Here is a 141491-nt window from a genome sequence, read left to right on the forward strand (position 1 = left end):
CCTGCAAGTGCAGGGGATATGGGTTCGAGCCCTCGTCCGGGAAGATCCCACATGCCGCAGAGCAGCTAAACCCCTGCACCACAACTACTGAGCCCACGTGCCACAACTACTGAGCCTGCACATCTAGAGCCCGTGCTCTGCAACAAGAGAAGGCACCGCAATGAGAAGCCCGTGCACCACAACGAAGAGTAGCCCCCGCTCGCCGCAACTAGAGAAAGCCTGCACAGAGAAATGAAGACCCAACACAGCCCAAAATAAATATATAAATAAATAAAATAAACCAGGTGTCAAGTGTCTCCTCCTTTGTGGTGACCTGCATACCGTGTCCACCATCAGGCCTGAGGAGACAAGCTCATGTGGAGTGTTAACTGTGGGGCCGGGTCTTGCCTGTGTCACTTCAATCTGCTCAGCCTCCCTGTGGACAGACAGATGGCCCCAGGTTTACAAGCAGAAAACAAACACTGAGGCTCCAAGAGGGATCACACTCCTCAAAGGCCTTGGAATTAGTTCTTAAAGTGTTGTTCAGAGTCCAGGACCAGAACAAAGGGAGGAGGACTGATCCATGGCTGACCCGAGGCACATATGAGTGAGGGTTCTTTTGGTTACAAGGACACAGGCCTGCTGTAATGGGTTAAATGGTAGCATGCCCAAAAGATAGGTCCCTGTCTGAATCCCCAGAACCTGTGAATGTGCCATCATTTGGAAAAAGGGTCATTGCAGATGTAATAAATTTAAGACTTTGAGATAAGATCATTCTGGAGTACCTGGAAGAGCCCTAAATCCAATGACAAGTGTCCCTATGAGAGACAGAAGGGAAAGAAGGTCATGTGAAGACAAAGGCAAAGATTGGACATCTGTAGCCACAAGACAAGGGATGCCTGGAGCCATTGGAAGGTGGAAGAGGCCAGGAAGAATTCTTCCCTAGAACCTGAGGAGGGAGTGTGGCCCTGCCCACATCTTGATTTGAGACTTCTGGCCTCCAGAACAGTGAGAGGATAAATTCCTGTTTAAGCCACCAAGTTTGCGATCTTTTTTTTTTTTTTTTTTTTTTTTTTGCTGTACGGGGCCTCTCACTGTTGTGGCCTCTCCCGTTGCGGAGCACAGGCTCCGGATGTGCAGGCCCAGCAGCCATGGCTCATGGGCCCAGCTGCTCTGTGGCATGTGGGATCTTCCCAGACCGGGATACAAACCCGTGTCCCCTGCATCAGCAGGCGGACTCTCAACCACTGTGCCACCAGGGAAGCCCCTGTGATCATTTTTTACACAGCTCTACAAAACGAATACACGTGCCCAAGGGGAACTTGATTCCCTGCAGCCAAACCAAGGGAGGGGCTTGCAGTTAGGCCAAACTTTGGGATGGTTTGGTGGAGGCATGAGGGTGCTGCCAGCACCTTCTTCTCTGCACTCTGCCCCTCTCAGCATGGGATTTCTATTCCCTCAGATGCCTTCTTCTGGGGCCATGTCTTTAGGTGCCCAAGGATAGCCCAGGAGAAGGCTTCTGATTGGCCTGGTTTGGGTTATGTGACCCTCCAGTCCCCACTGGAACCACCTGGTTGGAATAAGAGACACAGCAATTCCCCCAAAGAAGGAAGCTGTTGCCGCTTGTGGAAGGTAAAGGCCTAGCAGGAATCATGAATTGATGTCCATGCACAGGTATTTCATCCAGGCCATTGAGAAGCCTGGAAGCTGCTTCTCCCCAGGTGGGTGAAGTGTCCGGATAGGACTGGGTACCCAGCTCAGCGGGCTGGGGTCTGAAGTCAAGCCTGTAAAGTCTCCCCACCCCCTCCCGCCTCTAGTATTTCTGCATTCCTGGGGATTTATCCCACTGCTTTGGTTTAATGACATTCCTCCCCTTTCACTCTTCTACAGGCCATGTGCAGGGATTTTTGTTTTTAGTGAATGACCATGATTTTGCCTGCCTAGTGTCCCCTACTTCTCCCCGGGGCAACTTGCCCCTTCTCTTACTGGCTCTCTAATGCTCCCCTGGGATGCTATAGATGCCTCCTTACTGGCTGCAGTTGATTGGTCCAAAGGTGGCCACCTGACTCAAGCAGGGCCAATGACAGCCGACTCCCTTAGGAGGATGAAGCTCTGATCTGCAGGTTGGGGTAGCTGCTGGTGCCCTTGCACTCTGGAGAAAGATTAACGCTTATGTGAGGGAAGCAGAAAGGAGGGAGGCCTGAGGTATTCTAGCCCCTGGTTTGATTGCTCCTGAGACCTCTGCTTCTTGAACAGCTTGGCTGTTCAAACTTGTCTTGGATTCTGTGAGCCAGTAACCCCCTTTTCCTGCTTATTTGCTAGCCTGAGGTGGAGTTCTCTTTCTTGCTCGCCGAAGTGTGCAAAAATAAGTGCTCAATATTATATATGAACAGAATAAAGCCTAGAACAATAGACTCACGTCAGGTCACGTGTTGACTCTGTCTCATTTTACCTATGGGACAACTGAAGCCCAGAGAGGGAAGTTAGCTACCCACAGCAACAAAGCATGTGAGCAGTGGAGCCAGGACCTCAAACACAAGCCCCCGGTGGTCTGCCACTCTGAGTCACTTCTTTAAGGATTTTTCCATGACTCTGGCACCCTGATTTGTGAGTGGCTTAGAGTGGCTGGCCTTATTCCTTTCTTTGTCTCAATTTCCCCATCCCATCCCTGTGGGCACACAATTCCTGGCAGAAGAGAAAGGAATCAGATGTTATCCATGTGGACTGCTTTGTGTTCTCAGGGCCTGCAAAAGACTATTATTATTTAATTTACTGCAAATGGTAATTATAAGGGAAGGTAATTGTCTGCCCTTTCATTATGGCACATCTGCCCTTTCCCCCTGGCAGCCCCTGGGTCAGTCATAAAAAAAGAGCTGTGTCCAGATCTGCTGTGACAGCCCATCTCTGGAGGTTTGTGGAGACCAGCTAGGAGGAAGGGCTGAAAATAGTAACTGCCATCACTTTCTGAAGGTGATTTGTGAATGATAAGGCCCTTCCATATCCATGAACTCCTTAGATCCTGTAGGGATGGGGGAATTAACACTCCCTGAGCCCCTGCCAGGTCCTGGCCACTGTGCTGCATGCCCTACCTTCTTCATGTGAGATCATGCCTATAAAAAAAACCCAGCAAGATGCCTCACTTATAGTAATGCTCAGTAAATGGTGGCGTATACAATTTCTAATCCTGACACACTGCCCTGTGAAATAAGGATTATTATCCTCCTTTGATAAAGCAGCAGGCTGAGATGCCCTCAGGTCCTAAAGCTCCTGGGAGCCAGTATTTGAACCTTGTGTGTCTGATCTCAAAGCACTCATGCTTTTCACTTACAACTTGCCCCAGGCACTGTTGACCCATTTCACAGTTGAAGAAATTGAGGCCCAGAGCTGCCATGTGGCTTACCCAAGCTCACTGAGGTTAGTAACAGAGTCAGGACGAGGATCCACATGTCCTGCCCTGCCTGGTTGGGGCTCTGACTTGCTTCTGGCTCTGCTCTCCCCACCCCCCCACCCCTACTTTTCCTTCTGCCACCTCCCTCTATCCCACAACCCCCAGCTCACTACTGATTGTAGAGACACATAGACGACTAAGTCACAGTCTTGACCTCTGGCTAAGCAAGCACTAGACTCAATTGCGGACCTGGAAACTCCTGAATAAGGCTGGCCCTGCCCATGACAGTCGTTACTAATGAGTCACATTCTTCCTGTTTAGAGGCCAGATTCCTGATCCTTTGAGATTTAAATAAAAAACGACTGGAATTTCCTACCTCACATTTGGTGGAAATCCAATGATGTCCCCAAGGTTTCTTTACATTCCAGTGACTTACAGAGTCCTGGTCATTTCCAGCTCCGACTTTCTCCTCCCAGTGCACCTTCAAGCTCTCTCCTCTGCCTGCCTTTCCTCTCTGCTCTGTGCCAATCCAGGTAACCCAGAGCCAACCTACCATTCAGTATGCATCTCATCTTACTAAAGGCTTAAGGAAACAGAATGGAGGTTGTATCATAGAGATGCAAAGAGCAGAAAGTTGAATAATAGCTATCACTGCTTTTACAAGTCCTGCAGCCCCCCGTTCACTGGTCACCTCTCTCCTCAAGCTCTTGCATTTTTCTGATCATCCTCACATTTCAAGACAATGCTCATATATTTCATTTTCTGAACCCCCTCACCTTCAAAAATTCAACCCCCATCCTTTTTTTTAAAATATGATTTTTAAAATAAATTTATTTATTTATTTTTGGCTGCGTTGGGTCTTCGTTGCTGCGCCTAGGCTTTCTCTAGTTGCGGCGAGCAGGGGCTACTCTTCATGGTGGTGCGTGGGCTTCTCATGGTGGTGGCTTCTCTCGTTGCGGAGCATGGGCTGTAGAGCGCGCGGACTTCAGTAGTCGTGGCTCGCGGGCTCTAGGGTGCAGGCTCAGTAGCTGTGGCGCACGGGCTTAATTGCTCTGCAGCATGTGGGATCTTCCCAGGCTAGGGCTCGAACCCGCATCCCCTGAATTGGCAGGTGGATTTTAACCACTGAGCCACCAGGGAAGCCCTCAACTCCCATCATTTTTAATTGAATGAATGAATGAAAAAATATGTATTGAGTATCCAATTTACCATCTGATGTCCACTGAAAGGATTAGCAATCCGAATGCAGAATTACAGCTGGGATAAGTGTGCAAAAAAGAAGAGGTCCATGGAGTTATGTGATCATCCTGAAGATAACAGAAGTTCCTAGTAGGGGTGGGTGTTCTCAGGGAAGATTTTTCCAGAGGAGATAAGGTGAGAGTGGGTCCCCGAAGTACAGGCAAGCCAACATTGCAATGGCCTAACCCACACATGATCTCATTTTGTACTTCCCCTGTGAAGTAGGTATTACCATGCTCTATTTGCTGATGAGAAAACTGAGGCCCAGAGAGAGAACAAAAAACCCCAAAACTTGCCTAGGGCTTCCCTGGTGGTGCAGTGGTTAAGAATCCGCCTCCCAATGCAGGGGACACGGGTTCAAGCCCTAGTCCAGGAAGATCCCACATGCCGCGGAGCAACTAAGCCCGTGTGCCACAACTACTGAGCCCGCACACCTAGAGCCCGTGCTCCACAACGAGAGAAGCCACCGCAATGAGGAGCCCACTCACTGCAACGAAGAGTAGTCTCTGCTCACCGCAACTAGAGAAAGCCCGTGTGCAGCAACGAAGACCCAACGTGTGGCCAAAAATAAATAAATTAAATAAAAAACAAACAAACAAACAAAAAAAACTTGCCTAAAACCACCAGCCTATAAGATACAAAGTTGAGGTTCAAACCTAGCTCTGTTGAACTCTTAAACCTAATCTGTTAACTCTAAGCTCTACAGCCATCTTGAGAGAAATAAAATAGGCAAAGGTAAAGAGAGTGAATGGGCAGAGAATTCACATGCTCATTCATTCATTCATTCACTCAGCTAACACCACATAGCACCCACCAGGCCCTGCAGCAAACAGAGCTCTGGACCAGGAGTTGGAGGACCTCAGCTGAAAACCTGGCTCCAAACTTAGCCAACCATTTTCCTTCTTTGGGCTTCAGTTTTCCCACCTGTGAAGTGGGGTATAACATCCCTGCCATCCGTCCTCCCAGGAATCCTGTCAGGGTGCAATTAGAAAGTACATGTGTTGATGCTCGAGGTTGTTTTTAGTTCTGATGGGAGGTACACCCCAATCTGTGGGATGAAGAGGCAGCTAGCTTCAGCTGAGGGTAAGGAGAGGAAGATGGAAATCTCTTGGCATCAAAATCCCACTGTGAACAGGCTGGGGATGCAAGGCTATGAAGCCAGCCTTGTGCTTGCCATGATGGGGCTGCGGCACCTGGGAATCACCTGGACACCTCTTGTTTCTTCACTCCCCACATCTATTTGTCACCAAGTCTGGTGACACGGAGTCCTTAATATGTCACACATTTGTCCAGTTCTTTCCACTTCTGCTAGTGCCACCCTGGTCCAATCCATCACCATTGTTCACCTGGCAGACTTTGAAAATCTCCCTCCTGTCCTCCCTGCTTTCCTGCTTTGCCCCATTCCAGTCCATTCTTTCCCCAGCAGTCACAGGGACCTTTTGAAAAGGAATCTGACCACTTCTCTGCTTAATGCCTGCCTCTCCATGACTTCCTATTGCTCTTAAGCTAAAATGCTAAATCCTTGCCAGAGCCTGCCTGGGACTCCTGGCCCTCAGCGTCACTTTGCAACCCCCCTCATTCCATTTGAGCTCCACTGTCTTTTTGGCCTTGCAATACAGCAAGCTCCTCTTTGCCTCAGAACCTCACGTACTGTTCTCTCTGCCAGAAATGCTCTTCTCTCATCTCTTCTCTGGTCTCGGCTTACGTGGCCCTTCCTCTGGGAAGTTCTCCTTGATTTTCTCTTACCCCCTCCCCAGACACCTCCAACCTCCCCTTTGAAGCTCTTATGAGATGAATTACTTATTCGCTTGGTTATCTATTAAATTCTGTCTCCTGGAACAGACGGTGGGAGAGCTCACTAAGGTCCACTTCTCTTTGCCTTCCAGAGGAACACTGCTTCCCAGCCTCCCTTGCAGTTGGGCAGGACCATGTGACTAGTGTTGGCCAATGGATGGAGAGCCTCTAGCCTCTTTTCTCCTGCCATGGTAACTGAGAAAGCCACACGTTCCAGTGGGTGCAGCTTCAAGATGGCAGGGACTCCTCAGCCTAGGTCTCCAAGTGACTAGAGCAGAGGACCCAGGATGAGCATGTGGCACATGGGAGAGATAAACAACTCGTGTTATGTCACTGAGGTTTTGTGATATGTCACTGGAGTTCTTTGTTACTGCAGCATAGTCTGGTTTATCCTAACTAATGCTCTAACAGAGCAGAGCCTGGGTCTTGTTCACTGCCTCTCCAGAGTCTAGACCCTAGTGGCAACATAGAAGTAGGTGCTTTGTAAATACTTGTTGAATGAGTGGAAAAGTAGAACATGTAAGACATGGTTTCTTCTTCAAAGCATTTACTCTAACCCAAGAGACAGATACTTATATACACAACAGTTAGAATATAATCAGGGGCTAAATTGTAAAAATTAAAGAAGAAGGAGGGAGGTCAATGGGTTGGAGTGGTCATGGAGGGCTTCCTGGAGGAGAATAAGGAGGATTATGAAAGAACTGGAGAGGGTAAGAGTGGGTTGCTGTTCACCCGATCATTTGTCCATCCATTCAGCAAACATTTATTCTAATGCACCATGATAAGTGCTTTGCCAGCAGTGTGGCCAGAGGACTATGGTGCTCTTGGAAACCAGAGGAAAGTGCCTCTCCCCACACAGAGGACCTGGAATAGCCTCACCGAGGAGGTGATGTTTGAGCTGAACTTTGATAAGTAGGTGTTCGCTAGAGAGATAAAAGATGGGTGGAAAAGAACTGAGGATCCCAGGCAGAGGGAACAGCATGAGCAGAGGCCTGGAGGCACGAAGGTGCACAGTGTGTTCAGGGAAGGGGCAATGTCCAGTGTGCTTGGATTTGGAGTAGAGGGGTCCGGGTGGCAGTGGCAAAGAGATGAGTTCAATTTCTTCACCTCTGGCTTCTTGCATCTCAGCCCACACCAATTCCATTCAGACCATATTAAAAGCCTCTTGGATGCTCCCGAAAGACTTTTTAGAACAGCTAAGTTAAGACCTGAAGGATGAGTTAAAAGTGACCAGGAAAGGTGGGATGAAAGGATAAGGAAGGGTATTCCAGGCAGAGGGAACAGCACGTGCCTTGGAAGGTAAAGAGCCAGGCCTGAGACAGCAACTCACTTAGTCTGACTGAAGCATAGCTTTCCAGGTGGTTAGACAGGAGGCTGGTGAGGCAGGGACAGATCATGTTACCCTCCCCCATAAATCCCTTAAAAAGATTCCAGCTCAGCAGCAGTCAAAGCCTTCAGGATTCTGTCTCCCATCTCCCTCTCCACCCTAAACTCCAGTGCCTTTGCATGTGCTATTCTAAGTACTTAGAGTTGCAATGATGATGATAATAATAACATAATAACACTCGTTGGGCCCTTAGAATGCGTTAGGTGCCATGTATGTCAAGCACTATTTCATTGAACAACAATGATATCAACAATCACATGGGTTGGTGAATTTTTTAAGTATTTTTTTTCCTATTAGACTTTATTTTTAATTTTATTTTTTTTAATGTTTATCTTTTTTAAAGTATTTATTTATTTATTGGCTGCATCAGGTCTTAGTTGCAGCATGAGGGATCTTTCGTTGCAGCGTGGGCTTCTCTCTAGTTGTGGCACGGACTTCTCGCTAGTTGTGGCACGGGCTTAGTTGCCTCGTGGCCTGGGAGATCTTATTTCCGCAACCAGGGATCGAACTGGCATCCCCTGCATTGCAAGATGGATTCTTAACCACTGGACCACTAGGGAAGTCCCTAGACTTTATTTTTTAGAACAGTTTTAGGTTTATAAAAAAATTGAGAAGATATTACAGAGTTCCCATATGTTCCCCCACCCTCCCATTCAGTTTTCCCTATTAGTAACATGTTAGTATATTTTTTTAATTTGTTGCAATTATTGATGAAAACTTTTATTGATTTATTACTGTTAACTAAAGTCCATTGTTTGTTAAGATTTCCTTAGTTTTTAGCCTGACACCTTTTTTCTGTTCCGGGATCCTGTCTAGGATACCACATTACATTTAGTTGTTATGTCTCTTTAGGCTTCTCTGGGCTGTGACAGTTTCTCAGACTTCCCTAGTTTTTGATGACCGTGACAGTTTTGAGGAGTACTAGTTAGGTATTTTTTTCGGATGCCCTACTGTTCTATTTGGCCTGATGTTTTTCTCATGACAAGACTGAAATTATAGGTTATTGGGAGGAAGACCAGAGAGGTAAAGTGTCATTTTCATCACATAGTGTCAAACGTACATACTGTCAATGTGACTTGTGACTGTTGATGTTGGGGTTGATCACCCGGCTGAGGTAGCTGGTGTCAGGTTTCTCTGCTGTGAAGTTACTCCTCTTTCCCTCCTTTTTCATACTGCACACTTTGGAAGGAAGTCACTCTATGCAGCCCACCCCCAAAGAGTGGAGAGTTATGCTCCACCTCCTTGACTATCTGCAGAAATTATTTCAAATTCTTCTGCATGAGAGATTTGTCTCCTCTCCCATTTATTATCATTTCACTGAACTTATCAACAATGGGTTGCTATTTACCACCCCCATTTTCCTGGAAACTGGAAAACCCTCCCTACTTCCCAATCCGGCTCACCCCAGAACTAGTTTCTGAAGAGCTTCTCCACCTCCCTGAGGGGAAAAAAAAATGGCCTCCTCTGTGTCATCTACATCCTCTTCCCCTTTATAATTCCACCTAATTCCCACTACACATAGGTATTGTGCTCTGCTCTGTGCCAGGCGCTGTGCTTAGCGCTTGAACACAAATGGTCCACGTGGGCGCTGTCCTCCAGTTGCTCACAGACCTGACATCCTGTGCTAGACTGGAATCTCCAGGAGGGCAGGGATTTTGTCCAACTTGCTCATAGCTGTGTTTCCAGGCAACCAGCACAGCGTCTGATAGGAGGTCCTTAATCACTATTTAACGAATTGGGAAATGCTTCCCAGAGGAAGGCAAACACTGGCAGGTGATTGTTTATGTGTGTGTCCTTCCCCGGGGGACTGGGTGCTCCCTGAGGGCAGGGCCAGCCTTGATTCATCGTGGCCTAGAGGCCAGCTGGCAGTGAGTGAGTGTCACAGGAGGTCTGAGCCCGGTGAAGGGACCCAGGGACTGGCCGCCTCCTCAGGTAGAAGTGAAGTTTGGAAGCTGACACAGCCCGGGAGGTCGAATCGGGAGGACTTGGTGACTGATTGGCTGGGGAGGGTGAAGCGGGAGGAGGAGTCACACACAGATGGCTCTGAGGTCTGGAGCTGGGGGACAGCCGGTGCCACCTCTGAGAGACTCGGCGAGGACAGCCACTGACAACCTCCGGCGGCCCCACCCTTTGGGGGCTCGGGCCTAGGGCCAGGGAGCGCCGGAGCTTACTGAGGGAGGGGGTGGCCTGGCCTGTACAAACTTCTCCCCCTCCCCCCATCCCCGTGTCCTCGACTTAAAAACAAAAACCTCAGCCTGGATTTTGAGCGCGATCGTTGGTTATCAGGTGTGGGAGCCCATCCTGGGGGTCCCCTCCTGCCTGCCGTCTGCGAGGGAGACCCCCAGGCGCGGCCTGGCCCCGCGCGGGCTCGGCCTGGTCCGGGCCGCGGCCCGCCAGGCCCAGGTCCCCAGTCCGCCGTCGCCGGGGAGGGGGCCTGGGCGGGACAATGGCCGCGGCAGCCGGGGCCCCGGGAGCCCCCGTGCTGGGGAAGGGGCTGGCCTAGGGCCGGGCGCCGGTGCCCTCCCCGCGCGGCTCGGGCGGGCGGAGGGGGGCGAGGAGTTCCTTTGTGGCTCTGCCTCCGGCGCTGCGCGGGCGGGGGGCGCCGCGCAACTTTGAGAGGCGGCAGCGGCGGCGGCGGCGAGCGCGAGACGAGGCCCCGGGGCCCAAGCGGGGCCCCCAGCGCGCGGCCCGCCCCCGCCCCCCGCCCGGCCCCCTCCCCTCCCGCGCAGTCGCCCGCGCCCGGCGCTGCCCACTCGCGGGAGCCCCCGGGGCCGGACGGGCTGCGCAGCCGGAGAGGCGGGGGCCCGACGCGGCCCCCCCGGAGCCGGGCGCCTGGCGCGGGGGCTCGCCGAGCGCACGGGGGGCCGCGCGGCGCTGCAGACCCAGCCTCGCCGCCGCCGCCGCCGCCGCCGCCGCCGCCGCCGCCTCGGCGCTTGCAGAACCCAGAAGTGAACAGCAGGCGACCCGGAAGGTTTGCGCGCGGCTCCGCACCGAGCCGGAGCCGGAGCCCGGAGCCGGAGCCCCAGCCCGGCCCTACTCGGGCCGCCGGGCGCGGGGCTGCGGCCGCGTCCCGGAGCCGCCGCCAGCACAGCCAGGTCCGTGCGGGCCCGGAGCGCGGGGAGCGGGCCCGGCGGCGGCGGGCGCCCGCCCGCGGGAAAGTTGCGCCGAGTTGCGGGCGGGGGGCCGGCCGCGCGGGCCGGGGCGCTCAGAGGGCCCGGGGCCGCCTGCACCTCGGGCCCGGCCCGGAGCGGCGGCGGTGGCGGCGCGCGGGGTAGGAAGTGTCTCCGGCGGTGTGTCTGGTCTGCTCTCCGAGTGCGCGTGTGTGTGTGTGTGCGCGCGTGTGTGTGTTTTCTTAAGCCGGGCTATTCAAACCTGCTGCAATTCTCCGGTAAACAATGATTCATGGGGCTTAATGCAAATAAACGGATTGCAAACGACGCGGTTCGCGCACTTTGCAGCCGGCCGGGTGGAGCGGCCAGTGCCGGATTTCTCCCTTTTTTTGCAGATCTGCAGAATATGGCGTCCCTGTCCTGTTTTAAAAATAAGCCAGGCTGCCATTTTTGTTTTTCTTTTGTCTGAAAATTTTAATAAAACTGTCTGAGAATGTGGGAGAGGCGGCTGGAAGCAGAGGGGGCACCCGAAGGGTTGGCTTTTTTCCTTTTCTTTGGCGAGAGCCGCGAGCCTTTCGGGGAGGTGAGACACAATGCAATTGCACTTTAAAGAGAGAGAGAGAGAGAGAAAAAAAGGAAGCCGCTGGGCGATTTTGGGGGGAGGGTTGGGAATTTAAAGTTAACTCCGAAAGTTTTCTTTTTTTTTTTTAGTTTTTTTTTTTTTTTTTTCTTTTGGAAGGCGGTGAAATGCCGCGAAAGGATCTCGGGGCGCATTTCTCCCCCAAGCCAGCTGCCTCTGCGGGATTTTTGGGAAAAAGTTAACTGCCGATTTCCCCAGAGCTGCGGGGGGCGGGATGTGGAGGATTGGGGACGGGGGTTTCGGGGGACTAGGAAATGTCTTTTGGAAGAGGCCGCGTAAAACGGCATTGTAAGGAACTATATTCTCAGATTTGGAGGAGAGGGTTGGCAATAGGGGCTCTGAGTGGGCCCTGGGTTTCCAACTAAGACCCTCGGCATGAGGAAGTAATCCTGCTCTCCCCAACCCTGCCCTGGAGCAGTGTGGAACCTTCAGAGCTCTGAGCTGGGGGTGGGGTGGGCCTGTCTCCTTCATGGGTGGCCAGGGCCCCACTGTAGGCGGAAATCCTGCCCTGGGTGCTGCGGTAGCTCCCTGAGCCCTTGGGCAAGTGTGCTCGGCAGTTGGAGAGCCCCTTCCCCGACCTGGTGGGCCTCCTGGCCCTGGTAGGTGGCTTCTGGTGGTGAATGCCCCCAGGTGGTTGGCTCTTGGCTGGGTGCAGGCCGGCAGCCCCAGTGGGACCTGTCTGAGGGGAGGGGCCAGGAGAGGTTGTCTGGTGGTGGTCGTCTGAGCCTCTTCCCTGGGGTGTGCTCTTACCCCCTCTGCCGCCCCTGCCCTGCCCTGGAGGCTCCCTGTTGGAGGCAGTTTGGACTTGGGTGAAGTTCCTGAAGTATTTCTCTGGACAGGTCAGGGCTTGCTGGCTTTGAGGCTACAGAAGTGTTCCGAAGGCCAGGCCTGCGAGGTCTGGGGTGGCTGGCGCTGTCCAAGGCACCTGGGCAGCCTTGGTTGGGTGTGGTCTTTCCCTTTTGGGAGAGTTTGTCTGTCCTGGGAGGACCCTAAGCCTGTCTAACTCCTTCCTCAAGGTCTCCTGGAGGGGAGACCCCTCCAGTCACTCCTGGTCTGTGTCCTGGCTCCACAGGGCAGGGTGAGCTCACCTCGGGCAGAGCCAGGGGTTGAAGCCTGGGGCTTAGGGATTCAGGGCTGCAGAACTTGGCATGTCTGTGCCAGAGGGTACTAAGCCAGGCATTTTTCTGATGGTGAAACTGAAGTCTAGAGAGGGAAGTGATTTTCCCAAAGTCACACTGCCAGTTAGATGGAGAGCTGAGACAGGGACTCAGATTTCAGGTTTTTACATCTGGGCTCTCTCCACTGTTCTCTGTTGGGGGTCTGACCCCTGGAAGAGTCATTTTGGACAGAACTGGACTGGAATGGGACAGCATGTCCACCTTCACTCCTACCCCTGCCCACTGCCATCATAATCCTGCCTGGGTGAAGGGAACTTTACAATTTGCACAGTGTAGTGCATGATTGTTATCATATCAGGTTCTCCCAGAAACTCAGGTGAAATTGTCAAGGTGGGGGATACTTAACCTCATTTTAAAATTTAGGAAACTGAGGCTTGGAGAGGTTGAGCCAGTGATAGAGGAGGGCTTAAACTCAAGCTTCTGGACTCCTTGTCCAGGGAGCCTTTTCCTGGGTGGACTTTGGTACTTGTGGACAGGTGTCTTTCCCAACTTCTAGGTTTTGATCTTTCAAATTCTTCTGCTTACCCCAGTGACTGTGTAAAAAATCTAGAATCCCATCCCTTAAAGAATGTCAGATCTGAAAAGGCCCTGAGAGGTCACCTCGGCTCAGAGAGGGGCAGCCACGGGCTTGAAGTCACCCAGCAGTTTGGGTCCCAGCTAGGAGCAGAGCCTGTCTCCTGTCTCCTTTTGTCTGTGAGACACTCAGAGGGAGAGTGAAGCACTCTACCTCCCACCAGATTCCACTGCTTGCTGGTGGTTTTGGTGATGGGACCACGGGCACTATAATGGCCAGCACCTGGCAGAGGCGTGGCTTTGTCCCTGGGGGCTGAGGAATAGGCTGTTTGTGGTCTGGGGGATGGGGGCAAGATGGCCCCTGGTGTGTGGGTGAGGTGTGGACTGGGTCTGAAGCTAACCTGGCTCCAACCCTTCCCTGGGCAGACACTTCCCTGCCTCTCTGTAAAGTGAGAGTCCTTCCTTCCTTCCTTCCTTCCTTCCTTCCTTCATCTCCATCCATTAGTTCATTCATTAGTTTGCTAGATTATTCTTTTATTCTTTCATTGTACATTCATTAGTTTATTGGTTAGTCATTTCAGTAGTCATCCATCTGCCCTCCCATCCATCCATCCATCCATCCGTTCATCTGTTCATCTGTCCAGCCAGCCAATCCCTAGCTTACCTCCCCAGGTTGGACAGCCATGTGAAATACAAGGACAGTCCTTTAGGGCTCCAAAGCTAACAGGGTGCAGAAAGCACTAGCTAGGGCAGTATCCATGGGTGCCTACATGAGTCCCCAGGGAAGGTCTCTTGGAGAAGCAGGGGCTTGAAAATCCCACTACCATGATGGTGACTCTGGGTGCTGGGACCAAGATCCATTTGTCTTTACAGTTTGTACAGTGTGGTGTATGGCTCGTGTGGCTTTGGGCACATTCTTCCCCTCTCTGAGCCTCGATTTCTTGATCTTTAAAATGGGGTAATCTCTCATGGCTTGTTGGGAACGAACACAAGAGTGTCTGTGACGTCTCCCCACTGTGGCCAGGCATGTAGTAGGAGCTCAGGTTACACCAACTGAATTAGAAGGATTGTTGATTACCACCTCAGGCCCTACCTTGATTTTGAAAACCATTGTGCTGGTTTCAGAATGAGCCCAATGATCTGGGGACCCTGAAAGCCTTGTCTAGCCTTGTCATTCCCCTGCTGAAACTCTTTTAATATTTCCTAGGCATTTTGAAGAACAAGAATCCAAAGTCCTTTAGGGGCCTACAAGGCCCTTTATGGTCCGGGCCTGCCCACCCCTCCACCTCAGCTCCCCCTCTACCCCCCGGTCTCACCACTTCCAGCCACACTAGCTTCTTTCTGCACCTCGAATTTACAAAGCCTGTTGGCAGGGCCTTTGCACATCCACCCCGACCTGGAATGCTTGCACGGCTGGCGCCTTCTTGTTTTACAGGTTTCGACTCAGCTGGGGCTTCCCTGGCCACCTGCTCTGTGATAGCGTCCCACTGTCACTCTCGGTCACATCAGCCCTTGCAACTCTTATCAGTATCTGAAACTTCCTCATGTATTTGTTTATTTGCACTTCTTGCCTGTCCGCACAGCTGGCACATGCTTAAACCCCATGCAGGCGAGTGGGCAGGTGGGTCCAGGACAGGGTGGCTGTGGCTTTAGTGGACGTGAGGAGATGCCGGGGAGCCCAGGTGTGGCAGAAGCCCTGGCTGCAGGGCAGCCCCTGGGAGATGAAGTGACACCAATCTCTGCCCTCTCCTCCCCTGGGAGGCTCCGGGCTGTTGTCAGGAAATAATGAGATGATTAAATCATGGGATCTAAGAATCCTAGTCTCTTTCAATCTCAGAACCTTAGCATCTAAGAAGATTTCTGCCTCAGAACCTTTGACACTGGAGTCTGCACTTGATCCAATCTGGGACTTAGACCCTTTACAAAGAGCTCTCATTGTGCCAGGCCGTGTTCCAAAAGGCTTTATAAATGTTGACATATTTAATCCTGATTGTTATTACCCCCATTTTACAGCCAAAGAAATGGAGGCACAGAGAGATTAGGTAACTTGCCCAAGTTCACAGAGCTCAACAGGCACATTGTGCGATTTGAACCCAGCACTCTGGGACTCTGCCTTAGAATCCCACAGCTGGTGAGGGGAAGCCCAGCCTCACCTGATCCCTGCACAGAGCGGGAACTCCCTTCCCACATCCTTGACAAGAGGGCCTCTGATCTCCGCTAGAGTGGCAGGGAGTTCCCTCCTCACCAGGCCCCCTAGCCTCCCTTTGTCAGACAGTTGTCATTGCTGGAAAGGTCTTCTTTACACAGTGTGAAGTGCTGCACCTCCCCCTGTGAATAACACTTGGGAAGTGATGTTAGTGTGACGGTTTCCCAGTGCTTTTGACCTTATAGTTTCATGACTTCAGTAGCTTCTTTCTCCCCACTGGGTTGTGAGCTCCCTGAGGGCAGGCCTCCTTGGTGCCCGGTATTGAATGTATGACCGGGCACCGAGCGTACATGCATCCCGAGCTCCTCCTGTCTCTGTAGCACCATGCTAGGCCCTTGTCCAGGGTATTGGAAAGGCTTGGTGTACTGGGGGAAAGAGGACAGTTATCTTTCCATGTAGCAGCATGTATACCCAATTCGTGGAGAACCATTTGAGATCTAAAGTCACACACTAATTGAGGAGAGGTGGACCTCACAGATTATCCAGCCAAACCTCAGTCTGTCCATTGGGGAAACTACAGCGGGAAAGGAGAGGAGTAGGCCTTGTCCACACCTCCCGACGCTTTGCCTGGTGGGCTTTCCTCTCAGGTGCCGACAGGCTGCCACAATATGTGCCTTGGGGTTCAAAGGCAGCGACAGCCCTGGTTGGGGAGCTGCTCCCTCTGTTGCATCGGCCTCCTCGTCTTCACAATGGGGGTAACACTCCTTGAGGTGCAGGGCTGCAGAGGGCCCAGCGCCCCACCTGGACTTGGGTGGGATTGAGAGGTGGGTGGAGTGGAAGTGGGTTGGGGGCTGTGGGTTTGGCTTCATGGAACCAGGGCTGGCGCCGGGCTTTGGAGGCTGGTAGGATTCGGGGACGGGGCGGAGCAGTGTGTTGAATGGATAAGGTGTGGGGAAAGCCAAGGGATTTGGCTCTGGGGCCCAAAGCGTCCTCCCTTGTCCCTGCCTCATCCGTGTGGCAGGATATCCTTGGGGGGCGGTCCCTACCATTTGGGTCCTTCTCTGAGCTTTGGGCAAAGGCTTCATGTTCCTTGAGGGGACAGTTTAGCCATTTCAGGTTCTGGGGTTCAATGGGAGGACACCTGGCTGGGATGGGCACACCCCCGCCAGACACACTCAGATACACACACTTGCACATATTCATACTATCAGCCATTCCGCTTCCACCTTTGACCCTGCTCCCCCTGCCCCACTTTTGCCAATTTGAGGTGTTCCCCTGCTATTTCAGAAGCACCACCAGAGGTGCCCCAAACTGGGCCTATAGGAGCCAGAAGTTCAGGAGACAAGTCCACACACGTGATACACACACATCACACAGAAGCACGTGTATGCACTCCTGCCACCCACAGCTTACACACATGTTCATATACCCGTGTGCACCTGCCAGGAAACAACACACAGCTGCCTGCCTGCCCCTCCTCCTGTACTTCCACACTCTTGTACACGCCATATTTATCACCTGCACACAGGCATACTCATGCATACGTGTGTTTTACACGTAGGTGCCTCTTACACCAGCCTCATGTTCTGGCCTTGCACACAGTGCCTCCTGCACACCCATGCAGCTGTGTGTGCCCACACCCTGCCCGGCTCTGCTTGCAGCCTGCCTGGACCTCCCACCTTCACTTAGCATGACTTCTTGAGCATTTACTATATACCAGGGCCCATGCTCCATGCTGGGGACAGAGGTGGGGAAAACTGATACCGTTCCTGCCCTGGTCGGGGAGACATTAGACAAACACAAATGATGATATGATTACAGACTCTGGTAACTGCTGGAAAGGAACCACTTTCCTATGATGAGGAAAGTGGTGCTTTTAGATTTACTGTAACCAGCGATGATAATCGTGTGTGTAGGGGAGAGGGGCTTCTGGGAGGAAGCGATAGCTGAACTGGCTTGAAGTTTTCCAGGTGAGGGCATTCCAGGCAGAGGGAACAGCTGGAGCAAAGGCCCCGAGGTGGGAAACCAAGGAACATGGAGAAGGCGGTAGCCCTGAGACCTGGGGGAGGTGGGCCTGGCCTGCCAGGACCTGTAGTAGGTCTTCCCTGGCCTCGACCCTGACCCAGGGGTCCGCCTCAGGCCCTCTCCATCTCTCTCTCTGACCAGCTCAACCTTCCTTTTGCTGCCTTGCCCTGCTCAGGGCCCACTCTACCTGCTGGCCTCCACCCCGGGCCTGAGCCCTGTCTGTCCTGCCCCACAGGCTGCCCACCCCAGGGGTCCTGAGATACAGCATGACAGGCTCTGACCACCTGCTGGGGGTTCCCGGCCTGGGACCCCTAGGACCTGTCTAGAAAGCTCCTGGGGGCCAGGCCACAGCTGGGGTTCAGCAGCTGGCTCTCTTCCTTTGTGTAATCCCAGACTTGCCTCTCCAGTGGTCTGCCAAGCAGCCCCTGTGGGGTCTGAAAGGCTCCCCAAGCTGCTGCATCCACTGCCCCCCAGCCCAGGTGATGTCTCTGGTTGGTCACATTTCCATGTGGGTCTTTGAAATGTTGGGAAGGTCTCCCGAGTGCCTTGGGGAACCTAATGACAAAACAGCAACGACCAACACTGAACCCTTCCTGTGTACCAGGCACTGTTCTAAAGACTTCTTACGTATTCACTCATCGAATCCTCCCAAAGACACTGAGGCCATACCTTTATCATCCCAGTTTGGTAACAGTCTCTGGGGCTTTGACCCAGCTTGTCTTGTTCCAGAATCTTTACTTTTAACCCGTCAGTGGCCACATCGCCCCCTCAGAGGGTCCAAGAATCCAGGCTGTGATTTAGTTGAATCTCTTTGTTTTATAGAGGAAGGAACAAAGGCCCAGAGAGGAAATGGACTTGCTCAAGGTCACACAGTGAGCAGATGGCAGAGGCGTCCAACTCCTTCTGCCCTCAGCAGCCACACGACCTTGGGCAGGTTACATCTTCTCTGAGCCTCATTCCTGACCCCAAGCAAGGGAGAGATTGCCCTGGAAGCCAGCAGGGTGGGGCCTTTGGGGGATGCGAGGACTGCAATCGAGAAGGGACACGGGTGGGGGCTTTTGGGCCCCCTGGATGTGTGCTTGGTAATAAGTCATGGAGCTGCTCATTTTTGTTCCAGGCATCTTTCTGAATGTGTATTGTATTTCGAAATGTTCACAGCATCCACCTCACAGGGTCGTTAGGAGCCTGAGTGAGAAATACTTGTAAGGCACCTAATAGTGCCTGATATGGAAGAAGTGCTCAGTGATGTATTATTATTGTCATTTCACCCTGGCAGAAGGAGTTCCCTGTGGGGATGGGAGCTGGGGGACCCAAGGGAAAATGGAAGCAGAGAAAGGCATGTGTTCAAAGCCTGCAGAATGTCCTCTTAGCCCTGAGAAGGCGGTCATGGCCCGTTCCCTGGTGAGGGCACTGGGGCTCCCAGAGAGGGTCACCTCCGCGGGTGTCTCTGAGTGGCTGGTGGTAGGAGAGGGGAGGGACAAGGAGGGGAAGGGACAACATCCCAGCTCCCATTGACCAGGGTGCACACAGCAGCCCCCTCCCGCTCTGATCAGCCCCGTCATCACAATGAAAATGGCCCTTCGCAGCCCTGCAGGGCTGTGGAAAGCCAGCCTAATTGGATCCAGGACCCTCAGGAGCCTAGTTCCTCACAGGAAGTTCCCAGGAACAAGTTTCTGAGGCTGGCCTGGGTCCTGGGGGTGGGGTGGGGGGCAGCAGCTGGGACATAGGGCTCTGGCTGTGTGGAGTTGGGGCCGCATGGAGGGCAGAGGGGTCATGGGAGGAAAACTGAGCACCTGGGGTCTCAAAGCGCTGGGAAGGTGGGAAACCTCAGCTTCCCTCTCCTAGACCATCTCCTGCTTGTCCCTTCCAGGCCATCCTTCTGGGCCCCTGATGACCTGTCTGTTGAAAACCTTGACCATGGCCTTTCCTGGCTCAGGGACCCCTGAGCATGGCCCCGCATGGCCTTTCATCCAAGTGCTTTCTCCTGGAACTCTGGCCCTTTATGAACGGCCCCGGCAACTTTTCCCTCCTTCCCCTGTGGATTCCTGCACTGGGTCCACACCAGACCAAACAGGAGGCCACATGCTTTCCTGCCTCGGGGCCTTTGCACGAGCCTTTCTTCCCACCCGGCCTGCCCTTCCCTGGTGTCTCTCTCTTGACATCTCCCCTTCCTGCCATCAGTAAGTCCCACCTTCATGCAGTCTTTGTTCATCCCTCAATGGGATGAGCTCGTCTTCCCAGGAGCACCCCCCGCCCCTAGCTCAGCCCTACCCCAGCAGTGCCTTGTTGCCCCTTCCTGGGGCAGGGGGCATTTTTTTTTTTTTTTTTTTTTTTTTTTGTGGTACGTGGGCCTCTCACTGTTGTGGCCTCTCCCGTTGCGGAGCACAGGCTCCGGACGCGCAGACTCAGCGGCCATGGCTCACGGGCCCAGCCGCTCCGCAGCATGTGGGATCCTCCCGGACCGGGGCACGAACCCGTGTCCCCTGCATTGGCAGGCGGACTCTCAACCACTGCGCCACCAGGGAAGCCCAGGGGGCATTTTTGAGAAAGCTTTTCTGTCCTAGGAAGCTAGCAGCTTTCCATGTCTTTGCACACATGCCCCTCTGCTCTCTCTCTACCCTCTTGCTCTCCTGGCACACTTCCCCATCTTCAAGACCCGCGTGGACAGACCCCCTCCTCCCATGGGTTCCCTCAGTGAACATTGTCGAGCAGCTAGGGTGAACTAGGCACTTGAGCACCTACTATGTGGCCGGTGCCAGGCTCTGGGGCTGCAGCAGTGGCCCTATCCTTGAGGGTCATGGCTGGAGGCAGTGTTTAGAGGCGTGATACAGAGGTGGGGTAGGGGGAATGCAGGGGGCCACAGGCGTGTGTAACAGGAGAGGGTCAGAGAGTGATCTTCAGCTGAGACCTGAAGGAAGAGCTGGGTGAGCTGTGCCACTGAGTCTGGATGTAGGGTTGTAACCAAGCCCTGATGTCACTGACACCTGGGGGATTGGACAGATAAGTTATCAGGCAATTCTAGGGTAGGGGGATGCGTGTTTAGTTTAGGGGAGCCCAGGAGGCTGTGGGAGCTCAGGGGAGAGGCTGCAAATGTAGCCAAGGATGGGGCTGGCGATCAGGAAGGCTTCCTCTAGGCAGTGACACCTCAGCTGACTTCTGATGGCTGATGGGCATCTGACAAGTTTCCAACTGGATGATGGTCCCCCACGTGGAAGAGCATAGCCTGTACAAAGAAAGGCACGGTGGCATGAGAGCAACTTGTTTTGGGAACCTGCAGGTAGTTTAGTGAGGCTGGAGGGAGAGATGCATATGGCCAGCAAGGCCCCCTTAGGAAAGGCCCTGGGCCACCCTGGGGAGTTTGAACTACACCCCAAAAGTTATGGCAACCCAATAGGGATTTTAAGCAGGAGAGTGAGTGAGTGGGCAGGCTTTCCTTTGTCTTTGGCTCCCAAAGTCCCCAGATAGGCAGGGGAGTCCGTCTCTGACTGCACTCCTGGCTGGGGTCTGGGGTAGGGCTTGAGGTTCACTGTGGGACTTTGAGCAAGCCCTTGACCCTCTCTGAGCCCCTCTCTCTTGGGTAAACCTGCAGGGCCTGAGGCCAGGATCCTAGTGGGGCCGTAGGCAGAGGCTGGGGTGTCTCTCTTAGCCAAAGCTGGCTGAACCTTTAGTTTTATTAAAAATATTCCTTAAAAAATCATGTAGCCACGTTTCAGAAAAGTCGGAGAATAGGGAAATGAAATAAACCAAAACCCACCCCCATTTCTGTCCCCACCCCAAGCCTGAAACACACCACTGCTAGCGTTTTGGTGTTCCCTTCCTGTCTTTTCCCTCGGCACCCGGTTTTTATATAGATGTCATTGCTCTATCTATACAAATAATTTTAAACTCTTCCCCCCCCCCCCAACTAATGTTGTATCATGAGTATTTCCTAAATGACTGCAGGGTGGTTTTTTTTTTTTTTTTTTTTTTTTGCGGTACACGGTCCTCTCACTGTTGTGGCCTCTCCCGTTGCGGAGCACAGGCTCCGGACGCGCAGGCTCAGCGGCCATGGCTCACGGGCCCAGCCGCTCCGCGGCATGTGGGATCTTCCCAGACCGGGGCATGAACACATGTCCCTTGCATGGGCAGGCGGACTCTCAACCACTGCGCCACCAGGGAAGCCCTGCAGGCTGGTTTTAATCCCTCTTTTTAATGGATGTGGTGTCAGGGTGGAAAACATGGGCTCCGGAGCCCGACTTTCTGAGTTCAAATCGTATACACACTGCTTGACTTTGGGCAAGTTACCTAATTTCTCTGTGCCTCAGTTCCTTGTAAGGTTGATATGAATGTTAAATGAGTCATTGCAATGCCAGTAAACATTGGCTATTATCAACGACTGTAGACTATCACTGTGTAACATGATTTACAGAGCCATCCCCCTATTTAAAATTTTGGCTGTTCCAGGTTTTTGCTACTGTAAAAAAACCACTGAAGCAAACAGCTTTGTGCATAAAACTTTGTCTATATTTGGGGTATTTCCTAGGGACAGATGACCAAGAATAGGATTGCTAGGCCAGGAAGTCTGAAAATTTTTATAGAGCTCATGACACGTTATTGCCAGATTGTTTTCGGAAATGTTTGTTCCAGTTTACACTCCCAGAAATAATGCATGGGAGTGCCATTTCACCATACCCTCACCAGCATTGAGTATTATCATTTTCTTATTGCTTTTTGCTATTTTAACATGTGAAGCTCATTTAATTTTCACTGCTAGGGAAGCAGAACCATTTTCTGTGTTTATTAGCTGTTAACAACTTTTTTGGTCTGCTAGTCTTTACAGCACACAGCCTCTTCTCAGATCAATTAAGAAGATAGGGCTTAGATACAGAAAATAGGGAAGAATATAACACAGGGGACAACAGTGCCAGAGTGGCGGGAGGGGACTCAGAGGCGGGGGAGGGGACTTTCCTCTATCTAGGCCATGACACTTTCAGTTCCCTCTACCTAGACTATTCATTCATTCAAACATTTATCAGGTACTTTTTGGCTTAAAGATAAATGACTCAGCCTTGATTGTGCCCTGACAGCATGTCCAACAGCAGAGATGGACGAGAAAAACAGGCAGAAAATGGACTGCCAAGGGTCTGATGATGAACATGCAGGGCACAAAGGGAGCAGAGAGGAGAGGCACCCAACATAGCCTAGCAGTCCTGGAAGGCTTCCAGGAGGAAGTGGCCTGTAAACTGGGGCCTGAGGAATAAGTTGTAGTTAACCAGTGAAATGGGGAGGGCAGAGGGTTCCAGGGAGAGGTGAGGAAGTGAGAAGGGAAGTGGAGCACTGGGGGAGCGCTCGGTCTGGCTGGGCAGAGTGGAAGGCAGAAATAACCACTGAGGCCAAAGAGGTCAGCAAGGGCCAGGCATGGAAGGCCTAAGGAATCCAGAGCTTGTCTGGAGGGAAGGAGGGAGCCATCAAAGGTTTTCAGTAGGGGAATGTTGTGATCTGATTTGTATTTTAGAAATATCACAGTGACTGCAGTAGGAGAATGGAATGGGTCGTGTGGGTAGAGGTGAGGGACCCTGGGAGGAGGCTCTTGGAATAGCTGAGGCCAGAGCAGAAAGGGGCCCGGACCAGGGCAGGGAAGGTGTGGAGATAATCCCTGTGGAACCCTGACCAGCTTCAAAGTGCCATTTGAATTTCATCTCAGCCAGACAGCCCTTGCCGACATCTGCCGTGACCCACCAGGTCATGTGTGCCTGGAGGATGGGGCCTGCGCAGGGCCTGGCATGCGACGGTCAGTTGAGGGCCTACCATCCATGACCCTGATCCCCCCTCCTCCTCCCTGCCTCCAGACCTTGCATCTGTTACCCCCGTCCCCTTGGCTACCAACCACTTTCTTTCTCTTTTTTTAAGAATAAATTTATTGTTTTCATTATAAAAGCAACAACAACATTGCAGAGTATCTGAAAATTAGAGAAACGAAGACAAAAACCCAGATCAGCTCCAGCCGCCTCCCCTAGCGCTCCCAGCCTCCCTCTGGGCGTGGTTCCCTGCAGCTTTTTCTGATGCAGGTTTTTATTTTTGCCTCCTTGTAATCATAGTATCCGGACAGTTTTGGGTCCTGCTCTCTCCCATTTGCTTTGTCGGGAGCTAGTTCCCCTGTGGCCATGGGGTCTGGGCAGATCTCATTTTTTAATGTCTCTGGGCTGGTCTGGGGATGTGGTAGGTGGGACAAAAGTTGCTGTCCTGTAGCGGGCAAGGCTAATCACATTCCCCTTTGGGCTGTTCATTTTCTTTTGTGTCTGTTTGTCTAGGCCTGAACCTCCCCAGGTGGCAGGGCCTGGCACCTGGTGTGCCCTTTCCTCAGTGCCCCTGCCCCTTCTGCCCCTTTGTGGAGCTTGCTAGGCTGGCCTCAGAGGCCACCGTCCTGGGAAAGGGTGATGGATAGACCTGGTTTCCAATCCAGACTCAGTTCTGTGACCTCAGGCAAGTTACTTAACCTCTCTGGACCTCAGTTTCCTCCTATGTATAGTGGGTCTATTGCAACAATAAAATAATGGCTGTAAAATGCCCTGCTACCATTCCTGGCCTATTTTAGGTGTTCGGGAAAAGGTAATCGGTATTATTGTGCTTTTTCATTCTACAAAGAGTTTCTGAGACCCCCTTGGACTAGATGCTGGAATGGCAGAGGTGAATGAGCACCACTTCTACCTGTGAAGACCTCACAGTCTGGTGGGGAAGTCACCCAGGGGAACATGACCGCACCAGGGTGTGATCAGCCCTGTAGTGCTTCACCAGATCTGGGTGGCGTCCTAACTCCATCACTTGCTAGCTGTGTGACTTTGGGCAAGTTGGTCAACCTCTCTGAGCTGCAGTTTCCTCTTCTGTTAAATGTACATCTCACAGGGCCATTGGGAAAATTCAGTGACATGATGCGTGTAACATACTCAGCACAGTGCCTGGCAAGTAGTAGGTGCTGAAACCAATGGTAGCTGCCATTTATTATTATTATTGTTATTGTTATTCCCATATACAAGGTGCTGTTGGGAACACAGAGGAAGTGACTGACTGGGGGTTCAGGGAAAGCTCCGTAGAAGAGGGAACACTTGAGCTGGGTCTTGAAGGATGAGTAGAAGTTCACCAAGTGGGAAAGGACACTCTAGGTAAGGAGCCTGTGATTCCAGGTTGAAATCTGTCAATGAGGGGTTTGTTCTTTGGGGGAATAAGGCAATTGTGTTCATCCCAACTTCCCCGAGTGCCCCTCACTGCCTCCTTCCGGGTCTGCCTGAGGGCTGTGTGCGCTCACCCTCCTGTAATAGCATCCACCTGTGACTCTGTCCCGGTGGCTGTGGGGTCCTGCCCATGGGAGTTGCCATGTCCCCATCTGTCCATGTTTGGGACCACAGATCTGGCCTGTTGGAGTTTGGTGCTGTCTGTCTGCATGTTCCTGTGACTCTGTCTGCATCGGTGTCCAGAGGACCTCCTGGGCCACACCTTGGAGGGCAACCTGCATGCTTCCTTGGCCTCCAGCTCTAACCAAATAGCCAGGCCTCCTTGGTCACCCCTTTCCCTGGCCCAGGGTAGCCCCCGCCTCTCATCTCCATTCCATCCCTGGGGGCCTTCGACCAGTTCCCTCTCACTGCCTCCTCTCCTGGCTTCTCCAGGCCTGCCTACACTCAGCAGTCAGAGGGGCCTTGCTAAACCACAGATTCTGTCCTGTCACCTACTGCTTCAAGTCCAGACTCCTGGCCTCAGATTCTGGAACCGCCTTTCTAGGTCTGACCCTGGCCGTTGGCTCGAGCCTCATGTCCTGTCTCCTGGTCTACACTGATCACTTTAGCTCGCCTCACACACTGTGTTGCTTCTCACCCCCTGGGCCTTTGCGCAGGCTGCTGCTTTTGCCAGGAATGCTCCCCACTCCTTCTTTGCCCGGCTAACTCCCACTCATCCTTTAAGACCTAAAGCACGTATCACCTCCGCTGGGAAGTCCTCCCTGATCCTTTCTTTCCATCCTGTGCTCTGGGCTGCTCATCCCTGACTTGGCGGGCAGGAGCAAGTGACTTGCCCAAGATCACACAGCTGGTGTTTTGGAGCCAAGATTTGAACCTGGGTGCACTGGGCTCCAAATAAAGCAGGTTGTTCCGTGGTCCAGGTGAGGGGATAGTAGCTAGGACTTGTGAAGGTGATGGAGTGGATTTGAGAGAGAGTTTGGAAGTGGAATCCCGAAGACGTGGCTGCTGGTGTATCTGAGCTGGGAGGGGAGGGAGGGGACGTGCTGTGGATGAGTGTCCGTGGCAGGAGCATCTGGGCAGATGGCGATGCCCCGCTTAGAGGGGATCGTTAGAGAAGTACATATTCTAGGGGAAGAGCAAGCCCAGCTCAGGCCTGCTGAGTCTGAGCAGCCCATGAGTGGTCAGGGAGGTAACTGGAAGGTGGGCCTAGAGCTCCAGGGGGCAGCCTGGTCTGGGGGTGGAGACCTGGGGGTTGGCTGGTATTTAAAGTCCTAGAGTGGATGGGCCATCCAGGGACTGAGGCTAGTGGAAGAGAGGAGCTCCCGCCCACCCTGAGGAGCCCAGGCTGTGTGGGGTGGGAGCTGGGAAAGAGCCTGAGAAGATGAGGGACCCAGGGCTCATGGCACACAGATCTTCTCAAAGGGCCCAGGTGGCCGGGAGGCCCTGAAGGACAGGACTGGAAGGTAGCCCTTCGGCTTTGACCGCATGGAGGTCCCTGGTGGCATGTGGCAGGCCTCACAGGCAAAAGTTTTTTGCAGAAGCTTGCGGGTCACGTGTCTGCTTCCTTCCTTAGCTCAGGGCTCCCAGAGGGCAGGGCTCTTCTCTTTGCCTTCGGTTCCCCAGCACCAGTTCCCAGTTTGGCCCAGAGGATGTATCCAGAACGAATGGATGGGCAGATGGGTGGGTGGGCGGCTCTAGGAGGTGTTTCATTCATTGATCCATCCAACTTTTTTCACCTTTTAGAGCAAGAAAGACAGAATGACAGCTTGCTCGCCCTACTGCAAGGATCAGGGCTGTGAGTCTCGAGGCTCAAAGCACAGTCTTGGCTTCTGTCTGGGGCATGAAGCCCAGTCTGCATGGCCTCCCCAGCCTCCTGCATGTCTCCTCTGCCTGTCCGATGTGCACACTCAGCCCAGCCGGCCTGGCTCCTCCGCCCTAGGCGCTGTCCTCAGACTCCTCCCTCTAACCTCGGGCCTCCAAGCTTCAGGCTCCCCGGCTTGCACACGGCCTGATGCCTCCTCACCAGCAGCATTCAGGGCCCTGCTGGCTGGCCTCAGTCTCTCACCACTCTCCAGCTCTCTTTGGTGTCAGTGGGTGGCTGCCCACTGTCCCAAACCTGCCTTATACTTTCATACCTCCATGTCCGCTCAAACTATTGCCTCTGCCTGCATGCCCTTCTGCCCTGTCCATCTGTCCTAAACAGACACTGACCAGTCTCTCTGCTGCTTAAAATCTCTCCCTCAACACAAGGTCTGCGTGGCTTAGCCCGGCCCCGGCCACCCTGTCACGCGGGTCCCAGGGCTGCACAGGTGCACACCCACCTAGAAGGCTCGTTGGGGGCTCACGTGAGATGCTCTTGATGCACACCTGGCAATGTGCCTGACACTCAGTAAGGGCTCAGCAGACGCTCCCCCCTGCCCCCACCTGCCTTCCCTGCGCTGACACAGGGTAGATGTACACCAGTACCTGGGTCACTGACCAAATCATTAAGGAACTTAAGCCCAGCCAGAGAAGGACACAGAGAAATGAAGCAGAGGCTGTGCGGATTAGATTACGTGACCCAGGGCAGACCCTTCCCCTCTGTGTGCCTGCTTCCCCAACCAGGGTTAGGGGTGGTCCCTGGCTGACCAGGGGCCTGATAAGTGGCAGAGAGGATGCTCTATCCCAGCTCTGGGACCCCGTACCTCCCTGACCAGGGTGGAGTTTGGGGAAGCCTTGACTTGGCATTGAACTGAAGAGGAGGAGAGGACAGCTCCCCCAGAACTGTCTGAGGAACAGTCGGGTACAGTGGGCAGAATCCTGGGCCAGGGCAGGAATGAAGCAGAGTGGCCTGTTTCAATCCCATTTTACAGATGAGGAAAACCGAGGCTCAGAGAGCCGATGCCCAGCACTGCAGTGCAGCACTCCCTCCTGTTTCCCCATCTGTGTGGCCAGGAGCAAGTGCTTCCCTCCTGGTGCCCTACCTTCTTCCTCTGTGAAATGGGGGTGAAGATTTTCCCTGCTTCCTGGGGCCCTGGTGAGAATGCTGCTGGATACTGAGGGCTCTATACACTGTCCGCAGTGCTAGATAACTGTGTGGGACTGTCTTTAAAATAATTCTGATTATTTATTTCTTCATTTATTCATTCTGTCACACAACTCATGTTGATCACCTTCTGGGCCTGGGTGCCGGGGATGCCAAGCTGGACGAGACAGATGTATCCAATTCCCAGGCCTCTCTGAGGCAGCTCCCCAGCTCCTCTTCCCCTCAGCCCTGGAGCCTCCTCACCCTGGCTTTACAGCTCAGACCCCTTCACGTTTTCCCCAGTGGACAACAGCAAGGGAGGGACAGTTCTGAGGCTGCTGGGTGGATGGGCAGTGGGTGCTATGCCATCCTAAGACAGGACATATTCACAATCCTACAGTCAGTATGCTTTGTCCTTCCCCCTGAACAGCTAAGGGACTGGTGAGCTGGACTTTGGAGTCAGGCAGGTAAGAGTGAGAATCTCAGCTCTCTGCTTACTTGCTGTGTGACCTTGACCAAGTCACTCCACCTCTCTGAACTTCAGTTTCCTTAGTAGTAAAATGGGGATGATAAGAGTACCTGCCTCTTGGTGTCAGTATGCCTGGCACAAGGTGGGTACTTAGTAAACGGTAGCCTTCTCACGATTTTTATTGTGTTGAGGTCTTTCTTTGAAAGGAGAAGTTCCAGGGATCTGGAGCAGTCAGGGAGAACTCCAGGCAGGAAGTGCTTCTGGTATTGGGTTGTGAAGGATGGGCAGGGTTGGATGGGTGGAGAGAAGTGCAGCTTGGTCTCTGTGGGTGGCGGGAGCAGGAGGGCTTTTAGAGCTGCCCCAGCCACCCAGAGGAGGATACTCTTGAGTCCCAGCCTGGCCAGGCTTGGACCCCAAGCAGGCCCCCAGGCTGGGAGTGAGAGGCAAGGACTTTTGCATACAGTTATTGAGTCGTCTGCATGTGGATATTTGTTCCACCAAGGACTGGGGTTTGCAAAGCAAGTTCCCCAGAGGAACTGGCTTGAGCAAATCTGATTTCTAGTCTTGACTCTGGCACCCTAGCCCTACGGTTTTGGACAGGTCTCTTTCCTTCTCTCCAGGCCTCAGTTTCTTCACCTATAAAATGGGATAATACCTCCTGTGCCTACTTCTCAAGTAAAGATCACAAGAGATAACTTATATAAAAGATCTTTCTTAAAGTGTTCTGATTAGGTTGTATCCTTATTGAAGGCTTTTTCCTGAAACCCTCTGCCTGCGATTCCAGTAGGGGCTTCTCCCACTTGTAGGGCTAGGAAAAAAGCTTAAAGGCACTTCATTTCAGCCTTGCCTATCGTAAGAAACAGTTCCATTTAAGCAACCAATACTAGTAGGCATTTAGTTAGTAATTTCTGTAAGAGAGAGATAAATAAGAGAAATTTGATAGGGAGCAAGACTTAATGGAATGCCTCTGTCCAGCATGGTCCCTATAAGTCACTTCTTTTTTTTTTTTTTTTTTTTCTTTTTGCGGTATGCGGGCCTCTCACTGTTGTGGCCTCTCCCGTTGAGGAGCACAGGCTCCGGACGCGCAGGCCCAGCGGCCATGGCTCACGGGCCCAGCCGCTCCGCGGCATATGGGATCCTCCCAGACCGGGGCACGAACCCGCATCCCCTGCATCGGCAGGCGGACTCTCAACCACTGCGCCACCAGGGAGGCCCTATAAGTCACTTCTTGACTTGCTCTAGGGTCACAGAAAGACTTGAACCCTATGGAAGACAAAGATAGCTTTGAAGGCCCACCCTTCATACTGCCCTGGTTGAAAAGCCCTTTTAACTGCACAGGAACTTGCCAGAGGTGAGGGCCACCAGACGGATTTTCACATCTATTGAAGAGCCCCAAACTGCCCTAGCCTCAGGCCTCCTCAACCCTCTCCTTAAGCACAGTGTTCCGACACATCCTTGTAGGGAAAATGTTTCTGGCCATGCTTGTTTCTTGAGGATAACTTTCCAGAGGTACGGTTTCTTTGGTCAAAAGTCAATACTGTAATCATTTGGGTCCCTGTAAATCATCCTGCCAAATTGCCCTTCAGAAAGGCTGTATCTGATGACCCAAGTTGCCCCCTGTGTTTTAATGGGGCCAGAGGGCAGGGATCAGGGAGGGGCAGTTGCCTCTGCTCTGTGGCTATTTACAAAGTTGCCCCAGGACCTCTCAGTTTGTCTCTGGACAGCAGGCTTCTGTGTGGAATCCATAGGGTTGGCTCTGCAGCCCAGGGCCCTTGGGGGGCGGGGGAATAGGGATTGGTCTGCGGGCATCACGGTGATGGGAGCGGGGGGTGGGGGGAGCTGGGAGTACTCTGTTTTGGATATGACTTTTGCTCTCTGGGGCCCACCGTGGGACACCTGAATTCCAGACTTTTCAGCCTGGAGATGTGGTTCTCTGGGCCTGGTAGGAGGCCTGCTCCGCTGCGGGGTGAGGGTCCCACGGGGGCAGGGATCCCAGACACTGGCCCAGACTTGAGTGGGTGTAGCTGATGGGGGCTCGCCCCTGGCCGGTGGGGAGGGCCCTCTTCTCTGTGACAGTCGCTCTCTCCCCGCAGGATGGCCGAGCCTCGATTTAACAACCCCTACTTCTGGCCCCCTCCTCCAACCATGCCCAGCCAGGTAAGACGGAGAGTCGCCCCTCCCGCCACCCTCCCTCTCTCTCGGAGCTGCTTTGCTTTACCCCGGGCTTTGGCTGCGGCCTGCGGGGCGAGGGGTTCGCGGGTGGCCCGGCGGCCCAAGCGCCCTCAGTACCTCTCCTCTCCCGCCCGCAGCTGGACAACCTGGTCCTGATTAACAAGATCAAGGAGCAGCTGATGGCGGAGAAGATCCGGCCGCCTCACCTGCCGCCCACGTCGGCCTCGTCGCAGCAGCCGCTCCTCGTGCCGCCGGCGCCGGCCGACAGCAGCCAGGCCGTCATGTCGCTGCCCAAGCTGCAGCAGGTGCCGGGGCTGCACCCGCAGGCCGTGCCGCAGCCTGACGTGGCGCTGCACGCGCGGCCGGCCACCAGCACGGTCACAGGTACCGCGGGGCCGGGTCGGGGGTGCTGGTGAGGGCTGGGCGGAGACTACCTGGGAGGGGCGTGGCCAGTATACCCTGCGGCGGGGCGGGGCGGGCAGGCAGGGCCTGGGGCGGGGGTGGAGCTTCCAGACTTACTTCCATCCTGTACCCTGACGTAGCGTCCCGCTAAGCCACCTGGATGGAATGAGGTTGGGTCACTGCCCGTCGGGGGTTCACCAAGGAAGCCAAATCCACGTAGCTATTTCAGGAATCCAGAGGAGAGCCCTAACCAGACTTGGGGGTTAAGGGAAGACTTCCTTGGAGGAGTCCCTATGCAAGGAAGGGTTGGTGGTTGACTAGGGAAACGGAGCAGCAGGAGGAAATAACATGTGCAGAGCGAGTAGAAAGCAAGAGTAGGACAGTGTCCGGGTCGGGAAGATCAAAAGATGATGATAACCGTCATAATATGGCAGTTAACTCCAGGTGAGCACCTGTTTATGTTCACCAGTATCCAGTTATTACTCCCAACCGTTCTGTGAGGTGGCTACTGTTAGGTTGACTTAAAGAAACAGTCGCGTGTGGTTCACCCTAACGTTTCCATTGAAGAGATGAGCAAACTGAGGCCCAGTTTCACAGCCATTAAGAGGCAGAGGCAGGCAGTGTGGTTCCAGAGCCCATGTGTGAACCCTTTTGCTCTACCGGTTCTGCTGAGGCTGGAAAGGAAGCAGGCGCCAGACTGTGAAGGGCCCTGGGGGCCACCTGTGCAGCTTGGATTTCACCCTCCGGCAGTGGGAGCGTGGAAGGTGTTTAAGTAGGCGAGGGAAATGCTCAGATTTGGGTGAGAAAGCTGGGGCTGGCTATAAGGTGGAGACTGGCTCGGTGGCAGGGAGAGCTGCAGGAGAGGGTGGTGGCCTGGACAAGGCAGCCTCAGAGGGATGGAGAGAAGGGGACAGATGTGAGGTTTGTTGAGGGGGGAGAGCGGACAGGGCTTGGTACTGGGCTGGGTGTAGGGGGTGAGGAGTGGGAGGGGGCAAGGGAGACTCCCAGGCACTGCCAGTGAGATGGAGTCGTAGGAGGGGGAGCGGGGTGGGGGAAAGATGTGAGCCCAGTCTTGGATAGATTGAGGCTGGGGGCTAGGGGGACATCCTAGGCAGTGTCACGAGGCTGGGCTGCCTGGTGCCCACCTCAGAGCCTGGTGGATAGGCTTTCTCCAGTGGCCACTGTATCTGGGCTGTGGTTCCTCCTCTGGCTGGCCCCGCCGCCAGCCAGATGCCTGTGCCTCTCTCCGCCTCTCCCTCCTGCCTCTCGGAGATGCCCAAGAGCCATGGGGCCCCGTGAGCCTCCCCCCCAGGCCGCAGCCACCCTCTGCACATCCCTCCTTATTATGACCATATTAAATTTATTGTTTCATTATAAAAGTAATATTAAAAAAGTAATATAAGCATATTAAGGGAAATTTGGAAAGAAGAGAAACTAAGAAAAAAGAAAATCACTCATAATCCCCAGCTCATAACCCAGCAGCTTAGAGAGCCTTTTAATCCATTTCCTTCCTTTTCCATCTTTTTTGTTTTGTTTTTTAATATGCGGACGTGTTCTGATGAGCTCGTGGTAGGGCTGTACCCATGACTTGAACTTTCTTTTCCTACTCACCATTCTATCGTAAACATATTTAGTGCATTTTTTATTATAAAGGTAACTCATAGTCATTATAGAAAATTTAGAAATTGCAGACAAGCTAAAAGGAGAAAAAAATTTAACCCTCGTCCTACTGTTGTTAGCATTTTCATATGTTTTCTCTATAATTTATTTTATTTTATCCTTTAATCACAGATGTAAAAAATGGATGAATTCACCAGGTAAAAAATTCAAATAATATGGAAGCAGATAAAGTATGAATATCTCCTTTTACCAACAAATTCTTCTCCCTCCCCACAGAGAACCACAATTTATACACAGTTTACTTTGGCGTGTCTCTTCTCTGATCTATTCCTGTGCTTTCACACACACCTACATTATCTGTATATAAATATGTAGTTTGGATGCGTGTTTTTTTAAAGAGGTGGGTTCATACTGTGTGTGTGGTTTATTACTTTTTCACCTGGCAGCATGTTTTGGCATTCTCTCTACGTCACTGCACATCTATCTTGTTTTCATGGCTTCCCTGTTCTCCGTATTGAGGATGGACCACATCTCTTTACATAGTCCCTGCTGAGAATAGCAGGTTGTGTCCAGTTTTGTCTGATCACAGTTTTGTATGGAAGGTTCAAGTACGCAGATCTTTGTGCTCATGTGCAAATAAATATCTATGGCTGATTTCTAGAATTAGAATTGCTTCGTCAAAAGTTTTGTACATTTGAAATTTTAATAAACTATTGCCAAACCACCCTCCATTAAGGTTGATAAACGTACACTCCCAGCATGTATGACACACACACAAAATACTGACGCCAACTCTGGATATTATCTTTTTCAATGCACAAATTTTGGGTTTCTTTTTTTAAAAAAGCATAGTTTTAACCATGTGATAGATATCATTTTCATCTTTTTGTGTACTTTACCTGATGTTGTAAATGTTTCTAGTCCCCTCGTTTTTAAAAGAATAACTTTTATTACAGAAATTTTTAAAAAAGGAAAAAGTTCATTGTCAAAGAATCAGAAAGTACAGTTAAGCCAAAAAAATTGTTTTAAAATTACTCCTAATTCTACCATCCATATCACATTTTGGTGCATCTCCATCTCCTACTTAACTTTTTCTGCGCCTTAAAATTTTCCTTTCTTTTACAAACATAATCTCCTTTTTAATGGGCAGTTAATGTGCAGTAGAGGAGATCATAATTTATTGAGCACTTCCCTAATATTGCATACTTCAGTTGTCTCTAATTTTCGCTATTATAAATGACACAGTAGTGGACATCTTTGTGCCTCAGGGGTTTTTTTGTTTGTTTTTTGTTGGAATGATTTCCAAATTGCCCCTGTTACAGATAATAGGACTCAGTTTAGTCCTTAGGTATCTAAGGAATCTTACACATACACAGTTCTCATTTGTACCCCTGAGTAATAATTTACAAAGGGAAGGGGAGGCTCAGAAAGGCTGGTGACCTGCCAGAGTCACACAGCTGGGTGATGGGGACTGAGCCAGCCTCTACAGCTGCCCCTCACCCCTGCCCCACCCCCGTGTCTTCGCAGGTCTGGGGCTCTCCTCCCGGACCCCGGCTGTGAGCACGTCTGAGTCGAGTGCGGGCACGGGTACCAGCACCCCATCCACACCCACCACCACCAGCCAGAGCCGCCTCATCGCCTCGTCCCCCACCCTCATCTCAGGGATCACCAGCCCCCCCCTCCTGGACTCCATCAAGACAATCCAGGGCCACGGCCTGCTTGGCGCCCCCAAGTCCGAGCGCGGCCGAAAAAAGATCAAGGCGGAGAATCCAGGGGGGCCGCCTGTCCTCGTAGTCCCCTACCCCATCCTGGCCTCGGGCGAGACTGCCAAGGAGGGCAAGACATACAGGTGGGGGTCTCGGTGGGAGGGCGTCCAGGTGGGCTTGGGTTAGAGGCCAGTGCCTCAGGCTGCAGCAGGGGCCCAGCAGTGGGGCACTGCAAAGAGGGGCCCCACAGGCAGAGGGTGAGGGCTACGGTCCAGAAGGGCGGGGTCTCCTGGCTCGCCCCGCCCACAACCCTTCAGAGGTGGTCTCTGTCTGGGGCCGCCCTCACCACAGCCTGGGATGTCGAGAGTCTGTTTCCTACACTCTTCAAGCAGTGTTCTGAACGCTCAACGTTAGAATCATCTGGAGAGCTTTCCAAAAATGCCAGTGCACCCCCAGAAGTTCCGATTTAACCTGCTGGGGGTAGACATGCGGAGGCCCCCAGGTCAGGCTTTCTTGAAAGCTCCGCAGAGGATTCTAAAGTACAGCCAGGGTGGAGAACCTCTCATCAGGAGTGCTGGAGCCCCTCCCCCAGAACCATGAGTCACCAGCCGCTCTTCCCTGTGAGGTGTAAGCCTGCTCCCCAGCCTACTGTAAATCTGTCTCCAGGGGGAAGAGCTTTGGCCTCCAGATTGGAGGGTGTCCAGGCTGGGGGCCTGCCCGTGCCCCCTGGACCCTCCCAGGAGAGCTCTGTCCCTGGTGCAAGGTCTCTCTGACGTAGAGGGTCTCCCCTGAGATGTCCAGGCACGGGGCCGGGGGCGGGGGCGGGAATCTTCCCGGTATGAACCTGCCTCTTGCCCACAGGTGTAAGGTATGCCCGCTGACCTTTTTCACCAAGTCTGAGATGCAGATCCACTCCAAGTCGCACACAGAGGCCAAGCCCCACAAGTGCCCGCACTGCTCCAAATCCTTTGCCAACGCCTCCTACCTGGCCCAGCACCTGCGCATCCACCTGGGCGTCAAGCCCTACCACTGCTCCTACTGTGATAAGTCCTTCCGACAGCTCTCCCACCTCCAACAGCATACCAGGTGAGTGGCCGGCCTCGTGCTGCCCCGATGCAGCCAGTTTCAGCTCAGCACCTGCACCTGGTGCATGGACCTGGTGCAAGGAGGGACAAGGACCTTCTCTAGGTGCCCGTTGCCCTCAGGGTCAAGACCAAACTGCTTTGCTTGTCATTCGAGGCCTTTTATGATATGGCCTTTGTGGACATCACTTCCCTCTGTTGCTCACCTGTAAGGTCTTTGCACGTGCTGTGTCCTTTACCTGAAACACCCTCCCCCTCCTTTGTCCTGTTTTTCTGGCCCTCTCCTATCTATCTCTCAGTAAAGCTTCCTCCAGGAAGTCCTCCCTGGCCCCCCTGAGCTGGTTCCACAGGCCCTGGGCTTCCCCATCCCAGCAGGGGTAGACTGTCTCCTACTTGCCGGGTTATTTGCCCACCACCCCCAATATATTGAGGGTTCTTGAAGGCGAGGGCTTGGTCTCCTCCGTTTCTACATCCCCAGTCGGTGGCACATAATAAACATTGAGGCATATGTTTAATATTTGTGGAATAAATAGAACTGGCTTTTACAGGGCATATGATTCATCCATTTAACAAATATGTACAAGAGATGAATTGTAAATATGTATGCCAGACATGCCCCTAGGTGCTAGGGATACAGCACTGAACAAAACAGACACAGATTCCTGCCCTCTTAGGGTGTACCGTCTAGTCGAAAGCATGAAAGGGGGATGCAGAGATAGACATGCTTTAAGGAAAGAGGTTTTTGCAGGGGAGTACAGACATCAGAAAGACTGGCTCGCCAAATAAAAATACCATAGGTATTTAAATAAATAAACTAAAGGTTACCGAATTACAGTTCATCTCTTCAGAGGGGAAGAAACACAGCAGTTTTCTCACATGATGGTTCTCATATCTATAAGCACGGCTGTGTGTCTGCCAATATCAGCATTGGCAGGGATAAAATTGTTTTTGCTGTGGAGTCTGTAACTCACAGAAAGCGCTCAAGGCTTTCTTTATTTTGGGCACTAAGGCTAGACACAGGGACCTTAGGTTTTGTTTGGTGTTGTTGTTATTTACTCATTTCTCTCCATTGTCTTTGTTTGCTTTACCCCAGGGGGCAAGATGTTTTGTCTGTTTCTCTGACTTTGGGGCATGATCGGTAGGTTTGATAGTAAGGAACAAATGACAGGATAGCGGGCAGGGTGGCATCAGTCTGATTTTCTCCATGCCTCCTGAGGCATGGATTTGACCACGTAGATTTGTTTCAGAAACTTTCTGATTTTGTCATGAATTTATTTTTTGAAGTTTGGCTAGTTTTATGGACATAGGTGTGTGTAATGAGGTGCTGATCAATAAACAGAGTCCTCCTGGTTGTATAGGGCTTCCCTGGTGGTGCAGTGGTTGAGAGTCCGCCTGCCGATGCAGGGGACACGGGTTTGTGCCCCGGTCCGGGAAGATCCCACATGCCGCCGAGCGGCTGGGCCTGTGAGCCATGGCCGCTGGGCCTGCACGTCCAGAGCCTGTGCTCCACAACGGGAGAGGCCACAACAGTGAGAGGCCCGCATACTGCAAAAACAAACAAACAAACAAACAAACAAAAAAACAGAGTCCTCCTGGTTGTATGGTTACTAAAATTAGAGCAGGCGACCCCAAGGTTTGAGATTAACTTCTGTCAAGAGATTTTGTAAAGCCCCCAGGTCATAATTTTAATCTGTATGTGTGAAAAAATTTCTCTTATCATATTATCTAATCTAAGATCTATCTAAGTTCCTATCTAAGATCCATCCAATTCACCTCTTGTCAGGTTGTGCCTATACAACCTGTAACGGGAAGAGTACCATCTTTTTGGAGAATCCCAAGTTTGTCAGTGTTTCTGGGCTAGCAGGAATGACTTTCCCCATAACCTGAAAGGCAAGGATTCCACAAGCCATGGAGTAGATTCAGTTCAGTTTCCTGGAAGCCTGGGGAGGCTGCATTCCCACTTACAAAGTACAGGCCTTGTTTCTTACTATCAGGCTTGTCATGCCTAATTAAATCAGATTTGTCTTTAAATGTGACATTTCTGGCATGGTCATGGTTACAAATTTGATTTACCCAATTATATCCTGTTAGGAAGGAGGACAGATTCTTAGTGAACCTATTTACAGAAACTAATGGTCAGAAAAAGGAAAAGGTCTCAGTAAAGGCACTTTGAATATTTTTTAGCAATTGTTATGAGTAGTTTTGTAGACAAGGCCAATAGTGTTTTTTCAATAGGACCATTATTTAAAAATTTCCTTGGTAATTCATTAGTTTATATCTATGTTAAATTTGTATAGTCCTCCTGCCGTGCCCCGCCCCCCCAAATTCTGAAGGTTTAGCTGGAGCAAGACACCATTTAAGGAATATCCTATTCCAGTTTGTTCAAATATAGCTTCCTAAATTGAAGATTAGGGATAGATCAAAGAAAATAAAAAGGGGCTTTCTCACATGCCCGTTAGAAAATAGAACATTAACCACAATTAAATCACTTTCATCCAGTTCTAGGTCATAATTCCTGTTCCCCAGTCTTGGGGAAGTTAGTCTGCTCTGCAAAGTTGCCTGCTTCTGGACTAAAGACTTGGTTCCTGCTTTGGCCTTGCGCAGTGTCTGGTCATGGTGATGGGTCATCTTGGAAGCCTGTGCCCCATGTCTCTTCCCAAAGTGTAAAGAGCCAAGTGTACTGGTACAGTCCTCTACTGAGGCTGTCAGCTCTTGATGTTTCTTTCAGAAGACTCAATCTCTGACCTGAAGCACAGGCCTTGAGGCAAGTGTGAGGGAGGGAACCAGACCTGTTGATAAGACTAAATGACTCTGGTCATTTATTATATAACCAACAATATCAGAATGGAGGAGAATAGAGGCCTCTATTAAGGTATAATGTATGATCAGTTGTTCAGATTCAGAGCATATTATAGGCAGCAGGGGTGTTGACACATTGTCATGGTCTTTTAATCTCATAAAGCATGTGTTATGATTGGCACTAAAAAGCATAGTTAAATCTAGAAAAAAAATCTTTTTAAAGACATTTCTCTGTGGATACTAATGGTACTAGTCTCTGTACATGAAAACAAGTTGTTAGGTTTTTTCCCTCTTAAGAAGTACACATATATATTATATGCAATTATATATTATATATGATATTACTATATATTATATTTATGTGAATTATATGTAATTACATATATACACACACATAAAATTAACTCAGGGAGATTGAGCTTCTTTTCTTTTGATCTGCCAACTTTCTTATGCTAGACACTTCATAGGCCAGCTCTCATTCTAGTGTTTCGCTAATTCGGATGTGGAGAATACAAAACATGCCCTCACTGGGAGCTTTTGTAAAGCGGGGGAGCAAATCTTTGGTGTTGCCCAGTGGCCAGCCGGAAACTCCAAACACATCTGGGTGTAAAAGTTACCTTGATATTTTATTATTCTGAAGGTGGGGCCTGGGTTTGAGAAAGGCTATAGCACAGAGTTGGTAGAATAGGCAGAACAGGAGCATCAGTCTGGTAGGAAATAAACAAACACAGTAGCAAGTAATAATTAGTAAGAATCCCAGTGTTTTCAGAAGTAGACATTTGTTTGAAAATATTATTTAAGACCATGACCAAACAAGCAACAAAAAATAAACAGGCCCTTGAGGGGAGAGTGTTTTTACATTTATTTATTTAATTTATGTATTATTTTTGGCTGTGTTGGATCTTCGTTGCTGTGCGTGGGCTTTCTCTAGTTGCAGCAAGTGGGGCTTCTCTTGTTGCAGAGCACGGGGTCTAGGCATGCAGGCTTCAGTAGTTGTGGCACACGTGCTCAGTAGTTGTGGTGCACAGGCTTAGTTGCTGCGAGGCATGTGGGACCTTTCCGGACTAGGTCTTGAACCCGTGTCCACTGCATTGGCAGGCGGATTCCTAACCACTGCGCCACCAGGGAAGCCCAAGGGGAGAGTGTTTTATCAGAATGTTCCTTGTTCAGGGATTGCTCTCTGTTCCTGAGGGCACAAATTTTTTCTCCCTCTATTTTTTTCTTTTGAGTGAGTTGAGTTCATAGCAGTTGGAAACCAAACAAGCAACATAAGAGGGTCCTATCAACATTTAGAGACAAATTATTAGTCATTAGGCAGGGCGTATATAATTAAACCAATGTGTCCTAACCCAGTGACAAAGAGGCTGGTGTCCCTAGTGCCCACAAGTCCCAGAATCCTTAAGACAAACAAACCAAAAAAAACCAAACATAAAGAAGCAACCAGATTCCAGGTTGCTTTTCTCCCATTCCACAGAGACTCCTGTTCTTTGCCCCTTGATAGAGAACCAGACAGGGCATATAATCAAATCCATTTTCTCAACGTTATGCCAGTAATAAAGGGGGTAAAAGAAGGTCATGTCAAAACAGAACCAGCCCCGGTCAAGTAATAAAAATAGAGCTAGAAGCAGGTTGAGCAGGATCCCCCTAGGAGTCGAGACAGATGTGCCTGGGAGCATGTGGCAGTTCATGTAATTGAACGGCGCTGGCAGTTCTGGAGCATCTTGGTGGGACCTCTGTCTATGAACGGAAGGCAGCAAGACAAGAAAAGCAGGTGACTTGCAAAGTGCTTGCAGAAATCCAGACTTCAGAAGGATCGGCCCTGTAAATTATAAATACATGTATTTAAGGGGAAAATTAACAGGAATTTGTAGTGAGTCTGTTCACAGTAGAGATACAGCAGTAGTCTCGTGCAGTTAGCATCTGGATAAGATCACACATCTGTAGATATCACGAGGCCGAAGTCAGGGGATAACCCTGTTTTATGAAGGAGTTATAAGGTATAAGAAAGGGCTCAACGTTTTACCTGTTTGGGGAACGTATGTTAGACAAAGTGATCCTGGATTTGTTTGTTTATTCAGGCTGCGGAGTGGTTTTTGCCTGTGTTTTCCTTCTGGCTGTACGATGTTGTGTACATGTGTGGTGATAATTGTGGCAGGGGTAGGTTTTCTCAAGTGTGATGATGGTGAAAACATCCTAGCAACAACTGTTCCTTGTCAGAGAGCTCCTAAGTGCCCAGCCCTGTAAATAAGGTGTTTACATATGAGGTGTCCATAAAGTCCTTACAAATCTGAAATAACAAATCTGAAAAGTGCCACGGAGAGGCAGCCATCTCGAGGAAGGTCCACTGTCACTGTATCTAACATCATTTTAGTTACAAAGCACAGTGGGACTGAAGCCATTCAATATAATGTGCCGCTTATTACCTGGAAAATAAAGGATAAATGATAACTAATGAATCCTCGATAATTTTATTTAAACATTGAATAAATTCCCCCTTTGTGTTTTTCATAAATTGTTTGTCTTAAAGAGACATGAGTGTATTAAAAACTAACACTGGGGGGACTTCCCTGGCGGTCCAGTGGTTAGGACTTCACGCTTTCACTACTGAGGGTGTGGGTTCAATCCCTGGTCGGGAAATTAAGATCCCACGAGCCGTGCGGTGCGGCCAAAAAAACCCAAACCAAAACAAAACCAACAGTGTGAAACTGTCTTAGGAATGCCCTTTCAGTAAGTTACAGTCCTTATTATTATCCCCATTTTAGAGGTGAGGAAACTGGGGCTCGGGAGGCACAATCGCTTGGCCAAGGCCACACCACTAAGAGGCAGAAGCGAGATGTGAGCCAGAGCACCGACGAGCAGCCCCGCCTTGGAGGAGGGAAGGGGCTGGGGATGTTGGCTGCAGAAGAAACTCAGGTGGGAGCGAGGTCCAGGCAGGAGAGCAGGGCTAGTCTTCGGGGCCCCGGGGTAGGGCTGGGACAGTGGGGGTGAAGGAGCAGCCCAGGGGCCCCGATTTCAGCTCAGCTTCCCTGCGCCTGGAGTTAGTGGTGAGCTCCCCATCACTACAGATGTGGGAGTCAGGCCTGGGTGCCCCCCTAGTGGGGTGATGCCCTGCAAAGAGAGGACTGATGTTGGGATTGAGGGCTTGGCCTTGACTTGAAATTCAGGGGTGAAGAGCTCAGGGGCCAGTTATCAGGGGGGAAACTTTGCTCCCTGAAGCCCTTCTGAGGCCCAGTGCTAGCTGCCATGCATAATGACAGGTCAGTGGTCAGAGGCTGGCTCTGGGCCAAAGGAACTCCCACCATGCACCGGGAGGCTGGTGGATGTGAAAACTTCCATGAAAGGGGGAAGTATGTAACGGAGGTTGGAGAGGATCATCAGAGTTGAGTGTTGAAGGGTCCATAGCCCTCTCTCATGAAAGATGGGAATGGTGTTCCCAGCAGGAGGAGCGGCACAATCAAAGGCTCAGAGACTTGCTGGGGGGTGTGGATTTGGATTCTGTCCTGGAAAAGGGAGAGACAGTGGGGGAGACCATGACAAGGTCAGGTCCCTGCGCTGCTGCTGTGGTGGAGGGGAGAGGCTGAGGCCGGGAGCTGTGGCACTTGGGGAGGAGGCCAGAGGAGCAAGGTCCTGAGGTAGGGCCTGATGTCCCTCGAGAACCATCCATGGGTCAGTCAACAAACACTTGTGAAATACCCTTGAGGAATGGGCGTTGTTGATTATGTGGAACCTATTACTATTGTCAGTAATTGACTTCAGGAGGAAAGAACTCACCTTCCTATGTACCGAGTCCTCTCTGCTGAGCCTGTGCCAGGCCCTGGGATGATGGTGGTGAACGAGACCAAGGGCATTCTTGCTCTCAAGGAGGGAGGCAGCTTAGAAAACAGTGACTAGACATTGACAAAATACGTGCCCACGCACAGACTTCTGCTCAGGGGTGGGCTGCAGGGGCCAGGTCTAGTCTGGGGGGTCAGGAAAGGCTGCCACGATCAAGGGGCTTTTATACTGAGAACAGGAGTCTGGGTTTTAGCCAGGCATTAGCTGGGGGGAAAATGTGCCTGGAAGAGGATCGGCCTGGATACCAGACGGAAGGTAGGAAGGGACTTGGAATGCTGGGGCGGGGGGTGTGGAGGGAGGTGGTGGGCCTGAAGCCTTGGGGCAGGGAAGAGGCATGACTTGGGCAGCAGTGGGAGGCGAGGATTCTGGGGTGGGCGCTGCGGAATTTAAAACAAAATCAGCACATGTCCCGGGGTCCCTCGGTCCCCTCCGCCACCGAGTTCCACAGCCCTGGAGGGGAATGAGGATGGAATGAAATGGAGGGGTTCTGGCAGCAGGCGGAGCCGGTCCAGATGACCCTTAAGGTCCTTCTGTTGTAGAGATGGGGTGCAGTAGCCTGGGATGATGTCCCCAAACATGTGACACCCCCAAATGTGCAGGTAGAATGGGGTCCTCAGAATTGGGCCAGCCCATTTCCACCTGGCCTGTCTCCATGCAGCCTGAGATGAGCCATCCCTGCCCTTGGGGTTCCCTGTCTAGTAGAGGAGACAGAGGAGGGGCAGCCTCGCTGCTGAGGATGCAGCCAGGGCACAGGGGTGGCGGGCAGAAGCATCAATCAGCTGTGGTTGCCAGATGAGAAATGGTCCTCTGACCAGGACGCAGGGTGCAAGAGCAGGGAGGTGAGGCCGAACCACATGTGAAGGGCTTCGAATGGCACACTATGGAATTCGGACTGTCACTGCTCATAGTGGGCAGTCAAGTTCGTGGGCTTACTGACGGCAGGGAGTGTTCTTTATTCCAGCCTGGCCAGCACGGGGCCTGGCCTGGGGGACCTTAGTTTGTCTGACAAGTCTGTTGATGGGCGGAGCAAACCCAGGGCGGGCTGTGGCTTTAGGGAAGGAGCCAGACCAGGTGGTCAGAGCTGGATTCTCCCTCCACCTAATGCTGATCGGCAGCTTAGGCAAAAGAAGTTCAGGTCCAGTCTACATTTCATTACCTACCTGCTTGGCACAGGGTTTGCCAAAGCAGGTGACTGAAGACAAGCCTAGGAGAGCAGGGAGGGCCTCCCGCCCCGGTGTGTGCGCCTCGCTCCCAAGCCCCATTTCCACACCCCATCCCGATCCTCCTCCATCCTCACCTGGCTGCTAGATGAGCGCAAACCGCAACAGCCAACAGAAAACCCGGCCATCAGCCTGTCACTGCTCCCAAGTCTCCTTCTCAGTGAGGACCCCGACCACCCTATTTAACATTGCACCCACCCCATGCACTCACCACCCCCCTCACCTGCTCTGCTTTTTCTCACAGCACTTTTTACCTTCTACACGCACTTTACTTATTTCATGCTCATTGTTTCCACAGGGCAGTGGGGTTTTTTGTGTTTTGTTCACGGATATGTTCCAAGCACCCAGGGTGGTGCCTGGCACATGGGTGCCCGATATAATAATTGTTAAATGAATGAATAGTAGTAATACTGGCAAGTGGTGATGGAGTCCTGACTCTGTGCCAGTACTTGGCTAAGCCCCTTCCACATATTATCTAATGGAATCTTCACAAAGCCCAGTGAAGTAAGGACTGTATTTTTATACCCATTTTGCAGATGAGGAAACTGAGGCTTAGTGATTTGACCAAGGTCACCCAGCTAGTAAATGGTAGAGCCAGTGTGAGGACAAAAAGGGGCTCACAGGAAGGACACAGAGGCTGACTTTCAGGGCCACCCTGTCCTGCATTCTCTCAGTAGCTGGGGTGATCACGTAGCCATGTGGGGAAGAGGCAGGAAATAGAAATGGGGGGCCAATTAAGAGGGTGATGTCTCCTGAGAGAAAGAGGCAGGGTGGGCAGGGAAGGTCCTGGCAAAGCTGTGAATCTGCCCTTTTCAGTGGGTGGTCTGCAGGTGGCTTTTTTAGAAGAGGGGCAGAATGCTGTCAAAGCAAGACTGCCATGATTAGCCGGGGGCCTGGGCGGGCTCTCTGAGTGGGTGCTGGCGGAGGGCCGGGTTCAGCCGGGCCCTGTGGGGAGCGTGGAGGCTCTGGTCACAGAATGGCTGTGGGAGGCCAGAGAAGAAAGGACACGGGTAGCCTTTGAAGTCCCAGCTCTTGCCTGGGGCTCACTCTGGGGAGAGTGTGTGGAGCGGGGAGCCTGGGAGGCTTGGGGGCCAGAGGGGTGTGCAGGCTAGCCGAGGGCTTGGGGCTGGAGCTGGCCTGGGGGACCTGTCAGGGACGCTACCTCACTGGGCTGCCTGTTGCAGAATCCACACAGGCGACAGACCCTACAAGTGCCCACATCCTGGCTGCGAAAAGGCTTTCACTCAGCTCTCCAACCTCCAGGTGAGTGCCAGCCTGCCTCCTCCAGGTGCACAGCCCCTCCTCCCCAGGGGAGCCTAAGGAGGGGGTGGGGCTGGGGGAGTCCAGCCAGCTCCCGACCCCTGCTGTGCTCCCTGCAGTCTCACCAGCGCCAGCACAACAAGGACAAGCCCTACAAGTGTCCCAACTGCTACCGGGCCTACTCGGACTCCGCCTCCCTGCAGATCCACCTCTCGGCCCATGCCATCAAGCATGCCAAGGCCTACTGCTGCAGCATGTGCGGGCGGGCCTACACCTCGGTGAGTGCAGGGGCCCCCGGGAGCCTCTCCCTCTTCCCGGCCTGCTCAGACCTGTACTGACGCTCCCATTTTCCAGACGAGGAAACTGAGGCCGAGAGAAGGGCAGTGACTTCCCAAGATCACAGTGAGTGGCAGAGCCAGGGCTTCTGCTTTCCAGTTCTGTTTTCGGCTGCCTCAGGCCGAGCTCTCCCCAGGCAGCCTTTCGCCTGGGTTCTGGAGACGTGGTTTCTTCCAGGCAGCGTGGGGTGGTGGGCGGGGAGGCGCTGGCAACCTGCTCCCCAGAGCCAGGGAGGGAGAAGGACCTTTCCTCACTGGGGAAGCTGCAACCCCCGTCATGCCCACAAGGTGGCACAGTGACCTGGCCCAGAGCCACCTTCATCTCCCAACAAAGGCCCAAACAGGGCCAGAAAGGTGCCAGTCCTCCATCCCTGGATGGGAGTTTTCCTAAACAAGGGCCTTTCACACCCAGGAGAGGGAGTCCAAGTGAGTCATTTTTGTGTGTCCTTCTGGCTATGTGTATCCAAATATTCTGGTTAACAGACCCCCACGTGTACCCAGACAGATCACCAAGCCTCAGTTTCCTCATCTGTAAAATGGAAGAGGTAATAGTCCTTAACTTCTAGGGCTGTTGGCTGGCAGAGTCAGCGCCTGACAGACCTTAGCTAACACAATGATTTATTCACCCAGTGTTTGCTGAACACTTGTGCCAGGCACTTGGGAATCAGGATGAATCAAACAGACATATTCTTTGCCCCCAGGCAGGTTAGAGTCCACTGCTGGAGACAGACATTAAACAAGTAACCACATAAGTGGATATGTAATGACAAGTCGTGGTAACTGCTTTAAGCAGGCTTTCTCAACCTCGGCCCATGTTGACATCTTTGCCGAGGGGTGCTGTCCTGTGCGTTATAGGATGTTTAGCAACATCCTTGGCCTCTACCCACTAGCAACCTCTCCCTGAAAATGCCTCCAGACTTTGCCAAATGTCCCGGGAGCGGGGGGAATTTGCCTCTGATTGAGAACCACTGCTGTAAAGGAAAAAAGGGAAACATATGTTTTGAAAGGCAGCTGCAGGGAGGACAAAATGGAGTTGGGGAAGGGAGGTGGGCTGGGATAGGTGTATGAGGAAGTAACATTTAGAGGAAGCCTTGAAGGTGATTGGCCAGGTGAGCAGGAGTGGAGCGGGAAGGACTTCCCATGCAGGGGAACAGGGAATGCAAACACCCCCGACGTGGAACAGTCGCGGTATGTTCCAGGAACTGAAGGAAAATTAGGTCACACGAGGCTGTCGGTCCCTGTTAGGGAGTCTGGATGTTTTTCCGAGTGGAGTGGGGACCCATGGGGAGGGGACTGTCCAGGAGGGTAGTTTTGAAAGTTCACTTTGGCTGGAGAGGGGCGCATGGATTGCACCTTCCTATATGCATCCCCTCTTAGAGGAGGGGCCGCCAGCGGTCACAGCCATGGTTCTTAGAGGGGATCTGAACTCTGGGGGGAAGGGGCTGTCACATCTCACCTGGCTTGAGGCCCCACCCTGAACTGGGCCTGACTGGGCTCCACAGAACAAGAATAATTACCTTTTTTTAAAAAAAAGACATATTAATGGATTGACTTTTAAACTACTTTAATACATAAAAGAAACATTTTAGAATAGTGAACCCTCGTGTTCCCATCAGCCCCCAGAGCCTGGCATCAGTCTATCCTGCCTCATCCATATCCCTGTTTTTTGAAGTAAAACTGACATCACATTGTTCCATCTGAAAATTTTCACTTTGTGTCTTTAAACATAAAGACGCTTTTTTGAACTTATCCACAATACCTTTATAATACCTTAAAATGATTCACCCTAGTCCTTAATATCGTCAAATACCCAGGTGGTATTCACATTTTCATTTGTCTCATGGATGCCATAATTTATAATTTTATTATAAATTTTATTTTTTAATCAAGATCCAAATAAAATTCTCATATTGCACTGGGTCAATATATCTTTAAACTATTGGTCCTCCACCCCACCTCAACAACACTGCCTTTATTTTCTTTGCAATTTACTCATTGAAGAATAGTTTCCTAGTTTGGATTTTGCTGATTGCTGCCCTTCGGTGTTGTTTGATAGTGCTTTGCCACCACATTTGAGGGCTTCCTCTGCCGGATTCTGAGCAAGCTGAGGTATGAGGCCAAGGAGTGGCAGGTGGGAACCAGAGCACCACCTTAGTGTGAAAGCCTGTGGGCCTGCAGGTGAGCCTTGGGTCACCTCGCCCACCCAGTCTTGGGTGCCTCAGGTCAGACTTAGCAGAGTCTGTGGCAGTGCTCAGGGGATGAGGTGAGCATGCCCAGCTTAAGCTTCCCAAAGTCACCAATCAGATCAGGCCCCACTTCTTCCCAAAGGAGGATGGAGCATGGGGGTGCAGAGGCTGGGGCTCCCATCACCACCTAGAACGAAATGTAGAGACAAGGGAAGCAGTGGTCCCCTCAACCCTACTGCATGCTAAGAGCTTTACCCACATCACCATAGCAACCCTTTGAGGTTGTTCCTTCCCCATCCCTGGCTGCAGAGGAGGAAACTGAGGCTTGGAGGGATAAGATGACTTGTCCAACATTCCACTGCTGAGAAATGGCAGAGCCAGGGTCAACTGAGGCCTACCGCTTCGCCCCCACTGGGAGAACCAGCCAGATGGGGGCAGCTATGCTCAATCGGACAGGACTCCACTGCAGCCAGTTGGTAGACAGCAGCTGGCCTGGCCCTAGGGAGTTTTAGGTGGGCACTGCTGCGGGGTGAGCCTGGTGCCTGCCAGCTCTCTAGTCAGCACACTGTGGGCTCGGACTCTGGTAAATAAGCCAGCCCCCACTGCTGGCAGAGATGCAGCATCCCTAGAACCAATGCTGATGCCCATCTGACCTCCCAAAGCTGTGGCTGTCCAGCACTAGCCGGCCCACCTACCAAGGAGCCCTCCAGTGGCCGCTTGTGGGAACTGCAGCTCCCCCTGCACCCCTTGCCAGCAGTGGGTTGTAAGTTTGGAATCTCACCCCGCCCACAGGAGACCTACCTGATGAAGCACATGTCCAAACACACGGTGGTGGAGCACCTGGTGAGCCATCACTCGCCCCAGAGGACGGAGTCCCCCGGCATCCCGGTGCGAATTTCCCTCATCTGAGCCGATGCAAGGCGCCACCCCGCCCTGCCCACTGGCAGACACAGACCCAGGCAGCACCAGGCCCCGACTCCCTCCAGGGGCCCTCCAGGAACAGCCGAGCTCTCTCACGACCTTCCTGACCTTCCAGAAAGCCTGGGCCGCAGAAGCCCTGCCCAGTCCAGCTCCAGGGGCGGCCAGGCCAACTGCAAGATTCTGGACTGTTTTGGTGGCATCCAAAGACGATCTCAGAGCACTTTGAACCTCTCTGCTGGGTTTTCCTTTTGTTCCCCACCCTTCACTTGCTTCACTGTTCTTTTTTTTTTTTTTTTTTTTTTTAAGTTTGTTTTGGAAATAACAAAAAAGATATTTATTGGCCAAGAAGTTGGTGCTGCTAAGACCGAGAAATTAAAAGAACCGGACAGATGGACACAGAGAACCAGAGGGCAGCGTGGGACCTTATCTTGCCACGGCCTCAGGTCTTGAGGGGAAGGCTCAAGCCTGGGTTTCTGGACTGCAAAGGGGGCCCCCAGGTGGGAGGGGCAGGAGGCAGCTGGAGTGAGCCGCTTGCCCCTGGGTGCCAGCTCGAGCCTCCAGAGCTGCGCCCTGGGCATCACTGAGCAGAGGGATGTGGCAGCTACCAGGGCTACCCAGTCTTCAGGAGACGAAATGAGAGGGGCCGGGAGGTCCACAGGACCAAAGGGTGTAGTGTTGGCTGGGCTGGGTGCAGGCCCAGGGAAACGGGGTGGGGTGGGCTGGGTAAGACCTGGCACCCCTGCTGCCCTGAAGACCACCCCAGTCTACCTCGGTGCTGGCCAAGAAACCTATTGGCTACCTCTCCCACCATCCCAGACTGTGGGCAGGGGGAGGGAGTGGGCCTGGGGCAAGGACCCCTCTCTCCAGAATTTCCTCCAGATGGGGCAGTGCCCAAGGAGGGCTTACTTGTCTTCCCTGCCATGGAGGGGAATCCCCAGCCCAGGCCCTAAGCCCCTGGGCAGGGAAGGGATCCTCGGGGAGGAGGGTCCCGGGAGCAGACCCTGCCCTCAGCTCCCACAGACACACCCCAATCTGAAAGCCATGCGTGTCCGTGTATATAGGAACCATGTACAGAGCCCGGAGAAGCCCCCCTACATCCCCTGGGGAAAAAAAAAAAAGAAAACTAGACAGAAACTCATCTATATATTCTGTATCTGGAGTTCCGTTTTGAATATTAACTGTGTTATTTTTATACACTTTTTAAGCCTTAACTCGCCATTGATTTACCAGTTTAACGTCTCCTGGGGTTTCTTTTCCCACGGGGTTCTCTGCCCCGCCCCCACCCCTTTGTTTGACTGGCGTTGTCTGATACTCAGTATTGTAGCTTTTTGTCCGCATGTTACTACCCTGTAAATACGCTGTTATACATACTGTTAACACCCCTTTGCTTTTTTCTATGGGACCTCCAGGCCACCATATTTAGAACTAGTTACCTTATTAAAAAAGAGAAAACAGTCTGTTGGCTTCTCAGTCTGCATCGTGATGGCAGGGAGGTGAGGGCAGGTGCCCCTCAAGGCTTCAGGAACGAAGTGTGCGTCATATTGAAGGAAAGGGGTGGGGAGCAAAAAAAGTCAAACGTGGGGGAAGGCACTAAAGGGGGCAAGAAACAAAGGAATTCCAAACCCTCTGCTCTTTGTATTTCTCTGTTGTGAAGAATAAACTGTACCTGCAGCCGGGTGGCGGCGGTGTGTGGCGTGCTCTGTGCGAGGGTGGGGCTGGGGGGCACCTTTCCACTGCTCCTCTCCCCTCCCCCGCCCCCCCAAGACTCAGGGAAGAAGGGAAATGGCCCTTCCTGCGTCCATCACTCGCAGCCAAGGACCATGAGGGCTCAGAGGAGTGAGTTCCCGATGGTGCTCATGGCTGAGTCACTTTCTCTCCCACGAGGCTGCTAGCACAGGAGCCTTGATAAACTCTGGGGGAGTTCCTGCATCTCCCTCCTAGGCAATCAAAACAGTGACCCCCTTGGGGAAGATGTATATGCAGGGGACTTCTTGGTCCCCTCGATCACTGGACTAGCTGAGGTTGTGAGGCTGGAGCTGCTGCTGCTGCAGGAGCCCGAGGATGAAGCTGAGTCTGAACAAAGCCAGGTGGAGAGCCGGAGACACATCATCGAGCCCTGAAGCTGTCCCGACCCCAGCACCGTCCTGTTACGTAAGCCAGCAAATCCTTGTTAGGGTTGATCTTTCGTTTTCCTCAAAGAGTCAGTTGCTAAACCTTTACTACACCACCACTGGCTGACTCTCCAATCAGATTCTTCAGTGAGTTAAGAACAAGTTAGGCGACGGTGGGTACCTGAACAGGAAAATCCTGTGTGGGGGGGGAGTGGGGGGGTGCATGGGGTGCTGTGTTGGGCCAGACACAAGCAGAAGGACAAAGGAGGCAGAGAGAAGCGGAGACAGAGGAGACTGAGGGCCAGCCAGTGGCAACCTTAGCTCCTGACTGTCTCCATCTTCTGGCCCGCTCTAATTTCCTGCTTGTTCTCACATCAATGAATTTATTTATAAGTTACCGTGTGACATCGGGTAAGTTAATTATCCTCTCTGTGTCAGATGTTCTCATAGGTAAAATGAGGGAAATAATAGTAACCAATTTATAGGGTGGATATGAGGATTAAATGAACCAATAGATATCTAAGGCTTAGAACTGTGCCTGGTACGTAGTAAGTACCCAATTAATGTAATTGTTATTATTTGATGTAGCCCTGATGGATCTATGTCCTTCATGATCAAGGAACCCTGACTAGACAGCTGGTGATGTTTGGGAATTTTGGAGGGTGACATCCGAGCTGGTATGGCAGGTGGGATGGCTGGACAGGTGAAGATTTTGCATGTAGCAGTGACACTCGGGGGACTGGGAGTCTGATTTTCACTGGCTCACCTGGAAGCTCTCAGGAGCTTACCCGGTCCCTGAGGGTCCCAGCGTGGGTGCTGAGGATACTGTTGATTAACAGGGACACTGATGGAAGCAGCGGCAGAAGGAGCTTATCCTCTGTTATTCCTGCTGCTGCCCTGAGTCTCTCTACACCTGAGCCTGCCCCACCCCCACCTTGGGCCTCTGGGGAAGACAAAGGAGGTCCTCCACTCTGTTCCGCTGTTTACCCCTCCCCCTCCTCAGGAAGGTCTCGACCCACAGCAATGAGGCTCCACCAGCCCAGCACCTGGAAACCCCTGACTCGTGCCATCACTTCCTCTTTAAAACAGGAAATGGCTGTCCTTTGGCGACTCCTTTGCTCTTCACGGACTTGCTGGAGAAGGGGCAGGCAAGGAGAGGGAGAAGGCAAGTTATTTTCTGCAGCATCACAACCCCTGCAAGGAGGGTAATTGGCATCCCCACTTTACATATGAGAAAACTAAGATTCAGCAAGGGTAAGGAACTAGTCCACAGCCACACACAGAGTCAGAAGAGGAGCAGATTTCCATCCAGATCTTACTGGCCTGAGCTCAGGTCTCTGCTGGCCCAGGGCTCAGTGTGTGTGGCCCTTGGTGAATGATACAGGCAGTGTAAGGTGGAGGACAGTCTCCCACCAGAGGAAGGGATGTCAGCCTATAGCCATCAAGCAATAACCTGTTCTTAGGCACACCTAGCCTGTTCTTAGCTCTAACCCAGAGTCCAAAAGGTCTTCTGGGTTCTGCTAATCTAGTTTAGGCAGGAGACACTGGGACCTTGGAACTGCTTGGGAGAGGGGAGATATCTCTTACATCATCAACAACTGGAAGTGTTTGTAAAAACTGTTACTATGCGAAAACCATCACAGTTGGTTTATAGCCAGAATTGCTGTCCTACCTGAAAATAGTGGAGCCTGTTAAAAATGCAAGGTCTATGAGAACTCTACACAAACGGGTCAGAAGACCTGGAGGTAAGTCCCACCCTCTCCGGGCCTCCGTTTTTCAACTGTCAGACAATATCTCAGGGACTTCCAGCAGATAACTTGCCCGTCCCCGCAGCTATTTCCCGGAGGGAACCACCTTTCCTGGACAGCCTGATGACTTCACGCTTCTGTTCGGGCCATGTGTCTTTCCCTATTGAGGATGAAGAGTCTGGACAGCAGCCATGGATGAGGAAATTTATCTCCCAGACACTGTGGCCAAACAGCCATATGGGTCCCATGGCAAGGAAATGTCATTTTTTTATGGACTTGGATTGTCTAGGAGAAAGGGCCATAGAACACTTCGGAAAAATGTATTTTATTATCATATTACTTAAATATGTACAAACTTTGCCGAGGGCGGCGGAGGTGAACCGGATGCCACTGTGTTTCTCTATCTGGGGCTCCTGCCCAGTGGCAGCTCTATTTGACCTGAGGGCCAGTCCTGGCTTTCCAGCTGCTGACCTCACAGACTGACTCACAGATTCTCTGGGTCCTTACGTAGTTATGTTCCCTTTTTGTGCCTCAGTCCCATTAAAAAAAGTGGGGGGATATGGGGAAGGGGCTAAAACGTCTCTTCGGGGGCCTCCACTGAACTCAGTAAGGTCAGAGGTGACAAGTTTAAAGGCAGGTGGCGGTATCTGGGTCGCCGTGGAAAGTCAGGGAAGGGATGGATCGCCCGCCTCGGGGAGGCGCTCCCCAAAGGCCGGGCCTCCTCCTGCCACCCCAGGCGGGGGGGGGGGTGGTATTTACGCAGTCTCCCCGCCCCCCAGTGCCACGCTGCTTCCAGAAGGGCCCCGCCGGCGTTCGGGCCTCCGGGCCGAGGGCGTCGCTAGCCGCGCAGCAGGGCGTACTCCTTGGGCGCCCAGAGCAGTTTGGGGCGGCGGATCTCGGCCCGGCGACCGACGTCGGGGTTCCAGCAGAACTCGGGCGACAGCAGCTTGGCGGGCTTGTGCAGCCAGAAGGACTTGTTGAGGTGGCTCTCGTCGTGCCAGCGCACCTCCAGGCCCCGCGCGCAGTAGACGGTCAGCTGCCGCAGAGCCGCCACGCTGCCCCCGAACACGGCCGCGTGGTAGTAGAAGTCGCCCTCGCCCGGGCCCAGCGCGGCGGTGGAGCGCGCGTCCCGCTCGAAGGGCAGCAGCCGCCTCCGCCAACGGTAGTGCCAGGCGAGCAGCTGCGTCACCGACTCGGCCAGCGCCTCGGACCCGAAAGTCCCGCTTAAGTGCTGGTCCACGTCCACGCAGAGCACGAATCGTGCCTCCCGGCCCAGCCGCCCGCCCAGCGCTGCGTGCAGCGCGCGCATGCACGCCATCGACACGTCCTGCCAGCGTCGCTCGCGCGCCACGCGCTCCACGCGCAGCCGGCGGCCCGGGCCCAGCGTAATGCGGGGCACGGCGGCCGGGCCCTCGGTGAACACGTAGTAGACCACGCGCTGGCCCACCATGAAGTGCTGCTCGGCCGTCTCCAGGAAGCGCGCCAGGTACTTCTCCAGGTATCTGTCGGGCGGGGCGGGGCGCGGCCGTCTTGAGTCAAACAGGCCTCAGCGCACTCCGCCATCCGCGGAGACGTCGGGCTTCTCAGGCCTCTCCTCGCCCGTACTTGTGCCCCTGAAACCCCAGTCCCTGGAACTCTAGAACTGTCCAGCCCTGGAATCGTCCGAGGTGGACTAAAAATAATTACCCATTGTTTGCCACCCCTGCCCCGAGAGGCCCTGTGTTCTCCGCTTGAACGTGGCTCTCCCTGACCGCTTCGATCAATAGAGTCCCGAGGAAGGGATGCTGTGCTGGCCCTTGGGAGGACCGGCTCGTTAGCCTTTGTCTCTTTAGAGCTCTGACCCTTCGCTTGAGAAGTCCCAGAGCTCAGGGCTTCCCTGGTGGCGCAGTGGTTAGGAGTCCGCCTGCCAATGCAGGGCACACAGGTTCGAGCCTTGGTCTGGGAAGATACCACATGCCCTGGAGCGACTAAGGCCGTGCACCACAACTACTGAGCCTGCACTCTAGAGCCCGCGAGCCACAACTACTGAGCCCGAGCGCCGCAACTACTGAACCCCATGCGCCTAGAGCTCGTGCTCTGCAACAAGAGAAGCCACCGCAATGAGGAGCCTGCGCACTACAACGCATCGCAGCAACTAGAGAAAGCCTGTGGGCAGCAACGAACACCCAACGCAGCCAAAAATAAATAAAGATAAGTAAATTTTAAAAAAAGTGTCAGAACTCAGATGCTGCCACGAAGTGAGGGAGACCAGGCTAGCCACGGAGAGAGGTGCCCGCCAGTCATCCGCAGGACTTTTGGGAGGAGGGAGGGGTCCCCCCTGCTGCTGAGCCCTGTCAGAATTCCTGAGCCACAAAATCATGAGCTATGGTAATAATGAACTGTTTTCAGCCACTAGGTTTGTGGTGATTCCTTACATAGGTAACCGGGACGTTCAGAATACTGGAAGCTTTGTATGAACAGGCTTTGGGATGCCAGGGTTCTAAAATAATCGTACTAATGCCTGATATTTTGGCACATTTGTCATGTGGCAGATAGTGTTCAAAATAATGTGCATTATCTCATTTAATCCTCACCATTATTATCTCCATCTCTCATGTGAGGAAACTGGATCTCAAAGAGCTTCAGTAACTTGTGCAAGCAAGCATACACATAGTTAGTAAGTGAAAGCCAGGATTTCAACCCAGCTTGGCACTGGAGCCTGTACCTTTACCTGTATTTGCTCTATTCCGGGTGGAACTGTGAGAAACTGGAATCAGAGACCTTGGAAGCCTCAGCATCCCAGGGTGTTGGACTCAGATCTTTGGAACTCAGGACCTCAGGACCCTGGAATTTCTGGACTCAGAGACTCTGACCCCTGGGGCTGGTGCAGGAACACCCTACTCAGCATCCAGAACAGAAGTGGGAGCACCAAGGTCCTGGAGAGGCCAGCAGTCCTGTTTGCCCCCGGCCTCTCAGGCGCCCTCCTGGCTTTCTCTCCCTTCTAGAGTGCGAGGGACGGAGTTGGAGGAGCCCTGAGCAGTTGTCTGGGGCACAGGTCCCCACCCCCCTGGGCCAGGCCGCACAGCAGGAGGTGAGTGTCAGGTGAGTGAGCGAAGCTTCATCTGCCCCCATCGCTTGCATTACCACCTGAACCATCCTCCTCCCCCCCTCCCCCACCCCCTGGTCCGTGGAAAAATTGTCGTCTTGAAGCTGGTCCCTGGTGCCAAAAAGGTTGAGGACCGCTGGTCTGGGGTCTCTGAAGACAGAATTCCTTCCCCAGGCTTTTGGATATCTTTTCCTGGATGCAGAGCTCTCAGTGCCTTCCCAAAGCAGCCTGTTCCATTATTAGAAACTCCTCCGTAAGTTGCCTTGAACTCTACCTCTCTGTACCTTAGGACTGTAGGATCTGATTGCCACTCTAAGTCAGGAGTCCCATTTGCATCACTACTGGAAAGTGAATACCAGTTTGGACACCCTGACATCCATAATGGGGAGATGGGCAAGTCAGCCCCCTGAGGTTTCTTCTCCACCTCCCACTCTGGGTTCCTTCTTCATACCTGGGGCCCCCTTAGTTCCTCGATTGGCCTCCTCCTGTCGTGATTCTGTCTTCCCCGCTCCTCAGTCACTTGCCCCCATGGCCTCTCCCTCGACTTGGTCATCATCAGTCTGCCCCCCATCCGTCCCACTGTCTGGGCCCCCATCCTTCCAGCCCACTTCCTGTGATATCACCCCCAACAGTCCTTCCTCACTGACTCCTCTCGTCTGCTCACCCTACCACTCTCCGCATCCTCCTTTCTTCACATCCCTCTATATCCAGCCCAGATTCGCTCCCTTGCAAAAGCCCTCAGCTCCCCAGCCCCTCTTCCGCCTTCAGACTTTCTTGGCGAACCTCCCCCCGCCCCGCCCTTTCTGTGTGCCTGCGCCTGAGCCGCTGACCTCCACAGACGCTTCTGCAGCTGGGCCATCCCCTCTGTTTACCCAGTTCTCACCTCCTCTCACCTGAAAGACTCCATCATTTCCTCACTGCAAACCCAAGGCCTCCAGATGATCAGCCCCAGGCCCTGGGCAGGTTCCTTCTAGGTTGTGATGCTGAGCCCTTGGCTGCCTGGACTGGGTGGACTCTAGGGAGGAGGGGAAGGGAAAGGATGGTCCTGCCCTTATGCTGGGAGTCTGGGAGAAGGGGTGCTGTCTTTGCTTCTCGCTTTATCTTGGGATCCTACAGCCCAGGAGAATGGGCTGCTCCACCCTTACATCACGTGCACACCCCCTCCCACTCCCTGCTTGGATAGCACCGCTCCCCTCCCTGGGCCTTACCTGCCTACAGCAAAGACGGTCAGACCAATGGTGAGGTTCTGTACAGCCTCTTGCTGGGCCACATCTGGGTCAAAGGTGCCATCCCAAATAATGGGGGCCCCCCAGCAGGTACAGGTCAGGACTTCAGGCTGGGCCCTGGCCAGGGCAGGGATGGAGAGACAGGTCCATTCACCTACCTGCTTGATGCATGGTCACCGCCACCTCCCCAGTCCTGGGCCCTAGGGACCCACAGATGGGTCACACCCAGGCCCTGCCCCTAGAAATCTCTTCCCAGATCCAGCAGAATAGGGGGAGGTGTGTTACCTGATGGGGCCCCTGGGTAGAGTGCCTAGCCCTGCCAGGGTGGGGGATGTGAGGAGGGCAGGAACGCTGGGGCAGAGCTCTGTAGGGTGTGTGGGTGTCCGCGGAACGGGAGAGATGGCAGCTCCTTACCAAGGATGCAGGGGACCTGTGAAGTTATCTCTCGGCAGGGGCATTCTGGCCAAAGGGCAGACACCCATGGAGGGGAGGACTCCCAGGTGCCTGTGGGGTGGGAGCAGCGGGCATGCTGGCCTGCCCAGGAGCCCTGTCGCTTTGCTCCTTACAAGGAGGGAGAGCCCGCAAGGACGCTTGTGCGGGCCATGACAGGTGCCACTCTCCATCCCTCAAGGAGGCACTTGGAAAGAGCCACTTTAACCCTGCCCCACTGGTCCCATCGTGAGTGCTCGGAGAAGGGGGGGGTTGTACCTGACTACAGGGAGCCCCTGCAGGAGCAGCCCTAAGAGGCCAAGTGCAAATAGGGTCAGAAGATTCTCTTCCAGGCCCTGGGGAGTGGGGGGGTGGGGAGTGGGGTCGGCAACTCATTTCTGCATATATATTTATACACACACACATATATATGAAAAATGAGGTAATTCAGTGTTTCATTTATTTGTTCGCTTTAATGTGAATGTATTATTCTGTTCACTTGGCACAGACCTTCAAAGGTACAAAAGAGTATAGACAGTGCAGTCCTTCCTGTTCTCAGCCACGGCCACCCGGTTCCCCTGCAAGGGGATCGTTTACGCACACACAGGCAAATACAAATATGGTGGCAAATGCTCCCTCCCTTCCCTCTGTCCCTTCCTCTAATTTTCGCCCACAAATGGTAGCACAGTGATATGCTGTTCTCCACTGACCATTATGTCCTTGAGATTATTCCACCTCAGTACTTGAAGCGCTTCCTCACCCTTTTTTCCAGCTGCCTAATATGCCATTGACTGGAGGTGGCATCATTTACTTGACCAGGTCCCTTGTGATGAGCATTTAGATGTATAATTTTTTGCTTTTCCTGGCAGCAAACTTGGGGGACAGTAAGTTAAGGGTTGGGGCACTTAGCTTGGGTAGGATTGACCTCGGACAGGGGAGAGTCTGGGAGGGGATGCAGGGAGGTTTGTGGCTTGGTGGCTGGGATTTGAGAGCGTCTGGGGCTTAGGGATGAGTTGCTGGGCTGCCCGGAGGGCCGGCTGTGGTCAGGGACCACGTGTCTATGGCGGCTCCAGTCACAGGGCCGGGTCCCTCCAGCAGAGCTCAGCGACCCCACTGCTGGCTCAGAGGAGGTGGACTTTGGGATTTGTCCATGGTTGCTTGTTTTCCAGAAGGGCCCTAAAAGTTGAGAATTTTAATAAGCTCCTCTGGCGGGGGGATGTCTCCTCCAACTCTCCTCAGCCCTTCTGGGTGCTGGTGTCTCTAGACAGACAGGACCCATATGGTGAGAAGCCTGGCCACTGGGGCCAGACCCCCTGGTTCGAATCCCAAGCCACCACTTCTTAGCTGTCTGACCTTGGGCAAGGTTCTGGGCCTCTGCACTTTAGTCTCCTTGTCTAGAAATGCAGATAATAAGAATACATACCTTAGAGGGCTGCGGTGGATATTGAGTTAATACCTACTAAGTGATTAGAACAAGGCCTTGCACACAGTAAAAGGTCAGTAAGCTTTAGCTATTGTTGATTATCATTAGTAGTAGTATTCCTAAACAAGCCCTCAGGATTCTCTGCACAGCCTCCCAGCTCCCCTCCCTGCCCTATGAGTCCTTCCAAAATCTGCCTCCTCTGGTCTCTTTCAAGAAGCCTGCCTGATCAGACCCTCCCGCCCCTGCCTTTTCTGCTACCCCACCTCACCGTTCCTCAGCAGGTGTATCCAGTAAATAGCTCAGAGAGGCACCTTGCGGTTGTGTGTGTACGTATCTGCCTGTGCATGTCAGGGCAGACACCCCTTCTGTTCAGCTGGTGAAACCTGGGTGCACTGACCCCTCCCACTGCCTCGCCCACTGTCAGTCCCCAGGGATGGGTGGTTGGCTTGGCCTCCTTGATCTCCGTCCCCCTTTGCCCCTCCTAATTCTCCGGACCCCACAGTGATCCTGCCTGCTCATCCCCCACCTGGACCACGGCAGCAGCGACCTCCCTGCTCCCAGTCACTCCTGACACAGCCCCCAGAGTCAGCTCATAAAATGCCACCTGCCTTAACTGTCCATATCACATGAACAGGGAAATCCTCGAAGGGGAAATGCATTTAGTAGGCAAACATGTGGAAAAATGTTCACCCTCACTAGTAATCAAAGACTTATAGATTAGAACTAGGTGGGATGTTTTGCCTATAAAACGAGCACTTTTTAAAAAGAAAGAAATGAAAATAGCCACACTGGGAGAATACAGCGAGACAGGCACTCTTACATCTGCTGGTGGGATGTAAATTGCTACAGCTTTTTTGGAAAGCTACTTAGCTGTGGGAATTGAAGCTTTCAATAGTCATCCCCTTTAATCCAATCACTGCAACTTCTGGGAATCTGTTCACAGGAGATCATCTTCAGCATGGGAAAAGTTTATGCGTCAAGATGTTCACTTGCTTCTGCTCATTCATGCGTTCAGCCTATACTTATTGGTCACAAGCTCAGAATCAAGCACTGTGCTAGGTCAAGTATTCAGAGGTGAGCGAGACACAGACCTTGTCTTTAAGGGAGCTGGGGTCAGGAAGATGTGGGTGGCCAGGAAGGGAGGGGAATGGGGTCACATGACAGACTGCAAACAGATGAATGGAACACAGCACAGCAAAGGCTGTGATTAGTGTAAATACAAGATACAATTATCTTGCAAATGGCAAGATACCATTGGGGAGAAGTCAGGGAGGCTTCCTGGAGGAGGTGACCCTTGAGCTAGGTCCTGAAGAACTAAAAGTTACCCACACAAAGAAGGCAGTGGGGCTTCCCTGGTGGCACAGTGGTTGAGAATCCGCCTGCCGATGCAAAAAAAGAAGGCAGTGGAGGGGAAAGGGAGGTCCATGAAAAAGAAACAGCACTGTGTAAAAGTGACAAGGTGAGAGTGCTTGGAAAGTAGAGGAACTGCAGGCCTGCCGCAGGGGTGGGGAATAGAGTGTGGATAGGAAGTGATAAGAGTTGAGGCTGGAGATGAGCCTGAGCCAGGTCACCCGGGGCCCACATTCCAGGATAAGGGGTTTGGGCTTCATCTTGAAGGCCACGGGGGCCCTGAGAGCTCTTTCCTTCAGGGACTGAGGCTGTCACATGTTTACTTGGAAGATACTCCAGCGGCACTGTTGAGCCTGGACGTGGGGCAGGGACCGGGTGGAGGCGGGAAGACAGGTGAGTGTTGGCAGTGGGTGGGGGAGGAGTGGGTGATGAATGGCTGTCAAGGAGGTTGATGGGCAGGACTTGGTCACTGATGAGAGGCACAGGGCTGGGGGACCAGGAAAGGAGATGGTGGCTGATAGTCTGGTTGCGGGTAAGAAGCTGGAGCCCAGAAGGCAGGCAGGCAGGCAGGCAGGCAGGCAGGCAGGCTTGGGAGAGAGTTCTGGGATTCACCAGGAGGGCAGGGACGCTGTGGGAGAGGGAGAGAGCAGAGGAAGGAGAGCCAGCGCCCAGGCACCGAGGACACGGTTGGGGACGGGCAGGGGACTGAGTGAGCAGAGGAGGCAGTGGAGGCTGGGGGGGTGGTGGTGGAAGCGGCTTTTTCCGGAAGTTTGGCTGTAAAAGGAAAGGGAGAGGATGGTAACTGGAGGGGCTGAGGGCTTGGGATTGATGGAGGTACGTGAGTTTCTTTCACGCAGGGAGACGAGCTTGGTTGAACGTGGGCTGGAGGGCACCAGTGGAGAAGGCATTGTGCAGCCCTCTCAGATACAACTGAAAAAGGCCCCAGCGTCCAGCCGAAGGGACTGGCTAAGTAAACTTTTTATGAAGAGTCTGCAGTCGCATGGAAAAAACTTGCACAAGAACCGTGAATGAAGAAAGCAGGATCTAAAATTGATGGGCACTGTGGTTACAATCTAGCAATGAAAATATGCCTCAGCAAATAAGACTGAAAGGAAAAACTTAAGTGACTGTGTCATAAGTTATGGGAGGGTTTTTTCCCTTTATTTTTACTCCCAGTTGTCCGTAATGTGCTTTTATTGCTTTTTTAATGAAGGAAAAATACAGTTAGCCATTTAGAAAAAACAAGTGTTTTTAAGCCTTTCTAGTGACTGCAACGTGAAGTCCACCTCTGTTAGCCCTGCCTGAGGAGCCTGCAAAATCATTTCAAGCACTCACACCAGACCCAACTTTCCCACCTCTAGAAACGGAGACTTCACAGTGGGCAGGCCAAGGATGCTCTCCTAGCATTGCTGGAAAAAGCAAATGGAGATAAACAACCCCACTGTTCATCCTTAGAGAGTTGGATGAATGAATTATGCATTTCTATACAGTGGAAAGCAACGTGGCCACTGAAAAGGATGAGGTAGATTTGTATGTGCTCTCGGGAAAAGAGGGCCTAAAGAATCAAGTGGAAGAGGAAGTGACAACTGTACCTAGAGGCTGGCTGCACTTCTGTGAGGGGGGAAGCCCCTATACCTGTGTACCTGTGCATTTACAGACGTGTTTCTATGTCGTTTTATCAAAACGTAGGAAAAAATCTGGAACAGCATTGCACAATAGAAATATAATGTGAGCCAGGAACGTAAATTAAAATTTTCTAGTAGTAGCCATGTTAAAAAAGTGAAAAGAAACAACCGAAATTAATTTTAGTATTTTAATGTAACCTAATATATCATTTCAATACGTAATCGATATAAAAATTATTGAGATATTTTACAATCGCTCCTGGAAGCGAGACTGCCCCCTGGAGGGACGGCATGGGAGGTGCCAGGGGCAGGAGAAGGCTGCAGTGGAGCTCTCTCTGCCCTCCCTGCCGTCTGACCCTCTTAGCCGGCCCCTCCCAACTAGGGCAGCCAGGCAGAGTTGTCCCCGAGTGGTCCAGGTGGGCTCCAGCTGTCAGTCCTGGGAGGGCGCTGACACCCAGGCCTGCAACAGGCTCCTGCCGCCCCCTCCCATGGCCCAGCCTGGGAGCCCCTAGTCCACAGAGGCGCCTGCCTGACCCATTCCTCCCAGTTCCTTGCTCCGATATTTTCAAAAGGATCCCCTCCCCTCCACCCCGCTTCCACCTGCAGAAGGTGGTCCCGCAAGGTGGCCTCATGCCCTGCTCCTGTACTCTCCTTGCTTTCAGGAAGAGGTTGAAGATCAGTCATTAGTTCCTAAGTGGGAACAAGTTTGCAATCCTGGACAGTCACTCCCGGTTGGAATAGAGGGCTCACAGTTGCAGTGGAAGGTGTGTCCCAAAGTCTTGTTCTCTGCTCACCAAGGGGGCTCAGAGTTTAGGGCAGCAGGAAGAGTCGCCGAGCTCTTCACGGGCTACGAGGTCTCCCAGGATGCAGCCTCCCCCCACCCCACCCCCCATTCCTTGGACCGTCTCTACCCCTTGGGCGATGTCCTCCAGTCACCTTCTCCCAGGACCTGTATGGCTCAGCTGGTTCTCAGCAGGCCAGCCTTGGTGCCTCCTCCTTGACTGTTCTGGCCACCAGGCTGGACTCCTCTCAGGACAGCTGTCCCGCCTCATCTTCCCCCGACACTGGCAGCGTCCCCGCCTCACCTGAGTCCTTGCCTGAGAGCCATGACAGGAAGCTGGTGGGACAACCTGCCAAGAACCTTCTCAGCTCAGAGCCGGGGAAGAAATGACCCATTCTTGGTGACTGGGACCAAGCAGTTTCAGGCCATCTGCCAGAAACCACACCCACAGGAGCAAGCAGGGATGAACTACCTGGAGAGGAGCCCCCTGGGGCCAATCACCTGGAAGAGGGTGGATGGAAGGCTAGCTCTGGTTGGCCAGAGGCGCTGAGACATTTTGTACTGACTCTTCCTCCCCAGGGCTCCTCGTGCCCCTCTTCAGTGTCATGGTCCTCGGGCCAGACTGTGGTGTTTGCCACCCAGGGAGAACCTTGTTCTGCGCAGAGCTTCAGCCAGATCTCAAGGGTACCGGTCACCTGAGTGTGACCTTGGACAGTTCACCTTGAGGAGCCCTTGATCTCTTCAGTAAAACAGGTATGTGCACCAGTCACATCCAGGACAGGGTAAGAGCCACACAAGGTAGTTACATGGAAAAGTTCTGGAAAGTTTGCACTAGGCAGGGTTTTTTTAAAGTGCAGGTTATGATCCAGCAGAGGGCCATGAAATCAATCTTACGGATCATGACTGAGATTTTAAAAGTATGAACGGGAAGGGAGTTGAAAATATCAGAATGTTTTGTACATCAGGGTAGGTATTGTTTTGTGATTGTTTTGTTTCAGTTACATATATTCAAGTACATATACGAGGGTGGGAAACTTTTTTAAACTGTCGGTCATGATCAAAAGTTTTTCAAAATTCTGTGTAAGGTGTAAACATCAGTAGCAAACGCGTGTTGAAGGAGGCACTCTTCAAACTGGGGCCTTTCACCCAGAGTGAAGAAACAGCACTGATACTCACCTGTGTCAGGCAGCCCTGCAAATCCACCATATCCTCTTTCAGGAGTTTTAGTTCCCTTCTCCACCACACATATAAGGACAAACTCAGTTTGGGCCGGCGTTGTCCTCCAGAAAGGGGAAGTGGAGGTCCAGCGTGGACTCGCCGAGCTGCACAGGCCACGGTGGGCTGGCCCGCCTGGCCTGGAGAGGGGAGGGCAGCGCAGGGGGCTCCCGAGGCGCCCTCTCCACCAGGCACCTTCCCTGAGGTTCTGAGGTCCTTGCCCCCTGCCACTCCCCCTCGGCCCAGGGTCCTGCACTGGCCTCTGTCCTGTCGCCATTGCCGACCTCCGGGACCACCAGACTTTCCAGTCCTGGCTCCACCCTCTGGGTCGTCCACTAACCAGTTTTGTTTCTCCTCTTCCTCCGGGTAGTGGCTACATTTTAAAAGGCCTTCCAGAGAGTTCTCGTTCACGTATGGTTACTGGCTCTTAAAAGGTCCCTGCTTATCTCCCTGGGCCCCGCGGTTACAGCATGTTACAGACTGAATGGCGAGCGGTGTGCGCCTGGAAGGCCGTTCTCCTTTATTCGAGGCTTAGGCGTCACCTCCTTGAGGCAGAGACTCTCCTACTAGTTTGCTATTGCAGCATCCAGAAAGCGCTCAGGGGTCGAGTGAGCCAAAGCCACCCCAAGGGCAGTTCTGGACGCGGAGCTCCAGCCACCACAGGTGTCTGCGGCGGAGGGAAGGGTCTGGCCTCTGCCTCAGGTGTGCCGGATGTCCCTGGCTCAACAGCATCGTGTCTCCCTGGTGGCAGTGCTGGGTAGGGGGGCTCCGAGTTGAAGGGGCCCTGGACCTCACACTCCAGGGGACACCCGTGTGAAGGACAGAGGTGGGATCTGCTTTTCTCAATGTGGACTGGGGCCAAGGGCACCCTCAAAGGACCCAGACCCTGTGAAGCGTGGAGGGTATGCTATCCAGTTAAGGTGGTCGTCCCTCCCCCAACCCAGGGACCCACCCCTCTCCTGACAGATGAAAAGTAGCCATTCAGGACCACAGAAAGGCATCCCCAGGGGAGAAAGGCACAGAAGGAACAGATTTTACGGATTTATTTTTAAAAAACAAAAAGGTTAAAAAAGTCCTTCATTTCCAACCCTGCCTGGGGGTGTGAGTGGGGAATAGAACAAGCTCAGAAGGGCGCACACACCCTCCCCCCAGGGAGAGTCCCACTCCCACCAGGAGTCTGCAGAGGCCCGGGCAAGTCAGAGGCAGGCCCTCGCCCTTCCTGCCCCGCCTCCTCCACGGGCAGCTCAGACGGCCGCCAGCAAGTTCCAGAGGCAGAGAAGTGTGGGACCCGAGGCCGAAGGCTGCCTTCTTCACCTCAGTGGTGGTCACTCCAGCTCTTCTGCCCTTGGACGTTCCCAGGGCTCCACCACTGGGCTCCCAGGGCGGGGCGGGCGGGCAGACGGGGAGGCGCGGCCTGGCCTAGCCCACCAGCAGCTTCCTCAGTGCCGCCTGTGACACAGCAGGGCAGTCAGGGGGACGTCACAGTGCGGGAAGGGGCTGCGGAGACACCTCGGCCACCTGGGAAGGAAAATCTCCTACTAATCTTCATCGCTTTCTGATGGTGCCTCTCTGCACTGAGGCGGCCCTCTTTCCTATTCCCTCCCCATCCTGAGGCTGAGTGGAGTCCAGGACAAAGCACTAAGTGGCTGTTTGCTACAAAACACCTGGAGATGCCAGAGGGTGGCTCTCGGCCTGTCAGTCCAGGCTCCCACACAGTCACACAGTCACACACACAGCGTTAAGGCGTCTGTGCCAGCAGGCGTGGCCAAACTGGGCCCAGCTTCTCTCCCTCCACCTGTAGAGGGTGAAGGGGGAGAACCCTTCTGGCTGCTTCAGAAACAGGCTGCAGTGAGAGAAGCTGGCAGCGGGAAGGGTTAGCTGGGCCCAGAGAAAGGAGTGGAGGAAGGCAGGTAAGGGCTTCCGAGGCCTCTAGGCAGGCCTGACGGCTGCCCTTGGAAGTGACCCAACTCAGGTTGGGAGCCCTGACCGTATACCCCCTGGAAAATGGGGGACAGAGGGAGGGGAAGAGAGCGGGGCTAGAGTAGTGGGACTTTGGAGGAAGCCAGTGCTATCAATATGTACAAGCATAAAGCCCCATCTTCTGCGCCACCTACCTCTCTGCCCCTCCCACAGAAAGAAAGGCCCCTGAGAGCCATTGAGGAGGTGCCGAGACCTCCTCCCCAGCCATGCCCCACAGGGAAGGCCCCTTCCCTCAACTGGCCCCATTTCTGGGCCCCCAGGAGTGTCCGCTGGCTCTGCTCAGTCGGGAGGAGGAGCCCGGGGCCGGAACCCCGGTGCCCGGCCAGCCCTAGGAGTCCTTGAGCATGCTGATGCGCGCGTAGATCTTGAGGGCGGGCCCCAGCTTGATGTTCATGGCACTCATCAGGTGGTCCTCCTTGAGCAGCAGCAGAGCTTGCCCGTCGATTTCCTGGGCACGGAATTCCTCTGCTATCTCCTGGCAGCCTGAGGGGACATGACCAAAGACAGTATCAATGAGAGCTACCAGCGGTCACGCTTGGCAGTCACTGCCCTTCAGATGCATCATCTCACTTGATCCTCACGAACACACCTCAAGGAAGGTGTTGTTGTTCTTATTTTACAGCTTGAGAGAGGCTGAGTGACTTACCCAAGGTAGCCAGACTCTACGGTGGTCCTGTGACCCAACACCTCCTTGTTCACCCCCCACCCCGCCCAGTGAACTGGGCTGACCCCGGAGATCAGTACAGTGCTGTGGAAGTGACAGCACGGGATTTCCAAGGCTGGATCACAAGGGCGCAGCAGCTTCACCTTGGCCTTCTGGATAATTTATTTTGGAATATGCCAACCACTGTGTTGTGAGGACACTCAGGCAGCCCTCTGGAGAAGCCCACTTGGAGAGAACTGAGGCCTCTTGCCCAGAGCCAGCCCCCCGTTGCCATGTGAGCGCAGCACCTTGGAAGGGGGTCCTCCAGCTCCAAGCCCTCAGAAACTGCAGCTCTGGGTGCTATCGTGACTGAGCCCTTGAAAGATACTCCGTGCCAGAAGTGCCCAGCTAAGTCACTCCACAGAACTCTTGAGATAAGAAGTGATTACTGTTTTAAGCCACTAGGCTTGGAGTAATCTGTTTGACAGCAGTATGTAACGAATGCAGATCTGGGTATTTGGAAGATGGGTGCTGCCATCACCACACCTTCACCATGTGGGCCTGGCCTTGGACTTGGCAGCGGGTGGGAGCTGGAGGGACTTTGAGGAGAGCGGCAGTGAAGGTCTAAGGTTCCCTGAGAGACGGGAGTAAGAAGCCTGATGGCCTTGGAGGAAACTGCTGGGGAGGCTTAAAGGAACGGGAGGAAACTTACTGCAAGTTGGAAGAAAAGGGATCCTTGTTATGAAATAGTAGAAAATTTAGCAACACTGTTGCTGGTGATAACCCGGTGGGTGTGAGACGCCTACTGAATGTTGCTTGGGCTCAGGAGACCTCAGGCAGACCGCTGCAGGTGCCACCTGGCTTCCCACCGTGGCCGCGGGAAATGTGAGGAGGGACGAGGTCGAGGAAAACGAGAACAGGAAGGAGCCTGGATTTGCTGATTTTGAAACTCCTCAGCCTCTCCAGATGGCAAATGATGCTAAAATTAAGAAACGGTTTCTAGGCAAAGACCAAATCCAGGGCACAGTCAAAAAGACACACTTTAAAGACGAAACTGCAGGGGTGACTTGAATCTTTTGTTAAGACCGCAGAAAGCTCTAAGGTGCCGCCTCAGAGAACTGCTGGATCAAACGCTCTCAGGATTTTGTGGGCGTGCCTCACAGAGCCTCTCCATTCAATGGCCCAGCTCCTCGGACTGTTAAGGGCACTGTCCCTCAGCTTCAGAAGAAACCTAATGTGGAGTAAGGCTTGTCTTGAAGACATTGTTGGATAACATTCATAAAAAGCCCACAAAGCGTAAGAGAGAATCGTCTGGCAGAAACACTGCTCACATGGATGGAAAGGGTCAGAGGTAATGTGAAATTAAAGCAGCAGGAAGTAGGCTGAGAAAACAACTCCACAGGCTACCTTTCATGGGAAGGAAGGATGACTCAGGGTGGAACCAAGAGCGAAAGAGAATCACTCCGGGCTTTGAGTCCTAACCAAGGAAATGCCAGCACATGCCCTGGTATGGACTGGTGACTCCTGTAGCCTCCTGTGTTCTCCCTTCTCGAACGGGGCATCCTGAATGGGCACATCTACTGTGGTTACCCGATGCCCATCCCACCATATCCTAGGTCTGTGGAGGGAAGTGGATAACCTGCTCCTCGTTCTCAGGCTTGCAGACTGAGAGGAATCATCCTTGAGGAGTGGGACCCAGTGAGCCTCATCTGTGCCTGGACCTGAGTTAGATGCTGACATCCTGGACCTAGAACCTCCGCTGTAATGGGATGAGACTTGTGGGGCCTTGGGTAGGGGTGAGGGTAATTTACTCGAGGGAGGAACATGAATCACTGGGGTGAACTATGGTAGTAGCCGGCTCCAGGTAGCTCCCAATAATCCTTGCTTCCCTTTCATGCCTTCGTGAGTCCCTGACAATGAATGGGGTGACCTGTGTGGTCAGAAAGATATTGTTGAAGTGACAGAATGTGATTTCTGAGGCTAGATCGTCAAGGGCATGGTGGGTGGCTTCCACCTTGCTCTCTTGGATCACCCCCCTGGGGGGACAACTGGCTGCCACGTCACGAGAACGCTCAAGCGTGAGCATTCTGAAGAGACCCGTGGGAGAGTGACGGAGGCCTCCTGCCAGCAGCCACACACTCCCTGGGAAGCGTGTGAGTGAGGCACCCTGGCAGAGGATCTGACAGCCCCAGGTGACCCTTCACGTGGCCTCGGCTGGCCTTGGCCGACATCCTCATCGCAACCTCCTAAGAATCCCTGTGGCAGAACTGCCCACCTAAACCGCTCCTGAATTCCTTATCCACATTACCTGTGCGGTAACAAATTTGGGGGATGCAGCAATAGATAACTAATACACTGGGTTAAGTGGCAGAGCCAGGATTTGAGCCCAGTTCTGTTTAACTCCGAAGCCTGCTCTTAACCACTATATCCCCCTTTGGTCTCTGAGTGAATGGGCTTATGGTCACCACTGCCTGACCTGGTCAGTGGCTGGGTGAGGCTGGCAGAAGAAACAGTGGAGAAGCTCTGGTCCCGACGAGCGCAGCCGTGCAGATGGGAGGTCTTTCAAGGTTCATTTCTAGATCCTACCCTCGAGACCACTGGCACTGCGCACCCAGGGTCACGTGCAGCTGCCAGCTCCTTTACATGCTTGCGTGTCTTTGTGCCTCTGCTTAGGCTGCTCCCTGATGCCGTCTCTCCATCCGGCTCAGGCCTGCTTGTCCACTGTCACTCAGTGTAAACGTTCTTCGTTCTAACGTTCTCCTTGACCGATTTCCTCCACTCCCACTTGACGCCCCTCCCAACTCGCCCCGGAGACACACAGGGTTGGTCACGTCATCACCTTCACACAGGCCCCTCACCGAGCCCACAGATACGGCAGATTATAGCCACGGAACATTACAGTCGGCGCTCCATGCTAGAATGTAAGCTCTTACCGGCAGGCACCTCCTCGTCCTCGTCTCTGCACCCCCGTTCCTGAACCCGAGCCTCTCCCTGAACTGCCTGGTCTCTCCTGGTGATGGCAGGTGAGGTCTCTCACCCTCGCTTTCCTTGCTATTCCAGGCAGGCGTGGAACTTCCAAGGACCTTACCTGGCAGAGAGCGGATGAATTCGTAGACATCTTCCACATTCCATTTGGTGGGCTCGCTTGGCAGGAAGTGGTGCCCCATGCCCACCAGGTCCCGCATGTGCACGTCAGGGAGCTCCAGGTCCCGCTGGCCTTGTCGCCGGCGGGAGGTGGATGAGCTGGCTGAGATGGGTGACAGGGGCTCCTCGTAGCTTGAGTTGTCGGAGCAACGGCTGGAGTCTTCCTGGCTGTGTGTTAGCTGCAGTGCGGCAGCAACTGAGAGGGGTACAGTGCCTGCTGGCTGGGAGCACAGAGAGACGGTTTTCTTCAGGATGGGGGCATAAACCACCTCTAACAGAGAGCTGGGCAAAGGCAGGTATATTCTCCCTTTTCTACGTGGTCTGCTACTATGTATCTTTGAATTCGAGATAAAAAAGCATCTTTTGCCATGTCCCCTCTCTGATGCTAAGCAGAGTCAGTGCCAGTACTGGAGCATGTACCACACTACACTGCAGTGATCTGATTCTATGTCTATTCTTTCTTCTAGACGTGGGGTTTTTAACCAGGGCTCTGTGGGTTTAGGGGAATGGTCTGTAAACCACCTGAAATAGCATGTAAATTTTCTCGTGTATGTCCATGTTGGACTGTAGCTTTCATCAGATTCTTAAAGAGATTTATGGCCAAAACAATAACAATAAACAGCAAAATACACATGAGGTCTGAAGCATCACACTAGGCTGTGAGTTCCTGTAGCACAACTTAAAGAGATTTAGTGCCTAACAGCTCGTGACGTACAGCCAGTACTGAAACATATTTAATGCACAAACGCCCACGTTCCTGGTAGAGACCTTCAAGGACTCAGCGCTCTGACGTTCAGAGAGGCAACAAGGAGGGGAAGTAAAGGGTGTCGGCTGCCTCTCACCCAGCCCTCCTCGGAAGGCAGGTGCTACCTGGGACAGCCTGTCTCTTCAGGCAGGGGAGCCCCGGAAGTCAAGGATGGAGGCAAACTGGAAGAAAGGGGTGAAGTCGGGGCAAGGTCACGGAGGAGGGAAAGTGGAAGCACCCAAGGGTCTAAATGAAGGGACCTATGAAGGGACACGGGGAGACGGCTTGACCTGACAGATCATGAGAGATGGGAGCATGCACGATGGAGCACTGACGCCAGCAGCGGAAAAGGACGGCGGGCGTCCCGGGTCGTGTTAGGAAGGGAAGTTGGTGGGGACCCAAGAGCACGAGCTTCAGGCTCCGCCAGCCTCTCACCTGCTTCTTGGTATCCTTGGTAAGTGTTGGCAGACTGGCTTTGCTGGCCCGACGGCGGTTGTGGGTTGTGGCTCCCGCCTTCTGCAGCTTGCTCCGGTCCGAGTGGAAAAGGCCCACTCGTTTGGTGCATCCCACATTGTACCTGCCAGAGCCAGGGGAACAAGGGTGGTCAGGGCAGTCGCAGGGCGAATGGCCCAGGAGGAGTAAGAGCAGCCAGGATACTTGGCAAAATTTGCGTCTGCCTCCTCGTTGCAGTCCTAAGCCCATCACTTACCACTAGCTGTGTGGGTCTGGGCAAGCCACTTAGCCCCTCAGTTTCCTTATCTAGAGCTGGGGAGGAGACCACTCACTTTCTGTAACCGGTCTGGCAATAACATAAGCTAATGTGTGCAAAGTGCCTGGCACAACAACTTGGATCACGGTAAGAACTCAGGGCTGCCACATTCCACTCCACGTATCACCAGGGCTGGGAAACTAGTGTCCTCTGTCCTGACGGCGGACAGCTTGGCAGAGCTTGGCAGAGCGTCACAAAGGTGCGGGAGGCCCTCCAGCGCAGCTTGCAGGGAGGGAGGGCTGCAGACGGCCCTACTCCAGCTGGTGTGCAGGGCATCTCTGCCTGGGGCCTCGAGAGCTCCTCTCTTCTGGGGGCTCAGGCCTCTTCCCTCTTGGCACAAGGAGCACTCCGGGCTTAGAGTCAGACAAGTCTGGATCCCCAGCTCGAAGGCTTTAGGCGCAATTACTTCTCCTTGGTGCCTCAGTTTCCTAACAAGTATAAAGGGCACGACAGCAATACCTGCCCCACAGTATTACTTTGAAGATTAGATGACATAATGTATATTAACACCCAGCACAGAGACTCACACACAGCCGGCCCACAGTAAACAACATTGGTGTTTACTGTGATCACCTGTCTTCTAAGCTGGGTGAACGCTCACAAAGGAAACATCTGTAGCCAGCGCAGTGGCTCTGGGCAAAGCTTCCGGTGGAGGCTTCGGTAAACCCTAAGGAAATGGGAGCTGCCAAGGGCGGGTGTCAGTGGGACCCAGAAGGGCCAGACAAGCTAAATGCTGCTTCCTTCCCTTGGACCCTTGCCGCTTGCCCTGCTCTGCTCATGGGAGTTCTTTGGTGAACGAGTGACAGGATGCTGCTTCCAGGCAGGTCACAGAAATAAGGAGCTGGGTACCAAGGCACAATCCCAAGAAAAGGGAAGGGGCTGAGGCTCTTACCTCTTTGCACAAGCCATGGAGCAGAAGCGCTTGGAACGCTTGAACTTGTAGGCAAAGTCCACCCGGCCACAGAGCTCACACTTGAGTTTAAGGGGAGTACCCTCCTCTTTGGATTCTGAAAAGCATGAAAATCGGTAAGCGCAGACAAGGAGTAGTCCCCACAGGACTGCCCACAGCCCCACCCCGGGGCCTCTCTGCTCTGTGCTGCCTGCAGCAGCGGCTTGGAGAGTGCCAAACTGCTTTTGTCGCTATTTTTGGAAGGGCTGTGGTTTCACCCTTGGGAAGTATCCGAAGGTGTCCAGAGATGGCCCCTGGACACCCAGCAGTTTCTTCTTCTAAGGACTATGAGACAAAGCACGGGTGGGGAAGAACCAGTGCCCCTCTTTATGACCCTGGAAGAGAGCAGGCGGCTCAGAGGGAAAGCTTCAATGCTGTCACCACTGATCTAGAATTACCCCGCCCTTCCCTTGAGGTGTCCAGTTGGCTGCCGGCCGAGTAACAGAGCCCAGGAGTTCTGCAGCCTATGTGGGCGTCCCGTCCCGCCTCCACTTAGTCGGTGGCTCGTGTCGCAAGTGCAGCCCTCGCTGGCCCCCGTCCTGAGTGCAGGCTTTTGAGGCGGTAGAGGAAGGGCACAAGCCACCTGGGGCTGCTCCTGCAGGCCTACAACTGGCGAGTGACTCACGCGGGCAAAGCCGCTCTTGGAATCCTGGGGCTGGCAGGAGTGGGGCTGGAGACAGGCAGGGCACACTCAGTCCCCCAGGGGCAGGAACTGCCGTCCGTTTTCTAGGGACAGGGCTGAGCGGGCACTGGGGGAAACGTCTGGTCAGCTGACATGTTCACACGCTCCCCGGCTCAGAACCCCTCCGTGGATACCAGGAAAGGACCTTCCAGCCTTGCTGAGTCCTGTTCAGCCCCGTCAGAAGCCCTAGCATCTAGGGTCTGAGACCCTACCTTGCAGATAGGGCTCCTCCATCTCTGAGTCAGTGGTTGTGGTATGGTCCTGCTGCGGAAGTTTCTCAGGCAAGAACCCCTGTGCATACTTCTTCTTGAGATTCCCCACCAGCAGGGATGAGCGTCCCACCTAGGGGACAAGGCAACATGGAGGCCATGAGGGTCAGGTGAGCATGCTTCCTTGCTATCCAGCCTCATCAAAATTACATGTATAAAGCACCCAGGCACAGATGCCCGCCCCTGTATCACCATCCAGGTACACCCTGCTCAAGGCCTGTTTTGCTGTTTAGCTCAAGAGGCAAGATGCCGATGACCACCAAAGCACGGGGATGGAAATGGCTTCAACCCAGGACCAATGGATGGCTTAGGAGGTCAGGAGAATATCTACTCTTCCAAGCGTCTAGGGGGCAGAGATGGAGGCAGGTATCAGGTTTCCCGCAGCACCAGGACAAGGGCCAGGCCCCAGCACTCACGCGTCACGGGGCAGGAACACAGCTGAGGCTGTGTGTGACTGTATGTGTGACACACAGACCCAGCCGCCATTCCTGGATGCCTTACTGTTCTCTCCCTTACCACTGCCCTACCCGAGCCAGAGGGACAGGCAGCCACGGAGGAGAAGAGGAAAACGCGGACGCTGGGCCACACCGGAAAGCAAAGGCCCTCGGTGGTGCCAGGATCCCAGACTAGCTGATTCACTCTTTGGTGCACTCCCTTTGTTGTCTTTTGTGCAGGCAGCCTGGTTGCCAGATCTCTAGGGTGATGCTGGGGCTGCTGTCCAATCAGCATCAACCCTGTGAGATCAGCTGGGTTCTGGAGCTTCTCCAGGGGGCCAAAGGGAGGACCTAGTCTAATGAGGGAAGGGATGTGACAAGGCTAGAGCTACTTATAGCTAAGGTGCCCCAGGCCTTGACCGACCTCCAGAGGGAAAGAGGACAAGAACCTGTCTTGGCATTTTTGTTTTTTGGCATTTTAGAAGGGCAGTCCACCCATCTCAGTTAATCAAGCTCAGAGGCTTCGGCTGACTATTCAAACCACACATGGATCCAAAGAATGTGCCAAAAACAGATGGCCTCCCATGAAGATGTTGTGTCTCTAACAGCCAGTTAAGTTTATCACGAGAGAGGCTGGAGTGCACCTGGCTCTGGGCTCCTCCCACCTAGAGAGCAGGCCACCTGTCTCACCAATTCACACTGCGCACTACTGGCTCTGGGTGCTGTTCTAATGAGCCATTTTCTTGATTCCTCTGTGTTTCCCCTTGGTCTTATGCTTTAACTGGAGACACTTGATAAAGTGCCCCTTTCTGAAGTGCCCCTCATTCACTCCCCTTTCAAGGCTCTGTCCCCAGAAAAGAAGCTTCAGGCTGTAACTCTGTTCGCTTGTCTTCCATTCAGATAGATCTTGAGAATTCTCTTCTACACAGCTTCCTTTTGCTCTCTAACCAGCCAAAGTGTTGCCATTTGGGGGTTTTGGCATTCAAACCTGAATGCCAAAGTCCATCATCCTGCACCAAATACCCCAATGTGAACTCCCTTCTAACCAAGGGGTTCGCACTTCACCAGGCAGGGACACAGCTGAGTCTGTATGGAAACTTCTAACCAAGGGGTCTTGCCAATTATTCTTAATCACTGACCCCTTCTGGACCTTAGGAAGACACTCAATCCTAGAAAGAAAATGGCTCTGATATTCCTTTGGGGGAAAATTAGCAAGGAAAGAGCAAATTTTTCACATTTTCAGAAATTTTACATGGAAATGTAAAGCTATTCTAATACACATCCAAAGTATACTTATTTAAAAAAAAAAAAAAAAAAGGGGAAAAGAAGTAGTCCGTACCGGGAAAGGCTCCGCCCCCTCCTGGATCACAAACCCTTCGATAACATGCGTCAGGATTTGGGGTTTCACAATGGCCTGTGGTGGTTTATTCTCACCATTCTGGGGGGCAGTGCCGGTGATGCTGGAGGCAGAGTTTCCGTTCCCTGAGGTCATGCCGGGGCTGCTGAGGTCGGTCAGTGCATGAACAATGCCCTGCCCTGTCTCTGTACAAGGGAAAGCAGGAAAACACAAGCAGGGGGGGTCAGAACCAGGTCCAGGCCAGTAGCAGAGCAGGGACTCAACACTGCCCGACGATGCAAACCAAGCAGTCCCCTCCCTCAGTGACCCATTCAAAAGTGGTACAGTCTCAGTGGACCCACTACCAAGTGAGACTACAGTCTGTTCTGCAACAGTGCAGCTCATCCGCCAGCAGTGTTTCTTAATTTCCCAACTGTGCTAAGAATAGTCCAACCAGGTTACACAGGCAAGAATTCTGCCTTTGAGGAGTTAAGACCTTGGTCAATATTGATCTGGACAAACAAGTTAACATTCTGCTCAAGGGAGAAAACGTATTCAAGGTGACATCTAAAACCAAGATGAAAAGCTGAACTAGGTATAGGGCTTGGGGCATGACGGGGTTTCGGGGAGAGAGGATAAATGAACCTTCTACGAGGTTCCTCAGGAAAGGGTTAGATGTTAAGCGTGCTGTGAAATGTCAAAGTGCTGAACCCCACGTAAACATTTTAACACAGATCTGCCTAATCGGAGACTGGTTATTTGGGATCACTGCATTAAGATATGCGTGTATTCTGTTTCTCCACCGAGGAAGCCCCTAGGCAGAGCTGAGGTTTTCTATGCTGTTCCTGCAGGTCTCCTGCTCCAATTAAGCCTCTTGTCCAGTTCTCAGCTCCACATCCAATCTGATTCTCAGCCAACCACAGACTCCTTCCCTCCAAGGAGAGCCTTGCTTAAGATTTCCTCTCCACGGGCCTGCCAGCCTATCTCTGAAGAGCCTGACAGAGCTCCAGTAAGTATGAGGAGGTGCCTTTACAGAACCACACCACAAGGGACCCCCTTTCCTCCACTCCAAACAGTACCTCTCCTGAGTTGCTTCACTGCTTGAGAAGCAACTTTTCTCTCTTCCCTTTTTTAACTCTTCCCCCACCCCCCCTTCCCAGGGCCATTCTCTACCACCGCCAACTGTGTGAAGCTGAGGTTGCCTTTAACCTGGAACTTCCTAAAAAAGAAAGAAAGAAAAAAAGAAAGAAAAAGCCATTTCTTTATTGCAACAAGCCTATTGACAGTAAGCATAACCCCGTGTGAATGTATGTATTACACACTTTAAAAACAATTTCAGTATATTTATTAGCTAAGTAATTTTTGCACAAAATTTATATGAAGATGCTCTTATTTCATGTTAAAGATCTAAAAATCCCACCACAGAACAGGAATTCACGATGCCTAATTATGTGGCATGGAGAAATCAAAATAAACTCATTTTAGAAAAGGTTTATAACCGGCTCATTTTCTTACTAGTAGTCCTAATGTGCAATAAACTGGGATAAATCTTTTTTTGTTGTTAAGAAAAAGAGTTGGCCATGACACATGCCTTCAGTACTCAGACCTCTATAATTCAACTATAATAAATTTCAGAGCTGAGTGGGAGTTACCTAAGAGATGTGATTAATGAGATTTTTTTAAAATTAATTTTTTGGAGACACAGTCATACCAGCAAGTTAGAAAAATTCCTTTACGTGTTTATAGTCCTTTGAAAAATTTTTTTTGACATTTTTGACCCTTCTATAGGGACGGAAAATTTCTCCTTTAGAATCAGTCCTTCTAAAATTGTAAAGGTGTTTGGGAACTAGAAAAAAAGATCTTTCCTTAACAATCCATGAATAACTAGGAGGACCGAGTTAATTATACAATCAATCAAATTAAGTTTCTCTGCTTTTAAATTTTAAATATTTAAGTCTGTATTTACATAATTACATTTTTGCTTTTATATTTTAAAGTATTTTAAATATGCAAAGAAACAAATCTGTATTTTATTTAAAATCATGAATAAATGTTGGTAAAATAGAAAGCTTACTATGTAAGTTAAAATCCTATTTTTAGATGATGGCTATTCCCTTCTAATTAGAGCCTAGTAAAATATTCCCTGGCTTCGCTAATGAGCTACTGTACAGATTATAGAATCACAAGATTAGAAAGTCTGGTTCAACCCCTTACCAACCAATGCTTGACCCTTCCCTATAACAGCCCCACCCAGTGATTTTCTGGCATTTGTTTGAATACCTCTAATGACAAAGGAACTCACTACCTCCGAAGTAGTTTGTTCCCAACTTGGGCAGTTCAATTAATAAGTTCTTCCTTATAACGAGCCAAAAATCTATCTTCTGTTAATTTCTGTCCACTTACCCTGGTTCTATTCCTTAGGACCACACAGAACAAGGCTAATCTTATTTGTACAATGGGCAAAAACATAGGCTTAGACCTGGCTTAGAGACTGGTCTCTATCACTCAAGCGGATTAGGGACAAGTCCTCTTCTGTCTCTGAGCCTTGGTTTCTCCAGCTATAAAATACAGACAATAATAAGACCTACCCTTTAGTGTTGCTACGAGGACTAAGCGAGAAAATGAATAGCAGTGCGTGCTAGCACACTGGGAAACACTCAAGAAATGCTCTTGGTGTCATGAAGGATGTCACTTATGAGCCCAGTTTAGGTTCTCTCCTCCAGGCCACACTCCCTCTGCTCCTTTGACTACTTCTTATATAAAAGGTTGCAAATTCATCATCACCCTAGGTCTTCTTTGCCAGCATCTTTTAAAGTCAGGTACTCAGTCAATACTAACATAAGATATCAAGTGTATTGATCCAAGAGATCCTGTTGGTAAGAGTTTTGTTTTGTTTCTTTCAAAAACAATCTCGTTCCTCGCTGAGAGCACAGATGGAGGGCAATGAGTGACTCCCTTGTTTTAGTTTATAATACTTCTATGGAATTAATCCATTCTCCTCTGAATTCTGGGATCATGCCCACCTCCCTCTTTTCACTGATATTTATCACCAAGCAGCTGCTGATACCCTGTCTCCTTTTATGTGATCTCTCCAACCTTGTTCGACTCTTCTCCTTGCCCCCTCTACCGCCTTCCCTCCTGTCTCTCAGATCTGTGCCTACTAACGTACACTGCAAGACGAGGGGTGGGGGCTCCTGAGGTCAGAGTCCTCCCTCGTGCCAAATACAGGAGCCAACAGAGACATTCACCAGCTCAGAGGCTACAGAGCCAATACTTAATTTAACTCTGGGAGGAAAAAGACTTTTTGGGAATCTAAGTTTTTAAAAAAGGATCTTATTAAGCAAGAGAACAAACTAATAAACCCCTTCACCACAACATTATAAACTATCATTCTCCATTATACCTCTGGGGCAGGCTACAGGAGACACAGAATCCAAGGGACGGAAGGGAGAGCGTTTTACGACTGTACAAAGGTTTGCAGCTATTTTGCTTTGCAGTCATCTTGTAGGCAATACGTTATCATGTGCTTTAGTCACAAAGCAGTTTGGGCTATTTCTGGAATGACCATACACAATCTCAACCCCTGCCAAGCTCAGCACACTGAGATTAATTTAATCTGCTTCCCGTTCTCCCAGACTGCTTTGCAGCCTGCTTAGGGGAAAGCAGCTTAAACTTGCAGAAACCTGCCCTGTTGGCCCTGCGGCCAGATGGAAGACAGAGACAAAGAAATTCTCTATCTTTGGAATTCTTCCTTACTCAATTCCCTTGACCAGTCCCTAGGCTGTAAGTGCTGCCGGGATTCCCACAGGTCTCAAATGGCTTCATACAGAGTTAGCTACCTGGATCTGAAAGGTGGAGGCCAGGACACCCTGAGTAGGAGAGGCTGCAGGAGGGAAATAAAGCCAAGCTTCAGTGGTGGTGGTGGAAGGGGGAAGTAGAATCTAGCCTTCAATTGAAGCTGACCACAAAGGGCTAAGTATTTGGATCAGAATGAACAAAACAATGTGTTCTGGGGGAGTTGTTACATAACATAGGCCTCAACCTTGTAGGCTGCTTCTCAATCTGGTCTCACAGGCGCTGGCAGAAACAGCCCTTATAGGGACTGGATTAAAATAGGAAGGATCCCCCCCCCCACAGTGGCCCAGTTTGTGAAATTATCTGCTACAGGGCCGGTCTCCTCTGCTAGGCAAAGCAGGTGCCGTTAGGTGGGGGCTGTCTGGGTCTCATCTGTATCTTCAGGGCTAACCCAGTGTCCAATATATGATAGCCACTTAACGGCTGCTGAGCTGGAGCATGGGGAACCCGTGTGCTCCGTCTTCACTCTTGACCAGCGTACAGATCTCCTTACTCTTCCGACAGCAACCGGTCACCAGCTGAGACCGGCCCAGCACTTTCTGAGGTGATAATGACAAGAGGGCGCAGCTGGGCTGGTGCCTGCCTACGGGGGTGGCATTTCTGGGTACCTGGCTATAAAGAAGAATGAGAGCTATTCCTTAGCCCAGGGCTTCCTGTTTGAGTGAGGATTTCCTCAGCAGAAGGGAGATACTGCATTAAATTGGCCCCAAAGGCTGCAGCTCTGGGTTCCCTGGTCCCTTTGAAACACTGATGCTGGCTCCAGGCATTTGGAAAGGTGTGATGACCTCTAGAGGCAGAGGCCGGAGGCGCCTATAAAAACAGCCCCACCCCCGAGGCCAGGAGGTAGGTGCCCAGAGAGGCCGAGCTTTCCTGCCCACTGAGGACAGAGGTCAGGCTGGCCCCAGCTGCGCACCGTCTGGGGCACTTCGGAACCAGTTATGGTGCTCTTTATACGCACAGGTAAGGCAAAAATCATCAGTTATGCTGAAATATCGTTCAGTACTAACATTTATTGTGGGTATTTCAGATGACCTGGCCACTCATTCTATTTGCCCCTAAAATAAGTCGCCTTGAAGACCTGACTTCAGAGGAAATGAAGGGCAAGCAGAGCCTCTCCCTCTACCCTTCAACGTGGCCAGTGGCTATTTCCACTTTCTCCAGACATGAGGAGAAAGGGGTATTTTAATTTACAAGACTTCTAACTACCCTTGCTTGGCAGCAGCAGGAGAAAGACAAAGCTAATGAAGTTAATAAAGGATTCAAGGAAGCAGAATAGGTGATAACATGGATCATTTGCCTGCAACAAATTCTGCTCGACAAATGGCAAAACAAGGTCTCTTATACAACACAGAGCGTTCTCTCCAGGCCCCTGGCTCTGAAGTCCGGCTCACTGTGCCTGAGCTTAGCAGGCCAGTCACGTGGCCAGGAGGGGTGACAGCAGGATTCCTAAACAACTGCTTGCTCTAGAGAGACCCTGAGGGGAGCACCTGCAAAGTGACGCCCAGGGAAGCCACATCCCAGACAGGGAGCAGCTGACACAGACCAGATGCACCTGGTGCTAACACAGCATGGCAAGCTGAGGGTTGAGCCCTCTGGAAAGGCTGTGGCCTCCCTTTACAATCTCATTAGTTATATTTGGGCCCCTAAAGAAGTCAGTGCTGCTCTGAAAGTGAGGGAGGTTAAGATATCTCATTAAGCACCAATTTGTTGAGAGAGAGAGACAGAGGGAAAGAAAGGGGGGGGGGAGGGGAGGGGGAGGGAAGGAGGAATGGTGGCTCTATCCTGGGACCCTGACAGAGTATTCCATTAAAGAGATTCATTTGGTTAACAACCTGCTTTAAAATGCAAATATACACCTGTGGCCATTCACACCTGCCTGTGAATCACTTAGAGAAGCAGATAGCTTTCCTCCCAACTTAGGGATAAGGTTGGGTGGGAGGACTGGGGCATGAAGCGTGGACACTTTGGATCAGGGGCACTAGATCACAGAGGACTGGAGTTAGAAGGGCCCTGGGTCTAACATCTTAATTTCCCGGAGGAGGAAAAGGGTGCATAGTTAAAAATGTGCATTTCAGAATCAAGGCAAGAGTGGGTACCACCTAATTTGGAAGAGAGTACCTTCTAAAACAAGCACAAAAGGAGCCCTCAGAGAGGTGGGAAAATTGTAGGCCCCTTCCCACCCAGGGTCCCTCCTAAGAACCAGAAGGCTGGAGGTACCAATGCCAGATGCTTGTAGCTTTTGCCATTCTGCCAAGGACCGAGTTACCGTCAGACCCACGAAAAGCCCCTGGCTCCCGGACGCACAGCAGGCCGTGGCTGTCTCACACAGGTGCCCTCATCACCCTGCCCCTCGGAGCACTTCTGCTCTTAGGGGCCTCTCCCGAGAGGGTAGAAAGGGTTGTGACAGGAGGATCCCTTTGGGGCGCTTTGCCGAGTCACAGGAGGGCAAGGCCCCGGCTCCATACCTGGTGCCTGCCAGGGAGGTGGCGGCCCAATGAAAGGGAAGCTGGGCCAGGTTGCCTCAGACGTGCCTCGGTGTCACTGCGGAGCGACCTTGTTGAGTCTGGGTTAAGAGGACTGGAGAGCAGACAGGCTTCCTGGATCTTAAGCATCTGGGCCTGGCAGGGGGAGGCTCCTCCTCCTCCCTGGCGGCCATTACCATACAGCTGACTCTGAGGCTGTCTCTTAGGACACAGGCAGAGGGAGCGGACCTTCTGACTCACCCACACTCCCCAGCTAAAGTGTACATAAGCTGAATTGTAAACAGCTGAACGTTTTCCAAGCGGCCACCCCCAGCTCTGGAGGAAAAAAATCAATGGAGCGACAGCCAGCCGCCCCCGCGTGGCCCGGACCGGAGCCAGGGGGGATTTCCAAACAGCTGCAGCACTGCTGCCCGGCCCAGGCTGAAGACCAGGTCCCACCACCTGCGGCTGGTCAACGTGTGATGGCTCGTTAGCTGCAGGGAGCCAGGGACAGCGTTCAAAAAAAGCTCTGCAGCCCTACGGTCTCCAGGGCTGCGGTCGGGGGCTCCCAGATATCCTAACATCACAGTTCTCTAGCAGACGCTGTGATTTCACAAGCGTCTTGAGAAAGCGTCTTGTGAATCACCTTTTGTGATTTCACAAAAGGTCTGGAACCCACAGGAGAGGCTCTCCGCTAGAGACATCAGGATCACAGGAGACAAGAGGACAAATGGCAGAGTGGAAAGGCCACCAGCACTGGGGCAGACCTGGGTTCATACTCTGGTTCCATCTTTGATTACCTGTGTAGCTAAGCTTCAAGCACTTGGTACCTGCTCTGCACCTTAGTTTCTCCATCTATAAAAATGACAATCATGCTGCTTACCTTGCAGGGTTACAGGGAATGTTAGAGTTTATATATGTAAAATGCCTGGCACTGATTACATTTAGAAGCTGTGCTACCCAGCAGTTAAGATTGGGATCAGAAAGACCCTAAGCTTAAATCCTAGTCTGTAATCCCAGGCAAGTTACTCTAGGCCTCAGTTTCCTCATCTGTAAAATGGGGTACTTATCTCTGTCCCATATGGCTGTGGTAAGGATTAAATAAGACACTGCAGTTACGACACAGTGGAAGAGTCCTGACATGGCCACTGGAGGGCTCCAATCACTGAGACTCAAGAGATTAGGAAACTGCCCCAGTCTCACTCGCACTGAGCCTGGCCTCTTGCAGCCCCAGAGCAGAGCTGTTCTTTCACTGGTCCAAACTCAGGCATCATTCATGTTCCTCAGGTGCTCTGGCTTACTCAGTGTGCTGTCCTTGCACTCCTGAAGTAAGGCTTCGGGAAGAAATCTTACTTCCACTTTGACAATGACTGCAACACAAGGGAAATGCACCTACCTGCCCTTTGGGGCAGACCACACATCCCAATTCACCTTCAACAGTCGTTAATCCAAAGGACATGACAACTGCCAGATTCCCTCCCTTCCTATGCATTTCTTTCATAAAGAGTCCCAGGGTATTACACAAAAGAACCCCAGGAACCAGAAAAGAAAGAACTCAGGAACAAATAAAGAACCACTTTTCCTAGCGGTTCTTATAATGCCAGGAGGCGGTTTAGCCTGTGAAAAGAAATTACTTTAAAAGGCTGAAGAGAAAATCATGGAAGATGGATTTATAACAGTTAAAAAACCAACTAGAAATGTTCAGAAAATTCTCTAATTATTTTCAGGTTGATAGCAAGGAAAGGCCACCATATTGCCTGATATAATGCCTTATTTATTTACCAACTGCAGAAGCACTAATATTCTTAGAGAAATGGGAGAGGGAGGGGGAGGGGGGGAGAGAGAGAGAGAGAGAGAGAGAGAGAGCGCGCGCAAGCGCACACGCACGTGCTAGAGAAAGCCAAACCTCAGTTGTCCTTGTCTATATAATGGGATAGATAATACTTTTCTTGCAAATCAAACTTCTTAATCATTTCTGCTCTTAGAAAACACTGCCCCCTTCCTTTAATAACCATTTTCTAAGTTTTCAATCATGCTACTTTGCTACCAATCAGCTGACAGAAGAGATTAATACTGATTACTGGAGGCCTGGAAATGTGGACTTAACCAATTTTTTTAAAAACGGTAGTTGATTCACATTAATTTTGTTTTAATTTAAAGTGTCATTTGCTTTGATTGTTTAAAAATGTCTTAATATAGCTGTGTGGATTTAGGCCACATATGGATGGTTTCAAATAGGCTAAAGATATCAGTAACTAGGGATAATTACACAGTATTTGAGACATAATAGCCATGCAACTAGAGCTTTAAAAATAACTCCCAGCAGTCATGAACTCTCATTTTCTTGCCAACGGTCTCAATATTCAGCATCAGGCCTGCTTCTCCTAATCTACTGGAGAAGAGTTGGTTATGACACAGCAGCTAACAGTCATCTTTTCTTAAGAGAAGCTATGACAAATTTCACTGCTAAGAAGATCATCCAAGAAACAGGTTTTTGCTTTCAAGAGAGTCTAACAGCAAACTGGGACTCTCTTCAACATCTGGATTCATCTTAGAACACTGGAAATCCCTATTTAATAGCAATCATTTCTTTGGCAGATGTAGAAAGAATGTTCTCTTTTGGATTTAACTAAAAAAATCATTTGGAAATTTCAAGTATAGGAAAGCACATCCCTTTTCACTAACTATAAATAAATTTGGAAGGGGAAGGAAAAAGAACAACAAACCATTAAGTTTATTATGCTGGCCTAGATGGTCTTACAATGAATCACATAGCAACAATTTATTATTTAAATTATATGCTATGTTTCTTACTATATTTTATACCTTCAAAAACTAATCATTCTTAACTGTATAACTCGATTAACTATAAAAGAGCCCATCTCCGGACTTCCCTGGCGGCCCAGTGGTCAAGACGCCGAGCTTCCAATGCAGGGGGCGCACGTTCGATTCCTGGTTGGGGAACTAAGATCCCGCATGTCGTGGGGTGGGGCCGAAAAAAAACACAACCATTTCTTGACCATGGCAATTATATTCTACTTTTGTTACTGATGGGGGAAAAAAGCCCTGAATCTGTAAGACTGTTGTCTTGGATAAATAAATGGTTGATTATTTTCCTAACAATTCCAAACTGTCATAAAGTTGAATTAAAGATGGTTTGTTTCAGAGTTTCTTTGCAAGCATCAAATCAGTGTTCTGATGTAGCTAAATTCAAACTGAAATTTTAAAATAAGTCAGTGCTTAAAATGAAACCTGCATCTATTTGAATTGTGAATAAGTAATTCAAGTTATCTTGAACAGGCCTACTTTAAACATTTTTAACAGAACACATACTCAGAGTCTTTTTAACTGGTGACTCACCCTGTAGTTTAAAGCATGCCATAAAAACACTGAAAACATAAATCTGTATATGTTCATACCTCTACCTTGAGGGGTAGTCCCAGCTTTGATTTCCACTAGACAAGGTGCTAAGTCACTGCAGAGAGTCATTTCTGTTACTGGTACAAAGGCCTCATGAGAGTAGATTGCATAAGGCAGCCAGTCCTCACCCTGCTTTTCCACGGGGGTGGAAAACACAAAAGAATCTCTACAACCACTTTTGTGAAATTCCTCCTGACCACAGAAAATCATCATCTTCATCTTCCAGTTGCAAAATGGCACAAAAGAAAGGGAATAAAAGAGAAACTATGCTTCTATGAAGGTGTCTCATTTCCCTACTCTCAACTCTAGTAAATGTATCTTTTCAGGAGAGAATCTTTTTCAGGGTGGGACCAAATCTGTCTGGAGAGTAAACGGCACTGCACAGCTGGGAGAACTTTAATATAAACTTGGACTGACCAAGAGGAAGAAAAAACCCTTGGTGAATGTCACACTAACACGGAGCAGCGTTACCAGAAATGGAGCCACCATCCTACTCCCTAGTTTTTTCGACTTAAATTTTATGTTAGTTTACTGATCCATGCTAGCTCAAAGTGAAGGACTTTGATAGGAAGGGGGTGAACTTAATTCAGCAAATAGTTACCGAATGCCTAGTGTGAGGCCTAAAGCCCAAAGGAGGGCAGAGACTTAGAGGAAGCGTCTAAGGCAGTCGAGTCATCCTCTTCACACATTCACAACAAGAAAAAACAGAGATAAAAAGACACTCAAAGCCTCAGGTAAAGGTTCTTAATCCTGAGATAGCAGTCATTTTCCCCCCCCTAAAACAAGAAAACCTCGGGAGGGGATGGCCTAAATTAGAGCATGCAAGACCAGAGGCAAGAACAGTTCAATTTTATAAAATCGTCTATCTATTCCTCTTTTTCTCTTTCCCACTGAAAGATCCAAGGGATCCAAAGTATCTGAGACAGGAAATGAGTAAGGCAGGAAAAAGGATGTGGTCTGAAAAAGAGTGGATTCTGGGGCTGAGCCAGAGCAAGTCACAGGCACAGGGTCACAGATGGGGGAAGGGGCCTTGGTAGCAGGAAGAGAAGTCTCAGGGTCAATCAGCTTAGACTAGAAAGTCAGTGACAGAGGAGGTATGTCTGGAGAAGCAAGCATAACAACACCTTCCTAAAAGGTTATCCTCCATTGAAATGCAGAGGAACAATGGCTGAAGAGACCTATAGCCAGGAGCATCATTACTGGGACAGAAGGAAGAAGAGCTGGACTTTCCTCCTTACTTTGAGGAAGTGGACATAATATATGTTGAGTGCATCTGACAAAGGTAAATTAGAAATTAAGCCAGGACCTGGAAGAGAAGTGGACAGGGCTGGGAGGTGAGTGCATGATAAAATACCAACATTCATTACGTACCTATGTGCTACCTATTAATAAAACAACAGCTTAAAAGGGGTGCGGGGGGAGAAGGCGATGAAAACAGAAGCTACCTCTCACAAAAATGCAGTTGGACAACTGAGAAAGCAACTCAAGAACAACAGAAAAGTGGCAAGATTAACGCTGGAGAAAAAAGGCATCTATTCTTCCCGATGTGTATGGACAAGCCTGGAAACAGATCTTGGGTGGGCTGAGAGGCACAGCTCACGTGATAAGAGTGCCTGGAAAGGGCAGGTGCCACACGAGCACCACTACCCATCTGCCGGGCCCTCTGAAAGAAGCCAGCCCTTGTGAAGGAGCCAAGCCAGAAGCTCTGGTTCCCGCCTTGCAGGGACTGGAACTTAGGTAAAGAAACAGTGGGAAACACTGTATCAGCTGATTCAAAAATGTGGCCATTTCCAGATATAGATCCAGATGTTGGGGGCTAAGTGAGAAAATCACTTTTATATTCTCCACAGTGCCTAGGATAATGCTTTACATGAGGCAGGAGCCTAACGAAGGTGTGTGAAATCTGAGTGGAACCAAAACTACTTAGCTGTGCAGGTATCTTAAGATCCAAGACAGAACCTCCTGCCCTGTAACCTACACAGTAAGTTTCTTTCTTTCTATTCTGGAGTCAACATGATATGAAGCCCTGCATCCCATGTGACCTCAACTTAAGCCCTAATCAATAGACGGTGCCACAGGTCTGAGGCCCTCTACCGGAATAAAAAATGGGGAGGGAAGCGGGGCAGACATATAGGAGCAAGAAGGAATTTCCTTGCCTCATTAGCCTGCAATTTTCAGACTCATCTAGAAATCCTAGCAGTTCCAACATTTGGGTTGACTCGGGGGTGGGGGTGGGGGGATGAAAATTCCCAGGTGAATGATAATTGGATTACCCAGTTATGCCCCAAAGCCAAATGGCTGGAAAAGGCCAGGACAGCAGGGCCTGATATGGTTAAAATGACATTATTTTCTAAACCAAAAATTGAGACACTTGGTTGATATACAGTGTGATAGGATATTTTAAATTGGGGTTGTCCTAGAAAAATTGGGGACATATGGTGGATTTAGGTCGGTAGCTTATTTCACAACAAGGGATCCTCTGGGTCCAATATGCTAACGGAAGGGGATTAAAGATCTAGGATGGGAGATATCTAGGGGGAGAGCTGTCACTAAGTTGTTTAGCAGGAAAAAGAATAAAAGAGCGTGGGAAGAAAGTCAGCATTCTAGGTATGGAGCAGGAAGGAAAGGAAAGTTGATCAGAACTGAAAGTATGTCAGTGAAATCTGTTCAGGTCTAAAAGGCAGCCTTGGGGGAGGGATGGTGAGGGTTGGGATGGCGGGGGTATCACTGGCACAAACTGGTATCCAACAGTACAGGAGCCGGGGACTAGGAGTTCACACTGTAGGTTCACCATTAGTTTGCAACTTGATCTTGGGCAAATTATTTCCCTCTCTGTGGACTTCAATTTAAATAAAGAATCTCACAAGTCCCGATTTTAATGTAAAGAATCAACAATACAATATGCCTTCATTTGGCACGGGAAGGAGAGAAAACGCTCTTCTAAAAATGGAAGAGAGGACAGACACAGAACAGCTTGTCCCTTTCCATCCAATTAAAAGCTTCGTGAGACTGAACTAGATTAAAAACAAAACTCTCCAGCGAAGCCGCAGGCCTCCAAGATAGGCAGTCCCCTACCCAGAGAGTACAGCGGATGCCAGCAGCCCTGTCCCTAATCGGACGGTCCATCCCCGGTAAAGCGCCGCCCCGGAGGACCGAGGCCGGGGTGGGGGTGTGCGGGGACACACGGAAGCGTCTGGCACGCCGAAGGTGACACAGCGGCTGCCGGGGAAGTGCGGGGCAGGCAGGGTCCCCGACGAGGGGGGGAGGCGCAGGACACCTCCCCGGCGCCGGGAGGGCGAGAATCGCGGGCTGGCACGGCCTGGCAGCCGAGTAGGCCCGGGCCGGGAGTGGCACCGGAGGGCGGTGCCCGGTGTCCAGTGCGACGAGAGCGGGCCGCGGTACCCCTCCTGGCGAGAACCCCTCCCCCGCCACGGGCACTGACCTGTCCAGGGCCCGGCTGGGCCTGGCCGGGCGGGGCCTACGCAACCCCTCGGCCGGGCGCCGCCTCGCGCGGGGTCCCGGGCCCGGGCGGGCCGCCTCCTCTCCGCCGGGAGCCTCCGAGCCGGGGCCCGGGGCTGCCGCGGCGCATCCGACCGTACCGGCCGGGCCGGCGTCCACAAAGGGCGGCGGGGGCGCGAGGCCGGGGCGGGGGTGCGGGCGGCGGCGGATTGCGCGCGCGCGGCGGGCGCTCGAGGGCTGCAGCCGCCGCGGAGACAATGCGGCGCGTCCCGGCAGGGCTCCCGCGGCCGCCTCCGCCGGGGGCGGGGCGAGGCGGGGGCGGGGCATGGGCGCTAGGGGCGGGGCCTCAGGGAGGCGGGGCGCCGGCGCGGAAGCCGGGCCGCGCGTTTCCTTTGTGCGGCCGCGCCGGCTCCGCCCCGCGCCCTCCGGAAGGCGCAGGGGGTCTGGCGGCCGGTTAGGGACGTCAGGGTTCTGTTTAGGGAGGCGGACGCCGCGCCACGCCAATGTACGCTCTCGCCCCGTCAAAAGTCCCCCCGTGCGGTGGTGGACTCCCGCCTCGCCAAGTCGGAGGCAGGAAGAATAACGACTAGCAGTCACTGAGTGCTGAATATGTGTCAAGCCGTACATGCACGCACTTCCTCTCAGTGTTCACAATAACCCCACAAGTAGTCGTTATCCTCCCCACTGGGAACTGAGGATCAGAGAGGTTAAGTAATGACCAAAGTGACCCAGTTACACCTCCATAAACGGGGCTAATGCCTCCTCTTTAGGCTTACTGTGCAGGCTAACAGGGCATTTATACAAATTGACTGCAGTGCTTGGCACACAGTTGGAGCCCAATAAATGTTACTTCTCTTTCTAAACCACGCTGGATTAAACTAAATTGTCGGGAAAGCACCTTCATTCAGTAGATACACTAGAGCTTGTGAGACTCACAAGTCTCACTGCACCCTCATCCCCCAGGCTTTATGCTGAATACTTGCCCCGAATTTCTCTCTCCACGCTTGACTTCTATTTCCAACATTTTCTCATATTCTTACCTTTCTTAGCATTCATATCCCCAACCCTTTCCCCTCAGGCCTCGTCCCTTTTCCTTTGTTTCTACATTTTACATTTATTTTATATTCCCTGATCGTTTAGTTTGCTCCCTTTCTCTTTCCCTCGTTCCCCACCCCCATTTTTCAAATTTTCAAAGCCTTCTTTCATTAATATTCACATTTCCTCCCCCTTTCTGCCTTTGCATTTCTTACACTTACATTTTGTTCTATGAATGCTCGGCCTCTCTGTCCCCCAAACATGCCCACACTCCTGCCTCCCTTCCTTTACTTCACTAGTCCCTTCTCCCCAATGCCACATGTCCAGGTCCTACCTATCCTTCAAGGTCTAGACTCAAGAACAGTGGCTGGCAAACTTTTTCTGTAAGAGACCAGATAGTAAATATTTTAGACTTGGCAGGCCATGTGGTCTCTGTTGCAACTACTCAACTCTGCTGTTGCAGCAGGAAAGCAGCCACAGACAACCACTACATGAATGAATGTGTCTGTGTGCCAATAAAACTTTATTTATGGACACAGAAATTCGGATTTCATATAATTTTCATGTATCACAAAATATTCTTCTTTTTTTGAGTCTTAAAAAATTTTTTTAATGTAAAAACCATTATTAGCTTGTGGGCTGTACAGAAACTGGTGATGTGATGAATTTGGCCCTCGGGACGTAGTTTGCCAACCCTCGATCTAGAACAATGCCATTCCTCCCTGCAATCTATCCTGATAATCTCTACGTGGCAGTAACTTTTCTCTCTTACCTTTTAAAGCATTTTACCCACAATTGTTCTATGCCATTTATCATATCTTAGTTTTTACTGTATTTTTTTCCTGTGCATTTCTCATCTTTCCCAGAGGACTTTAAGCTCCTTGAAGGTAGGGTACAGACCTTATTTCTCTATGTATTTATTATCTCCCACCCCACAGTGCTTTGCACAGAGCAGGCATTCAAACATATACAGAATGAATATTTAAATCTTGGGTGGTTGACAATTGTTTCCACTGTGCAAAACTTACTTTTCTCATGAGATAGAACCTCAGGAGCAAGACGCTTTGTTATGTGTGTATCATCTAGATTAGATTTCAGAAAGAGATTTTTGAGAGCTTTCTAGACAAGATGAAGAAAGGGAGGCAAATGTCAGTTCATTCAGAGGTTGTTGGATAACAAATACTTGAACAAAGGCTGTTGATTATCACCAACCTGCAGACAGGGGATGTGTCTTCAGTCAGGTCCTATTCAATATTTCTATCAGCAAATTGGTTAAAGACAAAGAAAACATGCTGTATAATTTACGGATGGCAAAGTTAAGCAGAGGAGTTAGTATAATGAGTGACAAAATTCAGATATAAAACATTCCTGCCCCACCACTTATTCTTGCTGTGCCTCAGTTTTCTTATCTTTAAAATGGGCATGATAAAAGTTCCTGCTTCAGAGGGTTACTGTCAGGATTAAATGAGGACTTGCATGTAAAGCTGGCAGAGAGGACTCATTAAATGTTACCTGTTAACTATCACCATTTTCTGGCTAGCCTGGAACTGTGGGCTAAATTCACAAGATAACGCTTAACAGATAAAATTAATCATGTTTTGGCTCACAATATAAATTGTACAAGTTTGAGATGGAGGAGACCTGAAATGATAGCAATCCATGTAAAAAGAAACCACAAAAACAAAGACAGAAACAAAAACCAAACCCAACCCCTCTGGAATTCAGGTGACACAGTGCTAGGTGAACTAAGGGTATCATTCCCCTGGGTCAGGGGAGTTAACGTGGGGCCATAGGTGCAATGTCCTGCTGAAGGCAGGTGAGGGAATTACCCCTGGAGCCAGAATCATGGTGCTGCCCTTTCATAGCTGTGTGAACTGGAGCCTCTTCAAGCTTTTGTTTCCTCCTCTAAATAATGGGGACAATAATATTTATCTCTCAGGGTTATCATGAGTGAGTAAAGGAAAACTTAGAGCAGAACTTGGCACATAGGTGTTCAATGAATTTTAGTTCCTCTCTACTATACCATGCAGACCTCTGTCCCTGGAAGGGCTTATAAAGCTAAGTCTAGGTGCCAACCTAGGGTGACTAGTGGCTTTTTGTATTTGGAATTAATGTGCTTCATTTTGGGGATCACACTTTAAGGGAATTAGTGGAGAGGTGGAATGTAGCTAGACAAGAATGATCAGCATGGTGGGAATGGGAAGTCTGGATGTGTGATAGGTAGAAAATGAAATAAATCTCAGATATTTAGCCTGGAGATTTTCTCTTTTTTTAATGGGGGAGAGGAAAGAGACATGATAACTGTCTATACACACTGTAGGAGATGGACAATCCACAAGACAGAATCACAGCCAGTGGTGGGAGTTCCAGGACAGCAGATTTTGGCTTAATTTGAAGAGCAACTTTCTGATAATTAGAGCAATCCTACAACGGAATGGGCTGCTTTTCAAAATGGTGAGCTCCTTATCATTGCCAGTTTGCCAAGAGAATGCTGACCTCCTTGCTGTCTTTTAATTTTTCTAATGTTTTTTTCTTCATATTCCTTTGCTTTCCTTTTCCTTGAGTCCACCCTCCATTCCTTATAGGACATTTATAACTACTTTGTCCCAAAGTACTTTTCTTCTCATTCCTCCTTCTTCCGTTTTCCAAACCCCTTTTCTCTTGGCTCTCCCCACCCCACTCCCAGCACACATTTAGTCCAATGATGGAACTGCCTCCCTGAGTTGTGGGCAGCCCATGGCCCAGAATGTCTCTGAGATCTGGGCCAAGATTGCTGTGCACACTGGCAGTGAAGGAAAGGAAAGCGAAGGGATCACTGTGAAGGCAGAGGTACTGCTGTGATCCTCTCGTCAGGGTAGAGGGATCAGCAGAGTCTCCTAAAACCCAGGTCTAGGAGAAGCCCTCCTGTCACTGAGCACTCACAGACAGAAGGTGGGGATCCCAGAGCTGAGCACCGTTCCTTCAAAGATGCTTTCCGTGAGCTGAACCCACTCTGAATCCCCTCCTAGCCCTCCCTAAGCATTTCCCTCATCTCTGCACTACACAGCCACCTTGTCATATTGCCAACTTCAAGAACGCACTCTCATACCAAGCAGAGCAGAGGATTGAGACAACTGGATCCCTGGGTGAACCCTCAACCAGGCATACGGATATGCAGATACATCTGACAGCAATGACAGGCAAGCCTCATCTAGAACTTTCAATTCTCCTTTTCTTTCTCCTTTATGCCTTCTGGGTCCCCTTTCTTTGTCCTTGCTTCATCTTCTCAATCCTCTCTCTGTTTCCACCTACCCAGCTTCTTTCTTGCTTCTTGGGGGTTGGAGTAGTTTCCCTCCCATTCTAGATGCCCAAGTGAGATGTGCCAGGGGGTGGCAAGCAAGGCAATGCTCTCCCCTCCCCCGAGGGCCCCGCTACACTTCATACCATGAGCTGGGGACTGCTGGATGTTCGGGCTCTTGGGTACAGGCAGGCCACCTGGCATGGCAGTGACGATGGCTTGCTGATGCGGTGATGCGCCAGACCGAGTCTCAGGCCCACTCTTCTCTCTAGGTACCACTTCCTTCCAGTCATCGGGGGTGCACTGCTGGGGCTGTTAAAGGACAGGACAGAGATGATCTTCTCGTGAATTGCCTCTACATTCCTGGACACGTCCCCCGTTTCCATGGAGCTTGGGTAGAAGGCAAGGACATTAAGATTCAGCCAGCCCCAAATTAGGGAGAGGCCCCTTTTCTTTCCTGGAATACTCAGAGAGGACTTCAACACTCAGCCCACCCAGACACACATCCAAATGGGGGCCACGGGACTGCCTGAGCTGTGTCCTCCCACTTTGTTTCCTGGACCTTGGGATTGGCTTACTCACCACTGGCGAAGCAGGTTGCAGCTGTAAGATGACAGCCGAGGCATGCTGGAACCTGTGTTGAGGGGTGTGAGACAGGCCCTCAGGGTATCCATTGTGAGGCCCGACATCTGGCGTGGGGGGGTGACACTGCTGAGCGCTGCCAGGCTTGTGTAGGTTGGCAGCGGGACACTGAAGAGGCAGGGTGGATGGGACTGGGCCTAGCGGCATGGCATGGGCTTCGGGGCCAGGCTGCAGGGCCAGGCTTGGAGGGACCGAGGCCAGCTGGGGGTGGGACGGGGCTTGGAGCGCTGGCCGTGATGGCTGGGGCGGCGGCGGCTGTTGTGATGCTTGCTGTTGCTGCTGCTGGATCCCAAACTGGGGCTGCAGGTGCTTTGAGGACGGCTGGGAGAGGAGCTGGTGTGGCTGCAGCTGAGCATAGGCTGAAGAGGGGGAGGCCAGGTTAGGTGGCATGGCTCGGTCTCGCCTTCTGCTGTGTCCCCTCCCACATCCACATAAAGAAGGCTTTCCAAACTTGGTGTTCTTGCTTTCATCTCTTTCCTCTTTCACCTAGAGCCTGGCCTGACCATTGCCATGGCCTGGCCTTCTCTCTCTGTTTTCTTGCTTTCTTCCTATGCCGAAACATTGGGCCCTTGGCTGTCCCTCAAAGGCCAATGCAAAGCTCACCTCCTCTGTGAAGCCTTCTTTGATCGTTCCAACGGCTGAGAGAAACACTGGATTCTGCAGTGAGCTATGTTCTCTCTCCTCCGTGTCCTTCGCTCGCTGTTCTCTGGGCCTGCGACAGGTGCAGGCTCCCATCGCCCAGCCCAGCCCAGTAAGGCTGGATCTTATTCACCCCACTGGCTCTGCTCAGGCTGGGCCCCCTCCAGGGAGTACCAGTTGCACACATGGTCCTCAGGCTCTGTGGGGAGGCAGCCTGGGATGGACCACTGGTTCCTTCTGTTACCCAGTGGGGGACCTTGGGCTAGCTGCTTAACCTGTCTAGGCCTCAGCTGCCTTGTCTGAGAACCAGAAACAAAAACAGCTCTTGCCCAGAAAGTTGTAAGGATGAAAGAAGAAAAATGCTGTGCGAATAAAACGAGAGAAAAATGACATAATGTGCACAGCACAGTGCCTGGCACATGGCCATCGTCAATCATTTAATTCATATATTCAATCAGATAATTAAAATTATTATTTCAGTCTTGGCTTAGGTTCTGAGTATCCTGGGCTCACCTCTACCATAATGACGTGTCTCGCAATGGATTATAATTGTTTCTTAGCTGTCTTCCCTTCCAGATCATGAACCCCTCGTGATCAGAAACTATCACATATCTCTTTATCCAGAACTTTGCATGATGCCTAATATTAGATGGGGGCTGAATAAACAAACAAACGTATTGTCCTGAACTGGAATTCATGTGTTGCCATTTGCTGCTTGTCCTTTCTTCTTCCATTTTAACCAGGCTAGCTCTTTGAGGTGAGGATCCTTCTACTTTTTAGTTATCCCTCCTGTGTCCAGCTCATGCCTTATAGACAGAAGGGGTTCAGGAAATTCAGCTCAGAGACTGATTGTCCTCAAGCCGCTCACTCTCTGTCTAGTGGCATCCAGGCCAGCTTAGCATGAGGGCTGCTCAGCTGAATCTGTCCTGCCTAAAAGCTGTCCTCTGCAGGGACTCCCACAGCTGGAGGGCCAGCAGAGAGACGTTGTGCCATGCAAAAGCACAGAGGGCCACAGCTGGAAGCTCACAAATGGATTTTTACAACCAAAGGCTCCCAGCCCATGAGGGGAATGCAAATTCTGGGTCCTGAGCTAACATTTAAAAAGGATCCTGTGACACAGGTGCAAAGTAAGCAGATTTCAAACAGAGTTAGGGGAGGTACCTTTTTTCTTGAATTCTGTCCATTTACAAGCAAGTTTCCACCTATCTCATCACAACCCAACACAGAGTTCCAAGCAGAATGCCAATAAGAATGGAAAGGAGAGGACAGAAACGAGGTGGTAAAGGAGACACAAAATGCTCCTTGGTGACCGACTGCTGTAGGCAGAGGAGGGAGTATGGTTGGCCCACGGGCTGTAACCTGGATGACAGGGAAAGATGGGAGGGGGAAACACGGACGGCCATGAGGTTTTGAGAGAAATGTGTGGGGCTTGAGGTGATGGCAGAATGTCCAAATGGAAATTGCCAGCAGGCATTTGGTGATTACGAATTGCCCCTGACCTCACCCTGAGCCTTGTCTCCTAATTTCACCTTGAATAGCTCAAACTTAACAATCAGGCCAAGACTGTTAGTCAGGCAAACTTAATAATTAGGGATTTTTAAGATGACCGTTGTTAAGACACTGGAGAGATACCGCAGATGCCATGAAGTGCCTGGCTAGTCTCTAGAGGCTAAAAAGTTCTGCAGAATGGGCAGCGTCACTGAAGACACAAGTAAACCTTGTTCTCCCTTATTACAAAACCATGAATTCCTGCCGGGGGAATAGAGTCCCTCTAGGGGCTGCCGGTCTGAGCTGAGAGCTGGAGATGGTGCAGCTCAGAGAGGCTAGGAGAGTCAGAGGCTTGTCCCGCTACCCACTGGCTGTGTGGCCTGAGACAGGTCCTTTTCCTTCCCAGGGCTTTGGGGTTTTAACTGTGAGACAAGAGGTTTGGACTAGCGATCATACAATCTGATGGGGGTGGCTATCATAGGAAAAGAGTTTAAAATTCAGGATTTATAAGGTGGAAAAGGGAAGGTTTGAGAAGAAGGGGCTAGATCTATAGAGCATAAAGAGTGTAGTTAGGCGCAGTACACCTTTGTTTACCAAGATTGGGAGAGGCAACTGTTGGCTTTGCGGCCCTTGATCCCGGGGCCTCCTCTCTGTCCCACTCTCTCCCCGACCCCATGCTGCATGTGGAAACCCTAAGGCCATTGTTTTAGAACAAATGATGCTAGTATATGCCAAGGCTGGAAACAAAGTTCATGATGGCTTCGATAAGTTCATAGATCAAAGACCCCAAGGTATTTTGAGGGGAGTGTACATCCTTAACCTTTCAAGGTTAATAAAAAGCCAAGACCATGATTTAACTCAAGCATTATCCTGGGTCAAATTCCTTTCATTTAAAGTGTTGTAACAGCTTTCTAATTGGTCTGATTCCAGTTTCTTCTCTCTATAATCTGCCTTGTAGATAGATCACAAATTAATCTTCCGAGTGCACAGATCTGATCCCTGATTAAAAGCCATCAGGGACTCTCCTTTGTCTGAGGTTACCCAAAGATCCTGACATTCAAGATCTTCCTACAACATAAACTAACCTTTCAATTTTTATTATTTCTTTGATCCAAGCAATCTTTTCTGTCTACTGCCCCCTGTACGGAAGTTTGTGCCTTGTCTCATACTGTCTAGAGTGCCATAAATCAAATTCTCATCACCCCTGTCCTCCTGTGGGAGGCTGGGCAAGTCACTGGGCCTCCCTGGACCTCTGTGCCATCATCTTTAAAGTGGGAGTAACGAGGATACCTATACCTCATAGTTATCTCCGTAAATGACTTATCTCCCCTTGATAGGCAGAATTTAGGATTTGTTTCCTCCAAAGTACCTGGAATTTAGTAGATGCTCTATCAGTATTGCTGAATGAATGAATGAATGAATGACAACACGGTGGGACTCTAGCTTGTTTGTCCCGCAGAACTTTTCCTCTTCAGAGTCAGAATATGGATGAAATGGGGGTAACCCCACAGGCCATTTTGGGTTTTTTTTTTTTTTTTGCAGTACGCGGGCCTCTCACTGCTGTGGCCCCTCCCGCTGCGGAGCACAGGCTCCGGACGCGCAGGCTCAGCGGCCACGGGTCACGGGCCCAGCCGCTCCGCGGCATGTGGGACCTTCCCAGACCGGGGCACGAACCTGCGTCCCCTGCACTGGCAGGTGGACCCCCAACCACTGCGCCACCAGGGAAGCCCGGCCATTTTGGTTTTATCAGCACTCTGGTTTATTGAAGCCTCTCCTCCTGTCCAGCCTCTGCTCACCACCTTCCTGCCTTCACCTTCACCCACCCTAGCTTCTCTGCTCATTGTCTGTACAACATCACCTCCCCCGTGCCTTTTTGGCTGTGATTTCAGTGCTTCCATTTTCTGGAATGCCCTCCTTCCACTTCAGTGATCTCAGTAAAGCAGAAGCTTCTTTGGCCCAGGCTCAGCTCGTGTTTTCTCTCTTTGTCTTAACCCTCAATTATGGGTTTTCCCTCAGAAGTCCTGAACACTTTGTTTCTTTGATTCATTTGTGATTTAACATGTACTATCTTGTATATGTATTTCATTGATTCTTAAAAATCGATTCTTACCCCCCCACCTCCACTTTAACATCTTTTGAATTGGGATGCATATTACAGTTGACGATGTTGGTTTAATTGGTAGTGCTTTCCTTTCTTAGAGTTAAAAAAATAATGGTGGGTCTTATGATCAGTGGTGTCTTAAACTGGAATACTTTTATGCTTTTATGTGTTTATTTCCTATCTATCCGACCAGACTAGATGCTTTTTGAGTTAAAGACTTGTTTTACGTTTTTTTAAAACTTAAAAGATGTGCTTTAATTGAACTAGGTTTTTAATGTTTCTTTTCCCTTCCACGTTGTCCAACATAATAATCTACGTCTGTGGATGCTTGGCAACTGTCTGCTGCCGATCCTGGTGAGATCGATGGACTCTCCTCCCTCTCCCAGGCCCTCCCGGCTCAGCGTGGGGTGGTGAAGGTGGGCACTTCCCACTGAAGCCACAATACCAGAGGAGGCCACATCCCTCTTCACTACAGCTAGGATGGGGCATATCGGTTTATGAAATATGAATGCACAGAAGTCACTCTGGACCTTTATTTTTTCCTACAGTCCAGTAGCTTCATTTCTCACTTGTACCTATTTTGGCTGCCCCATCCCCTGCAGCTGGAAAGCTTCTAAGGAACAAAGGGCTGGTTCCATGGGACCTCAGCCACGGCTTTGGAAGGCTTCATCAGCCCTTTCTGTCAGGGAACAGAGGAGGGGCAGGCCTAGGGCCTCAAGAAATTAGGGCCCAGTTAAAAGGAGAGACTCCAGGCAATGCTCACCTTCCCATCTGGTGCTCTAACCTTGACGGCCTCCTTAGAATCTGAAGAGACCAATTCACTGTTCCCCAAACAGTTGGTTAGCAAGAGGATTAAGGCCCCCATGCAGGAGGGCTAGCTGTGATGGCTTACTGGCACGCCCCCTTCGCTGCATCCACTGCCAGAACTTGTGATCAGTAATGGATCTTGATTGATCCCAAGTCTTCAGAGATGCAGGAAACAGCTCACTGTCCAGAAATGCTGGGACTCTTGTCTCAAAGTACATGAGAGCTGCAAGCATTCCCAGTTGTAGGCTGGAGGTATGCTCAAACACTTATTTTTCTCTGATCTGCAATACTTGACTAGAGTTTGGAGTTACCTGGACCATGGGTGAGAGGAGGGTGCCTGTGAGAGAGGAATGGCACAACTTTTTACAACCCACTACTCTTCAAGGTTTAGAGAGTTAAGTGAAGAGATACTTTCAACCATTCATTCACTCAACAAACATTACTAAGCACCTACTATAGACCAAGTACCATGTTCGGTGCTGGCTAAAACATGGTCCCTAGAATAGGTTACAGTTTGGTCAAAGAGATAGCTGGAAAACAGACACTCTCGATATAACTTGGTAAATGTTATGACAGAAGATAAGCACAGACTACTGAGAACACAGAAAAGGGGATTCAGCTTGGGAAGGAAAGCAGAGAAGGCTTCCCAGAGGAAGTAAGTGTTTAGCATGACTCAGAGTTCAGAAGATGCTGAAAGGAAGAGCACGTGGGAAGACTTGGAGGCATTGTATACCCCGGTGCTTTCAAGGACCCACAGGGCATCCTGTACAGCTGAACCCAGGACGACTATGCAGGAGCAGCCAGAGAACAGGCAAAATGATGGGTGGGTCTAAATGATGCCAGCACTCTCCAGAGGCTGCTCATCTCCAAAGATGTCTCATGTGATCAGGCCTCGGGGAGTGACTGAGATTGAGGCTGACTCTAGAGGTCAGAGTCCCACATACACATAACTAGACAAGAAAGCTCCTTTTAGGAAAACTGAAAGCAATAGCACGTGAATTTTCCCAGATGCAGTCCTTCCAGGCTGAGGGGTAGGAGGAATAGGAGAGGGGAAATAGAGCTAAGGGAATTTCCCCATAAGAGGAAACAAGCTTACAAAAACAGGTCTGCTGACCTCAGAGGCACTCTATGGTGGGCTGTCTATGCCTTAATGTCTTCAGACCTGCTGTGCAACTACCTGGCAAAACCACCAAATATCCTCTGTGAGCAGGATTCCTTATAAGACAGCTTGAAGCATTAGAAAAGAAACTACCCAGGCTTCCCTGGTGGCGCAGTGGTTGAGAGTCCGCCTGCCGATGCAGGGGACACGGGTTCGTGCCCCAGTCCGGGAAGATCCCACATGCCACGGAGTGGCTGGGCCCGCGAGCCATGGCCGCTGAGCCTGCGCGTCCGGAGCCTGTGCTCCGCAACGGGAGAGGCCACAACAGTGAGAGGCCCGCGTACCACAAAAAACCAAAAAAACAAACAAACAAAAAGAAACTACCCACCCTTGGTAGAGGGATGAGAATACGGCATAAGTGGCTAAAGGTGTCGGTTTTAGAGTCAGACAGATCTGGTTTGAATCTTGGTTCTGCCACCTACAGGCTGTGCAACTTAAGACAAATTATTTAACCTCTCTGAATCTTGACTTCCTGTTCTGCAAATGGTGATATATACTTCATAGAGTAGTCGTTAGTATCAAATGGAATATTATGCTTCAACCACAAAGAGGAGAGTTTCCCTGCCTTTGTTCATACTGAGAAGATGCACAATAAATGGTGGCTATTCTTAAAATACTACCTGCTATTTGTATATTGTTTTGAACTTCTCAAATCATTCTCCTCATTGGAGTCTCATTTATTCCTTACAATCAGCCTCTGAGGCAAATGGGCGGTATTCCCACTTTATAAGCAAGAAGAGAGAGTTGTTTCCGAGAGACTTCCATAGTGCAGCAAGTTCCGGGGAAGTTGGCTTCCCGACAGATGAGGCATGGTGCCCTGTATCTCACAAATGCTCAAAAAAATGCTGACGGGTGAGCGAATGGCACAGTCAGCGAGCTCAAGTTGAAACGGCAGGCCTTCAAGTGTTAGTTGGGGGCTGTTGAGAACTTTGGAGGTAATCTTGGAGAGCGGACAACGAAGGGGGAGTGTTATGCCAGAAGGTGGGGAGGTAGAAGGTCTGTGCGGGTCAAGTAAGTTACAAAGGTGGGCGGGGGGTAGTGGGGAAGGCGAGGCAGAGGATCTATGCGAGGGAGCTGGGAGCGATGAGAGTGGTTCAAGGGGCAGTTGGGGGGTCTTGAAGCCTCCCACCCCAGAGTCAGAGTCAGTCGGTCAGAAGTCGTTAATGTGCTGATTATTGAATCCCTCCTGTGACCGACAGAGTAGGAAATAAAGACCCAGCGAAGGTTTCTAAACAAGAAAGGAGTCTCTGAGGAAGGTGATTCTGGCAGCTATGAGCAGGATGTTCTCGTGGTCAGTTAAGCCTCGTATGGTCAGCAGGCCTTAAGCAAAGCCGGGAGCCGACACGTAGGAAATATGGTCAGAACCTGGTGATAAACTGGGCAGTGATGGAGGGTGGGAATAAGGAGGGAAAGGGAACGGACATCTACTGTGAGCCTACTCGGTAGATATCTGATCACTTCTGCAGCCATCGCATCCATTTTTACAGTCTGTTGTAAATATAACCATCTTTGTTTTACAGATGAAGAAATCGAGATTTACAGAGATTAAGTAACTTTTTTTTTTTTTTTTTTTTTTTTTTTTTGTGGTACGCGGGCCTCTCACTGTTGTGGCCTCTCCTGTTGTGGAGCACAGGCTCCGGATGCGCAGGCTCAGCGGCCATGGCTCATGGGCCCAGCTGCTCCACGGCATGTGGGATCTTCCCAGACCGGGGCACGAACCCGTGTCCCCTGCATTGGCAGGCGGACTCTCAACCACTGCGCCACCAGGGAAGCCCAGAGATTAAGTAACTTGATGACAGTCATAAAACTAGTAAGTGATGAAGCTGGGGTCTGAAACCACATCTAACTCCGAAGTCTATGCTTTTCCCATTATAACACCCTGCCTCTCCGATGAAGGAAAATGAAGTCAAAACAACCCTGAGATTGTAAGTCTGAGTCTAGGAATACCTGATGACTGTGGACAGCAGCCAGGAACTGGGAAAGGGGGACCTTTCTGAAAAGGAAGACTTCCGGGTTTTGGTTTTTGTTTTATTTATGAATCTCCAAATTTTAAAAATGTGTATGCTGGTGGGGTGATATCCACGTGGGCATATCCTATAGACAGTTGGAAATCTCTGGGGAGAGGGGAGGAGGACAGGGATGGACATGCATTGAGAAGTCATCTGCGGACAGGTGGCAGGTGTCTGAAAACGTAGGTGTTGAAGTCAAACACAAGGGGGATGGATAGAGTGTTTTGGGAGTCTCACTGCTAATGGCAGTGGGGCCAGGGAAAAGCAAGGGGCAGCAGGGCCACCTACACACACAGACGGTCACAGGCACACGTGGCCGCTCTGGGCATAGTGCCTCCCAGTGCCAGCTGAGATAATCCCCCTTCAGTTCTGTTCTGGAAACGTACTCGTTTTTCAAGGCACGACTCAAATTTCCACAACCGCTCTTAGACTATACACTTGTTCAACTCTAACGCCCATATGGTTGGCATCACGTTTGGCACCTAATAGGTGCTAAATGAATATCTGTTGAGCTGAACTGAACAATTAAAGAGAGAAAAGCTCTATGGAAATGGTAGTTAATTATTTTTTTCTGAGCCATATCTTCTTCATTTGTGAGATGAATAATTATTGCTAAGATTAAATGAGGTATGTAGGTTAGGCATTTAGTACAGTGCCTGGAACATGGTTGTTCATTAACTGGTAATAATTATTATTACTGGCAGCAACCATGGAAGTAACATAATAGGAGCTTAGGGTGAAGGATTTCAGGAAAGAAGGAATGTTCAACAGTTCCAAGGAACACAGTCTGCTTCTTCTCTCTCTCTCTCTCATCCACCCATACTCCCACCCACACACACACACCCATGGTGAGAAATGTTCAGCAAAATATAAAACTCCTCCTCTGACATCTGCTGGCTTTCCCCCCCTAGTATAAGGAGGAGATGGTTAGTAATCTAAATCTGATCCTGCAGAGGATAAATGAAATGACTTTCATGGCTGGCTGCATGATTTTAACATCAAAATTGTAGGGGATCTGATTCCAGCTAGATAACAGGCCCACATGCGTGTTTTGGTTTCTGCTGGATTCTCTAAGTAAAAGTGCACCTACCCTACAGTCTGGCAGCTGCTTTGGGAGGGAAATATGGTACCCAAGAGTCCTGGAATCCGCACACATCACACTGTCCCGCCTATCACAGACAGAATCACCACTCCCTGACACAAAACCCTCTCTGTGATAAAACAAAGCCGATGTGTGGCAGGCCTTCCCAACAATGAATTCTCTCTCCTTCCAGAGACCTGAGGAGGGATGAAGAGACACAACAAAGACCTGGCATCTGGAGCACAATTGTGTGAAAAGGGCCCAGGCTTTTCAATGACGGGACAGTTCTCTTTTATCACAGCATCTCCCTCCTGGCAGCCACTTTCTCCTCACCTTTGAGCCTGCATGTGCATCCAAGGCCTTGAGTTTAGCCCCTAGAATGAGGACTCCAGGAACCAAGCCTCCTGTCAGGAGCTGTGGCCCAGCTCCCCGAGGCCTTGGAGCCTCTGGAAGCCAGGCCCATGGGACCCTGCAGCCTGCGCCTCTTCTGCCCTCCTGGTTGGGTCCTCGGATCACCGAGAAGCCCAACCCCTCTGCTCTGCTTTCCGCCTCCTACTCCCCTCCCCCACCCACCAACCCACGCCTTTTCAGGGCATAAGGGACCTTTTCTATTTGTGGAGCCTAAAGAAGCCCGTTGCCAAGGTGACAGGAGCAGGAACAGCAGGGAGCTTGCCATGGGGGAGGGGCTTTGCCCCCAAACAGCTGTCAGTGGGAGCAGTCCCAGCTGGGACTAGAGCGTTTGCCTGCTCCGGGAGGAAACAGCCCCCAGGAGAACGCATTCCTCCCTGCTCTCCTCTCCGCACTGCCTCCGCCACAAGTCTCCACTGGTTACTTTCCCTGGGGGCAACCAGCCAGCCAGCTAAAACAATGCTCCAATAGCAAAAACCTGACACTCTGCTCCCCATCCCTCTCTCTCTCTCTCTCTCTCTCTCTCTCTCTGTCACACACACACACACACACACACACACACACACACACATGCACACACGCATGCGCACGCACTCTGATCCCTCCGTTCATTCGCAGTCTGTTGGCTGGGCAGGAGGCCAGAAGTTACCTCCTCGCTGGGGAACTGTGGCACCCAAGGCAGGTGCTGCTCCAGGCCGCCCCGCATCAGGTCAGGAGGATTATTTCAGTCTTTTTTTGTTCTAGAGGCCCTGAGAGGGTCTGCAGCATCTTAAATGTCCCTGCTGCCTTCCGTTTGGGCGGTGGGGGTGAGGAGTGGACTCATGGAGAGGAAGGGGTGGGAGAGGAAGGGAAGAATAGGAGGGGATGGTGGGAGACAGGAACAATGCAAAGCCTACTGATTCATCTCACTGGGGAGACGGTCTTTGTGGTCTGCAGCTCACAGCTGCTCCATAGCAAGTTCTGGGGAACCACTGGTCTCTGTACTGCCTATAGCCACATGCTGTTAAGTCTCAGGCCACAGCTGGGGCCCTGGACCTCAGTCTGTAACTCACGGGCCTTCCCCTTTACCAGGCTCAAGAGAAGAGAGGCCTCCACTAGACTCTGTAAAACCCAGAACAATCTTAGAACTGTCAAGGCTCATAAGAAAGGCTTAGGAAGCCCCACTGTAAGAACTGAGAGAGGCAAATATGGCTTGATGATTAAGAACATAGGATCTGACTCAGCCAGACGAGGAATTGGTTTCCAGTTCTGCTGTGTAATACTGATGTGACTTTGAGTGACACTTATAGTAAGTTCTTGGGTAACCGCTTTGAGCTTCAGTTTTCTCATCTGTTAAATGGATAAAAGCATCTACCTTACAGGGTTCTTTTGAAGGTCAAAAGAGGTGAGGTACATAAAAAAGCCCAGCATATTATCTAGTCTACATCAGAGGTTTTTATCAGGGCTTGTCCCCTTTCTATCCAGTTTTCTTGAGGCCCCAGGGTTGCCTAGGAGCCTTAGAAAGAACCCTAAGGACTGGTCTTTCCTTTGAAGGGTCCTTAGAATCTGGGGGGTTGGCTTAGATCTAGGGAGAGGTTACATTTTGGCCTGGGCAGAAATGGGGTTCTCAGGAAGTCCTGAAGCCCAGATGATGCTCTAGGGTTTGTAGGTTGCATGGGAAGGTAGAAGAAATGTTAATTTGGGTTCCTTGCTCTAGTCTCAGCTGCTATCAGCTCAGGGTAAGACCCTCCAGACTTTACCCTCTGAGCCTCAGTTTCTTTCTTCATAAAAGGAAGAGGCTAGACTAGTCTCTGGAGAAAGCAATGCTGGACAGTGAGAATCGCCTGGAGCCACAGGGCAGTCAGGCCTCTGCAGGGAGGTGCCTGCTTCAGCTCAGAGTGACCACTGGAGGCTAAGACCACATCTGTCCTTGAAGCCTCAAAAGGGTGAATAAAGGACTTAAATTCAGATTCTCCCCAGCACGCCTCCCACTGTCTGTCTAGAATACCTTCCCCTCCTCTGTCTGCTGGGGAAATGACTCCTGCTTCAATACTCAGTGCCATTTCCTTGGAGGGACAGCATCTCTGACCCCTCCTGTCTGGCACTGAGGTGCCCACCTGGGCCCACACTTACCTCATACTTACTCCTACAATGGTATTTATGAAATCGAATGGATTTGCTTATATATCTGGCTCCCTCCTTTTGACTGCACACTCCTTTAGGTAAGAAATCACATTTTGACCATCTTGGTTAGTCTAGTAACAAGCATAAAGTAGGCTCTCAAGAAAAAAAATGCAGGTTATATTGGATGGTAAAATAGTCTGCATGAGGACAGAGGGTTAGTGGTTATTTCAGGGATGTGACCAGGGTGAGTCTCTCTTTAATGCAAAGCCACATGGTCCACCACTACATTTCTGTGCTGTAACAGCTTGGTCTTGTTCCTGAGACTGATAAGTCTGGCTTCTGGGGCTCTTGGCAGATTTTCTCATTAAAGATTGCCTACAATAGGCAGCACTGGGAGAATGTTAGCAGGCAGGGAAAGAGTCTAGCCCCAGGGAATACTGATTCATCCCCTTCACAGAATCTGCCTCACAAGTAATCTGCTGGATTATTACTTTTTTAATCTGCAAGATTTATTCTCAAGTGTCACCGTCACCAGCAAGCCTTTCTTGGCTCCTGTCCGCCAGGCTATGTAGTGCCTCTGTGATCACATCTATTATAGTACTTATCACCCTATATTGCATTGTACTTGTCTGTCTCTCCAGACTGTGCCCTCCTGGGAGGGCAGGGCCCACGTCTTATTTATCTCTGTACACCCAGAACTGGCAACATAACTGGCGAATATTAGTCAACAAATGTCTGTTGAATGATGAGAAAATAAGATTCCCACTTCTTCATCTCCCTGTGGGATCCTTACATGCCTCTGGCTAGCCCTTGTCCTTTTTGCTGACCCTTAGAGAATTTCAAAATAGTCTAACTGCCAAACCTCCACTCTCAGAGTGAAGAGCTATGATTGTGTACCCTGAGAATTACCATGATGCCCATTGTGAAGACAGTCTCATTTATTCCCACTGATGTGGCTTCCTTTAAAGCTAGGCTAGAAGCCTAAAACAGAATCTGGAGCTGATGAACAGAGGAGAATGAGAGACACATGGCTGACATCTTAGCATGTCCATGGGAAAAAGGAAAGTTTGAAAGTTTCCCCCTGACCCATAGTCCTTCTGAGTTTTCTGGGATAGGATCCTTCCTCCTGGAGCCCTTACCTGGTGCAATGAGGGGGTGGGTTGCCACAGCAGGTACCATTCGGCTGAGCCCAGCCCGACCCTCCAAGCTCCCTGGCACACTGCTGTTGCCATCTCCTTTCTTCAGTGGCTCCGTCACACTGTCAGTTATGCCAGGCTTGGCACCTGCAGGGGAACCCTGAGCAGTGTTTCTGCCTTGGGATGGGGTAGGCAGAGGCTGGCTAGCACCCGGCGTGGGCTTCAGGGCCAAGCTGGGCAGGACAGGCTGAGTGGGGGTAGGGCCCGAGGCTGCTGCATTTGTTGTCTGCTGTGTTCGGAGGGTCAAGTTCTGTACCTGGAAAAGAGGGGTCTGTAGGAGTCCAGAGAATGTGGGTAGGAGCAATGCTGACACACAATTCATACAGGGAAGGAGTTAGGGATGGATCCATGAATGGCTGAACAGGAGAGTGGGGTGTTAAAATCAGAAAGAAAGAGAGAGAGAGAATGAGACAGGGGCTGAAAGAGGAACCAGGAGCAGAGTTTCTAAAGGGGACAGAAAGAGTGCTAGCGATTGGATTCATCAGCAGAAGAGCTAAATTCTGAGCAGGGATGTCTGCCCCTCCTGGGGCAGGCCCAGGCAGGGAGGCCGGGCTGTCTCTCCCTTCTATTACCTCCCCTCCCCCCCAAAACTATCAGGATGGGCTGCATACCACTTAGAAAGAATTCCCAGATACAGGGGGGCACGGGGCTTCCCACACTGGAAAAGGCCAGGGCAAAAGTGAAAGTTAATCGACCAGCAAGGTCCCCCAGGCCAAGGATTATCCTGTCCTCAGGATCAGGTTTACGCCAGGATGAGCATGCTTACTCAACCTGGTCCCTGGTGCCCTCTGCTGGACACACGGAGGCTGTACCAGACTCACATCTGACAAATCTGATAATCTTGCTACCAGGTGGGTCCTCCCATTCTGTAGGTGGGGATGGTTCCTCTCCCCTGCAGCCCACAGAATCTTTACAGCCACCGCAGTGTCTGGGTGCTCCCAGCAGAAGGAAAGGACCCAGTACTCATCTTTGCTCCCTCTTCCATGCAATTTTTGCTGATTCCTAGAGGTGCTAGCATGTGTAACCAGAGTGGAATTTTCCTCTTAAAAGGCAACAACAACAGAGGTTATCCTGGGGAGAGTGTAAGGTAAAAAGGTAGAGATGACCACCGTTGTTGGCAATCACGACATGCTGCTGACTCCTGCTCTGTGTTCGGGGCTCGAAGCAGAGTCAAGAGTGGCCGAAGCCTTCTCAGCAGTGAATTAAGGAGTAAGTCTAGGAGCATCGGGACGGCCTGTCTCCCACCTGTTTTCCCAGAACATCCCAAACTTTCCAGACATTCAAAGCTCCTCCAGGGCTCGGGCCCATACCCATAATCAGTGCCCCTCTACGGGGGTGCCCACCCCCCTGCCCTCCCACAAGCATGGAATCCTCACCTGGGCGGGGGTGGGGGGCCGGGCGGGGGAGCCAGTGCCGAGCTCAGGCTGCACAGTAGCGACGGTGGCCGTGGGCGTGAAGATGAGCTGAGGGGACAAAGGAACAGTGCCGCCTAGGCTCCTAGCTACCTGCACCAGGTTACCTGGCTGGGCCTGGAATCACAGGAAACGAGCCGCCTTTTACCTGCCCAATGTGGGCTCAGCCACAGGACACAACAGTTTAGCCAGGGAGTGGACTGGGGAAGTAGGGAGGCATGAAAGGGAAAGAGCCCAGGGGGATCTCCTGAAAATCTCAAGAGGCTCGGCGTGGTCTGACCCAGGCCGGGCAGTGAAGGGCCATGGGTGGGGGGCCATTCTGGGGCTGCACCCAAGTCAAGTTTACTTCAGAAGGATCTGCGAAGAGCTCACCCCAGAGGGACCAACAATCGCAGGACACCCTCAAGTCCCTCTCTGCAGCATCCCGGGGAGCAGGGCCCCTGTGCTGAGACAGATGCCCTGGGACCATGTTCTAAATCTAACCTGCTCTGGACTCCAGGTCTGGGTCAGAACAGGACTCTCCACCAGAAGAGATCAAATTAGATGTATTCTTTTGGCCATTTTTTAGTCAAATTCAGATTAGGATGTGTGTGTGTGTGTGTGTATTTATGTGTTTGTGTGTGTGTGTATGTGTTTGTGTGTGTGTTTATGTGTTTGTGTGTGTGTGTGTTTGTGTGTGTATGTTTGTGTATTTATGTGTTTGTGTGTATTTACGTGTTTATGTGTGTATTTATGTGTTTGTGTGTGTATTTATGTGCTTGTATGTGTTTGTGTGTGTATTTATGTGTTTGTGTGTGTATGTGTGTGTGTGTACATGCGTGCGCAGAGACAACAGTGGTAGAGGAACCAGAGCCCCCAGAGCCGTACTCGTGTCTGCATCTCCTTCCGTGGAGAGCAGGGACTGAGGGTCTCTGCATGACACCCCCACCCCTGTGAGCCTAGCTCGGTGTCCGAGGGGACATGCGGTGTCTGACAGCGTGTCTGCTCCTCTGAGCACAAGTACCCCACTTTGGGCAGGGACATGGCCAGGCTGCAGGGCTCCAGTGGCGGCAGTTAAGTAGGACAAGGGTCAGGGTAAACTGAAGACAGAGCAGGTTTGGGCGGTGTCACATGGGCTGCCCGGCCCCCTGGAGAAGTGGAAGTCTAGTCCACACGTGTGTCTAATGGTCTGTCCCCCGGGAGTGGACCTGCACCTCAATGAGCTCAGAGTCAAGGATGCAAGTGCTGGAGCAGGACCCAGAAAAGCTCCCAGTGTCAAGTTCTGGCTGTAGGAGCCGAGGGAGGGATGGGACTGTACAGTCTTTAGGATAGTGTGTCGAGGAGCTGGAGGGAGAACTCTTCAGAATGGGGGCGGGGAGGCTGGACTCACAGTGATCTGAGTTCCACGTAGAGCTAGATGTGCCTGCCTCCTAGGGCGAATGCTGCTACTTTCAAGGGAAATTCTGCTAAATCTTAGGAACCTCTCAGCTTCCTATGGGCCTTTGCACCTTAGGGACAGGTTTCAAGGGGGGACTCTGGGTATGCGTGTGCAGGGCTGATGCCGTCCTGAGTCCATTCGGCCCAAGCAAGCCCGCCTGATGAATGGCTGACAGGGTGACCCTGATGGGAATGGGGGCCCAGCTGGGAAGGCAGAGGAGCAGCCGCATGTCCCGGAGCTGGCTGCCACCCTCACCACCTGGGCTGGAACACACTTTTGACCCTGAACTACTGGTGGCCAGTCCCTGCAAGGACTGTCCCAGTGGGGTAAGACCCCACTTCTGTAGGGTACTTGGATGTTTGTGCACTTGCTTATCTTATGTGTCTGAGTGTGCAGACCAGCTGGGCACAGATCCCTGCATTCTCTACCCTAATTAATTTTAGGGAGTGGTTTCTGATAAGAAGAGGATAGTTCTGTTTCACTCTGGGAGGGGAGGGAAAGGAGGCATCATGGGTAACTTTATTTCGGCCTGGAACCCCACCTTTCCTTGAGTCATGGAGCTTGTACCAAAGCTCCCGCTCAGCCTTCCAGGCCGCCTTCTTTATGCCACACCTTCTTCCCTGCCAACTGTCCCCCTAGTGCTTCTTCCCCACCCTTCTCTAATCCCCATGCTTCTCTAACTGCCCAGCTCCCAACTTCTCTGCCTCCGTACTCCCGGCCCACCTGAGCTGCGGCCCAGGCTGGGGACTCACCATCTGTGCCCGCAGATACATCTGTGCTTGGCTTGCAGTCAGGGCTGGAGAAGACGTGTTGCCCAAGAGTACAGCCTGCTGGGCGATGCCTGAGGCTGCTGCTGAGTTGACGCTCTGAGCCCGGTTGATGAGCTGGGCTGCTGCCGGGGAGGCTGCCAGATTGATCTGAGGAGGGAAACACGCCAAGTAGGAAACAGGAGGTTCTGTGGGTTAACTCTGCCCCCCTTCATCCATTTCTTTCTCTCTGCCTCTTCTGTCCCTTGGTGGATTCAGCCTTCTTTAGGACCAGCTCTGATCTGTGGGCCCTGGATCTTCCCCCAGCGCTGCTGCATCTCTGGCTTAGGTGCAGAGCTGCAGGGAGGATCCGATGGGGAGAGGACTGAGCTATGAACAGAGAGCCTTGACATTGGAAAGATGACGGGGAGTTATTAAAAGAACTTAGAAAGCAGCATATGCACTTTTTCTTTCTGGCAAGAGTAACAGGTTCCAGCCGTGGTTCTACACGGCTAAGGATTCGCCACAATTGGGTCTGGAAGCCCAAGAGAATTTTGGGCAAAGAGGAAGGAGCCGGTCCTGGAGCTGTGGGCTCTGCCTGCTGTTCCCCATCCTACTCACCGAGGATGACTGGGCGGGGGTCTGTGCAGACACACTGCTGCCTGAAGTGCTCCCTTGTCTGCTGGCCACCAGGCTTGCCTAGGAAAGGAGAATTCTCATCACTGGAGGCCCAGACCTCCTCCAGTCACCGCCCCCCAGCTCTCACCTGCTGCAGGGTGCACTACAGGGCAGTGGTAAGGAGTCAAACCCTTATTCTGGCTCATCCACGGGACCTTAAGTGAGTGCCTCAGTTTCCTCTTGTATAAGGTGGGGATAACCACAGTGTCTACCTTGTAGGATTGCTGAAAGGATTACACGAGGCGGAGCATTTACATACAAGCGCTCAAACCGTCAGCTGTGACTGTTACCAATGTTTCCAGCTCTCTTCAGCTCCCACCCCACCGCACCCACTCTATCATACCTGGCTCACCGGCCCCCACGTGGAGCACCGGGCACGTACTGCCTGGAACGTCCAGCCTGCGTCCTCCCCGTGGCCGGCTTCTTCTCATCCCGCAGTGTCAGCTTCACTGCTCCTCCAGCAGACAGGCTCCCCCCTCCCCACCAGCTGTACCCACCATACGGTGGGCCTCCTTGTTACTCAGCCTCAGCAGGCTGCTGTGCTCTTCCGCAGAGCTTATCAGCACCCTGGTAGTTAGCTACTTTGTCTCCTCGTCTATTTGTGTTTCTGACTACTTGCTGTCTCCCCACACAAGCTGCAAGAGGACAGGGTCCACAGTGTGCTCGGTGCCCGACATGGACTCTGGCATGCAGCAGGTGCATTAAGACTCTGTCAAATGCATGACTGGGCTCTTCTCGGCCACTGAGGGCAGACAGGCAAGCTGAATGGGCAATGGCCTTCTCCTGTGGACACCTCCTCGCACCCTCGGCCCCCTCCCTGCAGTGTGCTGAGGTGGGGAGGCAGGCCCCCGCCAGTCCCTCCTTGCGCGAGGCAGGCGGAGAGGTCCAGCCGCCCCGCTTGAGAGCTGTGTGGCCTCGGGCGAGGCGCTTAGCCTCTCAGAACCTCTTTCCTCATCTGTCAGAGGACTCGGGATGACGGTCACACCCACTCTGCAGTGGTTCTGTGCGGACGCGGTAAGAGAACGCACGGGCACGCGCGTGCGGTGCTTGCTTTTCCCGCCCCGCCCTTCGGGGGCATCTGCGGTGCTCCTGTGACGTCGTCTTACCTGCTGCACGGCCGCGAGGCTCTGGAGCTGGGCGCTGCTGAGGTGCTGCTGCTGCAGGGCCGCCGTCTGCAGCATGAGGTGCTGCTGCTGGGCTGCGTACATCTGCTGCAGGTACTGGGCCGCCGTGCTGGGCTGCCGGTGCAGGGCTTGCTGGATCACCTGCAGAGGGCGGAGTGGGGGTTGGGGGGAAGAGCCCGCACTGCCGCCAAGCCTGCTCAACACCGCCTCTCCCCAGCTGCTCAGATAAGGACCAGGCCTGCGATCCCCACTCGCCAGGGAGCCGGGGAGACGACTGTGTGCAAAGCTCCACACGTTCCTGCCTTGCCTATCTAGCAGCTCTTCTCAGCACACACGCTCCCTGTTCCTCCCCGATATGGGCTACACACGCCGCTCCCACCAACTCTCGGGGCAGTGGGAGCTCAGGAGACAGGAGTCCTTTAAGCCTCCGGTGACACTGGGTCCCACGCCAGGCTTGTTAGGTACCCCCTTCCCCGCCGTTCTGCAGCCTCAGGTGAGTCTAACTGGACTGCGGGGATGATGAGGACAGAAGGAACCGAGTTCAGCAAGGCTGAGAGGAGGAAAGGGGTGGGAAGAAAGAGACGAGTCCGAAGCGCGGCCTATTCGAGCTTTGAACACACAGCCAGCCAAACTCAAACCTGCTCAAGGGCAACACCCTTCCGGCAGGGGCTGCCCCCAGCTGCTTGGGACGTCCTATCGGTCCCTCAGAAGACGGTCCCCCTGGCCTTGCACGGCAGGGATGCTGCAGCTACAGGGATGCTGCAGCTACAAGGATGCTGCCTTCCTCTTTTTCTCTTTCCCTCCTTCTCTCTATCACTCTCTTTTGAGCCACCATCTCCCATTCCCTGGCCTTACTGCTATTCCCTCTTTCCTGATGGGACTGGCTGAGCCACAGTCTCTGGGAAACGACAAAAGGCTGCTCTTTGATCCCTTCCCACTCTTCCATCCCTCAAAGCCTCTTCTCCACCCCCAGGAACAAGGAAAAGCAAATGCCTTTCCTCCACCCCTGAGACCCTCTACCTTCTTCTCCTTAGCCCCGTACATTTATCCTCCCTTCTCACCTGGTCACCCTCCTGCTGTCTTCCCATGGGGTACCCTACATGGGCCCTCACTAGGCTCTGGCCCACTTCCCACCCTTCGCTGTGCTGCCCTGGCGCCAGGGCTGCTCCTGGCCTGGGTTCTGCCCCAGGCAAGTGAGCCTCTAGTCTAGCTCTCTCCAGCTTAACGTGACTTCTAGGGGCTGGCGGCTCTCGGACAGAACCACCTCTGGGCTCAGATTTGGGGTTCTGTAAAAACAGGCTGATATCACAGATTCTCCATGGGCTCTGGGGTCTCCCCGGATACCCCCACCCCATCCCAACTCCTCCACCCACTTCCTTCAGTGTACTTTCCCCTCTGAGGGTCCTGGTTTACATGAGCTCAGTTCCTTTTATTCCTTGTTCTCCCCGGAATTCTTTCTTCTTATTCCCTTTATCTAGGCCTCTTTATTTTCCTTAGACCCCTGAAAGCACCCCCAAGCATCCAGACAGCAGTAGTAGAGATGGACTTTTTCTCACTGGAGGATGTCAAGGAACAGAAATAGAAGGCACCCCAATGGTTCTGCTTGGGTGCGGAACACAACTTTGGGTCACTCCATTTGCCAGAGCAGAAACCTCAAATCCCTTTTGCCTAGAACTGCGGTGCGGGGCAGGAGGGCACATCCTAACGTCAGCTGCTAGAAATTGGTGCTAAAATACTCATGTGCAGAGGGGCCAGGAGAGGAGGCTGGGGGAGGCGGCAAGGATGGAAGCGTGGTTTTATTTATTTATCTATCTATTTATTTATTTATTTATAAGTTTTATTTATTTATTAAGTGAGGCAGAGAGAGCCGGGCGAGGGAAGACTCCAGAGTAACTGATGGGGTCTCCTTTCACTAGACTTTTCAGGCTCTCTCACCATCTGCTGTGGCTTCTCCTCCATCCCCTAAGCCGGGCCTAGGGCCAGAGCAGGATGAGCTCACTCATCTAGTACATCCAAACTGCCATAGCAAAGCTATTAGAATAAACGCTTCTCGGCTGTGGTCTCTCTTTTCTGCCTAGTTTATCCAGGAGTCTCAATCAGACATCGTCGTGAACAAGAACACAGGTTTGGGGGGAATCAGGTTCAGCTTTTTTGTCTTTACCTGGTGACCCCTGGATAAGTCACTACCTTCTCTGAGCCTCAGTTTTCTCAATTACAAAATTGTGCCTAATAATCACCATCCTCACAGCTGGAGAAGAAGATAAATAAGCAAAATGCTTCAGACATTGCGGGGCACATGGCAGACGGCAAAACATGGTCATGGCTGCATTTTGGAAGAGTGTGTAGTCACCCGGAAGGCCTCATAGATGACACTTTGCAAACTGCTGCTTTGGGGAAGAAGGCAAAAAGCTGTAAAGACAAAGGATTGTTTGGGGTTCTATTCTGGTCCTCCATATGTAAGAAACTTAGATTTGGTACAAGGCAGTGGTCACTTAGGTAGGGGATCTAGGCTGTGGCTCAGCAGATTCTAGTCATTTTTTCTCTTTGCTATTTTTTTTTTGCAGTACGCAGGCCTCTCACTGTTGTGGCCTCTCCCGTTGCGGAGCACAGGCTCCAGACATGCAGGCTCAGCGGCCATGGCTCACGGGCCCAGCCGCTCCGCGGCATGTGGGATCCTCCCGGACCGGGGCACGAACCCGTATCCCCTGCATCGGCAGGCGGACGCTCAACCACTGCGCCACCAGGGAAGCCCCTATCTTTGCTATTTTCACTTATGTGTCCTTTATGATTTCACATGTTTATCCTCCCCAAACGGCACTGTGGGATCTGAGTCATCAGATGAGAAAGGAATTTTCGGATCTGCTAAGTATTCCCACTCTCCCCAACCTTCCCTGATTGAATCCGTCTAGTATCACTACTCCTCTAATGATGCACACATATTTACCCACTGACATAACACCCTTATGCCCATTCTAGATTCAGCACCCCGGTTGTCCTACCACACCATGCCAACACGTCCCCCTGGCTAGCCCTGAGATGATTAATCAGGCGGCGTCTTACCTGCACAGTCTGCCGGTCAGGAATGCCACTGTACACAGACATCTGGGGCCCCGTGGGGCGGCCACTGCCACCGCTGCTGATACTGTTGCCGCCACTGCTGCTACTGACGCCGCTGGTACCGCTGGCGACACCCGCGCTGCTAGACGTATGGGGGACCGGCAGCTCGTTCTCCATGGCCTACAGGATGGCACAGTCAGGGTGCTCAGGTGGCAGATGAGCAGGCAGGTGCTGGGAGGGAAGCAGCAGAGGGCAAATGCTTAACAAACGCATTCTAGAGAATACACACGTAGGCATCCGCTCGCTACCAGCCTGTGTGGGACTACTTCTGAACTGAGGTCTTGAGCCACCCCTGCCATCAGGACAGGGCTAGGCTTGGCTCACTAGGGGAGGTGTGAAATCAGGTCCGACTGAATGTAAATTTTACGACTGTTATTCTGCTAGAGGAGATGAAAAACAGACAAGGAGGATCCCCTACGATGGGCTTCCTAGCAGTGGTCTTAGGGACTATTCCTCACACCATCAAACTTTTTTTTTTTTTTTTTTTTTTTTTGCGGTACGTGGGCCTCTCACTGTTGTGGCCTCTCCTGTTGCGGAGCACAGGCTCCGGACGCACAGGCTCAGCGGCCGTGGCTCACGGGCCCAGCCGCTCCGCGGCATGTGGGATCTTCCCAGAGCGGGGCACGAACCCGTGTCCCTTGCATCGGCAGGCGGACTCTCAACCACTGTGCCACCAGGGAAGCCCACCAGCAAACTTTTCATCACTGGGGTAGAGAAACTGGACATCCAAGAAATCATTATTTGTCCGTATTTATATAGACAGTTCTTGAAAGAAATGGGATCCAAAATCTAGAGAGAACAGAATGAGAGAAAGAGGCAATAAAATAAACTGCAGTGTTTATTTTGTTTCGTTTTCCAACCAGAAGAGCTTCGAGTATGTTTGGAGTCTGTTTCCTTCCTGAAGTACTCACTGAGTGCTCTCTGATCTAATGCTGAGCAGGGCACCACATTGAGCAATTTGGTGAAAATCACAGGTTTTGGAGTCAGAAAGACTTAGGTTTGAGTCCTGGCTCTGCCACTTACCAGCTGGGAAACCTTGGCAAGTCACACTTCTCTAACCTTCTGTCTTAATCTGGCAGACACAAGAGCGTATGGATTGTTGGGAGGATAAAGTAAATTAACAATACAAAGCACTTAGTGGGGTGTCGAGCATATATTGAGTGTTCCTTATGCATTGGCTGTTGTTGTGGTTATTAAAACTGTCCCCAGCCTGTTTCCCACTGTCCGGTTCCAGTAGATCAATCCTCTTCCAAGGTGGAACTGGCAGAGCCTCCTGGAACTTCTATCCCAGTCACTAAGGGTAGAAGTGCCAGAAATTCCTTCAGGGACCAGCCTATGATTGGGATTCAGAACTGGAAGCTGCGCATCCCCTTGAGGCAAGGAGTGGAGAAGGGCTGGGAGAGAAGGAAGGAGTGGTGGGAAGGTCATGCCCATGTCCTAGGTCAAGTTTCTCTCTTTTTCTTCGTTCATGCTATTCCTAAAATCCTAATTTATATATATATATGCTTTTCCTTCTACCCATTCCTTCTCACACCTAAAAACAACACTTCTTTGTCATCCCATCATAGACATTCAGTTCTCTGCTTGCAGAAGATTATACCAACTTAATAAATGAAGAAAATAATACGATTTTTTCACAGTATTGAGAACGTTAGTGCAAAGAACTAAAATAGTCATTAATGTCCTGCCATCTTCTTCCCAATGTGCTCTGTTTGGAGGTTGTCAGCATTCCTCAGGATGCCTTCCTCAGCCTGGGTGGGTTTTTACCATGGGCTGCAAAAAGTGTAGATGAAGGTTCAAAGACAGGAATGTTGGGGGTGAGGAAGTCCAGGTTACTCCCAGTGGGCAGGCAGCAAGTTGAAGTTCAGAGGCCTATGGCTTCCAAGGCAAAGCAAACAGCACTCATGACCTGGGTCCTTAAGCAGTGATTCCCCCTAATTTTTATATGTCTGCTTTGACTGCCACAGGGCAAGGCCATCCTCCATGAATTCTCTTTGTCCTGAACTGCACTCAGCTCTGGGTCTCATTTTGGCTACTCACTTGTTAAGGATGCTTATGATGATGATGGTGGTGCAGGCTGATGAAACAGCAAAGTCTGCAAGTATTTCCTGTGCCCTGCTCAGTTGGAATCTACCTTATCTTATGCTCCATGGAAGGAAGCATTGGCTGGATAGAAAGCAGTAGAAGGCATAATTCTGATCTTGCAGAAAGTGACAACCTAGTTTGTCGAGATGAGGCTCCCTTGGGATTTTGAGGCTCACCAAGCAACAAATCAGTAAATGGAAGTTATATTCAAGCTTGGAATACCCCACAGAATCCCAAAGTCTCTTCTTAGTTCAATGCCCCACCTCCCTTTCCCAAACTGTTGATCAGAATTGGGTTTCAGTTCTTGCTTTGCATCCCACCCTAGGAAATCTCAATGGAAGTATCTGTCCTTATAACCATAAACAAATAAAATAAAACAAGGCAGCAGCCACAGCAAATTAAGGAGAGAGCGGTCTACATCCTGGATGATCAAGCCTCAGCTCTATATATTTTTTTTCTTTTGCAGCAGCTAGGGCAGATCTTGGGCACAGTGTATACTCAATCCTTGATGAGAAATAAAACAAGACAACATTCTAAAGAAAGTATGGCATTTGTTTATGGAAAAACTGCACAGGCAAGACAGCAACTGCTCAGAGAGAGAGAGAGAGAGAGAGAGAGAGAGAGAGAGAGAGACAGACTGACCTTAGTAACGTGGGGACACAATATGTTTCCTGAGGTCTCTTGCCCGCCTGCCCCCTTCCTTCTGCTAACAAGCATGCCTTTCCCTTCTCTCTTCATCACCTCATTCTTGGCTTCTGCACACCCTCTTCCGCTTTCCCCCTCTTCTGTCTTGTTAATTTCTGCCCCCAGCCCCTGGTTTTCCCATTCTTGCTGTTGCCTCCTCAGCCCTATCCTCTCCCACTCCTGTGCTCACGCCCACCCTCCCTTTCCCCACCCTCCTGTGTGCTCACACTCACCTCTCTGTCTGATTCTCTTGGACACGTGCATATCCCCCTGCCCTCTAGCCCTCATTCCACTGACCCTGGTGGGCTGCTCTGGTTACTCAGATGAGCTCTCGCCCCACTCCTGCCCTCTTTTCTCTCTCCCAGACCCTCTCCCAGCTGCAGCCGGCTCACTCTGGGCCCCATTCCCTGGCTCCAGCTCCCTCCCCTCGCTCGTGGTCCCCCTGCCTGGCCATCTCACTTCCCCAGGCCTGATGAGGCATGTCCTCTCTTTCATTCCCAGGCACATGCCCTTACTCTCCAGACAGCGCATGCTCCCTCTCCTCCCCTTCTCACTGGCTGGCCGGTTCTCTCGGTTCCAGCTCCCACTTTTGATGGCTACAGCTGTCTCTCCAGTGCACATGCACTCTCTCTCTCTGGCTCCCTCTCAGTCTCTCCTGCAAAGCACACAGGAGGGAAGGACAGACTCTACCTAAGAGACTAGGGACCACTTCAAAGGAGAAGTAACATTTGAGCTACCTGAACCCCCACTTTCTCTGCTTTCACAGCATAAAGCTGCCCTGTCCCACCTTCCACTCCTTGTCAACCACCTCTAGAACGTTCCCGAATAAACACGCTCCTAGTTTTTCGCAATCTGAACATCTACCGCATGTGGGGTATGTTTGCTAAGTACTGGGAATTGAAAAGAGGTAGATGACATGGATCCTCCTTTTCGGGTTCATACTTTTTTTTTTTTGGGGGGGGGTACGCGGGCCTTTCACTGTTGTGGCCTCTCCCGTTGCGGAGCACAGGCTCCGGACGCGCAGGCTCAGCGGCCATGGCTCACGGGCCTAGCCGCTCCGCGGCATGTGGGATCCTCCCAGACCGGGGCACGAACCCACGTCTCCTGTATCGGCAGGCGGACTCTCAACCACTGCGCCACCAGGGAAGCCCCGGGTTCATAACTTTTGAAGGCATATTAGAAACGGTAAAACCTAAGGTCTCTTGCCCAGGAGAAAATGCACAGATGTATAAAAAAATGTACTTACAATTGTAGAGGATCATGAATCCTTTGAAGCCTGTTCCTTACCTCTGGACTCTGTCTCTTAGTTGGGAGGGACTGGGCACGACGTACAAATTTAAAGATACAAATAATACTGCTGACCCTCTGCCAGATGAGTGATGAGACCACACCTGCTGGCGTTCAGAAGCGTGGTGTGTTGAGGAGCGTGTGCCGTGTGACAGCGGGAAAGTGGAGGAGGTTACTGTAGGCTTTGTGAGTGCCGAGATTGACACTGCTTCTGGGTAGTTACTGCTGTAGGGGAACAGATGGCCAGCCTGCCCTTCCCTCTGCCCATTCTCTGGTCTCTCAATCTTCCCAAGAGAGGCAAAGTGCTGAAGGAGACAGAGCACGGACTGAGGAGCCAGGCAGTCCTCGCTCTGGGAATGCTAGCTCTACTGTGACTAGTTGTCTGGCCTTGGGCAACGCAGTTTACCTCTCTTAGTTTTAGTTTCCTAATCTGCAAAACTGGGTAATAAGAATACCTATTTGGGGGGTGGTATATATGGGTTAGGATTAATCTCTTAGCTTCATCCCACTTTTCTAACCTTATATTCTACAATGTGAGTCCACTGCTCTGGTTTGGTAGATCTGCTTTTTTTCTCCCAAAGACCACATACCTACGTGCTCATGATTACCTCCTCCTCTCTTTAATTTTGATGGAGTCCAATTTAACTTTTTCTTTATGGTTGCTGTCATATCTAAGAGGCCATTGCCTAATCCAATGTTTTGAAGGTTTACACCTAGGTTCTTCTCAAAGAGTTTTATAGCTTTAATTTTTACATGTAGGTCTTTGATCCATTTTGAATTAATTATTGTATATGGTGTGAGGTAGAGGTACACCTTCATTATTTCTTAACTTTTTTATCCTGGCAAAATATATATAACATAAAACTTGCCCATTCATAATGTTGTGAAACCATTACCACTATCTATTTCCAGAATTTTCACCACCCCAAAGAGAAACTCTGTCATCATTCAGCAATAACTCCCCATTCCTCTCTCCACATCCCCCCACCCCCCGCCCAGCCCCTGGTAAATTCTCATCTACTTTCTGTCTCCATGAATGTCTACTCTAGAAACCTCATATAAGTGGAATCGTAATATTTGTCCTTTTGTGTCTGGCTTATTTCATTTAGCATAATGTTTTCAAGGTTCATCCATATTGTAGCATGTATCAGAATTTGATTCGTCTTTATGGCTGAATAATGTTCCATTGTATGTATATATCACACTTTGTTTATCCATTCATCCGCTGATGCACACTTGGGTTGTTTCCATATTCTGGCCATTGTGAATAACACTACCATGAGCGTTGGTATACAAGTATCTGTTTGAGTCCTTGCTTTCAGTTCTTTTGGGTATATACTTAAGAGTGGAAGTGCTGGACCATATGGGAGTTTAATGTTTAGCTTTTTGAGGAACCACCAAACTGGCTGTTTCCTACCTCTGTGGTTTTACTCATGTTGTTCCCTTCCCCTGAAATGCCTGCCTTCCATTTTTCACTTAACCAGCTCCCTAGATCATCAGAACAACTTGCGTCTCTTCTGTGAAACCTTCACTGAATGCAGCATCCTCTAACACTTCTCTTGCTTCACACTGGTTCCTAATTTCTTTCTTAAAGCCATCCAGTTGGTTGACTTACCCCAAGACACTTTGTGCTTACCTCTCTCCTAGCACTTGTCATCACAGGAAAGTGATTTACTTATATGTCTGTCTTCCCCACTAGACTCTGAACTCCTGGAGAGTAGGAATCATATCCTGTTTACCCGTATATACCTAGCGTTTCATTCCATAAATGTTTGTTGAACAAAATTGCTTGAAATACACCTTACTCCATCCTACTTCTCACTGGAAAGCTCTGCTTAATTTCTACCTCATCTTCAGAATTCTTGCCAACTGCTTTAAAACATATAGCGCTGGTGATTTAATTTCAGTACCTTCCATCAACGGTATCTACACTAATAATATTAATTATTTATTGAGCACCTATTATGTGTCAAGCACTATAGTGAGTGCTTTATATATACACATGACTTCCCTTATGGGGTAGGTATTATGCCAATTTTGTCAATGAAGAACTTACCAAAGTAACTCATCTAAGGTCATCACAGAACTAGGATGCAAAACCAAGTCTGACGCCAAAGCCAGAGCTCTTCCCACCCTACACCCTCTGAGACCTCACCCATGATCTCACCTTGAGCAATTATTTCAATGACATTGGCCAAAGTCTATATTGGAGCATACTAGATTTTCAGAGGTGTTAAGGAATTGCGATTGCTGAATTTAATCCCTAATTATTAATTAATGTCTATTAAATGTTGTATATTACAAAATAACCTCTCTCTATATATAATATACAAAGGATAATACACAAGTGTACCCACCAGTCAATTTAGGAAACCGAACATTACCACAATCTAAGAAATTGAAGATTACCACAACCTCCCTTGTTTTTCCTATGCAAAAACTGAACCCTAGTTTTTGGGGAAGTGAGTCACTCAAGGAGATAGGGCTCCGCTGACTGTCCTGCAGCAGCATGAACACGGAGGCACCCCCAGAAAACCGGCTGGACTCATGGTGGGGATTTGCTCAACCAGAGGGCTGGAGTTTGCCCTAAGGGGAAATTTGAAGCTAGGGTCCTGCCATATGTCACTTTCTCACTGGTCTCCTGGTGGAAGGGAACTTGTATTGGAAAGAAACAGAATTAATTAGGAAGCGTGGAACAATACAGCAGCTTTCAAACTTTTTCTACTATAGTTCCCCTCTTTGAACCCAAGCTTTCAAGGCCTTCTGCCTCAAAGCTCTGCTCTGTGGGCTCAAGGCTCTGAAGGCTCAGTGAGGGCCACCGAGGCACATGTGGACTCTCCTAACACTCCGACCTGGGGCCCCACGTTAGAAAATCTTAACACTTAAACTCGCTAGGTTTTAAGCCTTTTACACACCCCTATTCAATTTCCTTTTAATTCCTACCCTTATTCCTCCTTCTAACTAGTTCCTTACTTCTCCCCCCAAGGCCACCCATCCCTGTGGACTCCCACTATGAACCCAAGCCAAATCTGATTAATGGCTATAATGTCTAGAACTGAGAGTCTCTTTTTCTCTGGGTTCCAACTCACTGTGTGGTTTTGTGTGAGCCGGAGCTCGGAAGGCTGTGATTCATACGTGCTTTAGTCAGTTTTCCCCTCCCAACCGCGAGGGACCACTTTGAGTGATGTGCTGACTGTAACCAGCTCCAGACAGCGATCTGATTACAGGTCTCTGCTGCCCAGAGGGACTGAGACCGGCAGCTGGAGAAATGCTGATGCTTCTGCCCTCCCAGGAGCCACCAAGTCTGGAGAACACTAGGCCTTTGTCCCGAGGGTCAGGGAAATCCATTTGCTGCGGATTACAGCTGTGACAGAGGTTCCAGGGAAGTAGAGGGGAAAGAAACTGAAAACGGAGCCCTCCAAATGGAGCTTAAAGCCCTGGGGCAGAGTGGGGTGGGCTTCTCCTATGGAAGCGGAGACTGACAGGCGATGAGAGGTCTAGTCCCCCCCACAGAGGCTACTGCTGTTATCACCCCTGTAGTGGCTAGGGGACAGAGAGTTTGAAGAGGCAGGCGACGCTGCTCTTTGCTATGGCTCTGCCTCTCCTCTGGCTGCCTCTCTGTCCAGGAATAAGTCAGTATTAGCAAAGCGTTCAGGCTCTCTAGACTCAGGGGCCCGAGGGGAGGCCTCCTTATGCCTCCCTAAGTTACTGCATCAACCTAAGTGTCCTGATTTGCACTGATCTGATTATGCCTCTGGCAGCTGTCTGAGGTTACTGATACATTGGAAGCAGTCCAAATGGATTCAGCTCAAACCACCGCAGAAAGTTCCTTCTCTCTCCCCAATCCTCTGCATGTTGTCTCCTTGAGTGTCTCTAGAAACCCAAGCAAATAAATGGGGGCTCACAAAGCAGAAATGAAGGATGAGACGTTAAAACTGACCACACAGTCCTAGCCAACAAAATCAAACAATTTCATTGTGAAACAGAACCCAACAAATAAATTTAAAAAAATTTTAAGAAAGCCCTGGGATGCATTTATTTATTTTACTTTGTACTTTGAAATAATTTTAGACTTACAGAAAAGTTGGGAAAATAGCCAAGAGTTCCTATATACGCTTATGAACCACAGTATAATGATTAAAACCAGGAATGTCACATAGATACACTATTATTAAACAAATTACAGACCTTATTTGGTCCTTTTTCTGGTCCAGGATATCACATAGCATTTGGTTGTCATGCCTCCTTAGTCTCCTCCAACCTGTGACAGTTTAGTCTTGCCCTGTCTTTCATGCCATTGACATTTTTGACGAGTACTGGTCAATTATTCTCTAGACTGCCCCTCAATTTGAGTTTGTTTGGTGTATTTTTTTTTTTCTCATGATTAGAACGAGGTTAGCCTTTTTTGGGGAAAAATACCACAGAAGTGATGTCATGTCCTTCCCAGCGCCTCATCTCAAGGGATACATGTTATCGATAGGTCTAACATTGGTGATGTTAACCACAGTTACCTGGTTAAGGTCAGAACCTCATAAATTTAAATGAAAAAGCTTTTTCTGAAAGCTCATTGTTTTCTTTGTAATTTAGCAAGTGTTTCCATAACAAGCTCGTGCTGGTTGGCTGAAGAATGTAAAGAGGAACAAGAAGGATTTGATCTCTTGTGGACGGAACATACAGTTCACGCCACGTTAAGTAAACACTGAGTGTTTGCGGTGGAGGCACTTTAGTCTCACTGCTCTAAGACGGGGCAGCCGTACAGCCTGCATCACCTATGGCAGGGACTGGCACTTGTGTAACGGGCCTGAGAGCAAATATTTTAGGCTCTGCTGTAACCACGCAACTCTGCTGGGCAAAAGCAGTCACAGACAAGTCCTAAGTGGAGTGGGGCTGTGTTCCAATACAATATTAGTTACAAAAAGGGAGGTGGGCCGGGTTTGGCCTGCGGGCTGTAGTTTCCAGGGCCCCTGATCTGTGCACACCCACGTGGCTGACCGTGTACCTGCAGCAGGTTGGCTAACAGCATGGGCTTTGGTGTTAGAAAGACCTGGGTTCAAATTCTAACCAGGCCACGCATTAGCCGTGTGTCCTTGAGCACGTTAAGTCATCTTTTGGACCTCAATTTCTTCAGCAGTGAAATGAGACCCCATTTCCCTCATGGGCTGGTTAAATGCGATGTCTGTAAAGCACTGAGGACCATACTTAGCAAAGAGTAAGCATGTGATGAATGGCAAGGCTGCGAGCCTGATCTGGGATTTGGAAAATGATCACTTTAAGCATGTTACATAGTGAGGATCCCATAAGTTATTTTTATCATCGGTCACAGTCACGCTCAAAAGTCTCTTTATAAAAAAACATGGTCTGTTTTTTTTTTTTTTTTTTCCGGAACGTGGCCCTCTCACTGTTGTGGCCTCTCCCGTTGCGGAGCACAGGCTCCGGATGCGTAGGGTCAGCGGCCGTGGCTCATGGGCCCAGCCGCTCCGCGGCATGTGGGATTTTCCTGGACCGGGGCACGAACCCGCATCCCCTGCATCGGCAGGCGGACTCTCAACCACTGCGCCACCAGGGAAGCCCATCCATGGCCTGTTTTACCTGTTTAAATGTTTGTCTCTTTTTTAAAGGGCACTTTTCCAGAAGGCTCTTTAGGAACATAAGATTTAAAGGCAGCCCATCTCTATATTGAGCAAGAATGCATGCACTAGAGCTGGCCTGCCTGGGCTCAACCTTCAGCTTCCCAGTTTGACTCTGAGCAAATTAGAAAGCCGCTCTAGGCTTCAGTCTCCTTACCTGTAAAACTGGGACAACAATACCACCTGGTAGGGTTATTTGGAGCATTAGATAGGTTAACACATAGACAGCAGTTAGAAATGTAACTGGCACTTAGTAAACACTTAAAAAATGTTAGCTGCTGTTGTCATGATACTATTAATTATTATTATTATTGACATTATTAAAGGTTCTTCAGTCTTTACTCCAGGGTTTAAAGAGGGATGCTATTCTACTGGTTTCCCAGAAGACAAACTTGGATCCAGTCGTTATGTTGGTGCCTAATGTTAGGACATCCATCTCTTTAATTTCCCAGCTAGCCATCATAGACTGTATCCATGTCTTTTCTTCTCTCACTTCAAATATTGCCTGTTATGGGCTGAACTGTGTGCCCTCAAAAAGATGTTCAGTTCCTAACCCCCAATGTGTCAGAATGTGGCCTCATTTGGAAACAGGGTCATTGTAGATGTAATTACTTAAGATGAGGTCATACTGGCACAGGGTAGGCCCCTAATCCAATCTGACTGGTGTCCTTATAAAAGAATGCAATGTGAAGAGGCAGACATACACAAGGAGAAAACAGCCATGTGAAGATGGAGGCAGAGATTGGAGTTATGTTTTCATAAGCCAAGGGATACCCAGGGCCACCAGAAGCTGGGAAGAGACAAGGAAGTATGTCAGAGGGAGCATGGCCCTACTGACCTGGATTAAGACCTTGATATTGGACTTCTAAACTCCAGAACTATGGGGCAGTGCATTTCTGTTGTTTGAAGCCACCTAGATTATGGCACAGAAAGAGAGTAGGTTGGGGTAGGGTAAAAGAAGACTATTTCTTGAGAGAAAGATACTTGAATTTCCATCAATAACCTCAAACTTAGAAAAATCTTCTTTTGTATGTCTGGTGACAAAGTAAATTCTTCATGCTATGGTTTTAGTCAATTCTTCCTTGTTTAGTTTTAGTAGAGCTCTGCATTCCTGGGATTTATAGAGAGAAATCTCAGGAGTCAAGGCTATAAAAAGACCTCTATAAAAAGCCTCTCCATACTAAGTTTCTCCACAGAGCACACATGCACACCTCCCTCCCCCATTTCCAGAGCATGCCATTTTCTGCTACTCCATCTCAGCCTTGAACTGGTCCGATGCTGGGTTAAACCATGGTCGGCTAGTCTTCCTGCCACTGCTACTTCTTGACGAGCATAACTAAGCCAGGACAGGGATCATGGGAAACAGCCAGGCTTTCAAAGTAATTGTTCAAGGGCATGGAAATTTATCTATAAAGTCTTCCCCAGCCTTTTTTTCCCCTCTTCTTCTTGTCCTACCCTCCAAACTGGATATACCTCAGACCTACCCAGTGGTTCTACAGGTATCTCTTGACTGCTTGTAGCACTTGAGGTTCAGAAGTTAGTTCACTCTGTGAACACCAGGGTTCAGAGTGCCTTGGAGAAGCGGGGGCTACACTGGGGTGCTGCCACCTGAGCATGCTCCCCCCCCAGAGCTTATTCCAAGGGCGAGGCTTCCTCCTTTAGAGTTTCCTTTTACATCCCCTATGAGGAGATTAGGAAATGGGGCTTTGATAGATTCTAGAGAGATAGGTTCCCTGGGATAGGAGTGGTACCTCCTGTTACGAAGACTCTTGGTCTGTATGTGAATGGTCTTTTACCCACTAGGAGGCCGGTGGCTTTAGGCCTGGTGCTGGTAACCGATAATTCTTGCTATTTTGGGGGTACTTGCTCAGGGACAGGAGCTTGATATGCATGATTTCATTTATTCCTCACAACAAACCTATGACACAGGGATTATGTCTTCATTTTTCTCACAAGAAAACTGTGGTTCAGAGAGGTCCCATAACTTATGGGAGGCCATGGAGCTTGCAAATGGCAGGTGCAGGATCTGAAACCGGGGTTGCAAGTCCACACACAAGAGGCAGAATGACTCGTGCTCACTCCAGTCTAGGCCTCTCTGGTCCAGTGAGTTCTCATCAATTTAACTTGGTTCCTATTGCCTTCCTGATAGACTGTCTCACAGGCGTTATCTCAAGCAGGGGGTCAGTCCACCGCGGGCCTGTCAACTGTAACTCTTCCAGGGCTTGCCTCGTACTCCAGAAATCACACCTGGAGTGATAACTGGGGCGTGTTTAACATTTGCAGGTCTTTCCTGTTCCTATTTTCAGATATATTATCTTACTTAGATATAAGCCTGGCCCTGTTGGCAGTGTTTACAAAATCATTTGCACAATCTAATTGAAAAGTAATACAAAACAAAAACAACTGCCCCACCGTCCTTTGGGGAGTAGGGATGAAGGAAACCTACCTTTCCCAAAAGCCCACTATGTGCCAGGCACAGGCTCAGGGAGGCAGCTCGATTTAGAAGAAAAAAGGAGGAGTTCCATATTCAGAGAAAGCTGCTTTGATTCCTGCCTCTGCTCTAGCTAGGAAACCTTAGACAGGTTACTTAACATCCGCAAGCCTCAGTTTCCTCATCTGTAAACAGTGCTAATGATACAGATTTTCAAGAGTTATTGGGAGAAGTGAATAATAAAATGCAAGCAAAACACCTAGCACGGTGAGTGGCACAGAAGAGGCATTTAATAATTATAAGCCTCCCTCTGCCTGCTTACTCTTTCTGGCGTTGGTTTGTAGTAGTAATTACTGCTGAGGAAGCAGGTGCTGAGTGGTCAAGTGACTTGCCCAAGATCACAAAGCTATTAATTGGCATAAACCAGAACGGTCTGAGAACAGAACTCAAGTCTGAACTGTAAATATGGGAAGTGCCTTGAACGTGGAGAAGGGAAAACGCTCTAAAATTTGGGCTTTTAATCCTTTACAATTATTGAACATATTCTTATTCCAGGCTTGATTATAAGTTCTTCCCCAGAGTCCAAAAAGCCCCATTCTCAAACTTTAGGAATTTCCTTCCTAAGAAAAGGGGGGGGGGAAGGAAAAAAAAACCCCACCCCACCTACAGGTGAAACTGGAAGAAGTGATAACCAGGTAGACTTAACCATGGTGTGTGTGGTGTGTGTATGAGAGGGGCGTGCTCATGCACGTGCACTCATGCACATGTGTGCTGGGAAGGAAGGGGGAAAGCGAGAGACTAGAAGGTTATTAGCGTCTGCTGTTTCTAGATTAAGTGCCTCACACAGCTCCAAGCTCTGTGCGGTAAGAGTGCTTCAGAAATCCAGAGAGGAAGTGATCAATAAACACTGTTCTTGGAGCTACTTTTCATGCAGTGATTGGTTTGTCAGTTTGCAAGGTGTCTGGACTAGTACTAAGCCTACATTACATTGTAAACAGGTGTACAACTTGAGATGTTAGCCTCCTTCCTCCACCCCTCTCTTCCCGTCTTCTTTGGGACAGTCCCCTCCTTAGGCCCTCACTGCTTCAGCCCAGCCCACCAGTTAAAGGACTCGGCCATTCCTGAGAGGCTTTCTCTTGCTGTGCTTCTGCCCCAGCGACTTGTCCTGGCAGCTGTTTCATAGCTTTGGGATCACAAAGCAACTGCAGAATAACACCCCCACTAGACACCCCCACCCCCACCCCCGGCCCAGCTCGGGGGCCTCCTTTCCCTCCTTTGCCCCAAATAATAGCCTCTAATTGCTATTACCATTCCTCTCTAGCACACACATAAGGCATGTCTGTGGTCAGCCTGTGAGCTACTGTCACCACCAGTCTTTTGTTTCCTATTGTACTTGGAGTGTTATGTTCTATCCCAATTTATACCCATGTGTTTGCTTTTCTTCTCTTGGCATACCTGCTGGCTTTTAGCTTCTTGTATTTCTAAACCATCTCACTACTGTTTGTAGAAGAAAACTATCTAAATGGGGTGGATCCCCCTCAATCTTCTACTCTTTCCAGTCAAGTGTACGTTTACCCTACTTTATTCCTCATATTTATAAAACTTAGGTAGCTAATTTTGATAGCTAGAATAGGACTGCAGAGTGGAAATTGTAAGGAGATAGATTTCAACTCAACAGAAAAAAGTGCTTACTAACAGTTGGAGTTGCTAAAAGTGAGTTTAGCAACTCACTTGAAGAAGTGAGTTTCCAGTCGGCGGAGGCAATCAAGCAGAGGGTGAGTCATGGCAGGTGTGATTCGTGCAGCGTTTGCCTCTAGGGTCTCTTTTAACTCTAGTAGTGTATACCATGAAAATATTTTACTGGACACCAGAAATCCAAGTGAAAATGTAAGTTTTTGCTTATTTTTATAGTACTTCCATTTATGAACGTTCTAAATGCTAGTCTTGTTTTTCAAGAGGCAGGTCAGCTCCTCACTGGTTTTCATCATTCTAGTTACCAACAAAAAGAATAAACTCCATTAGTGTGAACTTCCTGATTCTCATCATCTACTCAAATGAGAAACTATTGTTCTTACTTCATGGATGGGGCAGCCACAAAGTGGCTAAGTAGAGAAGCTGATCATTTCTTTTGTTGGACTTTCAGAACACTGGTTAAACACAAAACTAGCTCACCCAACCAACATCCATCCTTCCCATGTTTGTTGAACAATTATTATGTGCTTGGTACTGAATGAAATACAAAAATGATTCAGATATTGACTCTGGAGTTAAAGTTTATGAGGAGGAATAAGAAAAGTACATAAATAAATATAACAGGAATTGGCAAACTTTTTCTGTAACGGGCCAGTTAGTAAATAGTTCAGGCTTTGAGGACCACTTACGGTCTCTGTTGCATACTCTTATTTGATCCCCATCCCCCAACCATTCCTAGTTTGCTGATCCCTGAAATGTAATAAGGTGTAAAGTGATAACCTTATTACATTTTGAATTAGCTGGAAGTTTCATTTGGGGCGGGCCTGCAAAGATGGGTTTGATTGGGACTTTGGAAGTGGGGAGGGGGCATTCTAGGTGGAAGGAGATCCTTCCCATTACACGCTGTCCTCCATTTTCTACTCTTACAGCAGGAGTTTTCAAAGAGTGGTCAGTATCATCTGGGAACTTATTAAAAATGCAAGATTTCAGGCCCAGAGTGGTCCCCAAACTTTAGCATACCTGAGAATCCACCTGGAGAGTTTGTCAAAACAGACTACAGGCCCCACCTGCAGATCTGTGATACTGCTGGTCCAGGGACCACTGTCTTGGAGAGCATCGGTCACATCTGTACATAGGGTGTTGATGTTGCCCCGCACCAGGTTCGTGCCATTTAGTGCACGTACTCAGAAAGGGGCTTTGAGCCACTGTAAGTTCAGGATGACTTTTTCCTCTGGGGCAGGGGCTTAGGCTCACCCACTGGAGGTAGTTAGTCACTGTGGAGGGCTGTCTGCTTGGGAGCCTGTTCCCTTCTGCGCTTGCTTATTGGCACACATTCTGTCTTGCTCCTGATACATTTGTGTATTTGTATCACTGTTACAAAATGGTCCCCTCCCATTGGGCAGGGGACTACCTCCACTGATCATGCCAAAAAAAAAAAAAAAAAAGACAGTGCTTCTATTTTTGCATTTAAATTAAATGACTTCTAAAAACTCAGATGTCAAGCTGAGAGAGACTGAGCTGAGGAGGCGGGTAGAAGGGAAAGACAAGCCAGAGAGAGGACACAGAGGAATCTCAGAGGAGGCTGTGGGCAACCAGACACAGGAGGAGTCATTAATCTGGCAGGCATTGAATGGTACAAGGCAATTAGCTTGCCTGGGGTCGTAGCCAGCCAATGAAGTATGCAGCACGGCAATGGAGGGTCTAGTGTAAGGGCAGGGTCATTGCTAGGGAACTCAAAAGGAGGACAAGATAAGGGAGGTTAGAGGTGGGAAAGCCATCTGGGACTAGCGGGAAGGGAAAGGAAAGTACTCATGGTCTCTATGGATATTCATTACCCCGTGGAAGTGTCCAGGTGTAACTGTACACTTGTCAGGGTTTGCCATGCTGCTATTCGAGTATACAGTCTTGAAAATGATCTAAGTGCTCCAAAGTGCATGCGTGTGCACATGTGCCCACTTGCGCATGTGTACACACACACACTCGCTCACACACACACACAAATGCTTTCTTCATGTTACTCTTCATTCACCTGCCAAGTCCAACCAGGCAGAAGGGTAGGCTGAGGACTGCCTGGCTGAAAAACAGTAGGACCACATGCCTAAACACTGGTGGAGTCATAACAGACACAATCCCAAACTCCAGTTTATGGGGCTTCCTTCCATATTTGAAAGCATGCTTGGATTTCCTCTGTCACACGCCTCTTTCACATGCACGTTCTCAGGTCTGTTCTTTGCAGGCATTCTGCAGCCACGCAAATGGGGTCTTATCTTCCTACACACACTCTCCAGACACATTCATTTATTCATCGTCACTTGGAGTCACTCTCATATATTAAGCACTACCTCCTGCTTCTAAAAATCACTTCAAATGTCAGAGTTGCTTCCATAGCTCCTGTTCCTGCTGTCTGTAGAAACTGCTAGCTTTGTCATACTTATAAGAAAGGAAAATGTACCAATATTGGCTTGACTGAGAAAAGAGCCCAACCCAAAGCAGATTGTCCTACCGTGGGATGCAGGTTTGTGGCTGTGGTGTCCCCGCCTTCAAGACCATCCCATTCATCTCTCTTTGTTCCACTCCCTCTCTCTTCCCGCACAACGCTGCAACCACACACTCCGGGTTGGGAAAAAAAAAAAAAGACAGCCTAATTTCCTGATGATTTTGTTGTTACCTAGCAACAGCCAATAGGGGGCTGGGCTTTTTGCCTGCAGTATTTCATGCAAATAGTTTGGAGAAATTGCAGGGTAATCCAGGCTGCTTAGTCTGTCTTCTCAGGGGACGTATTACAAAATAAAACCAACCCAAAAGGGGACTCCTGAAGCCAGGCACATGCTTCAGATAGCAGGCCATCTGCTCTCTTTTCCTCACCCCCTCTGCCCTGCACCCCCTGACAAAAGAACGCGGGTCCCACAGACAGACACTCAGGGAGGCCAAAAAGTTGAAAAGAGGGGCTCATTAGCAGCCATCCTTTACCCTGGATCTCTGTTCTGACAACTGGAGCCCAGAGCAACCTCTGATACTCTGGAAACCCTACTTCCCCGGGAAGGCAAGAACACTGCATTCTCAGTAGATGTCTGTGGAGGACATGAAGGAGGAGGCTCCACAGACCTCCTGTTCAGAAAGGAGCTAAAATGTAGCACTTCTAGCCTGATTTAAGATCCTCATCTATGCCCACTCTGGCCTGTCTCACGTGGGAAAACCTATTATTCACAACTGCATCCTTCCTGGTGCCCACTGGCAAATCCTTACTCAAATGGTCGAACAATGAGAGAAGCCACATCACTCAGAAGACCCCTTAAAGAGGTTTTTGTTGTTGCTGTTTTCCCAACAAGGATTGAGCATTTGATATATAACATTGTCAGGAGTCACACAAACCAGCTTTCTGTAAGGCTTAGGGGCCAGTTCACTCAGATCTGAACTGGTGTCATAAAAGGTGAACTCAGAAGACAGTGTCCAGGTCTGTCTCCCCTGGGGGAGTGGGCCAGGCTTCAGATGGTAGGGATCAGATTTCAGTGGTTTGTTTTGTTGTAGTTGTTGACTCAATGCTCAGTAATCAGCTGCTGGATAGCTCCTCCCTGTTGTCTTAACACCGCCTCTAGCCAGCAGTCTTGCAAAGGTGTGTTGCTGGTTCCATGGTGAATAGCTAGAGCAGCCCAAGTTACCACTGGATGGAAAACCAACTCGAAATCCTTATCCTACTCACATGTGCCTTTTACATATTTGTAAGACAAGAGATAACTACACTTCAATCATTATAGGGAGGTGGTGACAGCTCTTCAACCTCTGACATTCACAGCCTTGCCATCCATTAAGGAACCAAAGAAAAGAACTGTCAATCTGCCCTTGTTCAGAAAGGCAGAGTTAAGGAATCCCACTCATCTGGGGGGTTGGAAACTCTCTTCCCACCCCAATCCTATGGTGAATTTCAGAAAATTCTTTGAGCCAGGCACATTTATCCTCATAACCTTGGAAATCATACAATAAGCCCCATTTTATAGAAGAGGAAACTGATGAGTAACTTGGTCAAGTGATACAAGGTGGAAAACTGGGATCAGAAAGCTGGTCTTTTTACTCCGAAGTCTGCATTGTGACATCCAGATCGTCCTAGACCATACCTAAGTCTTTACAGCAGTAAAAATAAAGGAAAAAAGGGAACAGCAACAGAAAGCCACTTTTCAAAGTAAAAAACCAAAAAAAACACTAAACGTTTTGCATTTAATATAGTGAAATATATCTTCAGTGATTCTTACCTCTGGTTGCACATTAGAACCACCAGATGATTATGTCAGAAACAATTACACCTGGGCCACAATCCAAACTAATTAATTAATTATTTAAGAATTTCTGGGGATAAGGGGGAGGCATTGTATCTTATTATTTTATTTTTATTATTATTTTTTTTTGCGGTACTTAGGCCTCTCCCTGTTGTGGCCTCTCCCGTTGCGGAGCACAGGCTCCGGACGCGCAGGCTCAGCGGCCATGGCTCACGGGCCCAGCCACTCCGCAGCATGTGGGATCTTCCCGGACCGGGGCATGAACCCGTGTCCCCTGCATTGGCAGGCGGACTCTCAACCACTGCGCCACCAGGGAAGCCCGAGGCATTGTATTTTAAAAGCTCCTCAAGCACAACTGCTTTGGAAAATGGTCTGGCAGTTTCTACTTTTTTTTTTTTTTTTTTGCGGTACGCGGGCCTCTCACTGCTGTGGCCTCTCCCATTGTGGAGCACAGGCTCCGGACGCACAAGCTCAGCGGCCATGGCTCACGGGCCTAGCCGCTCTGCGGCATGTGGGACCCTCCCGGACCGGGGCACCAACCCATGTCCCCTGCATCGGCAGGCGGACTGCCCAGGGAAGCCCCTGGTAGTTTCTTATAAAAATAAACATATACCTACCCTATTACTCAGAAATTCCATTCTTAGGAATTTATTCAAGGAAAATGAAAACATCTGTCCATTAAAAAGTCTAATACAAACATGTTCCTGGCAGCCTTATTCATATTAGCTAAAAAACTGTGGTACATCCATACGGTGGAATACTAGTCAGCAATAGAAAGGAACAAACTATCCATCCATACAGGCAACACCATGGATGTATCTCAAAAATACTATGCTGGATGAAGGAAACCTTACACAAGAGTGCAAACTGTATGGTTCCACTTACGTGAAGTTTTAGGAATAGGAAAAGTTAATCTAGGGTGGGAAATATCAGAGTGGTGATTACCTCTGGAAGTGGGGGGATGGGGGATAACTGGAAGCGGGCATGAGAGGACTTCCGGGGTGATGGCAATGCTCTATATGGTGATAGGGGTTGGTTTACATTAATGTATATTATATGTATACATATACATAGTACATGTATCTGTCAAAACTTACAGAATGGTGTACTTCAGGTCTGTACATTTCATTGTACATAAATTTTACCTCAAAAGAAAAAAGAAACAAATATTGAACTCCAGTTAATGATATGCATGCTGAAGTGTTTAGGGGTGAAGCATTCTGATGCCTGCAACGTACTTTGAAACTGCATAAAAAAGAAGCTAGACTCATGAATGGATAGAGGGATGGATAGTTGGATAGATATGTGATACGGCAAGCATGGTAAAATGCTAACTATAGAATCTAGAAAAATATACATATATAATATTCGCTGTATAATTCTTTCAACATTTTCATATGCTAAGAATTTTCATAAATAAATAAATTTTGGGGGGAAAAGCTCCCCAGGTGATACCAGTGAGCAGACATTGGGATAAAAGATTCATTTTAATTGTCTTAGTTGAAAAGTACGAAATGAATAATGCTGTGTCCCTAATCTCCAGAGATGATTGCAATCACCCCCTCAACACACACACACACACACACACACACACACACACACACACAGAAAAGAAAAAAAATCTGAAACCCTGGAATAAATGAATAAATGGTCAAGTTGAAATAAGACTTCCTAGAGTCAGGCTAAATCTTATGAGGACACTAAGGCCTACTTCACACTGGACTTAAGTAGGACACATCATTTGACATATTGTCTGATGAGACAAAATGTTTGAAATGAGGACAGCTCTGGAAAATCTAGGCAATATGGTGGCTATACTTAAGCTCTAGAACTGGAAACCCTTAAACCATGCTCAGCAAGTATGAGAGTGAAGTGCTATTCACTACTCAGCATTTGGCTTAAAAGCTCCTATTTAGCCCCTGATTCTCCTCCAGGGCTTGTACGTCTAGGCTTCTCAGAGTGTAATTTTCCCTCCTCCATTTTCTCCCGGTTGGACCACAAATCCATAGGGATCATGCAGGGTTGGGCATTAGAGAGGGAGAAGCTGGTGTGTGGTGCTCCAAAGGATCGGCATGGACAGTTGATTTCAATGGGGTGGGGAAAGGGTGAGGGGAGGAGTAATGGGGGAAATAATGCAGTCAAGTGCAACACGGAGCCCCTATTCCCTGAGCTGCCCCATTTATTCTGCGTAATTGCTTCATTTCCACTGGCGGTGCATCTCAAAATGAATTTCATTACTGGTGCCTTGGATATCATATTGATTACCAGTTTCATCGATTCTTATCTTGCTAATTAGCATATAAATTAGCCATTTGGGGGAGGCATTAGGCAAAATTGAATTTTCTCCTTAATCTTCTTTCAGAAGGTAAATGAAAATGGATGTGGCCTGTTAAGGCCCATGGCCTTCCCACGACAGATCTAAGTACTGTTCACAGCCAAGGAACCCTTTCCTTGGGGCGAGAGAGGTTCATGGGAGCAGCCTTCCTACCCTACCCATTGGATGATACTGCTGCCGTCAGAGCCCCTTCAGAGGTATCAAGAAAATTTGAGGCAGAGGGTAGACATGCAAGCAGAGACATGTTCCCTTGGAGGAGACACTGCACTGATGGACAACAGTGTCCGCTCCCACATACACATGATGCAGTGGTGTTTACTTCCAAGGCTGGAACCGAGAACGCCGTTCTGCTCTTCGGTTCGGCAGTAAGATGAAGGCTCTGGAATCAGATGATCTGGGTTGGAATGCCTGCTCTGCCCCTTACCAGCTATGTAATCGTGAGCACTTTATCCTCTTGAAGGCTTGCACTGTCCTCATCTGTAAGATGGGGACAATCACAGCACTGCCTTCATTGGGTAGCTGTGAGGATGAAGAAAGAGAATGTATTTGGAGCACTCAGCACAGAGCCCGGCACCCAGCAGAGCTCACAGAATGTCAGTGTTCTTCAGCAGAGAAGAATCTTAGGAAACCAGGTGCCAGGGTTCTCCAGAGGGAGCTCTCAGCTTCAAAGGAAATGTTACTCTGAACTCCCAGGTGCTTAATCCCTAGAACAGGTCATGGGCCATTAGTCAGGCCAGCTTGGTTCTTGCTACTCAAGACCTGAGCCTCAGACCAGCAGATGACATCACCCGGGAGCAGCCTTAGAACGAAGACTCTTAGGCCCCATCCTAGATCAGCTGAATCAGAATCTGCATTGTAACAAGATTTCTGGGTGATTCACATGCATATTAAAACTTGAGAAGTACTGTTTTAAGTTATCCCCTGTTATGGACTGAATGTTTGTGTCCACCCAAAATACGTATGTTGAATCCCTACTCCCTCAGTGTGATGGCATTAGGAGGTGAGGCCTTTGGGAGGTAATTAGGACTAGATGAGGTCATGAAGGTGGAGCCTTCATGAATGGGATTAGTGCCCTTATAAGAGCTACCAGAGAGCTTGCTTCCTCTGCTCTGCTCTCTGCCATGTGAGGATATAAGAAGTCAGCCGTCTGCAACCCAGAAGAGGGCTCTCATCAGAAGCCTATGATGCCGGCACCCTGATTTTGGACTTCCAGCCTCCAATGCTGTGAGAAATACATGTCTGCTGTTTATAAGTCACCAGTTTATGGTATTTTGTTATAGCAGCCCAAGCTAAGACATCCTCTTAATTAATCTTCCATGGTTAGAGAAGAAAGGGGCTTGGAGATCACCTAGTTAAAACGGGCATCTCAGAAAGGTGAGGTAACTTGCCTAGAGCCAGTCCAGGGCAGAGCCCAGACGAGGCTCTCAGTCTGCAGACGCTGAGACTGGTCCGGCGTCAGTGGTGCCTCCAATGGCACAGAAGGTGGCAGTTTTGACCCTGCCTCGAGATACAGCCACAGGGGACTTTGGAAGAGGGAGATTCTGTTTCGTTTGGAACATTGTTGGGGGCTTTGCATCCCAGTGACTTGGATGACCTCAGTGGAAGATAAAGATGTGATAGAGGAAAATACAGAAGCGCATTCTTCTCACACTTGATCACCTCTGCACGCCCCTGCCCTTTGAACTCAGAATGCTTCAGGTGAGGACACACAAGAACTGCTAACAGGGATGCTCCGGAGAAGGTGACAGAGTGGCAGAGGAACGTGGGGGATGAGAGATAGGGTGGGGGGCTGTTTTCACTGTATACCCTTTATAGCTTTTAAATTTTTTTCCCTATGCATATAAAACATATTCAGAAGTTAGTCAATAATAATTTTAAAAAGAACCCCTCAGATAGATATGCAGTTAAAAACAATATCCCATCTGGCCCTGACATTTGATCATCTAGCCCTACTTACAATTGTACTTTTTCTCTCTCTCCTCCTGAAACCTGAAACTTTAAAGCATTTGTGGAAGGACGGAATAAATAGCGGTGGAAGGATTCTCAGGCTGGCATAAAGATATAAACACTGATCTTGCCTCTGCCCTATGAGTCAGACTAAGTTTTTTCCTCATTAGGAGGTGAAATGCTTTACAAACTTTTAAATGGCATTAAATAAGTTTAAGTATGATCTAACCCCATCTCACCCATTAAATCACAGCGAGAGGGAGGAGAGGACTTTTCTCTAACAGGGCTTCCTCTAGATTTGGAATAACCAGTAAAAATGGAAGGGGATGAAGCAGGTTACACACATAACATGCATGCTATAATTCATTTTTGTGAATTCCACGTTACTGAATGTATAGCTAGCTGGGAGGACATGTACCAAAATGTTAATAGCAGTTGCTTGGGGTGGTATGGTTACTGCTGATTCTCATCTTCTTATTTGTGCCTTTATTTATTTTCCAAATTGCCTACATTTTTAAAAGTAACTGGGCTTAAACATCACCAATATTCTTAGCACAAAACATAAGTGAAAAATGAAAATGTCAGGGAAAGAATGTTCATTCTCCATCTGAACAAGTCCTGGCCATTCAGAAGCTGGGTGCAGACACCTGCTGACCAGGGCTGGGGGTAGTCCTCGCTTCCTAAGTACACATTCCAGTGGACCCAGGGACCGTTGGGTGGGTGTCAGAGCTAGGAAGCACACGAAGATGGGAGGTGGTGGACTCCTGGGATCGTCTCCCAGCAGAGAGTGCAACTCCTGACCCAGACACTGACCCTGCAGTGTTCCTGGGCAGGTCACTCAATCCAGTTCACCTCGTCAGCCTAACTTAGTGCTGCTTGGGCAGTAGGTGGAACAGACACAGTTTCTGCCTGTAAGGACTTTGACAATATTGTAAGGAAAATAGAAATATATACAGGGAACTACAACACAAGGCAGAAAGTGGAGAACCCTACCATGGACATACAAAGTGAAGAGTGGAACAAAGCAGTGTGGGGTAGTGGCTTTGGGGTTACCCAGGCCTGGGATGGGATACACCTGTCACCTACTACCAGTGTGACTGAGGACAAGGTGCCGTACCTCACTGAGTCATTATTTCCTCATCTGTAAAATGGAACAACCACCCTTGAAGGGACACTGTGAGGATCAGACAGGATCCCTGTGAAACTTCTAGAACAGCACTCACACAAGTGGGCGCTCACAGAAGCTACTGCAGTTGTTATTACTTTGGACGATAAGCTGACCAGGGCCACAAGGGCCACATTACAGAACATTAGGATCACCACGGTCCCCATTTAGAAAAAGGTCTATGGAGTCATACAGTTATAGGTGAACGGATACCAAAAAGCTCAGTCACTGCTGCCAAGGTTTCCTGGCTGACGCCACACAAACAGGCCAGTCTTTTTATTTGCTGTAATAGACTTGAACATTGCCCTTGGAGATATGTAAAGAGTTTGCTTCGCCTCTGGACAACCTTCTGTTTCCCAGGCCGTACATGACCCAGTGAGTGGTTTACATCCTAGAGTTGTGACTTAGTCCACGTTTTTGAAATTTCTGTAGCAAGCCTCCTCTACCGGTCATTGAATTTGGCAAAGAAGCTGGTGCTACTGGGGAATGGGGACAGGAGAGAATAAAGGAATAGAAGTCACAACCCTGACCCCAAGAACTTTTAGGTGGGAATGATCAGGATATGTGTGGGGGAGGGGAGGTGGGGAAGAGGGTAGCTTTAAAATATTTAGAAGATAATAGTAAGTGGATGGAACTAATTCATAATTATGCCTAATTTTCCCAGTAACTATGTTTCTGAAAATTGATGTGTTAATATTTGTATTTACAAGGCCCTGGGGGCTCACAGAAATCAGAAAGAGGATTGGGCCAGATACTTTTTTGATGTAGCACTGGAATAAACCCTGCTCTTGAGAGCCCACTGTTGGCATCTCTTCCGAACTCTGCATTCTGTGACATCATGTTGGTAGCTTGAAACTGGTCATGGTGGGAGTATTTACACCCCACCAGAAATCAGCAAGTGCTACAAATCAGGGCTTTTTTGAGTGTATGGGAGAGGAGAGAGAGGAGCTAGTTGTTAAACATTTATCAGCACATCACTGAATGAAACCAAAGAGGGATTCCCAGAACAAATCCACACATTTATGAACACTTGTTATCTGACAGATGGGTATGTCAGATCAATAGAGAAGGGATGGATATTTCTTTAAACAGTGCTGGGAAAATCAGGTATCTACATGGAAAAAAATGAAACTGATAGCCCATTTCACACCAAATTAATTTTTAAGTGGAAATATTAAATATTTAAGTGGAAAATACAGAAATATAAGACTTTTAGAAGAAAATCATAATGACTTCAGTCATTATGGGTTTTTTAAACAAGAAAAGACTGATAAATTTGACTATATTAAAATTAAAAACTTCTATTTATTAAAAGGCATCATAAAGAAAGTGAAATTCAAACCTTACACTGATAAAAATATTTTCGACACACATCATCAAAAAAGAATTTGCATCCAAAATATTAAAGAATACCTATGAACCAATGAGAAAAAGGTACAACAGAAAAACAGACAATAGACTTGATTGGATTTTCTCTTTTGTGAAATACTACATGGCCAATAAGCATACAAAAAACATTCACCGGTCAGAATGGCCATCATTAAAATAACATCATTACAAATAACAAATGCTGGAGAGGGTGTAGAGAAAAGGGAACCCTCCTACACTGTTGGTGGGAATGTAAGTTGGTGCAGCCACTGTGGAGAACAGTATGGTGGTTCCTCAGAAAACTAAAAATAGACTTACTATATGATCCAGCAATCCCACTCCTGGGCATATATCCAGACAAAACTATAACTCAAAAAGATACATGCACCCCAATGCTCATAGCAGTACTATTCACAATAGCTAAGACATGGAAACAACCCAAATGTCCATTGACAGATGAATGGATAAATAAGATGTGGTACATATATACAATGGAATACTACTCAGCCATAAAAAAGCATGAAATAATGTCATTTGCAGCAACATGGATGCAACTAGAGATTATCATACTAAGTGAAGTAAGTCAGAAAGAGAAAGAAAAATCCCATATGATATCACTTATATGTGAAATCTAACATATGACACAAATGAACCTATCTATGAAACAGAAACAGAATCAGGGACATAGAGAATAGACTGATGGTTGCCAAGGGGGAGGGGGATGGGAGAGGGATGGACTGGGAGTTTGGGATTAGCAGATGGAAACTGGTATATATAGAATGGATAAACAACAAGGTCCTGCTATATAGTACAAGGAGCTATATTCAATATCCTGGGATAAACCATAATGGAAAAGAATATGAAAAAGAATATATATGTGTATAACTGAGTCACTTTGCTATACAGCAGTAATTAACACAACATTGTAAACAACTATACTTCAATTCAAAGAAGTTTGCCTTATAAGGAGAAAAATGCAAATTAAAACCACAATGAGATAAAATTTCATAGCCATCAGGCAGGCAGCAATTTTAGAGTTTGACAATGTCAAACACTGGGGAGGATCTAGGGCAGTGGTTACTCTCACACAGAAAGGGGAGGAATGTAAATTGACACACCACTTTAGGGAACAGATGGACATATCCATATGACCGAGCATTTCCATTCCTATGTATACACCCATCCTAGAAACACTCTTACACAAGTTCATAAGGCAGCACATATGGTGATATTCATGATGGTGTTGCTGGTTACAGCAAAAATGGGAAGTGACCCAAATGTCCATCAAAAGCAGAATGTCAAAGTAAATGGTGGTATATTTATTCAACACAATACTATATATAACAGTGAAAACAAACGACATACAGTCTCATCATCACCCCAGACAGATCAGAAAAACATAATGTTGGCCAACAGAAGCAAGACCCAAAAAAGTGGATACAGTATGATTCCATTTACACAGAATTCGAAACAGTCAAAACTAAAAAGTATATTGTAAAAAAAAAAAAAACCAGTGTATTGTTTAGGGAACCATTCATACGTGGTAAAACTATAAAGAAAAGCAAGGGGACACTTATCCCTTAAATACTGGCAGAGTGGTATCTCTGGGCGGAGAAGAAGTTGCTAGCAGGGAGGGGCAGACAGGTGTCTCCTAAGATTCTCTCAACTTGGGTGATCAGTAAATGTTGTTCACTTTATAATTATTCTTTAAATTCTGCACATACATATGATACATATTCCTGCATTATTAAACATTTCACAGTAAAATGAACAAATATATCCAGTGTCTACCCTATGCAAAGGCACCAGGGATGCAAAGCTAAGACTGACTCAGATTCTACACTGCTCTGCTAAAACGACTTTCACTGAGGTCACGGGTTTCAATGTCACTAAATCTAATAATCATTTTCATTCCTTGTTCTCCTTGATGTCTCAGCAGCACTGCTGACCCTCCTCTCTCCTTGGAAAGGTGTCTAACTTTGGCTTTCATGAAACCACATTCTCCTAGCCATTCCTCTCAATCTCCTGCAGAGGCTGGTTTCCCACCGCCTAACCATTACATGCTGGAGTTGCTCAAGGTTCAGCCCTGGAACCTCGTTTTTTTCGTACTTTATTCTCTCTCTCTCTAGACATTCACATCCACCCCCATGGCTTCAATTACCTTGTGTATATCAAAGAGTTAGAGCTCCAGCTCAGACCTCTCCCCTGAGACCCAGGCTGTTGTATCCCATTATCTAGTCAACATCTCTCTCTACTTGGATGTTTCAAAAGCCTCTAAATCTTAACCTGTTCAAAATGAAACTTATGATTTCCCTCCAAAATGAGCCTTCTTGTATTCTCTCTCAGTGAATGGCACAACCAGTAATCCTGGACAAATATTACACCATGAAGGCAAAGAGCCTTTTGTTTTTCCTCCTATAAGATGAAAGAACTTGCTCTTTTCTTCCTAGGAAAGAGTTGAAAACAAAGAAAATTATTTTGGTTACAGCTGTAAGTAGAAATGAAACCTTTCAAAAAACATCATCTGGCAATTTAGGCTTCCTCCACAGAGGGAGCTCAACAAAGTTAGTTTCTTTCCCTCTAATTAAAGAGCTTTTCTGAAACACAACAGTACTACTATACGATTAAAGTGTTTTCCCCCCTCCTCCTTTCAACCCATTGTGCACATTTTCTTGTCCCTTCTTTCCCTTTTTAAAAAACACTATAGTTTTGATGTTTGATGTTTTTCTTCATTTTCTGTTTCTACTTTTTTCCTATTTCCCCTAGCTTACCTCTCCCTGACTGAATGAGAAGATGGTATTTCAATCAACATACATCTATTGAGCACCTATTGTGTGCACTCTGGTGAGCAAGATAAGATTCCTACTCTCACGTGTTTTATATCTGGGGCAGGGAGGAAATAATTAAGACATCAGATAATAATATGTGCTAATTAGGGAATTAAAATTGGGTCATGTGGGCTTCCCTGGTGGCACAGTGGTTGAGAATCTGCCTGCCAATGCAGGGGACACGGGTTCGAGCCCTGGTCTGGGAAGATCCCACATGCCGCGGAGCAGCTGGCCCCGTGAGCCAGAATTACTGAGCCTGTGCGTCTGGAGCCTGTGCTCCGCAACAAGAGAGGATTCGATAGTGAGAGGCCCGCGCACCGCGATGAGGAGTGGCCCCCACTTGCCGCAACTAGAGAAAGCCCTCGCACAGAAATGAAGACCCAACACAGCCATAAATAAATAAATAAATATTTTTTAAAAATTGGGTCATGTAATGGGGAATGACTAGTGGCTACATTAGGCTGGTGGTCAGGAAAGGCTTGGCTGAGGAGGTTATGGTTAAAATTGAGATCAAACTACAAGGAGACAGCCATTGTGTCCCAGAAAAAGCGATGAGTTAGAGCAAAGTCCCTAAG

At 50.2% G+C, this 141491-nt stretch overlaps 3 protein-coding genes and 1 long non-coding RNA gene across 10 annotated transcripts in view; 2 read left to right on the top strand and 2 right to left on the bottom strand.

The window, feature by feature from the left end:
- Positions 1-10559: 10559 nt before the first annotated feature.
- Positions 10560-49289, top strand: ZNF362 (zinc finger protein 362). Of its 5 annotated transcripts, XM_082612642.1 has the most exons (9): positions 10560-10882; positions 24413-24538; positions 30174-30237; positions 30390-30636; positions 33802-34123; positions 34842-35066; positions 44100-44178; positions 44295-44453; positions 47489-49289. In XM_082612642.1, exons 2-9 carry the CDS (start codon positions 24501-24503, stop codon positions 47603-47605), a joined length of 1251 nt encoding a protein of 416 aa, XP_082468768.1. In that variant the 5' UTR covers positions 10560-10882; positions 24413-24500; the 3' UTR covers positions 47606-49289. The 5 variants fall into 5 exon arrangements, with proteins under 5 accessions (XP_082468768.1, XP_082468769.1, XP_082468771.1 ...); XM_082612643.1 differs by lacking the exon at positions 24413-24538 and having other exon boundaries at positions 10561-10882; XM_082612645.1 differs by lacking the exons at positions 10560-10882; positions 24413-24538 and adding an exon at positions 11039-11058.
- Positions 49290-52314: 3025 nt separating this feature from the next.
- Positions 52315-59249, bottom strand: A3GALT2 (alpha 1,3-galactosyltransferase 2; the record flags this gene model as incomplete). The annotated part of the gene is given in 7 exon segments (XM_082612121.1): positions 52315-52978; positions 55770-55904; positions 56202-56291; positions 56496-56553; positions 56556-56572; positions 56739-56794; positions 59211-59249. Coding segments are annotated over 7 exon segments (1059 nt in total).
- A 4389-nt stretch (positions 59250-63638) lies between these two features.
- Positions 63639-113344, bottom strand: PHC2 (polyhomeotic homolog 2). 3 transcript variants are annotated; one of them, XM_082612582.1, is made up of 14 exons: positions 113140-113344; positions 110062-110220; positions 108899-108976; positions 108284-108448; positions 106079-106231; positions 104646-104958; positions 91652-92070; positions 91216-91381; positions 73565-73767; positions 71735-71864; positions 70784-70898; positions 69558-69699; positions 68322-68598; positions 63639-65073 (listed from the first exon to the last, which is right to left on the bottom strand). In XM_082612582.1, the coding sequence occupies exons 1-14, from the start codon at positions 113311-113313 to the stop codon at positions 64919-64921; spliced, it is 2649 nt and encodes an 882-aa protein (XP_082468708.1). In that variant the 5' UTR covers positions 113314-113344; the 3' UTR covers positions 63639-64918. The 3 variants fall into 3 exon arrangements, with proteins under 3 accessions (XP_082468708.1, XP_082468709.1, XP_082468710.1); XM_082612583.1 differs by having other exon boundaries at positions 106079-106165; positions 113140-113342; XM_082612584.1 differs by lacking the exons at positions 91216-91381; positions 91652-92070; positions 104646-104958; ... (3 more) ...; positions 110062-110220; positions 113140-113344 and adding an exon at positions 86741-86966.
- Positions 113345-134146: 20802 nt separating this feature from the next.
- Positions 134147-141491, top strand: part of LOC309799437 — a 13150-nt gene continuing 5805 nt past the window's right edge. Inside the window, exons 1-2 of the long non-coding RNA XR_014293279.1 lie at positions 134147-135306; positions 140855-140932. This is a non-coding gene — a long non-coding RNA (uncharacterized lncRNA). The remainder of the gene's footprint in view (positions 135307-140854; positions 140933-141491) is intronic.

The sequence above is a fragment of the Mesoplodon mirus genome (assembly GCF_964341445.2).
Source record: "Mesoplodon mirus genome assembly, chromosome: 3".
Lineage (NCBI taxonomy): Eukaryota > Metazoa > Chordata > Mammalia > Artiodactyla > Ziphiidae > Mesoplodon > Mesoplodon mirus.

What these genes read in the sequence shown, in the direction of transcription:
- PHC2 (XM_082612582.1), bottom strand. Translation starts at nt 113,313, where the DNA reads ATGGAGAACGAGCTGCCGGTCCCCCATACGTCTAGCAGCGCGGGTGTC. An exon ending in GGCCCCCCACCCCCGCCCAG is followed by an intron (nt 104,959 to 106,078) that starts GTGAGGATTCCA and finishes CCTCTTTTCCAG; the next exon opens with GTACAGAACTTGACCCTCCG. An exon ending in AGGGGGCGGAGCCTTTCCCG is followed by an intron (nt 71,865 to 73,564) that starts GTACGGACTACT and finishes CTTGTCCCCTAG; the next exon opens with GTGGGACGCTCATCCCTGCT.
- ZNF362 (XM_082612642.1), top strand. Translation starts at nt 24,501, where the DNA reads ATGAGTAGAAGTTCACCAAGTGGGAAAGGACACTCTAG. An exon ending in GGCCACCAGCACGGTCACAG is followed by an intron (nt 30,637 to 33,801) that starts GTACCGCGGGGC and finishes GTGTCTTCGCAG; the next exon opens with GTCTGGGGCTCTCCTCCCGG. An exon ending in CACCTCCAACAGCATACCAG is followed by an intron (nt 35,067 to 44,099) that starts GTGAGTGGCCGG and finishes TGCCTGTTGCAG; the next exon opens with AATCCACACAGGCGACAGAC.